The 106532-nt window shown below is 44.4% G+C and overlaps 3 protein-coding genes across 4 annotated transcripts; all 3 read right to left on the reverse strand.

The window, feature by feature from the left end:
- Positions 1-14868: 14868 nt before the first annotated feature.
- Positions 14869-20507, reverse strand: rpl3 (ribosomal protein L3). Its single transcript, XM_084329951.1, has 10 exons — positions 20494-20507; positions 19622-19814; positions 18821-18989; positions 18352-18487; positions 17939-18125; positions 17640-17800; positions 16642-16743; positions 16458-16553; positions 15329-15448; positions 14869-14998 (listed from the first exon to the last, which is right to left on the reverse strand). The coding sequence occupies exons 1-10, from the start codon at positions 20494-20496 to the stop codon at positions 14954-14956; spliced, it is 1212 nt and encodes a 403-aa protein (XP_084186077.1). The 5' UTR covers positions 20497-20507; the 3' UTR covers positions 14869-14953.
- Positions 20508-37816: 17309 nt separating this feature from the next.
- LOC311240484 (EF-hand domain-containing family member C2-like) lies at positions 37817-76463 on the reverse strand (the record flags this gene model as incomplete). The annotated part of the gene is made up of 16 exons (XM_084329063.1): positions 76345-76463; positions 75631-75789; positions 72760-72943; positions 71914-72137; positions 71515-71766; positions 69607-69714; positions 69043-69181; positions 52620-52788; positions 51905-52047; positions 51034-51227; positions 49021-49157; positions 48470-48664; positions 45271-45363; positions 43136-43235; positions 41154-41207; positions 37817-37930 (listed from the first exon to the last, which is right to left on the reverse strand). The coding sequence occupies exons 1-16, from the start codon at positions 76384-76386 to the stop codon at positions 37817-37819; spliced, it is 2307 nt and encodes a 768-aa protein (XP_084185189.1). The 5' UTR covers positions 76387-76463.
- A 2817-nt stretch (positions 76464-79280) lies between these two features.
- slc25a39 (solute carrier family 25 member 39) lies at positions 79281-106285 on the reverse strand. Of its 2 annotated transcripts, XM_084329955.1 has the most exons (12): positions 106087-106285; positions 101190-101295; positions 99485-99544; positions 97261-97311; positions 94749-94858; positions 94580-94647; positions 92759-92883; positions 90018-90191; positions 88952-89061; positions 82287-82368; positions 81745-81825; positions 79281-81330 (listed from the first exon to the last, which is right to left on the reverse strand). In XM_084329955.1, exons 2-12 carry the CDS (start codon positions 101284-101286, stop codon positions 81215-81217), a joined length of 1074 nt encoding a protein of 357 aa, XP_084186081.1. In that variant the 5' UTR covers positions 101287-101295; positions 106087-106285; the 3' UTR covers positions 79281-81214. The 2 variants fall into 2 exon arrangements, with proteins under 2 accessions (XP_084186081.1, XP_084186082.1); XM_084329956.1 differs by lacking the exon at positions 97261-97311.
- Positions 106286-106532: the final 247 nt, after the last annotated feature.

Genomic DNA, 106532 nt, shown 5'->3' on the forward strand with positions numbered 1-106532 from the left:
TGCTACAGTATCTATATATCCAGATAGATATCTCATCTACCTCCATTCTCTCTCACTCTCATCTACCTCCATTCTCTCTCACTCTCTCATCTACCTCAGTTCTCTCTCACTCTCTCATCTACCTCAGTTCTCTCTCACTCTCTCATCTACCTCAGTTCTCTCTCACTCTCATCTACCTCAGTTCTCTCTCACTCTCTCATCTACCTCAGTTCTCTCTCACTCTAATCTACCCCAGTTCTCTCTCACTCTCTCATCTACCTCAGTTCTCTCTCACTCTCTCATCTACCTCAGTTCTCTCTCACTCTCTCATCTGCCTCAGTTCTCTTTCACTCTCTCATCTGCCTCAGTTCTCTCTCACTCTCTCATCTGCCTCAGTTCTCTCTCACTCTCATCTGCCTCAGTTCTCTCTCACTCTCTCATCTACCTCCGTTCTCTCTCATCTACCTCAGTTCTCTCTCACTCGCTCATCTACCTCAGTTCTCTCTCACTCTAATCTACCCCAGTTCTCTCTCACTCTCATCTGCCTCAGTTCTCTTTCACTCTCTCATCTGCCTCAGTTCTCTCTCACTCTCATCTGCCTCAGTTCTCTCTCACTCTCTCATCTACCTCCGTTCTCTCTCACTCTCTCATCTACCTCTCTCCCTCTTGTATCTCTCATACTCTGTTCTCTCTCTCTCTCTTTCATCTCTCATCCTCCGTTCTCTCTTCCCTCTCGCATCCTCCGTTCTCTCTCACTCTTTCATGTATCATCCTCCATTCTCTCTCACTCTTTCATCTGTCATCTGTCGTATTCACGCTTGTTTTAACTATACTTGTGAGAACTGATTCTTGACAATCAGACTTTAATGTGAGGACATTCTGAGTTATGGGGTTAAATGGGCAGTTCACCCAAAATGTTAAACATATTTTTCTCTCTTACCCAGAGTGCTATCTAGATATATCCAGATAGTTTGTGATTTGGCTTTTGAAGATATCTGCTGTAGAGAGATGTCTGTTGTCGCTCCAATGGAGCTGAATAGAACTCGGTTCAAAGTGTCAGAAAATACATTTGGAAAAGCTCAACAGCAATGTCTCTTCCCAGAAATCATGATACAGTCACTTAAGATAATCCACAGACCTTGTTGTGAGCAGTTTCATAGGAAAGATGTTCTGCCGGGCGGCTACGTGGCGTAGTGGGCAAGGCACTCGCCACGAAATGCTGGAGACGCTGGGCTCGTCAGTTCGAGCCCAGCGCTCCACATTTGCTTTCAGTTTAGCTGGTTGTCCACAGTAATACACATTGGCCGTATTACGGGGAGGGAAACTGAAGGGTGGGGATCAGGCGTTGTGGACAGCGACTCCTACAGGTCGGTTGGTGCGCCTGCGCAGTAGAATCAGGAAGTGTCGGGGGCAGCGTGAGCCTCCCACGCGTCACTCCTCGCCACTGAGAGATCGAGCTGCGCAGGTGAAAAGATGCGACTGCTGTTACCTCAAGTACCGGAGGGGACTTGTGCTATGTATGACTTAGTCCACATTGCAGCCGGCTTGTGGGAGGCAAGAAACAGCGTTCGTGACAGGGGAGGGTTGAATTGGATGTTACGAAATTGGGATGGGAGAAAAATATAGAAAATGGGAGAAAAAGTGGATAAAAAAAAAGGAAAGATGTTCTGCCAAAGAACAACCCTAACGCTAGCCCACCATAATAATGTAGCAAATCACACCTAACGCTAGCCCACCATAATAATGTAGCAAATCACACCTAACCCTAGCCCACCATAATAATTACAAACAAACAATTTGTTCCTCACATTCACCCGTTCACTCACACATTCAGACACCGATGGCGGAGGCAACCATGCAAGGTGCCGACCTGCTCACCGGGAGCAATTAGGGGTTAAGTGTCTTGATCAAGAACACATCGACACGCTGCCCGGGAAGAGCGGGAATGGAACCGGGAACCTTCCGACTACCAGACGACCGCTCTACCTCCTGAGCCACTGTCGCCCCCTGAATTTGTATGCATGCGTGTGTATGTGTGTGCGTGTGTGTGTGAGCGGGCGTGTGTACGTGTGTGTGTGTGTGCGGGCGTGTTGTTACCCAGCCCTCCTTAGAGGACGACATAAACCCAAATAACCCAACAGAGTTTTTATGACGTGTGTTGTTTCATGTTGCCGCAGCGCGACCCGGCCGGCGAGCAGACGGGGAGGCCTGTGGGACTCTGCTCAACTTTCACTGCTAGAAATCAGAGAAGCCGCCCTGCATAGAGGGCCGCACAGGTCCCGTCCTCTGGGTGTCCCGCGGACGAGACGCGCGCATCCCTCCGACGTGGCCTGCGTGCTCGCGGGAAAAGCTGCTCCTCCACCGGCCATAAAAACGCAATTGTTTGTCGTGGATTCAGAGAACGAATGAGTTGAGTTGAGTTGAATTGATTTTCCAACACGGCCTCCGTCACTTACACTGGATTATTCACACATTTTTGAGAAACCCCCTTTTTTTTCTTTTTTGCCGTCACGCTGACACACATGAAAAACAAAGCAAAATAAATACAAATGAGAGATGAAACAAACATAAATAATAGATTAGATGAACTACTAAACTGATGACACAGAGAGAGAGAGAGCGAGAGAGAGAGAGAGAGAGAGAGATAGAGAGAGAGAGAGAGAGAGAGAGAGAGAGAGAGAGAGAGAGAGAGAGAGAGCGAGAGAGAGCGAGAGAGAGAGAGAGCGAGAGAGAGGTGAGGTGAGCTTTCTTTATACATAGACTCGTACGGACCTGCTATGTATGATACCCCCTACTGTGCATAAATTACTAGTTTCCTTCTGTTCCAGGCCTTATGGATATAGTTGGATATTGCAAATATGTGGTTATCAAATGGCCATTTAATGGTGTCTCTGTCTTGGGGTTCTTGGGACATGCCTACATGTTTTGATACTAGGTTTTATTACAGTCCCTTTTCCATAATTTCCAGCTCATTCTGTATGGGTCTATGGATTAGTATGATGTCACAGAACCAGGGCCGTCCGAAGACATAGGCGAACTAAATGCCTGCTTAGGGCCCCCGTGAGCCAGAATGTGAGCCATTTTTATTAGGCAAGAATCAACAAGCAAAACAAGGCACACAGCTGTAGGTGTGCAGATGCTGCTTCCTATATGGTTTGCAAATACATATATTTATTATCATGTTGGCAGGTTCCTTTAATCTGTGGATTTATTATCTATAGTCTCTAAATTAATTTTCACTGTGAATATTGGACCTCATTCACCAACGGACTTAAGACAAAAGATCAGACACATTTTTGTTGTCCTAGCGCCACTCAAGACCCCTACGCTCTGCATCTTCTGGCCGCCTCAGACCTACTCCTATCCAAGCTCCGGGAGGGTCATCAAAGAGAAGTCGGCTATTCTCTGTCCTTGTCCCACAATGGTGGAACGAACTTCCCACCACAGTTAGGACAGCCAAAACACGTCCAATCTTTCGCCGTCGACTAAAGACGCACTTCTTCAATCATTATCTGAAATGAAATTAAAAAAATCTAATTTAAAAAAAACTCTAACCCTAACTAACCTTACTGTCATGCACTTGTCCTAATATACTAACACTGTAGCACTCAACACTTTGATGAACATTGTACCCTTCCTGCTGTCTTGTTGTACAAAACGTATAAGTCGCTTTGGATAAAAGCGTCAGCTAAATGTCTAAATGTAAATGTAAATGTTAAGAAATTTTCTGGCCGATTTTGGGATTCACCAACGGTCCCTTCTCCTGGATTCGGTCATAACTAAGAGCAGGATTTAGGAGCACTGAAGAGCAGTCGTAAGTCAACAGACTGGTGTGCGCCGTGTTCTTAAGGGCTTTATTTGGGAGGAATCATGGTGATTTCATTCATGTCAACTCTACAGGCCTCCTTGGAATTAATTTATCATAATTTAAATAAATATGACAATATTTGTATGCTAAAAGTTTTAGTTTTCCATTTACAGTCATGCCTCAAGAGGCATCGTAATGTCAGAAAATAAATAAAAACACTACACCAACACTGCAAATGACAGTGGATAAATAAATAAGAACTAAAGCCAATCGTGTGGATATATCTATAGTGGAATAGACTGTATTAATATTCCATATTTATACCGTCTTGTTGCGCGCTCCTGGCCACCTGTTCAGCGCGCACACACACACACACACACACACACACACACACATGCACACTGTATAGCCTACGTGTGTAATGGATGAACAGTGGCTTATATTCTAATTACTTGTTTCATTAGGAGATAGTAGATACTGTACTCTGCCCTAGTAGTACGTACAGTAAGTACAGTACACATCTTAGGGCCGCCACAGAGTCGGGCATACTGTGAACGGACCTGACTCTGCACGGCATGTCCGCAATCGTTTGAGGTTTCATAGTCAAGCGCACAGTACCACCGCTTACCAATTTCCAACATTTCTCGTGCCAGTTTATACATTTAATGCAGGTCGATGTCAACCAACACGCTTGTGTGACACCGGTGCGCGACGTCTCTGGAGTCTGGTCCGCTCACGCCCGACTCTGTGGAGATGTCACGCTAAGATGTGTAACTTACTGTACTGTACTGTACTGTACTGTAGTAGAACTGTGATGTAGTAGAAATGACTACTATAGGGCAGTGCAGTATCTGTGATCTTCTAATAAAACAAGTCATTAGAATAATATAAGCCTATACTGTTCATTCATTACGCATGTAGACTATACAGTGTGTGTGTGTGTGTGTGTGTGTGTGTGTGTGTGTGTGTGTGCGCGTGCGCTGCGGCAGGTGGCCAGGAGCGCGCAACAAGATGGTATAAATATGGAATATGAATACAGTCTATTCCACCATAGGTATGTAGTGTGCTGTGTGATGGCAATACATTTGAATCTGATCTAATTTTGATCCGTCGCAAAGCACTTCCTCGCTACCTGTTGAATACAGGGAAATGCCGCACCTCTTTTTTTCCCGCACGGCCCTCGCATTATAATGAGCTGGACGGGCGTGTCTGTATGCAAATTAAGTCAACTGGATTGTGCGTTCAAGTTTGTTAATGAGTGACGTATCTCATTCTGGGCATCGCAGCTGTGATCATTTTGGCGATCTCCACGTGTTGGTGAATCCAGGGGTAATTGTCATCGACTTTCTCTTAAGACCTTCCAAGGAGGCTGTCGTAAGAGAAATCCTATGACAATGTTGGTGAATGAGGTCCATTGTCTTATTCAATGATGTATGTAAAGGAATGTATGCAAAGTTTCAAAGGAGGGTAAGGGAGAGAGAGAGAGATAGAGAGAGAAAGGCTGATTAAGAAGTGCCAGGCAGCACAGCAGAACACACCCAAAACATATTTCTATGTGTGCCTTGTAGGGGCCCCCCCAAATCAAATTCAGCTTAGGGCCCCATAAAGGCACAGGCTGGCCCTGAGTCAACTCTTCTTTGTTATTTTTGACAATGAGAGATGGAGCAGGAGATGTTCACGAATAGAGAAGCAAACTATCTTAGGTATAAGAATAACACGTGCGAATGCTGAAATTAATTCAGTTATTTGTGTAGCTCAGTGTCTTCCCTTCACATGCTCACTATGAGACCATGGACAAATTGCATCTATAAAATAATTTTGGTTGGTTGTATGTTGTGTGTTTTCAAACGCCTGCTAGCCTGCGACTAGTATTCTGGATAGAAGTTCTAAATTGTTCTACACTAGACTAGAATTTGAACGGGGCTTGTCTAGACTAGGGAAATAAGGAGACGTCAGTCAAATTGAGCAGAACTAGTGCCCCAAAATCCATAAAGTGAAAATCCATCTTGTAATAGAATGTCATTTGTTATTCCTATGTTTTTAGACAGTTCAATCAATATTTGTGAACACAAACAACTCTCTCTCTCTCTCTCTCTCTCTCTCTCTCCCAAAGACAGCACCCAGTGATCCAACGCTCTAATCTGTGATGTCATCAAGAGATAAAAACTTGGAGTTGTTCCATTGACAATCAATTGGAGGCTGACTTTGTGCACCTTTTCTCTCCAAATTTGCTTTAGTGCATGGTAGCAGTAGCAGTTAATGTGCAGGAAATGTGCTCATATCCCCATAAAATCACTCTAAACTGCTAAAAGTATTTTAAGCTTATATTGAGTCCTAAAATCTTCTTTTCAGAAACGAAGTCAAGAAATCTGCATGGGGTGAGAGTTGACTGGATTTTTCAATCCCTTCTAATAAAATATAATGTGAAATAGACATTTCTCGAAGCAAGTGACAATATCTTGAAATTAGGCCGTTCACTCGTTCTGTTTCAAGATCATTTGGCTTGTGTTTTTACAGAAGGTTAACCCTTTCACTACCACACTACAGAAGGTTAACCCTTTTACTACCACACTACAGAAGGTTAGATCTTCCACTACCACACTACAGAAGGTTGGACCTTCCACTACCACACTACAGAAGGTTAGACCTTCCACTACCACAGTTAACCGTCGGTAGTGAAAAGTTAACCTTCTATAGTGTGGTAGTGAGGGGGTTAATAATCATCTTTACTGCTGTGTTACAACTTGTAGGAGCCATTATGATGGTGGCATATTATTTATTATTTGTAATATTATTATTGGACACCTGGTGGCGGGCTTTAGATTAGACAGCACTGGTCATGTAGTAATTAGTCGGGACACAGGTAGTGAGGAGCACACCGTTCTTACCAGCAGCTCAGCAGCTCAGCAGCCAGAAGCAGACAGAGATATAAAATAAATACAGAATAACAGATAATCCCTACAGAACCCACACTGGCATTAATGGAATGTACAACTGCAACTTCAAGCAATAAATACACCTAAACCTGGAATCACGACTGGACATCCATCTGTGTGTGTTGCTGTCTCCTGCGTAGGATCACCATATACCCTACCTGTGAAGTAACGTGCAAGGTGAAAACAGGACATTGGAACGTGGACATTTTGCCATTACACAAATGATTAGTTGGCCGTGGTACAGCCTGCCCCTGTATGGACTGATTCACTATGCAGGGGTGCGATGGGGGAAACGGTCCTGTGCATGCAGACCTCTGGCCCTCTGTCCTCTCCCACTCCCGTCCTCGTACCGGGGAGAGTCGCCAGGGACATCATGAATGGGATGAATGTTTATAAACCTAACTCACTCACTTCACCGAAAAACAATGCCGATTTATATTTTTTGCACAGAATCTCACACACCCAGAAGTTCAACTTTGAATATGGCCACCACTGATGTCATCGGAAACATTGAATCCTTTACAGCAAGTGTTAATTATTATTACAGCACCGTGAAATTATGTAAATGAAAAAAAAAAAAGCAATACCTTGTCTTATAGGGGCCGCTATACCTTGTCATTTCATTGAGCTGTGATCAACACAATTGTTTTTTGGTGGAAGTGCCCCTTTAACCTTACCGGAGACCTCACGCCCTACCATGACCTCGCCTAGAGATGAGAATCTCCTCTCAGAATGTCTCACTCTCCCCCTCACACAGGTTGGGCTGGAGTCAGGAGGAGTAGCGAGATATTTGTCCTTGATGAGTCAAAGTATTTTCTTGGCAGGCTAACGGAGATGGACATCCCCTGGTGGCGGAGTCACAGAGGGGTAGAGGGGAGAGAGCCCAGCGATAACACAGTCAACGCCGCAGCACAGCGCCGTGCTACTAGGGCTGGGGGCCTGGGGCTCCTCACAGAGTTTGATTGATTGATTGATTGATTGATTGATTGATTGATTGATTGAAAATTGTATTAACAGATTGCAGAATGGGTACAATACAGTACAGCTCAATACACACAATTGTTAAGGGGATGCAGACCAGAGAAAGACTTTCGTCTTGTTTACATCAGGGAGGGTCCCCCATTTTCAATTAATCATAAACATATATGACATACATGACATACAGGTAGACAGCACTGTTACATCTATACATTTATGACATACCGGAGTACAAAAAAGAGTCTAAAAAGAGAGTATATACATTTGAGGGAGAAGAACTGTACATTGGAGGAGGTGGGGGGGGGGGGTTGTGTAGGTGGAACTGTACATTGGAGGTGGTTGGGTGGGTAGGGGTTGTTAGGTAGGCGGGTGGGGGGGAACTGTACATTGGAGGTGGTTGGGTGGGTAGGGGTTGTTAGGTAGGCGGGTGGGGGGGAACTGTACATTGGAGGTGGTTGGGTGGGTAGGGGTTGTTAGGTAGGCGGGTGGGGGGGAACTGTACATTGGAGGGGGTTGGGTTTGGACATTTACAGGGGCCAGTTTCGAATTGCAGTCTCCCGTAGGTGCTCTTTGAGAGTGGTTTTGAAAGTGGGTAGTGATTCGCATTCCTTTACAGCTGTGGGTTGGGCGTAGAGCTGGGGCTCCTCACAGAGCTGGGGCTCCTCAGACACCTGGGGCTCCTCAGAAAGCTGGGGCTCCTCAGAGAGCTGGGGCTCCTCAGACACCTGGGGCTCCTCGGACACCTGGGGCTCCTCAGACACCTGGGGCTCCTCAGACAGCTGGGGCTCCTCAGACACCTGGGGCTCCTCAGAGAGCTGGGGCTCCTCAGACACCTGGGGCTCCTCAGACACCTGGGGCTCCTCAGACACCTGGGGCTCCTCAGACACCTGGGGCTCCTCAGACAGCTGGGGCTCCTCAGACAGCTGGGGCTCCTCAGACACCTGGGGCTCCTCAGACACCTGGGGCTCCTCAGACACCTGGGGCTCCTCAGACACCTGGGGCTCCTCAGACAGCTGGGGCTCCTCAGACAGCTGGGGCTCCTCAGACACCTGGGGCTCCTCAGACAGCTGGGGCTCCTCAGACAGCTGGGGCTCCTCAGACACCTGGGGCTCCTCAGACACCTGGGGCTCCTCACACACCTGGGGCTCCTCAGACAGCTGGGGCTCCTCAGAAAGCTGGGGCTCCTCAGAGAGCTGGGGCTCCTCAGACACCTGGGGCTCCTCAGACACCTGGGGCTCCTCGGACACCTGGGGCTCCTCAGACACCTGGGGCTCCTCAGACACCTGGGGCTCCTCAGACAGCTGGGGCTCCTCAGACACCTGGGGCTCCTCAGAGAGCTGGGGCTCCTCAGACACCTGGGGCTCCTCAGACAGCTGGGGCTCCTCAGACACCTGGGGCTCCTCAGACACCTGGGGCTCCTCAGACACCTGGGGCTCCTCAGACACCTGGGGCTCCTCAGACAGCTGGGGCTCCTCAGACAGCTGGGGCTCCTCAGACAGCTGGGGCTCCTCAGACACCTGGGGCTCCTCAGACACCTGGGGCTCCTCACAGAGCTGGGGCTCCTCACAGAGCTGGGGCTCCTCAACTTGGTTTTGATGCAGGGTTACGTAAAGCTCTCCCTCCAGTTGTCATCTCCTCTCTCCTCTTAAATCAATATCTGCAACTCTGTGTGCAACAACGTGTAACAAATTATTAGTATCGCCGTGTCTCTCCTCTCCAGCGTTGGTCTCTACAGTATGTCTCTGAATTTCCCTCTCTTGCCGTCCCTCACCCTTCCTGCCCCCCCCCCCTCTCTGTCTCTCTCGTTCCTGGTGGGGTGATCAAAGTGCCTGGTGTGTCTCTCTGCAGTGCTGTGTGTGATCAGAGGAGTGGAGGGGGTGGGGTGAGAGAGGGGGGCCATGCCGCCGTCCCCTCCCGGCTGGGAATACTAAGAGCGGAGAGTCTTTGCTGAGCCTCGTCTTTGTGTCTGTGGCGGTCGGCAAGGTTACGTAACCCTGCATCAAACCGACAATGACCTCTCTCTGACTTTACAGGCCCGGCGTTCTGAGACAGCAGTGCCCCCCCCCCCCCCCCCCCCCCCCCCGTGGGACTCGGGCACGTCACCTGAAGTCTCTGCTGTTGCGGCCAACTTAAAGGGGAACATGGTCTGGATTAAGAATTCCAACATGTTGTTTCCACGGCCCAGGAAGTTTTTCAATCAATATTTGTGAACATGAGCTACTCTCTCGTAAACCAGCGGCGCGGTGGTGTAGTGGTTAACACTGCAAGAAGGTCCAGGGTTCGATTCCTGCTTGGGGACCAGGTTGCCAGGTACCCAGGTGGGGGATCTCCCAGGCCTTTCTGTGTGGAGTTTGCATGTTCTCCCCGTGCTCGCAAGAGTCCCCCCCCCGCCGATAAGAGAAACCCAATGGAAAAACATGCACAACAGATCGCTGACGCTGTCGTGTCCCTGACGAAGACGGGCAGGAGCACTTGGATTGGTCCCCGGGCGCGGTACCTCGCCGACGCCCTGTCTGCTCCCGGCAGCCCTTGGGGGGAAGGACGAAGGGTTAAGAGCAGAGCTCAATCGCATCGGCGACCCTGAGAAAGACAATTGCATGTGTTTTTTTTATCCACTTTTTCTATTTTTCTCCCATCCCAAATACCCGCTGTGCCAATTCTCCCCTCCCCTGTCTTGAACGTTGCTCGCATATGCCCCCCACTGGCCGGTTGTAGGGAGGATAGAAGCCTTGCATCACGTGTCCCCTCCGATACACGAGGAGGCAGCCTGTCACATCTTTTCACCTGCCAACGCGGACTCTCATTGGCGAGGTGTAACGTGTGGGAGGCTCACCCGCCATTTCCTGTCTCTGCTGTGCAGGCGTCCCCCAACCGACCTGTAGCAGTCGCTGTCCACAACGTCCAGATTACCACCCATCGACTTCCACCCGCTAACTGTGCCAATTGAGTTAGTATGACGACTGGCACAAGCCGGAGGCAACGCCGACAGCCGGAGTCGAACCCGGTGTCTCTTGCGTTGGTGACAAGCGCAATGTCCGCTGCGCCACCCAGCCGCCTAGACAATTGCATGTGTGTGTGTGTGTGTATTCCTCTGTGTGTGTGCCACCCATTGCATGTCGTTGTGTCGTTGCATGACGAATAAAGACCTCTCTAAAGAGGTCCTGCATTATTATATTATATTATATTATATTAAAGCCAGAAACCAGAGAAGTACAGTAGTCAAGTCAAGTCAAGAGATTTATTTGTCACGGCATACAAGTATACAATGAAATGCGGGTGGTCTTGCCCGCAACGATGTGCAAATAACATATAATACTCAAATATATATATATATATATATATATATATATATATATTTGTGACGTCATCAAGAATAACATTGAAAAGGACAGATTTTGTGGCACCCACAGAATGACCCACCCAAATTAGTTTTATTCTATAGTGTTCTAGGTTCTGAAACAGAAAGTGTATCAATATACCATATTAATACCCAATGGGACGTATGTATTCTTAGGTCGGGGCCCGTAGTTCCCCTTTTAAGCTAAGGGGGGGTCAGCCGCTTGACACACAGCAGAGAGGAGGCTTAAGGGTCAGAGAGCGGTGTTCAGCGTCGAGCGAGCCAGCGACGTGTGTGAACGTGACAAATGCACTTCAAGAAGCATGCATAGTCTAGTATTTACAGTGTGATCAACATGTGGAAATATTGCAGTGTGATGACTTTGTATCTGTACTACTCACACATGAGCCTACGTGTCTGTGTGTGATGTGGCTTCTTGTTTGTGCTGACCAGAGAACATGGTGCTGCTGACTGTGCTAACCCTAGGTTATTGGGTCATGCAGAGTTGTATGGCAACAGAGAGCTATAAGCGCACAGGCAACACACTGAAGATATCATCACAGCCAAAAACAATCAGAGAAGACAAATTCACGCTGCACTCTCAAAGGATTGAAAGGGAGATTCCTGTTTTCACATTTAAACACTGGGAAAAAAAGACAATTCCAAAAATAAATATTTACCCAAAGCACCTTTAAATCACCCACCGAAAGAAGGCCGTTTTTAAAAGGATAAGTAGAGGAGCTGAAGTAGGCTGCTACTACACCATGGCACAGAAAGTGCTCCGAGATGTACGGACGGACCACTATGCTCTGCCCCCTGCTGGTGTGATAGAGCGGCGCATGCAGGCTGCCCCTGTCGGCTCAAGGAACGCTATGTCCATGGACGGGTTTGGAATACTGATGCCACAGTGCAGGGGTGCGGGGGAGCTGCAGTCTGGCAGACTCGAGCAAAGACTATAAGGCCTTCAGATTGGCTGTCCTTTCCTCGGTCTCAGGGCTATTGCCTTTGCGGCCTGTCGTCGTCTCTCCATTAGTGTTACAATACATTTTGAAGCGCTATAGATTTTTCTCGGGACGTGCCACTGTTGTGGATGCAAATGAATCACGGTAAAAAGAAAAAACATGTACACATACTTGGGTGTTGACAGGCAGGTGAAATAAAACACATTTGCCTCGTTTTTCATCAAAACGACCCGAAAGCCCGCCCACATCTCAGACTCTGGCCTAGCAGGACCTCATGATTTGTGACTTGGCTTTCATTCCTGCTGTGGTATCAGTATATTACAGTGTGAGCGCTCCCGTCATTTATCATACAAACCCCTGGTCAGAAGCTGACACAGAAAAAAGGGAGAGAGCCAGCGAGAGAGAGAGAGAGAGAGAGAGAGAGAGAGAGAGAGAGAGAGAGAGAGAGCCAGAGAGAGAGAGATGAGGGAAAGGCAGAGAGCAAAAGAGAGTGAGAGAAAGTGTGACAGAGGCACAGAGAGAAAAGACAGTGACAGAGAAAGAGACAGAGAAAAAGAGGGGGGGAGACAGACACCTTTGGTCCAGTAGTAGTGGAGCCTGTGGCCTCTATCCATGTGTAATAATGATCCTGAGTGTGTGGTCTCCCCGACAGCCTGTCGCCTGTCAAACACCACACTGTAGCTCCACACAGCCAGCTCCCTCACTCTGCAGGGAAGCCCAGTGCTGACTCTGAGCCAGTCTGCCGGGCCAGGACACCCCCTCACACACATACATGCATGCAAATGCACACCTGTTCATAAATAAAAGCATGCAATCACACATATTCTCTCTTTACACACTGGGATGTACACATCCGTTGATATAAAGGCATGCAGTAACACAGGGATGTACACACGCGTTTATATTAAGGCATGAAATCATACACACAAGACATATACTCTCTTGAACACACAAATCAAATGCTTGGCCTTCCTTTCTGTTGTCCCAGCATGCACCCTGGCTACATGGCCTCTTTCCCACGAGCAACAGCTGCTACCTCAGGACTGATGGACAGGTCCGGATATCGGTCAGCCCATATTATCGCCTGATATAAGCCTTTTACTGAGATATCGGTCAGCCCATATTATCGCCCGATATAAGCCTTTTACTGATATTGTCAGCGATAAAGCACAGATTGAAAAATGTATGCATGACTGCAGTCTTCTTGTCCTAATAGGACACATTATCTATCGTTTGAATCACGTTATTTTAATAGGTATTATTTATTGTTGAGCTTGCTTGAAGTTGAAGCAATGACGTTTTGCTATTAGCTCCATCTGCACTTTTCTTTGAATTAATCAAATTATGGACATTTGCAAGGAAATGTCCAATTCTATAGGGTCTTAAAAAAAGGTTGGCAGAAAAATGTATGCATTTACGCTCCCAAATATCAAAATCTTTATCTATCGCATTGAGGAGGTTGTACTGGCCACGGTTACTGTAGCACACACACCATCCTGGCTTCTCACTGGGTACTCCTGATGTTAATTTGAGAGGCAGAATTTAACTAGTGTGGAACGGTGCTAAGCGAGAGACCTTGTTAAAAATGTGCACATTATAATAGATGCAGACTGCTAAGGAAAATACCTCACCAACTGCTGCATTTACAAAAAGTGAAAATATATATATATAAAAGTGCTGAGGGTGTTGAGACTTCGTCTCTGCTTGTGCTGCAGCAAGGTGAGGGCCAGTGCCTCTGGAGGTCATTATAATAAGAGTTAAGGCCATCTTCTGGCCAGTGAGTTCCATCCTGCTACACTCCAGCCAGGCCCGCCTCTACACTCACCCTCCCAGGAACAGGCAGACACTGCACCATCACGTTTCAGGGGGGGGGGTGATGTAAAGCTTAAATGAATATCGGCATTATTAAGGTTATTCTCCCGTCCTCTAGACCTCAAGTGACGAGAACTGCTTTGCTTGGGGGAAAGGGAAAATCTTAAAATGCCGCTTTGTACAGTAAAATTGTTCAATCTCCCAATACTTTTAGGTTAATGGGAAATAAGGGTCCGTGGGACCTTGAAAATCCCTTTTTTGCACAGAGTGCAGAATATTATGCAGAATTCTCTCTTGACTGGCGTTCTTGAGGGACACCAAATGGCCCTGGAGGCCCTCCCAGTTCCTCTTACCTGCTGAAGAGGTGAAAGTTAGAGTAGCGAAGAGTCAGAGCCAGTGCTTGGGGCTTAATTACTGCAGAGGCTGGTTGAGTTCTGAATGAAGTCTGCCAAATAGATGCTTGTCCCAAGGACATGTAGTCAGTCAACGTGCCATGTTTGCAGAATGACGCTGTCCATCAGTTCTGCATAGGTGGCCGCTTTCGGTATGAAGTCAGATCAGTTCATACAGGTTCTAAGGAAGCAGCGGGCGCCATAGGAAATTATACAACACTTTGTTTAAGGCAATTTCCCTTACAATAGAGCAATGTATCCCATTTTCATTAGCTCCTTTTTGTATTCACACCATTGTAAGACATGGTAAAGATCAGACCAGAATCCTCTTTCAAAGTGCCTTCAGCAACTGCACTGTGCCAATTAACCTCTACTGCTGAATTCATTGACCAAGCAGTCATTTGAAGGTTCCTAAACATGCCGACTCAGGTAAATCTACAAGGTTAGTGGTGACTGGCCCAACCGTTCCAGCAGCGCCTCAGGGACAATCAGTACATTCTGTCAGACACAAGTGAGGTTTTTAATTCAAAGTCAATCGACTTAATCCATTATCCAAGTTGCTTGCAAGCACTCTAAGACAAACTTAAGCCAATTATTTCCCCATCAACGAATCCATAAAGACAGTTTGTCAGCAGGAAGCCAAAAGAAACAAAGACAGAAACATGTTTTTGTATTTGGTCCTTTATTAAAATAACTCTGCACTGTCCGATAAATCACGACACCACAGACGGAGCTTGAGGAAAGAGACTTCAAGCAGTCTCCTCCTTGGCAATGCGGTCCTTCTTGAGTGGTCCCTGTGGAAAGGCAAAAAGAAAGATGAGTGATATGCCACATTCTGCCATTACACGAGTTGACAGAGGGACGATGTTCCCAGATAGTGAACAGGGAGCGAGCACAAAAGCCCAATGCTCCCCTGCCTATATGGACTTTGCTGTAGCACTGGAATGGAACCCAAGCTCACACTGATGATGAGCCCGATTACGATCAGTGCGGGATGACAACAGTAGTAAAGGACTCTTATGGCCAATGTTGGGAAGGCATTCGAATTTCATTGTACCAATATTACAGGGATGACAAGAAATGTGCATTTTTATGGTGTCAAGTACCATCTGCACACATCTTACCATGAAAGCCTTCTTTTCCTCCAACGTCTGGAAGCGGCCGTGGCCGAACTTGGAAGTGGTGTCGATGAACTTTAGGTCGATCTTCTCTAGGGCACGGCGGCTCGTCTGTACCAGCAGTGACTGAGGGGAAAAACGCATTTCTGGTTAACACTAGTTTAAAAAGGTGCACAATTCAAATTATTCAGTCCAATATGTAGCTGCTGTAATGAGTGTATACACATCATTTTATTGGGCCCCAAGACTGTCGCTATAAAGGAATTGTAGCATAATTTATCACAGAAACTGCTCAATGCTAGGAAGCTAAAAATTCTGCAGTCCATTTATTTGAAGGATTAAAAACATTGTTCTACAACACTTTCTGCCCGCTACAATTCTCACAACACTGCCATGTGCAAGGAAACTGCAAATTAGTGATATGCCACCATCTTCCAGTACACGAGTTGGCAGAGGGACGATGTTCCCAGATAGTGAACAGGGAGCGAGCACAAAAGCCCAATGCTCCCCTGCCTATATGGACTTTGCTGTAGCACTGGAATGGAACCCAAGCTCACTGATGATGAGCCAGGTTACGATCAGTGCGTGAGGATGACTGAGCAAAGACTCCTACGGCTAATGTTGGGAAGGCATTCAGCTACAATTCACAACACTGCCATATGCAAGGAAACTGTAAATGGCCATGGTATTCTGCAGATTGTGCTGTAAGGAACTCGTGTGAAAAATAAATGCATGCTTTTCCATTTTAGTAAGCTTAACCCTTTCACTGCCACACGACAGCCGGTTAACCCTTTCACTGTGACAATACAGAAGGTTAGCCCTTTACTATCACACAACCGACGGCGATGCTCCATCATTAGCTCCGCATTTTAACCTTCCGTCGTGTGGCAGTGAAAGGGTTAACGTACACCATTATATAAGCACCATAAAATGATTTGCCGCTGTGGTGCTTTATAAAAAGAAATTGGAATAGGACAAACAACTTGAAGCTCTCAACTCCCAAATGGTCAACTTGTGCAGCTGCACCATTTAGAAAAGCTATAATGGCCAGTGTTGGAGTGACATGGAGGTTTTACTAAAAACTCTCAAGGGCAGAAGTAAAATTGGCCTTCAAAATAATCATTTAGCAACACACCTTGCGCAGAGTAAGCACTCTTTTCTTGGTCCCAATCACGCATCCCCTAATCATGACAAAGTCGTTTGTCACGTCTCCATAATGTACAAAGCCACCCTGGGGAGGGAGAGGAGGAGAGAATTAAGGTTCACTTTGCTGCTGAAAGACTGAAATTAAACGGCAGCAACACCAGAGCACCACTCACCAGGGGGTTGATGCTCTTGTTTGACAGGTCGTACTCTGTAGCAGCGTTGTTCTTCACAAGCTTTCCCTCCTTAGTGTGGTAGCCCAGGCCGATCTTGTAGATCTGTAAGGTGGAGAGACTGTAAATACACCTGACAGAATGCATCAGTTTTACAACTACAGGCCGGAAATCCAAAAGTGCCTAGTTAGCCTTGAGCAAAGTTACTAACTTACTACTGTAGTTAATTATAAAGGAATAGTAAGAGTTCCATAGTTTGATACCTATAACTGAGGTGCACCTTTGTTTTAAGGTTGTTCGTGCAAATGGTGCTTAAAATTGAATTTCCTTCCGAGTCATCTGGACAGGGAACGAACCTCTATATTTGCTGGTAATGCTCTAAACAAAACTAATAGTCTATTTCAGCTAAATCTCATCCAACATAACACCCAAACATTTTAACTCACTGTCAATACATAATGACACATTGTCCTCCTTTCGAAGTAAATATCATACATTTCGTTTTCCAAATTTAGGGATAACACATTTCATTTACAATGTAAATGCCACCATCTTCCATTACAATTCCCATACACGAGTTGGCAGAGGGACGATGTTCCCAGATAGTGAACAGGGAGCGAGCAACAGTAGTAAAGACTCCTATGGCTAATGTTGGGAAGGCATTCAGCTGCAATTCTCACAACACTGCCATGTGCAAGGAAACTGTAAATGGCCATATTCTGCAGGTTTTGCTGTATGGAACACATGCGAAAAATGCACATTTATGCACGCATTTCTGTTTTATTAAGCTTCTTAACATACTATTCTAAGGACATGTGAGAAGGATTTGCCGCTATAAATACCCGACAGAAGGTGCCAGTTTTACAACATATAGGGCCAGAAATCCAGATGTTCCTAGTTGGCCTTGCAGTTTCTACTGAACTACTGTTGACCAAATGACATCTTTAGCGCTATTGGATAATCAGTGTCGATAACCATCAAGCCGTGCTCAAACTACATACCTTCTTGTTGATTTCTGTGCGGTGGTGGTAGCCTTTCTGACCAGCGCGGGCCACAGAGAAGGCCACACGGGCAGGATGCCAGGCTCCGATACAGGCCACCTTACGCAGACCACGATGAGTCTTACGGGGAAGCTTCTTTGTGTGCCAACGGCTGGTGACACCTAAAACAAAAAAAGGGAACCAAAAGGATTAAACTACAGTGAGGCACATGCATAAGGTTCTGGCTACAACCTCGGCATCTCACACAAAAGTACAGCCATGTGTGAAATCTAGTTCAAAGTTTACAATTCAAAGCTTACCCTTGTTCCCGTGACCCTTGGTGACTCCGATGACGTCGATCATCTCGTCCTGGGTGAAGACGTTGGTGATGGGCACGGCCTGCTCCAGCTTCTCACGGGCCCAGTCCACTTTGTCACCGATTGTGCCTCCATTCAGCTGCACCTCCATCAGGTGAGACTTCTTCTGCGCCAGGGGCAACAGGCGCATCTGTAGGCGTGGGACACAAGTCGGCAATGAGAAGGCTTGCAATGGAGATGAACACACAATTTAAGTGATTAGGTAGTTGTAGTCTCAGAAGGAAGGCAGCTGGAAACAATCCTCATGCGTATCGGACACCATGCCTGGTGCAGTGTTCCATGGTCTCGTCACCGACAATACAAGTAGAAATAAGTTACAGATGACAGGGGGGGGTTTGGGGTCCCAAAAAGCTCACCTGAGTGTGGGCGAGAATGCGGATGACCTGGCAGTACTTCTTCATGGAAGCAAAGTCCTTCTCAAGCTGCTTCTTGCCTTCATCATCCTGCCATTTCTTGCAGTACTTTGTGAAGGCCTTCTTCTTGGACTTGTACCTGTGAGCATGCAGCGCGATAGCAGGGTACAAGAAGCACAGGTTGGCAGTGCACAGGCCCTTCATAACCCCGGAGGGCCAGCGGAAGGACACAGCGCTCAGGGGTTTCGGCTCATGGCACGGTTTCTAAGAAGCCCTTTCCACCGGCCAGAGGAGCCCGGAGCTCATCAGGACACGAGGTACCCGAGCGGAGCTGCGACGAGGGGCCACCGTAATGTTAAAACGTGCTCAGTAAAACACATGACAGCAACTGAGCAGTTAAACATCATGCTTCCAACTAAACTAATATAGTAGAATGTCACTCATTAAGGCAATTTCAGAACACAAGTCTCACCAGTTCTTGTAGAAGCGTCGCTTGCACTCATCACTGACGTGCTCTGCGAAGATAGTCTTGAAGGAGCGCAGGCCACGGGGGGTCATGACGTAGCCCACAACACCGACCACGATCATGGGAGGAGTCTCCACAATGGTGACTGCCTCCACCACTTCCTTCTTGTTCACCTCTGCAGAGGAGACAGTTAACAGGTTATGCTTGAGGCTTTCCATGTCAAACCATCGCAAGTTTACATGCAATATAGATTAAGGTAAACTGCGCTCAGTGCTCGACATTCAGCAAGGGCTATAAACCCAATATGTCCGCCCGTCGAGTGTCTCATCATAGGCAGAACACCATGTCCAAGTGACATCCAGTAGTTGGAAAACAATATCCAAAACCCATTGTGATATTGCGGTATGAGTCAATATTAGGCCATTTTGTTGCACTTCTCATTTTTACTGAAAAGCATTGTTTTGTGTACTGAAATACAACACAAGCCTGTAGAATGCAATAGAACAAGTCATCCCTGCAACACCACAATACTTAAAATAAAGTATTGACAATAGTCCTCCAGCGATTTAGATATTGCACTTCATTGTTCAGCCCTAATTGGCCAATAATGTATGAATTATTCAGCTCATTTTATCATGTAAATGGCTGCTTTTTTTTCTCTCTCATGTGCATCAAATCCAAATCTTGCAGTCTAACTTGTACTCAATCCCCAAGGTGGAATTATTCTCAGCATTTTACCCATATTAAACCACAGGGAGTAGTCAAAACGATGCACCCGGGGACCAACTCTTATAAGTCATTACTCACTTGATCCAGGTCTGTCGACCTCACGGACAATGTGGGTCATGCCGGCCTTGTAGCCCAGGAAGGCAGTGAGGTGCACGGGCTTGCTGGGGTCGTCCTTGGGGAAGCTCTTCACCTTACCGCGGTGATGACGACACCTCTTGCGGGGCAGGAAGCCCAGGGACCCGTGGCGCGGAGCCGAAAACTTACGGTGAGACTGTAGAGGAAAGTGTTCAAATGAACGCATTATTAGTCATGAAAAAGTTCATCGCTACGACATTCAGCAGAGCCACTGTGATGATACGAGGCCAGTCAAGTAGGCTAGAGACCACCGCAACACTGCCGGTAGTTTGAGCCCTCATGGTAGTGTGTATACAAGATACGTAGACAATATAGACAAGTACAAATGTGTAAGACAAACACAATACACAGGACATGTAGAATATAAAATAATAAGGTAAACTGCGCTCAGTGCTCGACATTCAGCAAGGGCTGTAAACCCAATATGTCCGCCCGTCGAGTGTCTCATCATAGCAGGCAGACACCATGATGTCCAAGTGACATCCAGTAGTTGGGGGATAAAATGAATGAATGTTGATGAAGAGCCATGACGTACGGCTCTTTTAATGCAATAGACTTGAGCGGATCCACGAGGACCTGTCTTCTTAACAAGTCTCGACTACATCATCGAAGGTAACGCTACTCCGCCACGAGGGTTGAATGACAGCCATTTGTCATTCAAATGCAGTATTACAACAAGTAATATTGTAAGGAGAGTGTTAGGTTACTCGCAATAAGTATTTAACAATTATTAAAAAGTTGAGAAAACAAGGGATGTTCTGGATTGTAAACAGATACTGGCCATCGGTCTTCCCACAATGATATCATACGCTCACCATTTTGTCTCGGATCCGATTTTAAAGAGGACTTCAAAACAGGAAGCTGCGGTATTTATACGACTAAAACATCGCGGGATTCTGCGAGACTGTTCCGACAAGGAAACTATAAAAAGAAGGAAGGGTCATGACGTCACGTTTTCTTTTCTTTTTTTTCTTTTTGTAGACATCACTCAGGTGTATTATTGATGCTCTCATTGATACTATGTTTGTTTCTGAAGTGTGTGTGCGTGTGTGTGTGTGTGTGTGTGTGTGTGTGTGTGTGTGTGTGTGTGTGTGTGTGTGTGTGTGTGTGTGTGTGTGTGTGTGAGAGATATATAGAGAGAGGGGGGGCTTTGGTAGACTATTGCATTGGTCCATTCATTGAAGATGAACGCAATGCGACATCCTTTACTAGGCTCACCCACCAACAGTGCAGGTGCTGAACTGCTGATCCGAATGTATAGGTAAAAACCATATTATGCGTTTTCATCAATAAATAAATGGCCACAAAAAAAATTCTCTCGCGCGCTTACGCGCGCTCGGATTCACTGACGGCCTACAAAGACATTCTTTCATGGGGCCCAGAATCTACAGCTACGCCCCTTATGTATATACTCTCTTTTCTGGACTCTTTTTGTATCACAACAAACAGTACTGTATTTGCAAATCTGGTATGTCATAAATGTATAGATGTAGCAGTACTGTCTATCTGTATGTCATGTATGTCATATATGTTATGATGAATTGAAAATGGGGGACCCTGATGTAAACAAGACGAAAGTCTTTCTCTGGTCTGCATCCCCTTAACAATTGTATGTACATGTCAAAATACTTCCCAAAGGTCAGTGAATACCACGATCACAACACCAGAGGGAGCTCCACAAATCATGTAAAACCCAGATTCGGCTCAAACAAGGGACTAAACACGTTTCGCAATTATGCCACAACAATGTGGAATGCCCTACCCAAAGCTGTAAAGGAATGTGAATCACTACCCACCTTCAAAAACACTCTCAAAGAACACCTACGGGAGACTGCAATTCAAAACTGGCCCCTACAAATGTCCTAACCCAGTTGTACAATAAAGACCAAGCATGGCTTTGTCAGTATTCCAACGTACCCAACCCCCCCCCCCCCCCCCCCCCCACACCTCCAATGTACAGCCCCACCCAACCCCACCCCACCTACCCAACCTCCTCCAATGTACAGTTTCTATGTCAAATGTATGTCAGTATTCCAATGTACAGTGTGCCCCCCCCCCCCCGACCTCCAATGTACAGCCCCACCCCACCTACACAACCTCCTCCAATGCACAGTGTCTGTCACTCTTTTTCTGGATTTTTTTAGTATCACAAACAGTACTGTATTTGAAAATCTGGTATGTCATAAATGTATAGATGTAGCAGTACTTACTGTCTATCTGTATGTCGTGTGTGTCATATGATGAATTGAAAATGGGGGACCCTGATGGAAACAAGACGAGAGTCTTTCTCAGGTCTGCATCCTCTTAACAATTGTATGTATTGAGCTGTACTGTACCCATTCTGCAATCTGTTAATAAACTTTTCAACCAATCAATCAATCATGTATTGAGCTGTACTGTACTGTACCCATTCTGCAATCTGTTAATAAAGTTTTCAATCAATCAATCAATCAATCAATCAACTAGCTACCGTTTGATATATTGGTTGATGTATATTTTCTCAGACAACTTGTATATTCAGAATTTTGATTTTGATACAGGCTTCAATATAAAGTTCTGGCACAAAAGTCTCGCTGGTATTCTGACGTGATGACCCTTCCTTTTTTATTGTATCGTTTCCTTGCCTACACCACGTCACTCTATAGCCACTAGATGTCGCACTCTGCTTGTGCAAAACTATCTCGGGCTGCAAAACAAAGTCTGAATGAATGAATGAAATGAGTGAAAACTTTATTTAACAGATTGCAGAATGGGTACAATACAGTACGGCTCAATACACACAATTGTTAAGGGGATGCAGACCAGAGAAAGACGTTTGTCTTGTTTACATCAGGGTCCCCCATTTTCAATTCATATAGACATTTATGACATACACAACATACATGACATTTATGGCATAGGGACATATAGGTATTTAGTACTGATACATTTGTGACATAAACGGTATTCAAATATACAGTACTGTTACCCCTAGATCCTGACAGAGTATATACATATGATGGGGAGGGGACTGTACATTAGGAGGGGGTGGGTGGGTGGGAGAGAAATATACATACGGCGGGGAGAGAATATATACATACGGTGGGGAGGAGACTGTACATTAGGAGGGGGTGGGTGGGTGGGAGAGAAATATACATACGGTGGGGAGAGAATATACATGCGAATGAGAAAGAGAATATACATATATTCTGCAATCTGTTAATAAAGTTTTCAATCAATCAATCAACATAACGTTGTGACGCCATCAACCAGTGATGCTAGGTCGTTTATCCTCCTGAGACCCAGCAATGCATTTTTGTACACTGTAGTGCACATTAGGTTTAGCTTGATTTTAGGTGCTTTGTGGTTACATTTTTGCCTTTTTCATTTCAGGATTTCATGTAAGGGATCCAAACACTCTGATTTTCACCCCCTCTATATTCCCCCATCGCCATGGTTTAGGGGGGATGGAGAAGATAAGGTGGTTTCACAATGCCCAAAGAAGAGCGGAGGACCCCATCAAACCAGATCATCCTGAACACTATGTTCATCATGACCATATCTATACTCTTTCTCCTGAAGATTATGCACCCAATCAGGAGCAAGATGAGGCCAGGAGAGAGCGAGGTAAATTAATCAAAATTTTCAAGAGCTGTTAAATCAGAAATGTTTGCATATATTGTATTTTTCACTTGTTGTGCCATACATGCATGTCATATTGTGTTGAGGTCTGTCTGGGTGGGGGAATGTTTATAAAACAAATATAGATCCTATTATTAAACTACAGAAAAGAGCTATTATAATAATAAACAAAGCTAGTTACCTTGAATCGACAAATCCATTATTCATAAAGTCTTGCACATTAAAATGTGTAGATATGGTGTACATAAAAACATTGGAAATAATTGTTCGTGCTAAGAGTAAAAGCCTACCAGTTTGTATTCAATGTATCTTTCAACCAAGAGAAGGAAGATTTTAAAAAGCCTTAAAGGATCAAATAATTCAGGAGTATAGTTTTGAGTAAAAACATCATACATTTGTTTTTTCTTTCAAAAAATTATATATTGCAGCATATTTTAAGTTTTTCTTTCTTATATTAAAATATATTTAGTTTTTAAGAATTTGTAAGGGATAGGCAAAAATAAGCATGTGCTTCAGCCTATTCCTTTTTTTCGGTCGTTGATTGGATTTTGTGTGAGCTTGCCTTGAATATGTACATTTGTGATATTTTATTTTATTTTTATTTTTGTTTGTAAGTCCACACAGGTGTGTTTGATTTGTCTGTAAACAAGACCGAAAAATAAACATCATTCATTCATTCAGATGAGGCCAGGAGAGAGAGAGATGAGGCCAGGAGAGAGAGAGAGAGATGAGGCCAGGAGAGAGAGAGATGAGGCCAGCAGAGAGAGATGAGGCCAGGAGAGAGAGAGAGATGAGGCCAGGAGAGAGAGAGAGATGAGGCCAGGAGAGAGAGAGAGATGAGGCCAGGAGAGAGAGAGAGATAAGGCCAGGAGAGAGAGAGATGAGGCCAGGAGAGAGAGAGATGAGGCCAGGAGAGAGAGAGAGATGAGGCCAGGAGAGAGAGAGAGATGAGGCCAGGAGAGAGAGAGAGATAAGGCCAGGAGAGAGAGAGATGAGGCCAGGAGAGAGAGAGATGAGGCCAGGAGAGAGAGAGATGAGGCCAGGAGAGAGAGAGATGAGGCCAGGAGAGAGAGAGAGATGAGGCCAGGAGAGAGAGAGAGATGAGGCCAGGAGAGAGAGAGATGAGGCCAGGAGAGAGAGAGAGATAAGGCCAGGAGAGAGAGAGATGAGGCCAGGAGCGAGAGAGATGAGGCCAGGAGAGAGAGAGATGAGGCCAGCAGAGAGAGAGAGATGAGGCCAGGAGAGAGAGAGAGATGAGGCCAGGAGAGAGAGAGAGAGATGAGGCCAGGAGAGAGAGAGATGAGGCCAGCAGAGAGAGAGAGATGAGGCCAGGAGAGAGAGAGAGATGAGGCCAGGAGAGAGAGAGAGAGATGAGGCCAGGAGAGAGAGAGAGATGAGACCAGGAGAGAGAGAGAGATGAGGCCAGGAGAGCGCGAGATGAGGCCAGGAGAGAGAGAGATGAGGCCAGGAGAGAGAGAGATGAGGCCAGGAGAGAGAGAGATGAGGCCAGGAGAGAGAGAGAGATGAGGCCAGGAGAGAGAGAGAGATGAGGCCAGGAGAGAGAGAGAGATGAGGCCAGGAGAGAGAGAGATGAGGCCAGGAGAGAGAGAGATGAGGCCAGGAGAGAGAGAGAGATGAGGCCAGCAGAGAGAGAGAGATGAGGCCAGGAGAGAGAGAGAGAGAGATGAGGCCAGGAGAGAGAGAGATGAGGCCAGGAGAGAGAGAGAGAGATGAGGCCAGGAGAGAGAGAGATGAGGCCAGGAGAGAGAGAGATGAGGCCAGGAGAGAGAGAGATGAGGCCAGGAGAGAGAGAGATGAGACCAGGAGAGAGAGAGAGATAAGGCCAGGAGAGAGAGAGAGATGAGGCCAGGAGAGAGAGAGAGAGATGAGGCCAGGAGAGAGAGAGAGAGATGAGGCCAGGAGAGAGAGAGATGAGGCCAGCAGAGAGAGAGATGAGACCAGGAGAGAGAGATATGAGGCCAGCAGAGAGAGAGAGAGATGAGGCCAGGAGAGAGAGAGAGATGAGGCCAGCAGAGAGCGAGATGAGGCCAGGAGAGAGAGAGAGATAAGGCCAGGAGAGAGAGAGAGATAAGGCCAGGAGAGAGAGAGAGATGAGGCCAGCAGAGAGAGAGAGATGAGGCCAGGAGAGAGAGAGAGATAAGGCCAGGAGAGAGAGAGAGATGAGGCCAGGAGAGAGAGAGATGAGGCCAGGAGAGAGAGAGATGAGGCCAGGAGAGAGAGAGAGATAAGGCCAGGAGAGAGAGAGAGATGAGGCCAGGAGAGAGAGAGAGATAAGGCCAGGAGAGAGAGAGAGATGAGGCCAGCAGAGAGAGAGATGAGGCCAGGAGAGAGAGAGATGAGGCCAGGAGAGAGAGAGATGAGGCCAGGAGAGAGAGAGATGAGGCCAGGAGAGAGAGAGAGATGAGGCCAGCAGAGAGAGAGATGAGGCCAGGAGAGAGAGATATGAGGCCAGGAGAGAGAGAGATGAGGCCAGGAGAGAGAGAGAGAGATGAGGCCAGGAGAGAGAGAGAGAGAGATGAGGCCAGGAGAGAGAGAGAGATGAGGCCAGGAGAGAGAGAGATGAGTCAACAAAGTCCAAATTAAAACTATCAGGTAACAAACAGAGAAAAACTAAAAAGGACCAATGGTTTGACAAAGAATGTAAAGCTCTTAGAACACAGCTAAGAAAAATATCAAACCAGAAACACATAAACCCACAAAATGACACCCTACGCCTCCAATACTGTGAATCATTGAAACACTACAAAAAGACCATCAGAATTAAAAGGAACAATCACGTAAATAAACAATTGTGCAAAATAGAGGACTCTCTAAGCTCTAACTCCTTCTGGGACCACTGGAACTCATTGAATAAAGATAAGCCGGAAGAAATGGCTATCCAAGATGGGGATGTTTGGACAAACCACTTCACATCACTCTTTACAACTGTACCCCTAAATACAAAAACGGAAACCAGCCAGATATGTGAAAAATTACAAAAATGGGAAAATATCATAAAGGATAATCAAAACCCTTTAGACTTCCCAATCACAGAACAAGAGCTGAAATCAAAACTCCAGTGCCTTAAAGCTAGAAAGGCCTGTGGTACAGATGGCATATTAAATGAAATGATTAAACACAGCTCTGAAAAATTCCAATTGGCTATTTTAAAATTATTCAATTTGACACTAAATCTAGGCTATTTTCCTGATGTCTGGAATGAAGGACTCATAACCCCAATTTTCAAGAGTGGAGATAAACATGACCCAAAAAACTATAGGGGTATCTGTGTGACGAGTAATTTGGGCAAACTTCTATGTAGCATCATCAACACCAGACTCATAGAATTCCTTACAGAACACAGCGTTCTAAGTAAAAGCCAAATCGGATTCTTACCAAATTATCGTACCTCTGACCATATATACACTCTTAAAACCCTAATTGACATTCACGTAAAACAGAACAAAAACAAAATATATTCCTGCTTTGTCGATTTTGAAAAAGCCTTTGACTCAATTTGGCACAAAGGTCTTTTCTTCAAAATTCTAGAAAGTGGTGTTGGAGGAAATACATATGACTTGATCAAATCCATGTACACAAAAAACAGATGTGCTGTTAGAATTGGAAATAAAAGAACAAATTTCTTCACCCAGGGTCGCGGAGTCCGCCAGGGGTGCAATTTAAGCCCAACATTGTTCAATATATATATAAATGAATTAGCAAAGTTATTAGAACTTTCTACTGCACCCGGTCTGACTCTGCACGATACCAATGTAAAATTACTGATGTACGCAGATGATCTGGTTCTGCTGTCAGCCACTAAAGAGGGTCTACAACAGAACCTAGACATCCTCCACCAGTTCTGTCAGACATGGTCTCTGAACGTAAACATGAAGAAGACTAAAGTCATGATCTTTCAAAGGAGACACGAGTCTCAGAGTTCACATAATACATTTAAATTAGGCACACACATATTAGAAAACACAAAAAGCTACCCATATTTGGGATTGAAAATAAATCATAATGGAAACTTCAATATGGCTGTGAATGAATTGAAGGAGAAGGGAAGAAGGGCTTTTTATGCCATCAAAAGGAAAATTCCAATTGACATCCCAATTAGGACCTGGCTCAAAATTCTAAATTCCGTAATAAATCCAATAATATTATATGGCAGTGAAGTGTGGGGTCCATTAACTAACCAAGATTTCCCAAAATGGGAAAAACACCCATTAGAAGTACTGCATGCAGAATTGTGCAAAAACCTACTTAAGGTCCACAGACACACTGCCAATAATGCATGCAGGGCAGAACTCGGCCAATACCCCCTAATCATTCAAATTCAAAAGCGAGCCATAAAATTTTACACACACCTCCAATCAAGTGACCCCCACTCCTACCACTACAAAGCCCTTCAGAGCCAAGAGATGAACCCAGAAAAGAGTCCCCTCTGCCAGCTAGTCAGAAATCTCTGCCCACAAATGCCTCAGGACAGATACCAAAAAATCTGGCCCAACCAAATAACCTCAAACAAAAAGAAAACTATATAGAATATTGGAACAAATCAACCAAATCTCAAAGTAAATTAGAATTCTATTTGACCCTAAACAGAGAGTACACGGTGGCAGAATACCTGACCACTGTGAATGATATAAAATTAAGAAAGACATTGACACGGTACAGACTGAGTGGACATAGTCTAGCCATAGAAACAGGCCGTCACAGGCAGAACTGGCTGCCCAGAGAGCCCAGGCTGTGTTCACTTTGTCATCAGGGGGATGTTGAGACAGAACCTCACTTCCTACTATACTGTGAGAAATACAAGGATCTAAGAGAAGTTTTCTTTTATAAAATAAATAAAATTGATCCACAGTTTATCCATCTCCCTGATAATCAAAAGCTGTTATATATATGTGGGGAGAAAAGTCAGTGTACAGTATTAGCTGCAAAATATGTAGATGGTTGTCATACAATAAGAGAACAAGCCCTGTAAATACATGTATCTGGGTGGCTACATCTGTAAAATGACTACCCGATTGAATGATTATTTTGTAATTTAATATGTTTCTGTTGATTGTTTTACTTATTGCTAATATTATGGTATGTTTTATTGCTTAATAATATATATGTTATTGTTTGTATGTTGGACTTGCTTTGGCAATAAGTATGTTGATATTTCATGCCAATAAAGCCTATTTGAATTTGAATTGAATTGAGATGAGGCCAGGAGAGAGAGAGAGATGAGGCCAGGAGAGAGAGAGAGAGAGAGAGAGAGAGAGATGAGGCCAGGAGAGAGAGAGATGAGGCCAGGAGAGAGAGAGAGAGAGATGAGGCCAGGAGAGAGGGAGAGATGAGGCCAGGAGAGAGGGAGAGATGAGGCCAGGAGAGGGAGAGAGAGATGAGGCCAGCAGAGAGAGAGATGAGGCCAGGAGAGAGAGAGATGAGGCCAGGAGAGAGAGAGAGATGAGGCCAGGAGAGAGAGAGATGAGGCCAGGAGAGAGAGAGAGATGAGGCCAGGAGAGAGAGAGATGAGGCCAGGAGAGAGAGAGAGAGAGAGATGAGGCCAGGAGAGAGGGAGAGATGAGGCCAGGAGAGAGGGAGAGATGAGGCCAGGAGAGGGAGAGAGAGATGAGGCCAGCAGAGAGAGAGATGAGGCCAGGAGAGAGAGAGATGAGGCCAGGAGAGAGAGAGAGATGAGGCCAGGAGAGAGAGAGATGAGGCCAGGAGAGAGAGAGATGAGGCCAGCAGAGAGAGAAAGATGAGGCCAGGAGAGAGAGAGAGATGAGGCCAGGAGAGAGAGAGAGATGAGGCCAGGAGAGAGAGAGATGAGGCCAGCAGAGAGAGAGAGATGAGGCCAGGAGAGAGAGAGAGCGATGAGGCCAGGAGAGAGAGATGAGGCCAGGAGAGAGAGAGAGAGATGAGGCCAGGAGAGAGAGAGATGAGACCAGGAGAGAGAGATGAGGCCAGGAGAGAGAGAGATGAGGCCAGGAGAGAGAGAGAGAGAGATGAGGCCAGGAGAGAGAGAGATGAGGCCAGGAGAGAGAGAGATGAGGCCAGGAGAGAGAGAGAGAGAGATGAGGCCAGGAGAGAGAGAGATGAGGCCAGGAGAGAGAGAGATGAGGCCAGGAGAGAGAGAGAGATGAGGCCAGGAGAGAGAGAGAGATGAGGCCAGGAGAGAGAGAGAGATAAGGCCAGGAGAGAGAGAGATGAGGCCAGCAGAGAGAGAGAGATGAGGCCAGCAGAGAGAGAGATGAGGCCAGGAGAGAGAGAGATGAGGCCAGCAGAGAGAGAGATGAGGCCAGGAGAGAGAGAGATGAGGCCAGGAGAGAGAGAGATGAGGCCAGGAGAGAGAGAGAGATGAGGCCAGGAGAGAGAGATGAGGCCAGGAGAGAGAGAGATGAGGCCAGGAGAGAGAGAGATGAGGCCAGGAGAGAGAGAGATGAGGCCAGGAGAGAGAGAGAGATGAGGCCAGGAGAGAGAGAGATGAGGCCAGGAGAGAGAAAGATGAGGCCAGGAGAGAGAGAGAGATGAGGCCAGGAGAGAGAGAGATGAGGCCAGGAGAGAGAGAGAGATGAGGCCAGCAGAGAGAGAGATGAGGCCAGGAGAGAGAGAGAGATGAGGCCAGCAGAGAGAGAGATGAGGCCAGGAGAGAGAGAGATGAGGCCAGGAGAGAGAGATGAGGCCAGGAGAGAGAGAGATGAGGCCAGGAGAGAGAGAGATGAGGCCAGGAGAGAGAGAGAGATAAGGCCAGCAGAGAGAGAGATGAGGCCAGGAGAGAGAGAGAGATGAGGCCAGGAGAGAGAGAGAGATGAGGCCAGCAGAGAGAGAGAGATGAGGCCAGGAGAGAGAGAGAGAGAGAGAGAGAGAGAGAGAGAGAGAGAGATGAGGCCAGGAGAGAGAGAGAGAGAGATGAGGCCAGGAGAGAGAGAGAGAGAGAGAGATAAGGCCAGGAGAGAGAGAGAGATGAGGCCAGCAGAGAGAGAGATGAGGCCAGGAGAGAGAGAGAGATAAGGCCAGGAGAGAGAGAGATGAGGCCAGGAGAGAGAGAGAGATGAGGCCAGCAGAGAGAGAGATGAGGCCAGGAGAGAGAGAGAGATGAGGCCAGCAGAGAGAGAGATGCTGTGCTGGAGAACTGGTCCAAAGAGCGATTGTCCGCAGATGCTTTCCGAGGGAATGACACAAAGCGCAAGGTCATGACTGGCCTTACTTGGAATGGGTTCAGTGCTCTCTATCAGTACCTGAATCAATTCATCACATCCTCTGAATCCAAACATTTGCGACTATCAACAGAAGAGCAGCTAGTCCTATGTATACTTAAGCTGCGGTTGAATCCACCTCTTTCTTTGCTGAGCCAAGTTCTTGGAGTAGGGCAGTCAACGGTGTGGGACATCTTTCAGCGTTGGCTGAATCTCCTCCATGCCAAAATGAGCTTCCTGATACACTGGCCCGACCGAGACATCATCAGAGACGCCCCCCCCCCCCCATCAATGAAAGACACATTTCCTCGCCTGACTGTTTTGAAATTCGAATGGATCACCCAAAGCCCCTCAAAGCCAGAGCTAAATGTTAATCCTCCTACACAAAGTGGACCACTGTTAAGTACTTCATTGCATGTAGTCCTGCAGGCAGCATCACCTTCCTCTCCAAAGGCTGGGGTGGGAGAGCCTCTGATGTTAAGATCGTGAGGGAGTCTGGCTTCCTCTCACCTCTGTACCACCAACCAGGGGACCAGGCAATGTTGCTTTCTACACACAGTATCATGATCATTATGAATGGCTTAAATGCTTTTGTACTCATGGTCAGTTTTAATTTAATCTGTTGTTTTTTTGGAACTGTACATAGCCATTTAGTTATTTACATTTTATATAGTATAATATCTACATCCTGTTATCTGCACTGCACACTTTTTAGAACTATATAGTCATCTTTATTTTAGTCAAACTGCTATGGTTGAGGAACCACAACAAATAGAATTTCACTCTTTCTTTGCTGTAAGGTACTGAAATACGTGACAATAAAGGAACCTGAATCTGTACTATAAAGACTTAACAATACCTCTGACACATTACTTGTTTCAGATCTTGGCAGATAGAGGATTCACGTTAGAGGATGACTCCTCTCTGCTTGGCGCCACACTCTACACTCCAGCCTTCACTCGTGGCAGGAAGCAACTCCCTGCAAAAGATGTTGAGGAGTCAAGAATCAAGTCGAGGATCCGGATCCACGTTGGTAAGTTAATTTATTAGTCTATTAGGTAATTTTTCTATAATGAAGTATGGAAATACAGAAGCTGATTTATAAAATAAATAAATAAAATATACATTTGAATATTGAGTTTTTAAAACGTATTTTAGTCATTCAATTCAAAAAGTGAAAAGCATATATAGATGCATTACACACAGAGTGAAATATTTCAACCTTTATTTCTTTAAATTTGAATGATTATGGCTTACAGCTAATGGAAACCCAAAATTCAGTATCTGAGAAAATTTGAATTACATAACAAACAAACAAATTTTACCCCCTTGGAGGTCCTTATAGAGGACAGCTTGGGGGTCACTCAAATGGGGGGTACATGACTGTCACATACATATGACTGTCAAAGAGACCAATTTTCCCCATAGACCCCCATTCATTTTGAAAATAGGTCTTTCTTTGATGGGTCATATCTCCACTCCCTATGGGTCTAGAGCAGGGGTGCCCACACTTTTTCAGCTTGGGAGCTACTTTTAATATGACCAAGTCAAAATGATCTACCTACTGTACATTAATTACACTTAGCCAGGTAAACCACCTACTGGTCAGCAAAGGGAACTGCTGCCATGAACCTAACTTGGCAGGCACAATGTATACAATGGCAGAACTCAACATAAAACCAAATAAATACATAAAATATAACACATGGCACTTTAACATGTAAATAGGCTCTTACAATCTATATATTTATATATATAAAGTATAGTATACTCAGTATATACAGGCCCAGATTAAGAATTCAGAGGCCCCTGCATGGGCCAGACTCTTGTGGAGGCCCCCACACACACATACACCTCCAGGGGGTGGGGTAAGAGGTTGAATAATAAACATGTTTTTAATTGTATTTCACAGAACGTGTGATTGGCGTCCTCAAGACCAGGTTCCGCATTCTGGACGGGCCACTCCCAGTGCTGTCTGTGAAGACCCTGCAGGATGAGATTGAACACAATGATTTAGCAAATGTGGATAAAATAGTCTGTGTCTGTGCTGCCTTGGTTAATATGTCAGGCAGTGTTGTCTTCAACAAGGACCGACAGGGGGATGTTCGACATTCTTAGACGAGACTAGATTCTAGAGTGATTCTCCTGCCCCTCTGGGGAGATGGCCCTGAGCCATCATCTTGTATTCCATCCTGTATACCAGCCCTTCTATTCCCATGCTTCTTTGTTCTAGTTCTAATCATTACTTTAAACTTTCAAATGTTCTTATATACTTTGAACTTTGGTTCTATTGCTACTATGTATGCATAGGTGCAGCTCAATAAATTAGAATATTGTGGAAAAGTTATTTTATTTCAGTAATTCAATTCAAAAAGCGAAACTCATAGATTATAGATTCATTACACACAAAGTGAAATATTTCAAGCCTTTATTTGTGTTAATTTAGATGATTATGGCTTACAGCTCAAGTCAGCCCAAAATTCTGTATCTCAGAAAGTTTGAATATTATAAGACATAAATAATTTGTATATAGAAATGTCAGCCTTCTGAAAAGTATGTTCATGTATGTTCACTCAGTACTTGGTTGGGGCTCCTTTTGCACAAATTACTGCATCAATACAGCTAAAATATATTGACTTTTCCACGATATTCTAATTTATTGAGCTGCACCTGTATATATGCTTTATTACATGTATTTATTGTTCCTATGTCTGCCCATTGCGAACACGGGAGCTCTCTAACCCCTGTCCCTGTCTCCCTGTCTCTGTGAGTGGATGTCTCGAGTGATGGTGTGTTGAACTTATACAGGTATACAGCCAGCCCTGATCCTGCCCCCTGTTTGACCTGTCAAGGTGGTGTGATCTTCCCTGCGCTGGTCCTTGATGTGGCAAACCGTGCCGACTGCAGTGGCTATTCTTCCTCAAACCGGATCTGCTATTTTGCAATGAAAATTGTGAAATTGTCACAATTAGTTCTACCCCGGGTAGGGGTATCTAAAATGTTTTAGTGTTAGTTCCTGCACTTTGAGTGCCAAGTTTGGTACTATTTTCTTTTTTTTACCCTTGATTAAATCCTTTTAAATCCTTGTTGAAATCTTGTAAATGATTCTCCCTTATTTTCTATTGTCTACCTCACTGCAGTGTTCTCCGCCTAGCACTGTCTCAGGGCTCCACGTCTTGTTTCGAAACTGGCCACCGTAAATGTCCAAACCCCCCACCCCCTCCTAATAGACAGTCTCCTCCCCACCGCATGTATATATTCTCTCCCAGCCGTATGTATATTTCTCTCCCACCCACCCACCCCCTCCAAATGTACAGTCTCCTCCCCACCGTATGTATATTTCTCTCCCGCCCACCCACCCCCTCCTAATGTACAGTCCCCTCCCCATCATATGTATATACTCTGTCAGGATCTATGGGTAATATACTGTATATTTGAATACCGTTTATGTCACAAATGTATCGGTACTAAATACCTGTATGTCCCTATGCCATAAATGTCATGTATGTTGTGTATGTCATAAATGTCAATATGAATTGAAAATGGGGGACCCTGATGTAAACAAGACAAACGTCTTTCTCTGGTCTGCATCCCCTTAACAATTGTGTGTATTGAGCCTTACTGTATTGTACCCATTCTGCAATCTGTTAAATAAAGTTTTCATTCATTCATTCATTCATTCATTCATTCATTCATTCATTCATTCATTCATTCATTCATTCATTCATTCCTGTGAATTCAGATGAAGAGTAGACATTTAAATAAATTGTAAAAAAAAAAAAAATTTAGGGAACAGCACACACCACCAAACCTTGTTAAACCCAAGCTCTGAGATCTTAAATATAAGGAATGTGTGAACCAGTGCATTTTACCTGTAGCTCTGGAACCTGAGGTGAGGGAGAGGGTCCCACCAGCCGAGGGTGAATATGCCTGGCCCAGAAATAATGGCTTATGGAGTCCACTGCTTCAGTAATGAAATTTTCATCCCGACGGACTCTGAAAATGACAGTATGTCTCGGGGTCCAGGTAACAAAGTCTGCATACTGTGTTCTGCAAACAATTCTGCAACTGAACCTGTGATTAAAGAAAATTAGTAAAAATGTAGCCACATGCCACACAAGGAGAACAGAACATTAATTAGTATGTGTAAGAATCTTTACTGTATTACCTGTGTGTAGTAGCTGTGGTTCTTCCTCAGTGTCAACAAAGTCTAGATGGCCGGTCTTGTCTGTAGGCCAATCTTCTGGAGCAACATCGACCCATTTCAAGGGACACTTCACCTCCACTACTCCTAAAATACTTCCCAAAGGTCAGTGAATACCACGATCACAACACCAGAGGGAGCTCCACAAATCATGTAAAACCCAGATTCGGCTCAAACAAGGGACTAAACACGTTTCGCAATTATGCCACATCAATGTGGAACGCCCTACCTAAAGCTGTAAAGGAATGTGAATCACTACCCACTTTCAAAAACACTCTCAAAGAACACCTACGTGAGACTGCAATTCGAAACTGGCCCCTACAATGTCCTAACCTAGTTGTACAGTAAATGACCAAGTAAGGCTTTGTCAGTATTCCAATGTACAGTGTAAAATGTGTGTGTGTCCCCTACCCAACCCCCCCCCCCCCCCCCCCCCCACCTCCAATGTACAGCCCTCACCCAACCCACCCAACCCCACCCCACCCATCCAACCTCCTCCAATGTACAGTTTCTACGCCAAATGTATATACACTCCTTTTCTGGACACTTTTGTATCACAAACAGTACTGTATTTGCAAATCTGATATGTCATAAATGTATAGATGTAGCAGTACTGTCTATCTGTATGTCATGTATGTCATATATGTTATGATGAATTGAAAATGGGGACCCTGATGTAAACAAGACGAAAGTCTTTCTCTGGTCTGCATCCCCTTAACAATTGTATGTATTGAGCTGTACTGTACTGTACCCATTCTGCAATCTGTTAATAAACTTTTCAATCAATCAATCAATCAATCAATCAATCAATCAAACTCTCCCACAGCACTCACAGGACACATATGTATCACAACTGACACCGATATAGGGCCTGTCTATTGACACACGGAAGCCAGCTCTTTGAGTGTTCAGGTTTGTGTGGACCTTGTGAATTTCGTCTGTAGTCTTAATGCAGGTTTGGGCTGTGGACCCTTCCAGGGACAGAGTGTATTTATAAATAGCTAAGGCATCTCGTTCATGCTCCCTACCCCAGACAATTCCAGGAGCCATGAGTCTGTTTTGAGCCTTTATCCAGAATGTCTCTCAACAGTGTTGCAGACGGTGTGTCGGTGGATGTGTGCAGTACTCTGTGAGCTGATGTTCCCGTCACCCTTCCGACCACGTATGTGCTCGGGAAGCTCCCTGGTGCGCCCCTTACCCCCCGGTGCGCCCCCTTACCCCCCGGCCCGCGTCACTCTTTGTGTGGGGCGCGGGTATGCGGGTGACTCTGGGGGCTAATATTTTAGTATGTGTGAAAGCAGACAGTGAAGACCTGATAATGTCTTGCACTCTTTCTGTGCTCCGCGTGAAGGGGTGGAGGTGCCGGGGTGAGAGAGAGAGGGAGAGAGAGAGAGAGAGAGAGAGAGGGAGAGAGAGAGCGAGAGAGAGACAGAGTGAGAGAGAGACAGAGAGAGATGTCTCTCTCTGTGTTGGGATGTGTGTGTGTGTCAGTTACAAAGGGGGGATTGGGGTGGTTGATTACTGCATGTTTGACTTATCCCCAGACCATCATTTGAGATGGCGGCTCTGATTACAGCGGCGCCCCAACCTGGACAACCTGTCTTTTATACCCCGACACCACACACACACAGACAGACACACTCTGTGAAATACTTGAGACCAGTGGTGAAGCCCCCCCTGCCCCCCCAGTGCCCATTAACTGACCCTACCTCAAGTGAATTCTCAGCTTCATCCATCACTTCATGTCTCTCTTTCTCTCTCGGTGAAATACTTTAGACCAGTGCTGAAGCCCCCCCTGCCCGGCTGCCCGGCTGCCCCCCCCCCCCCCCCCCCCCCCCCACCAGTGCCCATGAACTGACCCTACCTCAAGTGAATTCTCAGTTTCATCCATCACTTAATTTCTCTCTCTCTCTCTCTTTCTCTCTCTCTCTCACACACACACACACTTTCCATTGTCTAAATATGGTTGCATAATATAACCATCACAATTGCCATCGGAAAACTACAGCGTAACCCCACATGGACAGTCTCAAAGAATGGCTAAATAGAATAGAATATTTTATTTGCAGAGTAAATTTTTACAACGTCCTCTGCATTTGACCAGTCCTCATTATTTGGGGGCAGTCGGCGGCCACTGTCCTGCGCCCCCCGGGGATTAAGTGCCCTGCTCTACAAGGGCACTTCCAACGCTGGGTATTGCATGGGGGGGGGGGTTCACTACCCCCACCACCAAATTTTTCCTACCGGTCAGCGGGATCGAATCAACGGCCTTCCCAGGCCACAAGCCCGCTTCTCTAACCGCTGAGCGAGTGTGTGAATGAGAGCGAGGGGGGGGGGGGGGGTTATGAGCAACAGTACACAATCAGACAGGCTAAATCCATCCATTCCCTTTTCTTTCCCAGACTGTCAGATACAGACAGACGTCCTGGAGTTACGGTGTCGGGCTTCCTTATCTGTGGCTGTGCTCTCCAGGCCCACGGACTGACAGCACGGACGGGCTCCTACCTCGTCAGCGGACTCACCCCGACACGGAGTCGTCCCGTTCCGAAGGCAATTTCCTCTCTTATCAACTTATTAGCGCAGCGCTAGAGGACACGGCGCAACGCTCTGTAATCATAACGTCGGCATGCAGCTGAAATATGGTTTCGCTTTAGCGCCTCATATATTTTACACTGTCTCTGAGGTTTCCATGGCAATTCATGCGAGTGCACACATACACAGACGCGCACGTGTGTGTGTGTGTGTATGCACAGGCATGCACACACACACACACACACACACAAAACCGTCCCTCCTGGACTTTTCACATACCGCGCTTAAGTGCCTTTGTTTTACACATTTCCCAAACAAAACAAAAATCAAAACACAGATGTTAGCTTGAAAATGAAATCCTTGTTATTTTATTTGTGTGTGTGTGTGTGTGTGTGTGTGTGTGTGTGTGTGTGTGTGTGTGTGTGTGTGTGTGTGTGTGTGTGTGTGTGTGTGTGTGTGTGTGTGTGTGTGTGTGTGTGTGTGTGTGTGTGTGTGTGTGTGTGTGTGTGTGTGTGTGAGAGAGTCGAAGTCAGCTGTCTCTCTCTCTCTCTCTCTCTCTCTCTCCCCGCGTCTCTCCATCCATCCAGGCTACTGTGTCGGGTCGCCGCTGACGGGGACGGCGCTGAAGACGTCCTGCAGCAGAGCGGCGTAGTGGACGCTCCTCACAGCGGGGGGGGCCTCCCTGCTCCAGGCCGCCTCGACCTGGGAGACAACGGGGGGACACACACACACTGAATCATTCTCTCCAGGGAGGGGTTGTCCTCGGGTTTGAGACACACGTATTGATATATCGCCGCAGCGTCCTGCAGGAACCTCGTATCTCAAGCTCGCATGTCGTCTTTGTCGGGGGGATCGAGGGAAAACGGATTGATTTTCCTATTCGAGGGGGAAGATTCTGGATTTTTTTTACAAGCCTATGTCCTGTTTATGACCAAGCGAAGCCTCCTCTACAGGAGATTCATAGAGTTTCCACACCAGAGCTTCAGTTCCCGGGAAATTGGCACCAAGCTCCTGTTTATATCTGTTAACAATGCTGGTGCAAATTAATGAGTTATGACACCATTACCTTCAAAATCACATAAAAGTCATTCTAAACAGTTATATTATTTATTGTTACTTTTACTACACCCATGAAAACACAACGATTCGCTATAGCGGACTCCGAGAGTAACTATTCCAAAACCCTGTTGACTCTCATCAGCGTCGCTAACTAATGATAACGGAATGCTGATTTCTCAGAAACAAAAGCACTTTGATGGTCTGTTACGTGCCGCCAGGCCGCTTGTGACCGTCTCCTGTGTCGCAGCAATCAGCTGCTAATTGGGAAGCTGCCTGTCAGGGCTCAAACACACTGCCACTCTACTGCTGGAAGACACTGTGGGCAGGGCCGCCGCTAGGAGCAGTGCAATTGCAATCCCTAGGGCCTCGCGGGAAGAGAAGAAGAAAAATGTTTTTTTTATTAATTAATTAATTAATTAATTAACCTTTAGGGGGCCTCGCGTTTAAATCTTGCACAGGGCCTCGCATTTCTCCCAGACGGCACTGACTGTGGGAGCAGTGTCTTCCCCCCTTCCACCACAATTAACTCTGTGTTTGTGTTAGTAATTATAATAAATATATCCTTTTGGTTTAAACTTGACCTTTGGTGTCCGTGTCCCCTTTATGTTGCTTCCCTCTGAGCCAGGGTCGTAACATATTGGGCGCTCGTCCAAGATTGAATTTGGAAAACATTTAATAATTAAATTGAATAATCAGTAATATACCCCCTATATTGTGTTTGATTAGTTAGGCTATTGCCTTTAGTTTGTTTGGCCTTAGTTTTGTGGTGGCTGGGTAGTGTGGTGATTCCTCTCCTCTGTGGAGATACAGCACATGGTGAGTATGGACAACACTGGAATAGACCGCTTTTAAGATCACTTGACAGGCCTGGTCAAGTGATCAGTACAGTACAGTACATCTTGCACTGGCTGAAAGCTAATAACAAACTATGCCAAAACTTCTCTCTCTTGTAAATCGTCTGCACATCAGTATCCAATCTATATCTATACTTGTGCTGTCATAAGGGGACCCCCCGTTATTACAGAGACGTGCTACTTCAGTGGAGGCAGGCGAACCACCAAAACCACCCACTGCAATGTAAATATTCAATCTAAACCTATGTATTCACTTTGGTCACATGACACTCGCTGTGCTTCTTTGAACGCGACGTACGAGTCGGTAAACATGCAGTCAAATAAAGAGCGACACTGTCATGTTTACAAAACCTTCTGAAACTAAAGTCCCAGTGCGACGACATCGAAGTACATTTAATACCGGACCACCTGGTGTGAATGTACTCTCTCTGGGTCTAATATACACTGCGGTTTGTCTAAATTGTAGCAGTAATAGCTGGATATTAACGGCTCGGAGCAAAGTTAATACACTACCTTTTTTTATTTATTTTTTTTAGCTTACCCCAATATATATATATCGGGTAATTAATATCTGGTCTTAAATCCTGATTTGGGTGGTCTGAACTAGCCCGCCGGTCTCAGTGTTAGTACAGGTTTCAAACGATGTTGAATTTATTTTCGAAGCGTTTGGCAATTTGTTCCACAGCTGCACAAGCCGTCCCAGTGATTCTGACATTATTTGTGTGTAACACTATCTCATCCCACCTTAGTGTCCGCATGTGAACCGCTCTCTGTTTACTGTGGGCTCCTGGAAAACCTCCCCTTTAACCACGTTAAAACACTCACATCTTGGGCGGTCAGGTGGCGTAACGGAGATTGCGTTCGTCACCAACCCCGGAGCTGTTGTCACCAGCTTGGCTGGCTGTTCACACTAATACAGTTGGCAGTATTAGAGGGTGGGAGAAGCTGGCGGGGTGGGTCCGGGTCGTTGTAAACAGCGACTCCTACAGTTCGGTCGGGGCGCCTGCTAAGCGCGGATAGGATCTAAGTGGGATAGTGTGATCCTTCCACACGCTACGCCCTCTCAGTGAGAATCCGCGCTGCCAGGTGAAAAGAAGCGGTTGATTGGCTGGACGTGTGTCGGAGGAAGCACGTGGTAGCCTCCACTCTCCCAGACCGACTGTGGGGGGTAAGTGCGCAGCGACCAGGAAGGGGATTGGGAATTGGCATAACGACTAACATTGGGATGGGAGAAAATCTGAGGAAAAAGGAGGGGGAAAAAGAAAAAAAGAAAAAAAAAAACACTCACATCTTACAATGCATTTCCAATGGCAACAATGGACCTATCTTAATCCTCCAATCACAACCGTTGATTCCCTCGAAGCAACCGTCGCGATTGGAGGATGGAGAAGAGAGGGCGGGGATTGAGATCAAGGTCATTTCATAGTATTATCAGGATGCGTCTGGCTTTTCCTACCAGTCTGGTGCAATACCATAAACACAGCTCCTTCACCACGGGTGTCATTTAATGGTAATCACCCTGCTGTTTGATTACAATCACCTGTTGTTGTTGCCTGGCGATGAGGTAATGGAATACTATGCATTTCAGCTGTCCAATACAACAAGAATAGGAACACTGAAGATACAACGGGTTGCAGTGTACAGCCGATATATAGTTAATAATACGTTACAGTAAATGATACATAAGCATAATTTCCCCCACTGGAGATGACATTCTCACAGTATGTACGGTTGGTTGAACCATGACGGCGGAGGTGGCAGCAGAGCTAGTGGCGCGGAGTAGCACCGGAGGAGAAGCGCCGTAGAAGTTACCCAGATACCGGTAGCGGCAGGGGCCAAAAAGAGGCACAGCGGCTGCACCAATCAACGCAATGCGGTCGTGATGTTTTTTTGTGTGTGATGTCAGCGGTGTCTCCGCGAGACGGAATACTTATGACACAATTAAGCGACAGGCGTTTTCATTGGTGCTCGGCGTTCCCATGGAGCTCGTTAAGGAGGGCAGAGTAGCCAACCGGAGGCCGAGGGACTCGTTTGCACTGCAGGACCCCGCGAGGCGGAGAGAGCAGCTGGAAAACAGTGATAGAGGAGAATTAGAGACCTGAGAGAGATGGGAAAGTTATGCAGGCGCACACACACACACGCGCACACACACACACACACACACACACATACACACAGTCACACACACACACACAGACACACACACACATACAGACTACACACACATACATACAGACTAGGGGTGTAATGGTACACAGAAGCCACGGTTCGGTACGTACCTCGGTATTGGGGTCACGGTTCGGTACGAGTTCGGTACAACAGAAAAAAAATTATAATAATTATTATATAAATTGTTTGTAATCTTTTTATTTTTTTGATTTTTTTAATTTATATATTATATTTATGATAATTATTATAATTATTATTATTAAATAGAATAATTTTCTATAGGCTTGACGTGGTAATTAGTAATACTGGTGTCATTCTGTGTTCAGGCATCCACTTGCTTACTGCCCCTTTAAACGTATCCTTGCTAAGTTTCAGTTTCACTTCCAGACAGAATTTAACTTCACGACCAGACTGAATACTAGAGAACAGATGACATATTACAACAATGGCAGAGGATTATTTGGATTTAAACACAGTGGAGCTCAGATGATCTGTCTGGAAAAGTAGGTTCTTCTTTTTATTTGATTGTGCCTGTGAGTCCGGCGGGGGAGAATGTTGATGTGTTTGTTGGCGCGCGTGTGTGTGTGTCGGCGACGCGTGTGTGTTTCTTTCCATTGGTTTCATTTGGTTAACCTTATTGGGCGAACAAGAAAACGAAAGAAAACTGTAATGACCCTGCAGCTGTTCCAATGTAAATGTGCCTTTCTCCTCCGTGCACTTTCGCCTGTCTGAAGTCTGAGCACGGTGTGCCCGGCCACGCGCGCTGTTCTCGCACGGACCTCGCGAGTGCCTGCATGTGGGTGTGTTTGCGCTGTGGGGCGTATTCGTTGCATGGGTGCGCGTACCGCACTGTGACGGCCGTACCGTAAATTCGTGGGACGAATACACGTACCGTTACACCCCTAATACAGACACATACATACACACACAGACACACACACACATAGACACATACAGACACACACACACACACAGAGAGAGACACACACACACAGACAGACAGACGCATGCATGCAGGCACGCATGCACACGCACAGATAGACAGACAGGCAGACGCACACACACACACACACACACACACACACACAGATGCACACACACACACACACCGAGACAGACAGACGCATGCACACACACACACATGCACACACAAACAGACAAACCAGCAGATAGAAACAAACACACACAGACAGACAGACCGACAGACAGAAACAAACAGACACAGACAGACAGACAGACAAACAGACAGACAGACAGACAGACAGACAGACAGACAGACAGACAGACAGACAGTCAGACAGACAGACAGACAGACAGACAGACAGACAGACAGACAGACAGACAGACAGACAGACACACACACACTCCTGCCATGGTGTGTGTGTGCAGCTCAGCTGTTTGGACTTAGCTGTCCTGTGGCATGGCACATAAAATCAGCGTTACATAGTGAAGACACAGACGTTAAGGAGAAGATCAGAGGAACTCCTTAATCCTGATCCTGCCGCCTGTCAGGCTTCCTTTTCATTCTGCCTCCCCACTAAACCGCTCACTTGTTCATCTGACCAGCCCTTCACTCGCCCCATTACTCACTTCCTCCCAAGCTTGCTCGCCCACCCGCACAGCGTTACCACCTGACCTGGTGTCAGGGTAAATCGCTGCAAGCAGTCTGGAGCGTGAGAGCACTTCTGACACGGTCTCTTGTTTACTCTCTCTCTCGTGTCGAGTGTGTTAATTTTTCTAACAGACGTAACATTCATACCATCGGCTCTATTTTTCATTTTCAACGTGTAACCCCCCCCCCCCACACACACACAAGCTTTCTCACCTTCAGGGTGTCATCGGGTCGGACCGGGGGGGCCGGGTTCTCCATCCAGTTGATGCCGGCCAGGAAGGCATGGTAATCAACCTCCTCCCCTTCTGAGAACCTGGACAGAACGGCCACCGGTAAGACTGTCAAAATGCAATGCGGAACGTTGGCGGAAATGGACAGATACGCCCCCCCCCCCCCCCCCTCTGATGTGAAAGATACACCCGCTTTGTGCTCTGTCCTGCTTTGTGCTCTGTCATGCTTTGTGCTCTGTCCTGCTTTGTGCTCTGTCATGCTTTGTGCTCTGTCATGCTTTGTGCTCTGTCCCGCTTTGTGCTCTGTCATGCTTTGTGCTCTGTCATGCTTTGTGCTCTGTCATGCTTTGTGCTCTGTCATGCGTTGTGCTCTGTCATGCTTTGTGCTCTGGCATGCTTTGTGCTCTGTCATGCTTTGTGCTCTGTCCCGCTTTGTGCTCTGTCATGCTTTGTGCTCTGGCATGCTTTGTGCTCTGTCCTGCTTTGTGCTCTGTCATGCTTTGTGCTCTGTCCCGCTTTGTGCTCTGTCATGCTTTGTGCTCTGTCCTGCTTTGTGCTCTGTCCTGCTTTGTGCTCTGTCATGCTTTGTGCTCTGTCCTGCTTTGTGCTCTGTCATGCTTTGTGCTCTGTCATGCTTTGTGCTCTGTCCTGCTTTGTGCTCTGTCATGCTTTGTGCTCTGTCCTGCTTTGTGATCTGTCCCGCTTTGTGCTCTGTCATGCTTTGTGCTCTGTCATGCTTTGTGCTCTGTCATGCTTTGTGCTCTGTCATGCTTTGTGCCCTGTCATGCTTTGTGCTCTGTCATGCTTTGTGCTCTGTCATGCTTTGTGCTCTGTCATGCGTTGTGCTCTGTCCTGCTTTGTGCTCTGTCCTGCTTTGTGCTCTGTCATGCTTTGTGCTCTGTCATGCTTTGTGCTCTGTCCTGCTTTGTGCTCTGTCATGCTTTGTGCTCTGTCCCGCTTTGTGCTCTGTCCTTCTTTGTGCTCTGTCATGCTTTGTGCCCTGTCCTGCCGTGTGCTTTGTCATGCTTTGTGCTCTGTCATGCTTTGTGCTCTGTCATGCTTTGTGCTCTGTCATGCTTTGTGCCCTGTCCTGCCGTGTGCTTTGTCATGCTTTGTGCTCTGTCATGCTTTGTGCTCTGTCATGCTTTGTGCTCTGTCATGCTTTGTGCTCTGTCATGCTTTGTGCTCTGTCCTGTTGTGTGCTCTGCACTCTTGAAGCCTGTTCTTATGATGCTATAACACTATAACTGTCATCAACACAGGATGTAGTCTGAAGGCTACAAGGTCGCGTCCGTTAGTTCTTTATTACAGTAGGTCTTGTATGCACGTCAAAAACCTTTCTTGATTCTATTTGTTTACAGCTCTTTGTTCATTGCAGTCCATTGTTTAAAAGAGACAAGTTTCCTCGTGTTCTAATCACGCGCACTGACGACAGGAAAGCCGGCGAGGCTTTTGAAAGTGGACCCCAGGGCGCTGGCCGGCTACAGGGCTCACGGGCGCTGGTTTACACTACACTTGCATTCTTTCGGTTTACATCTCACTTGCATGGAACGAGCACCTCACAGATACAGGTCTAACGTCTACAGTGTGAACGAGCACCTCACAGATACAGGTCTAACGTCTACAGTGTGAACGAGCACCTCACAGATACAGGTCTAACGTCTACAGTGTGAACGAGCACCTCACAGATACAGGTCTAACGTCGACACCTGAGGACAGTTCTTACTTGTGGAGCACCTCACAGATACAGGTCTAACGTCGACACCTGAGGACAGTTCTTACTTGTGGAGCACCTCACAGATACAGGTCTAACGTCTACACCTGAGGACAGTTCTTACTTGTGGAGCACCTCACAGATACAGGTCTAACGTCTACACCTGAGGACAGTTCTTACTTGTGGAGCACCTCACAGATACAGGTCTAACGTCGACACCAGAGGACAGTTCTTACTTGTGGAGCACCTCACAGATACAGGTCTAACGTCTACACCCGAGGACAGTTCTTACTTGTGGAGCACCTCACAGATACAGGTCTAACGTCTACACCTGAGGACAGTTCTTACTTGTGGAGCACCTCACAGATACAGGTCTAACGTCTACACCTGAGGACAGTTCTTACCTGTGGAGCAGGGCACCCAGAAGCTCCTCCGGCAGCGGCAGGTGGAAGGCCTTGCAGAGGGTCCTGGTGTCCCTGGTGGCCAGACGGCCGGTCCTGAGGGGACAGGGAGAGGAGCAGGAAGACACATGTATTCAAACGTCAGGGAGGACCCGGACAGCATGTCTTAACAGCGGATCAAGACACACGTTTAACAATATTGGGGGGGGGGGGGGGGGGGGGGGGGGTGACTCCAAATTGACAGTGTTTTGAAGAGAGGAGATTCGATTAGATTAGATGAGCCTTTATGGTCTCCTTTAGGAGAAATTTGGCTTGGGCATTCGAGAAAAAAATCAAACTACGCTATGCAGTATCACACACAGATCCATATACGCCAGAACATACTGTATACATCAAGAACATTGCACAATGTCCAACACCAAAATATTGCACAGATGTCCTACACCAAGATATTACGCATTCCCTCCAGTATTAATAAGAGGAAGATTGGTAGAGACATAACCTAGATTAAATAAAAACCATTTTTCATTGACATGTTAATTAATTTAGAGCCTCTCTGACCAGTTATATTGAGTAAACTGTGTACATTTTGACACGCTGTGCTATTTTCAGATTTTATCATATTTATGAGGGTCATCACAGTCAGCTGATTTTAACTGCGGTTATTGACAATCACCCTCAGTCACCCGATTATTAACAAATTGGCCTATACGTCACATCTGAGACATCTTAATGTTGATATTATTGCAAACGATAAGTATTGCGCAGTGCCTCTGGAAAGGTGTTAGAATCCATGTTCTAGGATGATATACTGTAATAGCTCTGCTGAGTCAAGCACAGATGAGATGAGAAACGTACACAACAAGATGTATCGCAAACAACAGCATGCGTTTATTCACCTACTACCTGAATAGGGAGGTGTAGTCTGAAGTCACTGGTTGTTCCACCCGTATAGGGATTTATCATTGGGAAAATGGATTATCGGCTATTGTAACAATTCTGCCGCATGGAATTTGCACAAAATGAGTTCCCTTCTATCACTAACATTATTGTTTAAGCATTTTTGATTGAAATAAAATTCAGCGATTTTTTTTAAGATTAATTGCGAATATTTTCATGTTGAGCTATAGATTGTGGATGAATACGCACAGAAAGGTATACACCATGCCAATGTTAATGCTTTATTTGTTTTAAACGAGACAATTTAGAAATGGGCAATGGGGAAATGCATTGGGTTGGACAGAGGGTGGAACACGAAAGACGGCAATGACGTAACCACTACACCTCCCTATAAACACATGTATCACTGATCAAGTCTGTGATTCTCGAATAGAACGTCACCATGTCAGTGTATCGGAAATCGCCATTGTCTAAAATCCCACCAGAAAACAAGTGAAAGAAATCTGCCAATCGGGTGAGAAGTCTTTACTTTAAATCCAACTGAACTGGTTTAAAAAAAGAAAAGTGACGATATCTTTTTTTTTTTTATCCACTTTTTCTCCCATTTTCTATTTTTCTCCCATCCCAATTTCGTATCATCCAATTCAACCCTCCCCTGTCTCGAACGCTGTTTCTCGCCTCCCACAAGCCGGCTGCAATGTGGACTGTCATACATAGCACGAGTCCCCTCCGATACTCGAGGTAACAGCAGTCGCATCTTTTCACCTGCGCGGCGCAATCTTTCAGCGTCAGGGGTCTGCGCTTTGGAGGGGCGCCGCCCCCATCGCTTCCTGATTCTACTGCGCAGGCGCACCATCCGACCTGTAGGAGTCGCTGTCCACAACGCCCGATCCCCACCCATCAGTTTCCCACCCCCTAATACTGCCAATGTGTATTAGTACGGACGACCAGCTAAACTGAAAGCAATGTGGAGCGCTGGGCTCGAACAGGCGAACCCAGCGTCTCCAGTATTCGTGGTGAGCGCCTTGCCCACTGCACCACGTAGCCGCCCTGAAAGTGACAATATCTTGAAAGTAGGCAGTTCACTCCTTCTGTCTCAAGACAATGGACCCATCTCAAACCCTGCCCTCTCTTCTCAACCCCCCAATCACAACTGTCGCTTCCCTCGGACAAACTTTGGGAAGCAACGGTTGTGATTGGAGGATCGTGAAGAAAAGTGGGCGGTCATGGAGCCTGTGAGGGAGCGCGAGGGGATACAATTAATGAATGTTGATTAGAGCCTTGACGTAAGTGGTTGTAGCTACGGCTGTGGGGGTGCTGGAGACATGATCCAATAGACTTTTTTATACGGCTGAGTCTCCTGAACACGGAGAGACCAACCCCAAGTCGATCAGCACTTTCCTGGCCGAGCTATAGTCAGTTTTCCGCACCTACCCCCCAACCAGCGCATGCGCAGATTGTCCAGAGAGACTCTACTTACGACAAGGCTCTAATCAACATTCATTCATTTGATCCCCCTGCACTCTCCCATGAGCTCAAAATACCGGAAGTGTTGCGTGGTCTATAGGTCCATTTCACTTGTTTTGAGAAGATCTCCAGAAGAACTAAGCTCATTTGTTTTGGGAACAAGTGAAATAATCTTGTCGCATTGGCAGACATCCTTTCTCCTGTTTTAAGGAAATAGAAAAGATTTTAGGCCTCAATACAAGTCGCTTTGGATAAAAGCGTCAGCTAAATTTTGCCTATATGTGTGTTTGTCCGTATGAAGGAGGTGTGTGTGTGTGTGTGTGTGTGTGTGTGTGTGTGTGTGTGTGTGTGTGTGTGTGTGTGTGTGTGTGTGTGTGTGTGTGTGTGTGTGTGTGTGTGTGTGTGTGTGTGTGTGTGTGTGTGTGTGTGTGTGTGTGTGTGTGTGTGTGTGTGTGTGTGTGTGTGTTTGCCTGTTTGTGTGTGTGTTGTTGTTGTTGATGATGTTCTTCGTGGCTGTAATGCTCATGTTCTCATCTATGTGTGATTATCTTGATTCGATTTTATTGACAACAAACATAACAACATTGACAGATCAACATTTGTATTTTGCCTTGTCAGGGATCAAACGAAAAGTCCAGGACTTGTTACTGGTTGCAAGTGGCACTATGGCATCTGAAGTGCATCGAGCATTCTTAGTGCATAATCTAAAGTGCATTCGTAGTAGTATTCATGTTTTAGTTTTTTTTTTATGTATAAAAAGCATCATTCATGTTCACTGTGTGTGAGTGTGTGCGTGCGTGTGCGTGTGTGTGTGTGTGTGTGTTTGTGATCATACCTATCTCTGTCCTGGTGTGTGAAGGCTCTGCTCATGTCAGGGAACTTGTCAAAGAAGTCCTTCCTGAGGTGGTTCTGGGCGACCGCCAGCATCTGCCCCACGTCTGCTCCGGGCTGCTCCACCGACGAGAGGCTGCGGCCCAGAGACATCACCTCGTGCTCCGAGAGCCCAACCTGCAGACCCAGGAGGAGGCCCCTGGAGCGCGCACACACACACACACACACACACACACACACACACACATACACATACGTGCACACACACACACAAACAGACAAACAAGCATACACACACACACACACACACACACACACACACACACACACACACACACACACACACACACACACACACACACACACACACACACACACACACACACACACACACACAGGCAAACATTCACAGAAAACATGCAGGTCAGATGAGGGAAATTACAACAATTTCATATGATATCACCTCCTGTTATTTACAGTATCCCTATGGAGTCATAATAAGAGGTAGTGTATAATGAGGCAGTTGAAGTGTGTATACTGTCTACTTGTTGCTACCTGAAGGGCTCATAGGGGACGAGGCCAGTGTTGTTGGGGTCACTGAGAGACAGGAACTGTCTGATCTCACGCTGCTTCTCCCCTGGGATGATGGAGCGCAGCTTGCTGATGATGGTCCCCACGTTGGCTCTGGGGAACTGCACACAAACACACAGACAGACAGACAGACAGACAGACAGACAGACAGACAGACAGACAGACAGACAGACAGACAGACAGACAGACAGACAGACAGACAGACAGACAGACAGACAGACAGACAGACAGACAGACAGACAGACAGACAGACAGACAGACAGACAGACAGACAGACAGACAGACAGAGACACACACACTCACGCACACACACACATACAAACACACACGCAAAAACACACACATAGTAATTTAGCTGATGCTCTTAATCCAAAGCCACTCACAATTGTGTACAACAAGGCCAGCCAGGGATATACTTCTGGCAGTCAACAATAAGAGCTAGATCCACAAAGAATGGATTGCACGGAGCAAGTTGCACCCTTACTTACAATTCATTATGAATTGAAGATAGAGGACCCTGATGTAAACAAAACGAAAGTCTTTCTCTGGTCTGCATCCCCTTAACAATTGTGTGTATTGAGCCGTACTGTATTGTACCCATTCTGCAATCTGTTAATAAAATGTTCATTCAATCAATCAATCTGCACAGTGATTTATTGAATGAACATTTTATTAACAGATTGCAGAATGGGCTCAATACACACAATTGTTAGGGGGATGCAGACCAGAGAAAGACTTTTGTCTTGTTTACATCAGGGTCCCCCATCTTCAATTCCTAATGGATTGTAGGTAAGGGAGCAACTTGCTCCATGCAATCCATTCTTTGTGGATCTAGCCCTAAGTGTGTATTGTATATCTAATTCAGATTGATATCTCAATATATATCGATCGACACTGAGAATATTATACGTATGAGAACAGTAGTCCTCAGTGGAAAGGTTACTGCAAGTTTTTTTTTATATTTCTTTTTTAGCGTTTATTGCTTTTTTTCTTCTTCTTCTGGGCAGTCCAGTAGAGAGAGAGAGGAAGAGCAGGAGACAGAGTGGGGGGAAGACATTCGGCAAATGATGCCGGGTCCGGGAATCTAACCCGGGTCGGCCGTGCCGCGACGCAGCGCGTTACATGGTTCGCCACTTGGGCGCCCCTTACTGCAAGTGTTTTATAAAGAAATATACTATATTTTCGATAGATATACTGTATAAGGAATTGTGACGTTTTGTCAATGTCCACATCGTACAGCCATAAAAAATGCTTGAAATGACATGGGGAACTGAAATAGTTGCTGAATAAGATGGAAGAAAGCCTAAAAATGGGTGGACGGTCAAATCATATCTCCCTTTAGGCATGTTTGCCATTGCAGAATGACTAAATCAAACTAAATCAAATATTTTGAAAAATAGAAAACAAAGGTGGATCTAGGATTTACTTCTGTGATGGCAGATGAGAATTGTCCTACTATATCTTTGACTATATCTTTGAGCGTTGAGATAAGACAGGACTGACTGAGATACAGAACAGTTAGTAGGTAGTAATATATGTCCCCTCTGGTTGTCACTTTGCACAAATTGCTCCAAAGCCAGAAGTCATAATTTTCATAATTCTCACCTAAAGACCAGACCCATACCTTAATCCGTACCTTAAAAGGGCACTTCATCAAAAAATTTATTTCGCACATAATCTCACACACATCCAATGTCCCTGATGACATAACTGGAGGCCATATTCAAACTCACTTACTCTCAATAACTGTCAAACTAATTTAACGTGCGCAAAACTGTTCAGGAGCTTTTGAACGTTGTGCGAGATGATATGCAAAATAAATCAGCATTGTTTTCTTTTGGGTGAAGTGCCCCTTTAACCTCACCGTTTGACCTCACGCCTAAAACCCAGAGCTAAAATAGCCTCGCTGAAACGTATCCCCGTATCCCATCTAGCGACCGCTTCCGAGTCCTGCTGTGTAACGTGTCCCTCCCCCACCTCCTCGGCGTGGCGCTCCATGTAGTCCAAGGTGTATTCGTCGGCATCCAGTAGCTGGAAGAGCTGGTTGTTGAGGTTAAGGATGGCTCCCACGTAAAGGTCCTGGGCTGAGAAGTACTGGGACATCTCGCTCTTATACAGCTCCTGGCCGGGCTTCTTCACGCGGCCACACAGGAACTTACCCCCGATCACACCTAGGGGACGGTAGGAGAGGGAGAGGGAGGGAGAGGAGAGGAACACAGGGCGGGGTAACTTAACCCTTCCACTACCGCACTACCAAATGGTTAAAACCCTTTCACTGCGACAATACAGAAGGTTAACCCTTTCACTGCCACACGACAAAGGGTTAACCCTTTCACTACCACACTACAGAAGGTTAACCCTTTACTATCACACTACAGACGGTTTCCGTCTGTAGTGTGATAGTAAAGGGTTAACCTTCTGTAGTGTGGTAGTGAAAGGGTTAAAGAACACATGGGTGTTACTGAGAGTGGTGTCCTGCTGCACCTGTCTTTTATCTCCATTCTTCTTTTGTAGTTACTGTAAATGACAGCTAAATGACTAAATTGTAAATTGTGTAGAACACGCTTCGTGTCCCAGGTACCCGGCCAAATCATCATTAGTAGCGCATATACATGTTTTTAAATGAAGACAATCGGTTGTTATCCATTTCTAAAATCGATTAAAATGGAGGATCGCCTTTTTGAAATGTTTGTACGACATGTTTCTGCAGAAACACTCGTTAACTTTGTTCTCATGTGATCCTGGAAATGGAATCCGGGGTCTGGCGAGCATGATATTTGCCATTACACTTGAGGAGCGGTACAGGACGGCCGCGGCTCCCAGCCAACTGTGCTCCACGCGTCCCTACCTGAGTTCTTCTGGGGGCGCTCGAATACAGTGATGGTGTCGTCACAGAGGGAGAGGGAGAGGACAAACATCCTGTCTCGGTCCACAGGGTCGTCGGTCACCATCTTGGCAAGGAAGCTCAGCACGTTACTCTCCAGGCCTTGTCTGGAACGGGATAAAGACACACCGGGGAAGAGGGTTTAAACACACAGTCTCTCACGCTGCCAGACCTATCTCTCTACACTCTCTGGTGGAGCTCTGTGCCAACGCAGGAGAAGACGTCTGGCCAGACCCATTATTTTGCACTCGGGGGGGTTGTTTGTATTCCTCAAACCAAATCACAATTTTCTAGGGCGGCACCGAGTCTAAAATGTACCCTGCAAAAATGGCGGTGGGAGGGGTTCTTCGTTTAGGTGTTGCACCACGACAGTGTAGAGACATGCTGTTGTTGATCCTACAGTAGATACAGGGATCTTTGACATTTGTAGAAAACAAGAAACAGGAGGGAAGAAGGATTTAGACTGAAGTCGGCCGATGGGAGGCTTATTATGCGCGGCCAAACATCCTGGGAGTCAGACTAACAGTCACACACCACACTTGAACATTTTAGGCATTTCGCAGATGCTCTCGTCCAGACGCAACAACAAACACGCACACGCATACACACACACACACACACACACACACACACACACACACACACACACACACGCCACTTTCTCCAGCGTGTCCCCAACCTGTCTTTCTCCATGAACTTGCGGAAGTCTTTCTGTGGGGGCTTGGGCAGCAGGCCCTGGCAGGAGCACAGCGAGTCCTCCTCCGAACCGAAGCCCGTGTAGGGGGGCACGGGGGGCCTGGGGGGCTTAGAGGCTGGGGGAGCCTTATACTTCACCGGGGTAAAGTCCTCTGAGGGAGAGAGAGAGAGAGAGAGAGAGAGAGAGAGAGAGAGAGAGAGAGAGAGAGAGAGAGAGACATTTAATGTTAATTAGTTAAAAGCAGAAAAAAGTGGAGGGAAAGAGGGGAAAAGGGGATGAGATGAAGGCAGGTAATCCATCCATGCAGGATCGCAGCAGCCTGCCCTGGCGGTAACCCGGGGCTGACCTCTGACCTCTGAAAGTCAGACAGGATCCTCCATCACAGCGACCCGTCACTGGGGGCTCCGCCTGGATCACTACTGTGACTAATGCAACGAGCCCCACGGCATGCCTGGCCCAGGGTGGCAGACCCCAGCCAGGCCCAGCTTGGGTTACTGCTGCTGGGGAGTTCTGTGCCTCTGATGGCCCCTATCGCTCTGTGGCTCTGGAAGGATGGAGAGAGACCAATGAGTGGGGGCGGGGTGGGGGTCTGGTATCTGGTGTCAAGCGAGTCAGACACTTGGGGCTGGAGAACATTACTGGTCCTACGGAGACCGTCTGTCAGATGAGGCAAGAGGCAGGGCCTGATGGGGTAGGGACTGCAGGGGCCAGAAGACAGACTTCTGAGTGGAACAACACAGCCAGAGCTGTATTCTGGGTCATGGCAGGTATTCGGTAACATGAGATGTTTCGCCTTGATGGTAAGTTATTATGAAAATGTTGTTCTGCAAACCGATTCTGATTCGAATGCAGATTAAACTTAAATTAAAATTAAATGTGCTGTGAGTCCTGAAGAGAGTCTGGGAGAAATTGAATGAATGTTAAATCAAGTTAAATCAAAAAGATCATTCCCAGAAATATTTGGTGAAACATTTCAGCTACACAGTTAGGATATCTGTGTGCTTACTCTTACTGCCCCCAAGTGGTCAGCCCAAGTGGTCAGATATGTGAAGTGCAAGTCTGAGGGAAGTCAAATGTCCCCTCAGTCCTCTCAACCTTTCTTTTTTTTTTCTCCAGGTGAAGACCCTGTTGCTGTTGGGTTGAGATGTTGCTTTTTAGTCAATAAACTGTGTGGGTTACATCCATCTCCTTCAATACTGTCGTCATTGAGACATGACGTTGATATAGTTGTGTAACGGTGGTCACTAGGTACTAGCAGGCCCTTCATGCTCTGCACCATGTCCTCCACCAGCCTCGAACCGTGAACCCCATGGGGGCCACCATGGCTCAGGAGGTAGAGTGGTCGTCTGGTAATCTGATTCTGGCTCCTCCCGACTGTGTGTCGAAGTGTCCTTGAGCAAGACATTCCCTGACATTGGTTATATCCATCAATATAGCCAGTCTGCCACCACTCTAAGCCTATGGAGATGTTCACCTTCTTTGCAGGGCTATAACTTTTTTAATTGTATTGCTAAATTGACATTACTATGGCCCATTCAACATCGATTATCTATCGTTCAGGATGTAGGAACGTTATGCTTTTTCATTCATAGATTCATACAAAAATACCTTCTAGAATTTAAGTATGTTTTTATCGTTTTCTGCAGTAATTCATAGAATGTGAGTTATAGGCATAAACGCATATATAGATTATCAATTGCCGTTTATTCCCGATACACGCTATATAAAAAAAAATTCAACTGTATATGATCCTATACGTTATGCATCATCATGCGCGGATGAAAGGGGGGGGGGTCGTTTATAATTCTGTGATCGTCAGTAAATGCTTTATGTAGTATGGGTGATATATTGATCAGATCGGGTTGCAGTGAAATGAATGAACAATTGGGCTGAAAATAGCGTCAGCGTCCTCTTACCATTCGCCGACAAGACTGGCGGTGAAAGATCCCAGGTATAGGACGTCGATCGCCTAGGTCCATTTCCGGTTTGTATGTCGCAATAAACGCCGAAATAATATCGATTATTAAGTTTATAAAGCTATCCATTATGTACATAGTGTCTGTCGGGAGCCTTGCGACAATATCTGACGGCCGGATGAATTTAATCGACGCACAGCAGCCATATCCTGTTTACCAGTGTAACTCGCCCGACCATCCACCAGGCGGCAGTATTGAGCCGTCGTTGTATTGAGCCGTAGAGTCCAGCTTCAGCGCCAAAGGTGTATATATGAATTATGAATGCCATGGCGAAAAAAATGAAATATTGATCTCAATATCGCTGTACAGCGTGGTCTGGCGGTCAAAGCATGCCGGGCAATAAGGTTTTAAAGCGTTTCCGGCGGTGGATGTGTTAAGAACCCCCTAACTGCTCCCGATGAGCAGGTTGGCACCTTGCATGGTCGCCTCCCCCGTCTGTGTGTCAATGTGTGAGTGAATGGGTGAATGTAAGGCATACATTTGTAAAGCGCTTTGGATAAAAGCTGTTCTATAAATGCTGTTGTCGTATATTTCTAAATGAAAACATGAACATAGCAACTGAAATGTACAAGGTAATGATTAGAAAGACAAAATGCTGATTTGACAGAAGGGCCATTTGAAAACCCCATGTTAGTTATCTCTGTGGCACTAGGCGTAAGAGGTTGAGACAGTGACTCCCCCCGACCAGGTGGCCAGGATCATTAAGGTCATAAACTGACCCCTCAGGACTATAGTGAGACGGGCAGAAAGGAGTGGTATGTACTTTAGCTAAAGAGGAACTAATTATCTTAGAAACAGGAAACCAACTTAAAATACAGTTGAGATCAAAGGTCATATTGACACTAAGCTAAGCAAATTCAGGTTACAAAACGGCAGATGCTCACTAAGGTCCAGAGGTCAGAGAGATGACACCAGACTATTTGGAAGTCTCCCCCATTTAGACTGTGTAAACATTGTGTCACAAGAACAGTAGGACGTATCACTCATTAAAAGGATCCCCTAATAAGGTAATGGCTAACTGCTAAAACAGCCCGGCGGATTCTATTGTGAAAACGTTGTGTCAGCATACGAGGCTGACGTGTCATCGAGCGAGGAGATCCGTTAGCCAATGAGAAGACCGCTAGAGTCTTTGAGACGTGACAGTACGTTTCAGAGACTCGACCACGGGGGGCTGGGTCTTTTCTCCTATATAAGACAGGCATGAAATAGGAGACAGGAGAAGCGCTGACACACACAGGAGAGAGGAGAGGATCCCTGGAGAGCCGAGCCTGAGACACAGCGAGAAGGATCCTGGAGCATGGAACACAGAGCCATGGACACAGACGATGACAGAGATCGCATCGCAGCTGGAGTGCTGAAAACGAGCGCTCTCTGCTGAGCACCGATACTCACGGAGACCAGGTTGCCTTGACAACCACACCACGAACCACGAGAGAAGACTCGTTGTTGCCATGGACAACCTGAGACAGCGAACAGCACCGAGAAGAAAACTCTGATCAGCCATAGCTGATCCAAGAATGGACCGAACAGCCACATGAAAGAGACGATTAGATTGAACCAAAGAGACGATTAGATTGAACCAAAGAGACGATGTACTTGTTTTGATTCCTAAGCTGTGGTATTAATAAACACCGCAGTTGTTATTTTGACCACGTTGTCAGCTCCTCTCTTTACTTGAACCGAACATCTGAAAATACCTAACCAATGCAGAGGAAAGGGTAATAGAAAAACTATACGATCACTTAGATAGAGATAAATGAAGAACAGAAAGTTTACTTCAATTGGTGCGGTGACCCGTGCTGCATTCGACCGGAACCGGTTGAAGACGACAACAAGTTGCTTCTGGAAGATGGACCAGCCCCTCATCGAAGCTCTCTACGACTGAAGGATCGTTACCACTTCGGCCGAGGCCAGCGGGACTAGGTGAGTAGACTTTAATGCGTTTGAGGTTGGTGATGGTCGAAGCAGTCTCGCATTTTGGGGTTGCTAATACTTTGGTTAGAAATGAGTTGTAAATGGACCAGGATAAAGTTGGTGTTGGAGGGGATCGGGGTCCAGGGTTCACAACCTGGTTCTGGTCTCAGCCACACGCCGGCGCTGCACTTAGGAAGCGTAGGGGATGTTCGGTTAGGATGCCTATGGTTGGTACAATGCCGAGTGAGGAGAGAATATAGATGTCTATATTTAGTTAGCTTAGGAGGATAGGCTAGGGATAGGTAAAATATTTGAGGGGACCGGCGTGGAAGCGGTAGAACGGGGATTAGTCACAGATAGCGGGACGAGGGACTGTGAGTGACGAAATGGTTCATTAAAGGGTAATGCGGAGTAGTCAGATTTAAAAAAAGAGGATTGAGAGAACCGTGGTGTAGTACGGGAGATCCTGGTTCCACGATGAGAACAGAAAACGGAGTGTAGAGTACTGAGAACAGAGTACAATGGGGATTAATTGGTTGCTTTTTGCCAGACCGTCGAGGCTTCACTCTTAGAATCGGCGCGTATGACAGGCGAGCTTTGAAAGACGTTTCATGCGGAGCTGTTGTATCGTGGCCCGACATAATCTGCTAAGATTGAGAGGATGGGGAGTTAGGATGACGTTGGGAAAGTGACCTTTGGAGTAAAGCACTTTGGAGGTAGATACTGCACATGTGATTAGAACATAGGAGAATATTGTGTGAAAAAAGCGAGGAAATGCGTTTAGGATGAATGTGTACAAATGAATGGTATGCTTATGAATGGGACATTGTTTTGCTAAGTATATGTGTTTGAATGGATGAATGTTAGGAGCTCTGAGTGAGTGCCAAGGTATTTTTTTGTATTATTATAAACACTGGTGGCCGAGGCTGCAGCGGAGAAACCGCAACCCTGTCCGGAAGAGGAGGCGTTTATTTAGCTGCCGGCGTTAGCTGAGGGCAACGGGACTAACGTGTGGACGCTGTGTTGCGTTGTCGAGTGAATTGAATGAATGGCAAGTGTGATGGAACCTAGATGATGTGTAATGTTCGTTGAAATTTTTTAAAACGGTGCTGTGGGGGTCTAGAAATAATGTAGTAACGATCAAAAGAAACGGAGATTTTGGAGCTGATGACGTCACTGGGAGCGTCTAAGCTGGGGGAGCGTTGGATGTTAAATACTGTGTATTTCGGTCAGGCGGGGCCAAACGGGCGAGCGTACTAGAATAAGGATAATGATATATGTTCTGTGAACGGGGGCTAAATAGGATTAAAGTTATGTTGCGGGGGAAAGCAGGGGTTGTGTAAACGTCGCGATGTGTTGTGCCGCTCGGATCAACAGGAGAATGGGCCGTTTAGGAGGAGGGATGTTGGATGCTAAGCTAAGCTAATGGAGCTAGCAGTACTGAACTAACGAAGCTAAGATGCTAAGCTACCTGTGCTAACAATATAGCATGATTGAACTCTCGGGGAATCTGGCGTGTTGCTACTCTTTGGTGGCTGGCGCGGGACCTTAGAGAGGCGGGGGACAGGGAACTTCCGGTGTAGGGGGTTCTGGGGGTTGTAGTTTTGTGGTTGAGGTGGAACGTCAAGTTGACGTCTTGGTGTGGTACGGCGTGATGACGCGCTTGCGGGGGAGGCGTGGGCGCCTCCTGAAGGACGTTGTGAGTACTGTGGTGCAATAAGGGTGATGAGCGAACGTTCCAGTGGAGGGCAGTGTTGCCTCTTTGATAGTTACACCTCTCCTTTACAGGTAAAACGAGGTGCAGTAGACAGCGGCAGAACGTTTGTGATTATTATAGGTTTTGAGTAGCGACCATCTGTGGGGATTTGTAAATTCTTTATATTCGGTTTTTTCAGTTGTTGAGGATGGATGTGTATACTTGTTTGATTATAGATCTGTATTTGTTATGGGCCAAGTATGATGGCATTGTGTGATGGGATTTTGCGTGAACCCCCCCCCCCCCTTTTTTCCTCTGTCTCTTCCTCCCTCGTTCACACTCTCCCCTTCCTCCTTCCCTGTCTCTCTCTCCCTCCCTCCCTCTCTCCCTCCTTCCCTCCCTCCCTCCCTCCCTCCCTCCCTCCCTCCCCCCCCCCCCCCCCCGCCCCCCTCCGCTCCATCCCTATCTCCCAGCTTGACTTTGTGAGATGACGGGTGCGCAAAGGGAGTTTTGTTGTTGCCTTTATGGTGGGGTTGGAGTATTGGTTATATTAATATAGTGTTACTTGCTAAATTAGGATTACATAAGGATAAATAGAATATTCATGGTCGTTTTGGAGCCCTCCCCCCCCTCCCTCTATGTCTCTCCATGCGGACTCTTTTTCTGATTAAAGTTAAGGTTGATTTGAGTTAAAGTTGGCAGCGGATGATGGTGATAGTGTTTGGAGTCCTGTGGGTAAACGGGACCAGGCAATACGGGGTATTCTGCTGATTGAGTGTAGACGGTTTTGGTAATAGTTAATGTTGCATTGTGTGCCCCCCCCCCCCCCCCTTCCTCCCCTTAGTCCCTGTATCCCTGTATCCCTCCTTCCTTTTTCTTTTCCCTCCGCCCCCCCTCTGTCTCTCCTTGTATTTCGCCCTGTGGTTCTCCATCCCTAGATTGCGGCGTATGTTGTGGGCATTTGGTTGTGGGTTTATTTGAACTGCGTTGTTATTGTGTATGTGAAGTAGGTACCGGGTGGGCGCTGGCCTGTCTAGGTGCAGGTGGTGGTAGGATGATTTGTGATATTCTTGGTGTGATAAAGCTTGGGGTGTTTCCGTTCAGGTTCGAAACTGGAGGGAGGACGCTTTGGGCTGTGAGTTGACGGTTCTTTGTGTATTCAGGGAACTGGGTGAATATTGCAGGTGGCATAGTGCGGGTGTCAATGAATTTATTAACGTGGCCAGCTGGACTATGTGACGGTCAGGGTTTTAGTGATCTAAGTTGCTAAAAGTTTATTGTTTTCCCTGATTGGTAGTGGGAAGCAGTGACAATACTAATGGGTTTATTAGTGTTGTGAGGGGGCAGTGGTTGTGTGTAAGGATGTAAGTGTGTGTGGGGATGAATGAAATTGATGTTGTATGAGGAGTGTGAAGCAAAAGCGAATAATACATTTAGTCGATACGCTACTCGGGCATTTAAAGTAAGAAATAAGGTAAAGATGAACAGATTCATCAAGCAAAGAGAGATTAGAACGGATGAAGGACCAGGTTTACCAAGATTATTAGGCAATTGATAGGCGTGGGACTAATGATTATGTTTCCCAGAAAATCAGGTGAAGGGAACACACAGGGGATTGGGAACCTTCAGTGTTCCTGTTGGAGGAAACGGACAAACACAAGATAAGCTGTATCGTTATTTTTCAAACAGATCACACTGTGTCTCTCTAAATATTTTAGTATAGTGTTGCCCGACATTTCCAATGCATAACGAATAGTGGAAATAACAGGGAAATGCCACTGTATTAAGTCTGGATGTTTTTGCTTTCTTTCTGTACAGGTGCTCGGCTGGACAGGAGCTCTAAACGATTTCCATAACCATCTAGGGAAACGGCTGTAATGAGCCTTGGTATAAGTATGAATGATAAGCCAATTATCAATCCTTGTCTGCACAGTAAAAATTTGACAGTGTGAGTGTTTTAACTCAAGTAAGTGGAAATAGTGAAAGACAGAGAAACTTGTTTTTTCAAACGGTGATTGCAGGAGTGTTTGAAAGTGGAGTGAATGACAGTAACATAGGAAGTTCACCTTAGTGGAACATTGATAGGAACAACTGAAGCGTTAGATGCAATAACAGTAGAATAACAACAACAACAATATGGAAAAGGGCCTTAGTGATCAGGCCATTGGGGGGAGAAGGCCGAGAGCCTCTGCAGACATTTCCCAGATAGACTTTACCAGTGATGATCTGATTGATTGGAATATGGACTTCTCTCATGTGACCAGTACGACAGAAGGACTTGAAATGTTGACTTTGGTTCCGATACAGGGGAGTGAACCAGTGACAACGGTGTTACTCCAACCAGAACCGATTCAAGCTGGAGTGTCCATTGCAGGCGACTGCAGTTTAACCAAGGGGCAGAAAAAGAGACTGAGGTTACAGCAGTCCCACGAAGTCCACTCTGGCCGGAGGGCTGGAACTGAGACCGACAGCAGGTATGGAATTATACACGAACAGTTTCTACAGCCCACCCGTTTCCCATGTCCACCCTGCCCTCAGCACCAAAGCCAAGATGAGAGGCGGGGCCCAGCGATGGGAAGTCAAACCGCCAGTGCTGAGATGGGGGAAGAGGCAGCATCCTATAGACAACAGAGAGCGTTTGTGACAGCGTTCGAACAACACGAGGCAGTTCATCGAGATCTGATGAAGACACAACTGGAGATTGGTCAAGCCGCACACGAGACTCAGAGATTGGAACGAGAACTGGCAAGAAAGGCTGCGCTACTAGAAGCGACAGCTGTTGAGGTCATGCTTCGGGCGTCTGACCTAGGCCGCCGTGATCAAAGAGTGCCCTGTGCTCCGTTGCCCGGACAGGGAACTGGGCCGCGACAGGGTGAACAGAACCGCAGGAGGGATGAGTTTCTAGGCCCCTCCCAACAAGAGAAGGCCCGAGGAGAGGCAGCAGAAAAGGACAGGTATTCCCCTCTCTCCTCCAGGCAACAGGACATGCGACCAGAGGACAGGAGAGGGGTGGACCTGGCGAGGACTGTGGGATGCCAGCCGAGAGACTGCGGGAGTCGTGGTAAACTGGGACCGCCTGGGTGGCTGGCGTCGGCTGTGTGCTGGAATTGTGGGGAGGTTGGCCATTTCGCTCGGTCATGTGACAAAGGGTGGCGGGCTCAACAAGAGTCCAATAGAAAGCAAGAGTCCATCAGAAAACGGAGTTGCTGGAAATGTGGAGAGTTGGGACATTTTCAGAGGGGGTGTAAATAGGGGGTGTCTGCATAGGTAATAGGTTGAATAAGAGCGAAGCGGAAGTGCACAAACAAAGCCTTTTGGGTGCTCGAGTAAATAGAGTTATTGATAAATTAAAATGGAAAATGAGACTGATTAGAGTAAGGATAGAGACGAGGATACATGGATAAGGTTTGATTAAGTGTGCAAGTTACTAAAATGGTTTGGAAGACTAACCAGGGTAGGTTGGGGCTATAGAGGGATGACGTAACTGAATTGCATGGGCTAATCAAACTAACAAAATTGATGGTTTTAGACAGGAACAATGGAACATTTAATATTAGACAGAGTTAGAAACAAAGGACTATTTATAGTAGTGATTACATACTTGATCGAAGGGTGGTCAAGTAAAAAAAAAAAAAAAAAAAAAAAAAACAATATTATTATTTCATTACTTATTTTATTTCTTTTTGGATTTTTAATTTTGCTGTCTTAGTTTTTGCGGGGGTATTTATGCCTCTAGATGATAGTTAAGTTCTGTTGGATGGGTGTGTAGCATGTAGGCACTCACAATTTTTTTTGTTAATTTGTTTGTTTTTGTTTGGTACTCTAATAGTTATAGGAACTGGCTGGCTGGGAGGGATCTCTCGCCGGTCAGGGATAGCAGGTGGTGGTGACACAGCGAGACTGGTAGGAAGTCTGATGTAATGAGCTGGAAACTGAGAATGGACGGGAGCTGGTTCATGGTTTGTTTTCCGCTCATTAAGAGTCCAGATGTAGAATCTGGGGGGTTGTGTCACATTTTGGGTTATGGTAAGTGTTGGGGAAGCATATTTCTCTGTCTATAGAAAGCTCTGTAGGGTTTTGGTCGAAATTGGCCGGAATAGTGTTCATGTAGGGTGCAGACATGTGAATTTGATGGTTGACTTATGGGAGACTCTGCACCGGCTTGTTGAAAGCTGGCGGAGTGTGTGTGATGTGTGTTTAAAGGGACTGTGGTTTGTTGACCATGCACATAGGTTCTGTTGGTGATTGGCCTCGTCTGGAGCTGACTGTCCGGACCGAGGAGCTGTCGAGAAACAAGGTATTGATAGTGAAATAATGGATATTCCACTTTCAAGAGTGGAAGTGGTAGTTGTGTTGATCTTGAGATATTTGATCTAGTAAAACAGTACAGCACAAAAAGAAATGAGACAAAGGTGATTTGATTGAATGCTAATGTAAGAAGCTGTGAAATACATAGATAAATAAATTGGAGAAAAATGTATTGTCAAAATGCAGAACAGTAAAAATGTATCTGCGAAAATAAAAGTTTCCAATCTATTGTGTGTTTGTAAATAATAATCCAAAATGCAAAAAAGGACAGAGGGAAAATCGTTTCCTTCTGTGGAAAATCGGAGCAGTACCGAGACCTGCACACAACAAAGAAGAGGCTGTGGTTAGCACAAAAATACAACAAGAAGAGAACGGTCAAAAACGAGTTAGCAGTAAAGGCCTCAGGAGGTTGAAATAGGGATAACTGACAGGGAGGTAATTGAGGCCTCAGTGGTCTTTTCAAGGAGAAGAAATGATTTATGTTGCTTGTTTGAGTTTCCCTCAAATGTTTAGAGTGTTAATATTTTAGTGGTGTGATGTAGTAAATCTTTTCTTGCAGAGTCCATTACACAAATAGACACAGGTGGTAATTACATGGATAAATATAGTCTTAAACGAAAAGAAGCTGAGAATGGTACGATCATCTCTTTGCATAGAGAGACGGACCTAGACTGGATGTCATAATAATAACTGATAAATGTGTATAACTGTGCAAGAAGAAGAGGTAGGTGAAATGATGGTTTTGTAACTGTACAGATGGAAAGGGGTTTTGTAGTTCGATTTGGGTCAATTTTGGATTTTTTTGAAATTTTGGAAAATATTAGCAAAAATTATGATTATGATTTTAACATGTTTAAATTTAGAATATTGATGCTGTATAGGAGGTTATTAAACCCCCTAAGGGTGGATTGTCGTATATTTCTAAATGAAAACATGAACATAGCAACTGAAATGTACAAGGTAATGATTAGAAAGACAAAATGCTGATTTGACAGAAGGGCCATTTGAAAACCCCATGTTAGTTATCTCTGTGGCACTAGGCGTAAGAGGTTGAGACAGTGACTCCCCCCGACCAGGTGGCCAGGATCATTAAGGTCATAAACTGACCCCTCAGGACTATAGTGAGACGGGCAGAAAGGAGTGGTATGTACTTTAGCTAAAGAGGAACTAATTATCTTAGAAACAGGAAACCAACTTAAAATACAGTTGAGATCAAAGGTCATATTGACACTAAGCTAAGCAAATTCAGGTTACAAAACGGCAGATGCTCACTAAGGTCCAGAGGTCAGAGAGATGACACCAGACTATTTGGAAGTCTCCCCCATTTAGACTGTGTAAACATTGTGTCACAAGAACAGTAGGACGTATCACTCATTAAAAGGATCCCCTAATAAGGTAATGGCTAACTGCTAAAACAGCCCGGCGGATTCTATTGTGAAAACGTTGTGTCAGCATACGAGGCTGACGTGTCATCGAGCGAGGAGATCCGTTAGCCAATGAGAAGACCGCTAGAGTCTTTGAGACGTGACAGTACGTTTCAGAGACTCGACCACGGGGGGCTGGGTCTTTTCTCCTATATAAGACAGGCATGAAATAGGAGACAGGAGAAGCGCTGACACACACAGGAGAGAGGAGAGGATCCCTGGAGAGCCGAGCCTGAGACACAGCGAGAAGGATCCTGGAGCATGGAGACACAGAGCCATGGACACAGACGATGACAGAGATCGCATCGCAGCTGGAGTGCTGAAAACGAGCGCTCTCTGCTGAGCACCGATACTCACGGAGACCAGGTTGCCTTGACAACCACACCACGAACCACGAGAGAAGACTCGTTGTTGCCATGGACAACCTGAGACAGCGAACAGCACCGAGAAGAAAACTCTGATCAGCCATAGCTGATCCAAGAATGGACCGAACAGCCACATGAAAGAGACGATTAGATTGAACCAAAGAGACGATTAGATTGAACCAAAGAGACGATGTACTTGTTTTGATTCCTAAGCTGTGGTATTAATAAACACCGCAGTTGTTATTTTGACCACGTTGTCAGCTCCTCTCTTTACTTGAACCGAACATCTGAAAATACCTAACCAATGCAGAGGAAAGGGTAATAGAAAAACTATACGATCACTTAGATAGAGATAAATGAAGAACAGAAAGTTTACTTCACTGTCCATTTATGGTCTTATCCATTCCGCCACCTGAAAAGGGTCCAATTCATGTGTCGAACTTGAACTTGCACTTAGGAGTGAGTTGACAGCAAGGGGCTATCGTTGCACAAACAAGTCATCAGACCTTCCAATCCAGAAGGTCTGAGTAGAGATACATCAGACTGGCGCATCCGGGTACTTTGGGTTTTTCTCGCAGTCATGCCTACTTTTGACAGAAAACACATTCTACACATGTTACAAGATCTCAAAGTAGTGATTGGCACAATCAGGGAATGTAGTTAACCACGAAGGTGCCGGGTGGTGCCAGATTCATCTAAAGGAGGGGCTTGCGGTGGCCAGGGCAACAGCATCCGGGTTTGAGTGTCGGCCCAACACCAGGCCAAATCACTTGCATTTTGTATTGATGAAATGCCACAGACATCAAGTATCAAGCATGACACTGTATTTTATTATGCAGACTTACATTCTTGCTAGTGCTGTCAATCGATAAAAATATTTAATCTGATTAATCACATGATTGTCCATAGTTAACTCGCGATTAATCGCAAATTAATCACGTTTTTTGTCCCTTTTCTAAATCTACCTTTTTTTTTTAAATTTTTTATTATTATTGCAAAACAAAACTTATTAAAAGTCAGTACTCAACACACAATGTATAATGAAACTTTCAGTAAAGGTGGTTAAAATATATGCAAGTACAGAAACAGGATAAAACAAAAATAGTCAATAATAACATTTTAACCGTATACAGTGTATATCCAGCGAAGTTACAATTATATAAATGTTAGTATATAATATACCCCTAATACCTATTTTCTAAAACCCTACACACATATGCTCCAGCTCAAACCCCCCCCTCCCGGACCCCCTCTTGGATAGTACCTCCATTATCCCTCACTCCTAACCAGACACCACCATTATAGGCTAGCTTTAATTCTCTCCACCACTTCTAACCACATTGACATTTTGGATTCATTGAGCCCCAGAATTCTTGCTGTAGATATTTCTTGATATATCACATCGAGATATGTAAGAAACCACACTTTCCGGCACATTTTTTCCGGTTGAAACCAACGTGATGCGATCAGTTTTTTAGCTACTGTGATACCCGATAAAACCAATCTTTTTAGTTGTGGATTCACTGCAAACTCAAAAACATCATTCAATAGCAATACCGCGGGGTGTACAGGTATATTCCAAAATACGAGTATTGATAATTGTTGGGACACATCTTTCCAGAATGCCTTAACTGGTGGGCAGTCCCAATACATGTGCATAAATGTTCCTTCGTCCCCATTTGTACATTGGGAGCATTTGGAGTCTTGTATAAGCCCCATTTTGCACAGCCTTATAGGAGTCAAGTATGTCCTGTGAATATAGTTCAGATTGATTTGTTGATGATCCGGGTTCCTTGATGTAAGTCGGACATTTGCCCAGGCTCCTTGCCAATCAAAGTCATTTTCCAGGTCTGGTATATCCCTCCTCCAGACATTGTCTAGTTGAAGGGTTTCATACGAGGACGTTAGTAATTGATAATAAAAACCTGATACAAAACCTCCCAATGTATCTCTTTCATAGAAAAATTTGTGGTATCTGTGGTGTTCAATTGGTATGTGTAATGGAACACCGTGAGATCTCATACAAAGTCGTAACTGTATGTAAAAAAGCCATGTGGACTCGGTGAGGTTAAACTTTATGCATATTTCGACATAACTACAGAGGCCCTTGTTATTAAAAATATCCCCTAATGAGTGTATGCCTCTCTCTTCCCATATAGGGAATCTTATAGGTCGTTTTCCCATTAAGAGAGCATTGTTATTGAATATGGGAGTGTGATTATGCCATACTTGAGGGTTAGGAAATTTCCTTTGTGTTTCCCGCCATGTCCTGATTGCATGAGTAATTATTGGGCCAAATTCTCTCTCACAATGCTTGATTGAAAGTTTAGTGTATGCTATGTCTTTCAATCTCTGTGGGGCTACTATGTTTTCTTCTAATTTTCTCCAAGATACCAAAGCCTCGGGGTCAAACCATATCTTCTTCAATGGTCTTAATGTGAAGGCATTAAAATATTGTAAAAAATCTGGGACTGCCATGCCACCGTCTGCTTTATTTCTCTGTGCGGTGGATCTTTTTATGCGAGGTGGTTTGTTATTCCAAATAAATTTGTATGTGGAGGTTTGTAATCTTTTCCAGTAGCCCTCTGGAGGAGGTAACGGAAGCATTGAGCTGAAGAAATTGATTCTTGGTAATACATCCATCTTAACTATTGATACCCTTGCCTGTACTGAGTTTTTAAGTTTTGCCCACCTGTCCAGGTCGTCTTTGATTTTGTTCTGTATTTTTGTGTAATTGTGCTTCACCGTTTGTCTTATGGTGGGAAATATTTCCACACCCAAGCATCTGAAATGTTTGACCATGGGTATCGCACCTGGGAGGGTTGTCTCTTTTTTTGCACTGGTGTTAAGAGGAAGAAAAGCCGACTTAGGCCAATTTATTTTAAATCCCGATAAATCACCAAAGTTCTCTATCAACTTGAGTATAAGCGGCAATGTGTTGTTGGGGTTTTGCATGAATAATATTACGTCGTCCGCATATAAACTAATTTTATGATGTGTGCCCTTGATTACTATTGGTTCTATGTGTTGGGATTGTCTTATAAATTGTGCTAAAGGTTCTAATGATAGATCGAATAGTCCGGGACTAAGAGGGCAACCTTGTCTGGCTGAGCGTGATACCGGAAAGATATCGGAGATGAATGTGCCTGTTGTAATCCTGGCCGATGGGTCCTTGTATAGTACTTTAATCATATCAATGAAACCTTTTCCTAACCCCATCCTTTCCAATACTGCCCATAGAAACGACCATTCCAACCTGTCAAATGCTTTCATAGCATCCAGGGATAGTATCGCCTTAGGTGTGATGTCCTCTTTGTCTGTATCTAGTACGTGCAGTATTCGCCTTATGTTAATCATTGATCAGGCGACCTTTTATGAAGCCTGTTTGGTCCGGATGAACTAAAGACGTCATATGCTTTTGCAATCTGATGGCTAATATCTTAGAGTACAGTTTGACATCGGTTCCGAGGAGGCTTAAAGGACGGTAACTACCGCACTCAGTGGGGTCTTTGTCTTTTTTGTGAAGAACTGAAATGAGTGCGGTATTTTGGTGTTCAATGAAGCTTCCCTCTTTGACTGAGTATAAGATCATATTTAGTAATAAGGGTCCAAATATGTCCCAGCAAGAAATGTACATTTCTGATGGGATACCGTCAATTCCCGGAGCTTTGCCGTTTTTCATTCCGGATATGGCCTTCTTGAGTTCTTCTAATGTGATCGGTACTTCTAACTGTTTAGCGTCTTCATCCGTAAGTTTAGGGAGAGTAATTTGATTAAGATATGTGTCTAATTTGTCTTGATCAAAGGTCGTTTCTGAGTTATATAAATCGGAGTAGAATTCTTTGAATGTATCGTTTATTATTTTGGGTTCTGTTACTAGAGCTTGTTGTTTCCTAATGGCAGTTATATCTGCAAATTTTGCATTAATTCTTAGTCGCATGGCTAATAGGTGACTAGGTTTAGAACCTTGGAAGTACTGCTGTTGTCTAGTGCTGCGTATTTGCAATTCCGATTTTTGTCTGTACATTGCTTTGATCTCTGTCTTTAGAATGTTAACTTGGTTATCTAGTCTAGTAGAGTTGTTGTATTTTAAAGAATTAAAAAGCGTTGAGTAAAGCGTTTCCATTTCAGACAGTTTTGTGTTTTGATTTTGCGCAATATGGAGGTAAATCTATCCGAGAAATCCTTGATCATATTCTTTACCGACATCCATAATATTCTGGGATCTTGCACCGAGTTAGCATTATCTTGTAGGAATACTGTGAGAGCTTCTTTAATTTGTGTAATGAATTCTAAATCTACCTTAAACAGATCTTCTTCAAGTTTTAATACTCTTATCAACATGAGAGTCAATAAATGCTTGCTTTATGCAGCCATTTAACACAAAAGGATGACCCTCGTGCATTGCAAATTTGCATCAAATTCAAAACAGAGTGATGCACAAAATAACTTAACACACACACACACACACACACCATGCCCAATTTAGGCGAAACCTATTGTGGCTTTAAAATGCATTTTAAGGAAACCCGATCCAGAGAATCACCCATTATATAATATACGTAGATTGATCGTCCAACCAACCGATTGACAGAGAGACCAATAGAGCTGCTGGTCACAACTAAAACAAACCTTTGCTTAAAAGCAGACTGTAGGTAAACAGGTGGAATACTGTATGTCAGGCTATCTCCACTCTGTAGTAAGTGTGATATGTTGGCTTACGTATGTCGTATTTGGAGCGGTAGTACTCTTTGGTGAAGTTGTCACAGTCACAGAGGAGTATTCTCCTTCCCCAAACATTCACCTCCCCGCCCAGGGTCAGGTCACTATCCTTATAACACTCCTCATGAACAGCACCTGTCTGCAGGAGAGAGAGAGAGAGAGAGAGAGAGAGAGAGAGAGAGAGAGAGAGAGAGAGAGAGAGAGAGAGAGAGCGAGAGAGAGAGTCAAATCTGTTTAATTTCAATTATTATATGTTTACATGCACATTAGTTACATGTTAGTTGGTATAAGATGTTTATGATATGCATCTTCTTATCCTGAACTATATCCCTGTATACATAAATAAAGAGAATATTCTGAATATCACCATGGAAACTAAACCACACAACCAAACAGTACAGGTATACGTCCCAACTAATCATTAATCCAGTTTCACCTACTTGGTACACAAGCTTATCCTGGCTATTTTAAACGGGATATGGCACTCACTTAGAATAATATCAGAATAATATCAAAATGTGAATGTTGCAGAATTCATTAGTTCAGTGTTCAGGCAGGGCGTACCTTGAGGCTGTCCAGGATATAGCGCCCCCCGTGGCCCATGGGGCCAAACGCGTTGAGCACTGTGCGCTCTGTGTCCTCACCGGGCTGCCTATTAGTGGTGGAGACATGCTGCGGGAACAAGAGGCGCTCAGAGAGTTAAAACACGACAACCAATGTACAGTTTCTTCCCCCTCAAATGTATATATTTTCTTTTAGGATCTCTGTCTCTTAAACAGTACTGTATATCTGTATGTTGTGTATGTCATAACTGTCATGATGAATTGAAAATGGGGGACCCTGATGTAAACAAGACGAAAGTATTTTTCTGGTCTGCATCCCCTTAACAATTGTGTGTATTGAGCCGTACTGTATTGTACCCATTCTGCAATCTGTTAATAAAGTTTTCAATCAATCAATCAACAACGGGCTGCCTATTAGTGGTAGAGGCACGCTGCGGGAACAAGAGGCGTTCAGAGAGTTAACACACGACAACGTGCTTCATGTATAGCTTCCTTCACAGCGATGAACACCCGTCGACGTACAAACAAAGATGTGTGGGCAATGGTGGTCTCATGTCTCATGTGCACACTGAGATACAGGCTGAGCCTAGAGTTTTGTGAGGGAGGGAGGGAGGGAGGGAGGGAGGGAGGGAGGGAGGGAGGGAGAGACAGAGAGGCAGACAGAGAGAACAAGAGAGAGACATACAGAGAGAGACAGACAGAGAGAGATAGAGACAGACAGAGAGAGACAGACAGACAGAGAGACAGAGAGAGAGAGGCAGACAGACAGAGAGACAGAGAGAGAGAGGCAGACAGAGAGAACGAGAGAGAGAGACAGAGAGAGAGAGACAGAGAGAGAGAATGAGAGAGAGGCAGACAGAGGGAATGAGAGAGAGAGACAGAGAACGAGAGAGAGAGGCAGACAGAGAGAATGAGAGAGAGGCAGACAGAGAGAATGAAAGAGAGAGTGACAGACAGAGAGAAAGAGAGGCAGACAGAGAACGAGAGAGAGAGAGTGAGACAGACAGACAGACAGACAGACAGACAGACAGACAGACAGACAGACAGACAGACAGACAGACAGACAGACAGACAGACAGACAGACAGACAGACAGACAGACAGACAGACAGACAGACAGACAGACAGACAGACAGACAGACAGACAGACAGACAGAGAGCGAGAGAGAGAGAGAGGCAGTTCTTTACCCATTGTTTTAAGAGAGAGGGTGCGGCAGAGATGACAAAGACAAAGACAGAGCTAGAATAGACTAGTGACTTGTCTGGAGGGCCAAGCGCTTAATTCCTGTCTGGGGATGTGATTATTTTCCACTGGTTGGAAGAGTCAGATCAACCTTTTGGGGCTGACATTTAATGAAAGGCATTGGAGAAAGCAGAATGACAATCACTGGACTGAAAAAGAACACACACACACACACACACACACCCACGCACGCATGCATGCACACAAACGCCAAAAAAACTACAAGAGTGAGTGAATGATTGAGGACCGGCTGTCTATCAGAATGAATTAGGCTCTGGACGGTAACTGAAGGAGAATGCCGAAATGCTTGAGAGATGCTAGACGCTACGCCGGCCCTGTCAGAGTGAATAAGAGCTTGTTGAAGGGAGGGAGGGAGGGAGGGGTGGCGGGTGGAGGAGAGAGGATAGTCCCCCTATAGCAGAAAGAGACGACACCAGCCACGTTAGGTTCACACTACCATGAAGAATTATGTAAATAATATCCTATTCGAAAAGATTGACTCAGATCCTTATTTCTGCTTCACTTTTCTCATTTCCTCGTTTCACATCCTCTACTTTCCTCCGATTGCCCTCCTTCACGTGATCTTCATCAGTTCCGCCAGAGATTCCCTACAACGTCTCTTTTGAACGTTCCCTGCGGTGGTGGGTCTATCGCCTCCCGGGCTAACCTTAGGCAGCTTGCCGCGGTGCAGGAATTTGGCCGTGGCGTCCCGCCCGGAGTTTGGATAGATGACCTCCCGGATCTCTATGGTGTCGTCGGCCAGGAAGTAGTGCAGTGTGAGCTCGCGCAGGTCTCCGAACAGGCTCTCCGCGTCGTCCCAGTAACAGTTGAAGCACAGGACGTCCCGGTCGTGGTCTAGGAACTGCTTCAGGGTGTCCTGCCTCTCGAATGGCCGCAACGGCTTCAGGCTCTTCTCCATCTGGGTGGAGATACAGTGAGGAGTCAAGAGAATCAACACATACTGCATGTCCTTTCTGTGTGTGTTGTGTTGACAGTGTGATGATGGCTTTTATTATCAGACTGTGATATCATCTCTCTCTCTCTCCCTCCCTCCCACTTTGCCCACCTCTTCCCGTAGGTTCGTGTAGGGATCGTCGGGGGTGGAGGCAGGGGCCTTGGGGCGCACACCAAGCCTCTCTAGGAAGCCCCTGGTGAAGGGGTCACAGTTGGTGATGGTGAAAGCGCGAGAGTACAGCACCATCTTCTGGTCGATGTTGAAATGGTGAACGTTGTAGAACTGGTCCTCATCCGGGGGAGGCAGAGGAATGCGGTGGCGCCGAATAAGCGTTCCTGTCACACAGGGATCAATTAAAACAACCATAAATAGTGGATATTGAATTTCTGGTCATACTTCTACTAGGCCGGGATTACGGTCTGTTTCAGAGCAGCACAGTTGTCCTTCTAACCAGCGGCGGCTAGAGACACGGGACACTGAACCATAAATCTGATTTCACACTGCAATATTTTCACATGAAGCAGACATTTAGAGGTTCACACTTTTCCTTAATCGTCGGCTCAGCTAGTAGGGGTGTGATAAATAATGAACGGGCTGTGATGCGAACGCAACATGAATGCTGAAGTCCAACTCGATTTGAAAATTTGACTGACATTAAATGGAATTAATGTCTGTGTATAATCAATATATAGACATACATACTGCTGTTCACTAATACTAATGTATGTATGTGGCTTTAATTACATATATTAAATTACTGATGAATGAATCACATTTGTATAGAGAGCCACCTATATTACACTTTTATCAAAATGTAACAATTTGAATCACATCACACTGAATCAAACCATGGTCAAGATGTAAGGTATATATATATGCATATGCTAAATAATGCCAATCGAATTGTTGGTTGTTTTAATTGGTTACACCCCCATCAGGTAGAGAAGCCTATTTCACCTTGAACGAGGCCACTGTTCTTGTACTTTGGCTCCACCACCTGTATGGTGTCGTCCTCCAGGTAGAAGTAGATTTTACACTTCCTGATTCTGTATGTCTCCTCTCTCTTCTGAAGCACTGCCTCCTGGAAGTACGCTTCGAAACACAAGACCTGGGAATGACAACCGTAGAGTGACCCATCAATCTATTTCCTAGGGTGTATCAAGGAAACTATGAGAAGGAAGGGTCATCACGTCAGAATACCAGCGTGCTATGCTCCGTTTGGTGCCAGTTCTATTGAAGCCTGTGTAATATACATCAACCAATATATCAAACCATAGCTAGTTAACAATACAACAAATTGCAGATGATTCTGACATCCGAGGTAATAACAAATCATGTTCAAACCCAGATTCGGCTCAAACAAGGGACTAAACACGTTCCGCAATTATGCCACAACAATGTGGAACGCCCTACCCACAGCTGTAAAATAATGTGAATCCCTACCCACCTTCAAAACCGCTCTCAAAGAGCACCTACGGGAGGCTGCAATTCAAAACTGGCCCCGGTAAATGTCCAACCAACCCCCTCCAATGTACAGTTTCTTCCCCTTCGAATGTATATGTATTTTTTTATGATCTCTTTCTCTTAAACAGTACTGTATATTTGTATGTCATAAATGTCTTGATGAAACAGTACTGTATATCTGTATGTCATAAATGTCTTGATGAATTGAAAATGGGGGACCCTGATGTAAACAAGACGAAAGTCTTTTTCTGGTCTGCATCCCCTTAAAAATTTTGTATTGAGCTGTACTGTACTGTACCCATTCTGCAATCTGTTAATAAAGTGTTCAATAAATCAATCAAACCTGTTTAGATGACAGGTCATAAACAAGGAGGTGGCTGATCCCATTCAATGTCGGCCAAACTGAACGTTTCCACACATGGCACCAACTCGCGTTCACGTGCTACACAGTGATGTGATGACCTTTCCTTCTTTAGTTTCCTTGGGCTGTATACAATACGCAATGCAGAAGGTTCCTAAACATGGCTTCTGATCAATGTTAGGCTACATTGCTTTTGTTGAATAACCAATTTGAATGTCCTAGGTCAGTTAAAAAGTTACGTCATCTATATATGATATTCCATAAATTCTGAGATTCCCAGTTTCCGATCCCTTTTAGTTGGGAACATAGGTCCACGCGCATAGGGTGGATTTTTTTTCACCACCAGTTTTTTCTTATTCCTTGAAGTGTCTATTTTAAAGGGCGGCTACGTGGCGTAGTGGGCAAGGCGCTCGCCACGAATGCTGAGACGCTGGGCTCGCCTGTTCGAGCCCAGCGCTCCACATTGCTTTCAGTTTAGCTGGTCGTCCGTACTAATACACATTGGCCGTATTAGGGGGTGGAAAACTGATGGGTGGGGATCGGGCGTTGTGGACAGCGACTCCTACAGGTCGGTTGGTACGCCTGCGCTGTAGAATCAGGAAGTGTCGGGGGCAGCGTGAGCCTCCCACGCGTTACTCCTCGCCACTGAGAGATCGAGCTGCGCAGGTGAAAAGATGCGACTGCTGTTACCTCAAGTACCGGAGGGGACTTGTGCTATGTATGACTTAGTCCACATTGCAGCCGGCTTGTGGGAGGCAAGAAACAGCGTTCGTGACAGGGGAGGGTTGAATTGGATGATACGAAATTGGGATGGGAGAAAATATAGAAAAATGGGAGAAAAAGTGGATCAAAAAACAAAACAAAAAAAGTGTCTATTTTAAGATTCTGCCAGGTAACAGGTTGAAATAATGTCCCATGGGGTTTATTTTTAACCCTTTATTACACCTATCCTGAATCAGTAGTAGTAGTAGTTTATTTTTTCAGTCATCATCTCACACAATACAATATACACCATAATTTATCAATATTTGATTTTTACAGTGACTGAAAAGTTACAGACTGAAGCATAGTGCTTATATGTGCCTGTCCTATATTCTTACTAAAAAAATACAAAAATTTAGACTCCAAAACAGTATTCTAAAGAAAAAAAAGCAAGCAAAACAGTATTATTCACCCTTGTAGTTTTCAAAATTAGCTTTACAAAAAAATACAAAAATGTAGATTCCAAAACAGTATTCTAAAAGAAAAAAAGAAAACAAAACAGTGTTATTCACCCTTGTAGTTTTCAAAAATAGCTTTACAAACCTTTTTCTTAAAAACCAAAATCGAATTACTCATTCTTAAATGTATATCAGCATTGTTCCACAAGTTAACCCCAATAATAGAAATACACCTCCTTTTAATCCCTTTCTTAGCTTTTTGAACAGTAAATTTACAAATATCTCTCAAATCATATTTTCTTTCATGTATTGAAAAAACCTTTGCACCCCATCTGGGAGTAACTTTGCTTTAGCTCTGTACATTATTTGCATAGTTTTATAGTAAACCAAATCATTACATTTCATTATATGAGACTTTATAAACAATGGATTTCAGAATCAGAAGCTGGGAAAAAAACAGTATAACTTTTGAAGTTAACAACATATAGAGATAGAGACAAATTAAAACATTTTCCCAAACAAGTTTGACCCAAGGAATTCAGTACAATTGTTATTTTTAAGATTCAAACACATCTTGATTGTATTTCAGGTTCAACTGTAGATTCTATAGGAGGCACTTTTCCTGTCCTTGAAATAAAGCCATGGGCACCTACTGCTTCAACACCTGGAGGGGTGAAGTATGGTTGGTCTAGTATGGAAGTATGGTCGTATATTAGTTGGTATGCTAATGTCCTCTGAAACTAATAAACTACAGGTCAAATACTTACTTGGGAAAATGCTGAAATTGCTCCAAAAGAGAGAGCTGCAGGGTCAGTGGGAGACGTGGCATGTGGTATGTCTTACCTTGTTACTGTATATTTTGGGGTAGACAGAATACTTTGGCCGAATCTTCTGGCCCACTAACAGCTCTCCTCCTATGCCTGGTTTGTCAGAGCCCACTAGCATAGGTACCCCATTGGAATAGTCAAAATGTTGGGACTTGTGGAATTTTTCCTTCCACAGCTATAGAGTAAGAGGCATAGAGTTAGAAATGAATTGGCTATTGTAATGCAATATGCTTATGTGAATAATTTAACAATAACATGTTAGCCTATATATATGGGCAACACTTGGTATGAAGGCCATATTTGCATTGTATGGGGATTTAATGAGTTAATGCATTCATAAATATCTAGCATAAAATCACTTTTAATTACCAGAGCTAGACACCCTCATGATGCTTATGTGCATAATGCACAATAAACTTATAACGTAGTGTAAAGCTGATTGTTATTGTGACTAATGACTTCCAGGTCAGTTCAACATTTCATCAAACAACACAACTAACGTTAGAACATTACTATATACTTACAGGTGTGTGTGGTATAGCTATATGCATACAAAAGAGCATTACAAAATAGGCTATGTAAAATTGTCTAGTATTGATAAAGTTATTGATGAAGTGGAGTGAAGCTATATGTAAGCTAATTAAAATTACAGGTAACTTATTACAGTAAGCGAGTGGCACGATCAACGGCGTGTCCTTTCCTAGATATCAAAGTTGATAAACAGACTTACATTTATGCTGCGAGAATCACCTAGCAGAAAGGGCAGCGGCATAGCTGCAGGAGACCTAGCGTACTAACCAACGGATATATAATGATATACTTGAATTTGTACTCATAAGAACGTCTAACCGTCCCAAATTGGAACATAGTCGGCTTTGTTTATGTGCGTTTCCAGGCAACGTCGAAACTGGATGCAACATTTTCGTACCTATCTCCTCCTCCGCGTGATTTTTTCCCGTAGCCTATGTGTGCGAAGAGAAGACGCTCTCCCCGATTTCAGAATCCCGGAAGTGTTGCGGTAGGGGTTAAGTCTTGCTCAAGGATTGATTGATTGAAAAGTTTATTAACAGATTGCAGAATGGGTACAGTACAGTACAGCTCAATACAATTGTTAAGGGGATGCAGACCAGAGAAAGACTTTCGTCTTGTTTACATCAGGGTCCCCCATTTTCAATTCATCATAACATATATGACATACATGACATACACAGATAGACAGTACTGCTACATCTATACATTTATGACATATCAGATTTGCAAATACAGTACTGTTTGTGATACAAAAGTGTCCAGAAAAGGAGTATATATACATTTGGCGTAGAAACTGTACATTGGAGGAGGTTGGTTGGGTGGGGTGGGGTTGGGTGGGGGCTGTACATTGGAGGTGGGGGGGGGGGGGGGGGGTTGGGTAGGGGACACACACACATTTTACACTGTACATTGGAATATTGACAAAGCCTTACTTGGTCATTTACTGTACAACTAGGTTAGGACATTTGTAGGGGCCAGTTTCGAATTGCAGTCTCACGTAGGTGTTTTTTGAGAGTGTTTTTGAAAGTGGGTAGTGATTCACATTCCTTTACAGCTTTAGGCAGGGCGTTCCACATTGATGTGGCATAATTGCGAAACGTGTTTAGTCCCTTGTTTGAGCCGAATCTGGGTTTTACATGATTTGTGGAGCTCCCTCTGGTGTTGTGATCGTGGTATTCACTGACCTTTGGGAAGTATTTTGACATGTACATGGGTACCTTGGTCGCGTAGTGTATCTTGTAGACCAGGCCCATTGCAAGTTGCTGTACTCTGTCGTCTACTCTAAGCCATCCTAGGTTGTCAAAGTGGGCAGGGGTGAGGTGGGTTCTAGGAGTCAGGTCAAGTAGTAGTCTGACTAGCTTGTTTTGAGATGTTTGTAATTTGTTTTTTAGTGCCTTTGAGGTGCTTTGGTACCATGAGGTGCAAGCATAGTCGTAGTACCCTTGAATGAGTGCTCCTGCTAGAGTCTTCAGGGTATTCTTGTTTACCAGAGAGGAGATCCGGTACAAGAATCGCGTTCGTTGGTTGCCTTTTTTTATTACATTGGATGCCATTTTGTCACAGGAAAGATTAGCCTCTAGGATGGAACCCAGGTAGGTAATTTCATCTTTCCTTGTGATAATATTGTCACCCACTGTAACCGAGAAGCCGTCGGTCTTGCTGAGTTTGTTATTTGAACCGAAGAGAATGGACTCTGTTTTGCCCATGTGTAATGATAGTTTGTTGTCGGCGAGCCATATGCAGATTTTGCCTAGTTCCGAGCTGAGGGCTTTTTCAACCTGTAACTTGTTCTTGTCAGAGACCAGCAGGGCTGAGTCGTCCGCAAACAGGAACAAGTTGCAGTCACAAGCTGACGACATGTCATTTGCATAAATTAGGAATAGTAGCGGTCCTAGTATGCTTCCTTGTGGAACACCACAGCTCACTGTGAGGGGGGGGGGGATAGGGTACCGTTTACTTCCACCATCTGTTCCCTCCCCTCCAGGTAGGATTGTATCCAGCTCACTGATAAACTATCAAAACCAATTGCTTTTAGCTTGTCAATCAGAATGGTGTGATTGACAGTGTCGAAGGCCTTTTGTAGGTCCAGCATGACCATGCCGCAGTATTTGCCCGCGTCCACCTCTTGTTTGATGTGGTCGTTCAAGTAGAGAAGGCATGTGTCAGTGGAGTGGGATGTTCTGAAGCCAGATTGGAATTCGTAGATTAGATTTTTTTCCGCGAGGTACTTTTCGATCTGTTCGTATACTATTTTTTCCATGACTTTCGAGATGGATGTAAGGATAGAAACAGGGCGGTAGTTACCCGGGTCTAATTTGCTGCCCTTTTTGTGCAGGGGTGTTACTCTCGCAATTTTGAAGTCCTTGGGGACGTGTCCCTGTTTTATGGAGAGGTTTATTATGTGTGTGATGACTGGGGTGATGGCTGCTGCTGAGTCTCTGAGGAATTTGGAGGGGATGTTGTCATCGACACGCTGCCCTGGAGGAGCGGGAATCGAACGTCCGGATTGCCAGACGACTGCTCGACCTCTCAGTGCCGAGCCAACTTGAGAACTATTAGAAATGTTTTGACTCTTTTTAACCACTAAACCCTGCACCCTTGTACTGTTTGCTTGTATTCATATACGTTTTTATTGTCAATAGGCTACCTGTACCTCCCCTCCAGTCCTCCGTGCTACCATGTGACACCGGAATTTCCCCAAGGGACATAACCTACCATGTACACAGTAAAAAGACAAAACCGTACACAAATTGAATTTTCAAAGCAACAGTTCAAAAACGTTATCCAATGTGTAAACTACATGACTTGAGCAAAACTACACAAGTTGTCATCAAGTACATCTTCCCACCAACCTTTCGAGATCTGAGTTCTAAAAGCCTATGAGAACAACTTAATGATTTCAGTCACATTTTCTAATTTGGGTCCAAGTGGGTAGTCCCACACAAACACACACATTTAATTGATCGGAGTAAACAAAAATCGACAATTTCCCAGAGTAGCCTTGGATGTTTTGGCAGGGACAGCAATTTGCTTGATTGCTGAAAAGAAAAAACATGAAATTGACGTGCTTGCAGGTTCTGACAAATCCAAGAGGACCTCGCATCAAGGGGGTTTGGTAAAGTTTCTATTCTCATAAACTTCAGCTCAGACTTTATTAGTCATGAAATACAGCAAGTATGGCTTTCTCTTACGATTATGAGAACTGAAGAGACATACAATCAGTTACAGAAACGAACAAACTATTATCCATTATAGTAAAATAGTTTTAGTGCTCATGCTATGGATGGTCCAAACTATCACCATCCAGTATATCATACCAAATGGATTAAAGGGATAGTTCGGATTTTTGGACATAAGTTGTATGAAATACTTGCCAGTAGTGTAGTATGAAACAGTAGTGTAGTGGATGCAAAGCTATGAGCTATGAGTTAGTCCCCTGGTCGGAGTTCTGGCCAGGTTCCGACCGAGCTGGGAAGCAAGCGGCAGAAACGGTGTCACGAAACCAAAATGAATCCATGCCACATGCAAGCGTTAGCCACCTACAAAACAAAACCACACTCCTCCAAAATGTTGAAACGGCTGATGGGCCGCATTACCAGTGAAGCAACTCCAGCACGTAGTAATACACCGGCTTTTTCACAGAAACAAAATAGTGCCACGTGATTGCAGAATCCATAGTGGTGGAGGATGATGATTGAAATAGGTAACCCTTTTGCCTGCAGGTTGTGGCGTGGATTAAAACCTTTTTGGTTTTGTGACCCCGTTTGCTTTTGGTTCGCTCTGAACCCGGCCAGAACTCCAACCAACAGGATTCAGTAAGAACGCTAATAGCTTTGCTTCCGCTGCACTACTGTTAAGTATTTCATAAAACCTAACGTCTAAAAATGCAAACTATCCCTTTCATTTCAATCCGTCCTCTGCATTTGTCCCATTCTAACTATTTAGGAGCAGTGGGCAGCCACACAGTGCGGTGCCCGGGGACCAACTCCAGTTGTACTGCCAGTACCCTGGTCAATGATGGCATATGGTGTGGGGGAAACCCGCACAAACACAGGAAGAACATGCAAACTCCACACAAAGCCCTCCCTGCTGGGGTTTGAACCAACAACCTTCTTCTCGCTGTGAGGCAACAGCGCTCACCACTGCGCCACTGCTGATTTTGCTCATCTGCAAAATGACTTTTGAGCACAACCCCATCAAACATAATGCTATAAAGATGTCTTGCTTTGGGAACGTATGCATAGTATTACATCAGGGAATTCAGGTCATTATCTGAATTCTGGAATGACGGAGACCATATGCCATGCAGATTCTGAAGCAACGGGGAACCCTGAAGACTCATGCTACAGTAGTGGTCATGTGCCATTGCGGTCTTCTAGAGGAATTTTGGATTTTCTACTGATACACAAATACACACTTTATTATTCTCTCTCATACATCAGGAAATGGTGTGTGTAGCCAAGAGTCCTCGTCTTCATTATCCTTTATAAACATGTTCATTACATACGGAGACGGGATCTGTGTCTCTGTGCTCGGGGATCATTTCCTCCTAAGGCATAAAAAGAACGAAAGCTCCCACTTTACTGTCAAGTGACCTTTTTTTAAGTAGTTTACTTGTGTATTCAACAAAAGACAATGTGTTTTTCCCCCAGAGCATCCTTACGCTTGTTGGTTCATCATCGACACTCATTTCACAGTTCAGTTCAGAGTAGAATGTGCCAAATGTCACCTCATAGTTTGGGTCGACCTCAGCCTCTGACCAAGTACCAGGTTGTTAATAAGTGGCCTCATCTAAAAGTGCGTCCGTTAAATGGTCAGAAATTGTCCCCGGAAAGGGGCACCTGACCAATTCCATGGGGTCTTGTTGTTCCAAGTTTCCCTCTGCAGAGACCTTGTCAGAATTGGCCTGGGTGCCATTAGTCTCTTCTCATTGACCATATTCACACAGGCGGCCATTTTGCAAATTTTTGCAGGGTAGCATGACATAAGAGCAAAATGTCAGCCGTGTGAATATGGTCCGTTGTGCACTTGGGAGAAGCAGCCGACACTCTGCTGCCAGAGGAGCCCCGTTAAGCCTGCAGCTCTCGATCACGGTTCATCTTCTGGAAGAAGGCCTTTCCGAACTCATAGGTGCTGATCATAACAGCACAGGCCGGGGCCACTTTGATCACCCTGGGCAGGAAACCTAAGGGTGACACATGCAGTTCACTTTAGTTCCGACCCTTAGCTTAGCAATGTACGCTGGGTTTATAATCATCAGATTTTTGAAGTCACCTTTTCCATAGTAATCAATTATTCAGTAGTCTTTGTCATTCCAAAACCTTGGTCAAATACTTATATATCACTAACATAATAGGTATAATTAGGCATGATCACAGGGTTCATTGTTTAGACTGATTACAGTATACCATGCCTGCTTTGTAGTTGTATCAGTTTGAATCTATAATGGTAACATATGGGAATAGCTTTTATTTCTTCCCAGCAAAACGTGTAGTCCAGCTAATAATAAATAATAACCATTATTAAGCTATTATGAAGCTGTCTCAATCAAATAACTGATTATTTGGACACATCCCTACACTGAGGCAAGACAGCATACCTGCAAAAAGGCCCCTGTATCCCTTCTCAGTGCATATCTCTTTCATCATGTGCCAGGTTGATGTGGTCCTCGTCAAGGGAACTGGAAGTACGGTAAAGTAGAATGTCCTTTACTTCACGTGTATGCATTACAATACGGGAATGCAGTTTGATGTTACAAATACAGGCCTACAGTAGACAGTAGGCGTGGGAATCACCAGAGGCCCCGCGATACAATACTGTTACGATAATATAATATTGTGATATTAGGATATATTGCGATATATATTACAATTGAATACCTTTTTTCCAAATGCAAATTATGTCCCCAACGGAAAACTTTGTCAACATCGGCAATAAACAAATAAATATATTATACAACATCTGTTTTATCTAATAAAATAACGTGTTCAGTCTGTCCACCTCACTCTAACAAAATGGGATTGTCAAGTAAAATAAATGAATGAATTAATCAAATATCGATACTCGCCGCCAGTGTGTCGATATACAGTAACATTGGCAAAATATTGCCAAAAGCGTCCTTCCCCAGCCCTGGACACACACCTCCCTGTGTTTCCATCTCTCCCAGCTGGATCTGTCTCCGCGTCTTCACCACATCAAAGGGCAGGGTCAGGATCGCAGCAACCTGGAGAGAGGATCACAGACACGGCCTCAATATGACTTGGCCTCAATATAAGTCATATGCAGTGTTGTGCTAGTTACTGAAAAATATTAACTCAGTTATTTTACTAGTTACTTCATTTAAAAAGTAACTCAGTTACTTCACTAGTTACTTACACCCAAAAGTAATGCGTTACTGTGAAAAAAAAATGTATTGCTCCCATTAATGCCCTTACAGATTCTTACAGTCAACATCTGTTTATCAACTTGACAGTTTCCATTAATCTCTCTCCCTCTCTCTCCTAGTATGTCTCTTGCTCTGTCTCTCTTTCTCCCTCACTCCCCACCCCTTCCTTCCTCCCTCCCTCCCTCACACACACACGACATTGCAACTTTAGATTGAATCTGGGCTTGAAGTGTAGAGCATTTTTTCTCTCTCTCTCTCTCTCTCTCTACAATATATATTTTTAAAAACTTCATTTTTTAGCGTTTATCGCTTTTTCTGGTCAAGCATGACCGACAGAAACAGGTTGAATGGGATATAGATCAGGGGAAGACACTGAGAAAATACGGCGAGTCCGGGAGTCGAACTCGTGTACCCCAGATCCGTGACGAGCACGGTTGTCCCCGACGCCGAAATAGCGCCGAGATACGCGGTGAGCTACGCGGTGAGCTACGGGAGCTCCCCCTCTACAATATCTTACTCGCGGTCTCTCGTTCTCTCCCACTCTCTTTCTCCCTCCCTCCCTCTCTTTCTGAATACACACACACACACACACGTGGTTGCCTGTAGGTCTGGTTTGATGAAAAATATTGAGCCCCCTTCCTGGTAACATAATCAATGTGAATGAGAGAGAGAGAGAGAGAGAGAGAACGCTTAGGTTCTAGGTTGAAAATAAGTGCATGCTAGGTTGAATGAATGGCCTTGATGTCGCCGTTGGAGCGTTTCATTATAAGCTCCCTGCGTTGCAACGTTGGTTAAGATATGAAAATACTTGCCAGTAGTGTACGGATGCATTAGCCATTAGCTAGCTTACTTACAGAGACTTGTGGTGGAGGTTGTAGCTGTGTTCATCTTCTGAATGAGCCCGCCAGCTTGATTTCAGCCAGGCAAAAAACGGGTCCAGAAACTAACGTTTTAATCCACACCACAATATGTAAACAAAGGTTTTAACTAGGGATGTCCGATATTATCGGCCTACCGATATTATCGGCCAATATCGGCATTAAAATGTGATATCGGAAAATATCGGTATCGGTTTCCTATTATTATTATTTTTACATTTCTAGAACCTTTATTTACCCAGGCAAGCAAGTAAGAACAAATCTGATTTTATTTATTGTCAAAAGTATGCATAAACACAACAAGAGATATGTAATGTTAATTACCTGAAATTATTCAGGGAAACCCTGCATATATCGGTATCGGTTGATATCGGTATCGGAAATGAAGAGTTGGACAATATCGGTATAGGTAAAAAAGCCAATATCGAGCATCCCTAGTTTTAACCATCCACAACAGAATAGTGCAGTCCAAATGTATTTCCGATGCTTGATTATTCTCTCAGACCGACGCAATGTCTTGAAACTATTATGTTTATTGGCGAAGCGAGTGTAAACAAACACGGCCACAACGTGTCTCCCCACTCTCCTCACACAGGAGTCAGGACTGCTCGCTATCGCTTGCTACCAATCTACATACAAATAACGCAGTAACGAAACATTTAGTAACAGTAACGGAGTTACTGAATTAAAAAAGTTATGCGTTAGAGTACTAGTTACTGCCAAAAGTAACAGCGTTACTGTAACGCGTCGGGCTGGACAGAAGCGTGTCCGCATCATGAGAAGCACAATGAGGGATATGACTGCATTTGCGATGCTTTATCTTGTGATGGAAAATTACACATGTTACAGTCCTACCATACAAGCTTTCCCCCAAATCTTTTTATCCAAATAGCAGGTAGTAGTCATGATGAATTGTTTGTCAGCCTCAGCTATGTGAAAAGATTGATATTTAGTGGTGTAACTTTATTTGATTCAATATGCTATGATGCAATAAACAGTAATACGTTAATGGCTGGTGTGTCACAATATCGACTTCTGCACATTTTCCTTCATTCAGCTGCCTGCAACTGCTTGCTACAAATGATGCTCTACCTAATATCTGCTGTAGGCGGTTGCCGCGGTAGTCGGTGATACCAGTGTTCAGGCATCCACCGAATACTTGTATGCTTTTTATTTATTTATTTATTTATAAATAATATTATTTCCGACGGGATGGGTGGGTCAAGTGCAGAGAGGCATTTCATCAGCGACCCAATGCATGTGTGTGTGTATGTTCCTGTGTGTCACCCATGTTACATGTGTGTGTTGCTGCATGACAAATAAAGACTTCTTCTACTACAAGCTATTCAAATGCCTGTAGCAACTCGGAGCGCCCGCCGCCGGGCCAATTTTCGAACCCTTTTCAACACCAGTGTGATAGGCTGCGATCTATAAAACAGACACTTTATACACCCATGCATCACATGCAATCTGATAAAAGACAGGGGCAATCTCTGGTAATGGTAAGGAGTCAACATTAAACTGGTATGGTCCTTTTATTATATTGGCTTTCAGTCAACAGTGAAAGCAGAAAGGAAGAACAATTCCAACCTAACCATCCGATGCAGATCAGAGTTCAGATACAAGGGAGTTACCAGTTGCACTCTTATCAAGCCACACCATTTATAGTCTGCATTGACAGATAGTGATAAAATGTGCATGTTAAGGGATGTTTACACAGGCACCATTCTGTGCCTGTACCAACAAGTGATAGTAAACAGTACTAAGGTGTAAACAACACAGTGCTTACTTAACACATTGTGCTGCCTGCCAAGATCGCTGTACAGCGTTTTTGAGATCAATATTTAATTTTTTCGCCATGGCATTCATAATTCATCCACCCACCCCCGGTGCTGCAGCTGGACCTAGATGTGACTGCAACGACGGCTCAATACCGCCGCCTGGTGGATGGTCGGGCGAGTTACACTCGCAAAACAGGAAGTGCCATCAGTGCATCAATGAAAGTCCTCCGGCAGTCACATCTCGTTACGGGACTCCTGACAAACACTATAGTGCAGTGGTGCCCAACCAGTCGATCGCGATCGACAGGTAGATCGCGGGCTGATTTCAAGTAGATCTCGATTAATAAAATTTGATTATTAATTTTTATTTTTTTGAAAATCAACTCTGCCTCTCCTTGTTAACTACAACATGCAATGCCGTTTGTTATTTAAGATGAGGTCGGACTCGGCACTGACAGATTTGTGTTCATTATGCTGCTTTTATAAAGCCTCAAATGATGGCTTACAATATACAATTTTGGCTGGTAGCTCTCGGCTAGGTGGTAAATTAAAAAGTAGCTCTTGGTTCAAAAACGGTTGGGCACCCCTGCTATAGTGCATATGGATCGCTTTCTAAACTTAACAATCTATATGATTTTGGCGTTTATTGCGCCATACAAACCGGAAATGGACCTAGGTGATCGGCGACGTATAATTGGGATCTTTCACCGCCAGTCTCATTGGCCCACGGTAAGAGGAATATAACGTTATTTTCAACCCGATTGTGCATTTCCTTGTTTGCAAACCATCTGATCAATATATCCACCCATACTACATAAAGCAGTTACTGATGATCAAGGAATTATAAACGACCCCCCCCCCTTTCCTCCACGCATGATGAAGCATAATGTATACCGATCATAATCATTTAAATTTTTTAATATAGCGTGTATGGGAAAGAAACGGCAATCGATAATCTATATATGCGTTTGTGCCTATAACTAGCGTTTTTGGAATTACAGCAGAAAAGATTAAAACATACTTATATTCTCGACGCTAGTAAGTAGTAACACAACAATGTATGAATGAAAAAGTATAACGTTCCCACATCCTGAACGATAGATAATCGATGTTGAATGGGCCATAGTAATGTCAATATAGCAATACAATTAAAAAACGTATAGCCCTGCAAAGAAGGTAAACATCTCCATAGGGTTATAGTGCTGGCAGACTGGCTATATTGATGGATATAACCTATGGCGGGGAAAGTGTTAAGGCTACAGAGGACTGTCTGTGCGTCTATGCAAATTTATACTCACATCACCAGAGATAACGAATACTCGCATCACTAGAGATAATGAATACTCAGAGCTTCAGAGATAATGAATACTCACAGCTCCAGAGATAATGAATACTCACATCATCAGAGATAATGAATACTCACATCACCAGAGATAATGAATACTCACAGCTCCAGAGATAATGAATACTCACATCACCAGAGATAATAAATACTCACATCACCAGAGATAATGAATACTCACATCATCAGAGATAATGAATACTCACATCATCAGAGATAATGAATACTCACACCATCAGAGATAATGAATACTCACAGCTCCAGATATAATAAATACTCACAGCACCAGATATAATAAATACTCACAGCTCCAGAGAGAATAAATACTCACAGCTCCAGATATAATAAATACTCACAGCTCCAGAGATAATAAATACTCACAGCTCCAGATAATAAATACTCACAGCTCCAGAGATAATAAATACTCACAGCTCCAGATATAATAAATACTCACAGCTCCAGAGATAATAAATACTCACAGCTCCAGAGATAATAAATACTCACAGCTCCAGAGAGAATAAATACTCACAACTCCAGAGAGAATAAATACTCACAGCTCCAGATATAATAAATACTCACAGCTCCAGAGATAATAAATACTCACAGCTCCAGATAATAAATACTCACAGCTCCAGAGAGAATAAATACTCACAGCTCCAGATATAATAAATACTCACAGCTCCAGATATAATGAATACTCACAGCTCCAGATATAATAAATACTCACAGCTCCAGAGATAATAAATACTCACAGCTCCAGATAATAAATACTCACAGCTCCAGAGATAATAAATACTCACAGCTCCAGAGATAATAAATACTCACAGCTCCAGATATAATAAATACTCACAGCTCCAGAGATAATAAATACTCACAGCTCCAGATAATAAATACTCACAGCTCCAGAGATAATAAATACTCACAGCTCCAGATATAATAAATACTCACAGCTCCAGAGATAATAAATACTCACAGCTCCAGAGATAATAAATACTCACAGCTCCAGAGATAATAAATACTCACAGCTCCAGATATAATAAATACTCACAGCTCCAGAGAGAATAAATACTCACAACTCCAGAGAGAATAAATACTAGGGGTGGGACAATACATCGATCCAGATCGATATATCGATCTATTATCAATTATCAAATAGGATCGATGCAACGTAAAAAGATCGATTCATATTGCGATACTCTTATTTTGAAAATCCCCTCGTGAGCATATCCGCCCGGCTGGCTGCAACAACAGTAGCTCAGCGCAGCTCAGCGGGTGTAGACGTTAGACAACATTGCTTCAGAGTCCGCCTATTTTGCCCGAAATAAGTGCCTGTTGTTTTTTTCCCCCATAAGGGGTCAAATGCATCTAACATGCTTTCCATCCTCGCCATTCCTTTATGCCCAGGTCGCGTTAAATACCGAAATTAACGTTGTGTTAGCGTGAGCTAACTAAGCTAAGCTGATAGAGAGAGCAGCAGAGGTCCACTAGGGACTGGGAAGGAGGGGGGGTTACTGCATTCTCGAGATAGCCCCACTAACAGGATCTGGCCGGTACTGCACCTTCTGACTCCCAATATGCCTTTTCCAGCCAAAATACAGTGCTGTGATAGGATATTAATATCAGAAAAAAACGAACCAAAAACAGTGAACAGGAGGTCTATTTGTATTAAAAACAATAGATTGTTTTTCATTTAAATGTCTGGAAGAGATCAACAATAAAAATGTCATGATATTTCCATTGCCTTTTTTTGTTGTTGATTTAAATGTTACTGATTGTGTTAAATGGGCATATAATATCGTCTCATATCGATCGCAGGGACCTGAATCGAATCGTATCGTATCGTGGCAGACTTTGTGATATCGGAAAATATCGTATTGTTGTCCAAAGAATTGATATTGTATCGTATCGTGATGAAACTGGTGATTCCCACCCCTAATAAATACTCACAGCTCCAGAGATAATAAATACTCACAGCTCCAGATATAATAAATACTCACAGCTCCAGAGAGAATAAATACTCACAACTCCAGAGAGAATAAATACTCACAGCTCCAGAGATAATAAATACTCACAACTCCAGAGAATAAATACTCACAGCTCCAGATATAATAAATACTCACATCACCAGATATAATAAATACTCACAGCTCCAGATATAATAAATACTCACAGCTCCAGATATAATAAATACTCACAGCTCCAGATATAATAAATACTCACAGCTCCAGAGATAATAAATACTCACAGCTCCAGAGATAATAAATACTCACAGCTCCAGAGATAATAAATACTCACAGCTCCAGAGATAATAAATACTCACAGCTCCAGAGATAATAAATACTCACAGCTCCAGAGATAATAAATACTCACAGCTCCAGAGATAATAAATACTCACAGCTCCAGAGATAATAAATACTCACAGCTCCAGATATGGCTCCTGCAGTGAAGCTGATGGAGAAGGTGGCCTGGGTCACACGGTGCTGCTCACATAGCTGGGCCTTCACCAGCTCGTAGTTAAACCAGTAAAGGCCTTTAAAACAGACAGAAACATGGACTTATTTTCATGACTGACTTGACTGATGTCTTGATCTCAAGCATCACTTCATTACTTTACGCGTGAAACTGCTGAGTGACATGACTTAGATGGGGAACACCACCCAATGTAAGGATTCCAATATGTTATTCCCATGGTCTAGCAACGTCCACTATTTTATTCCCATGGTCTAGCAACGTCCAATATGTTATTCCCATGGTCTAGCAACGTCAAATATGTTATTCCCATGGTCTAGCAACGTCCAATATGTTATTCCCATGGTCTAGCAACGTCCAATATGTTATTCCCATGGTCTAGCAACGTCCAATAATTATTCCCATGGTCTAGCATGTTCAATATGTTATTCCCATGGTCTAGCAACATCCAATATGTTATTCCCATGGTCTAGCAATGTTCAATCAACCTGTTCTCTCCCAAGACCAGAAATCAGAGAAGTAAGACTCAAACTTGTGATGTCATCATGTATAAAGTCTGGAGCTGCTCCGTTGACAATGAATTACATTAGATTAGATTCAACTTTAGTGTCACTGCACAGGGTACAACACATGTAGTTTTGTAGACCCACAGAATGTTTATTTTAGTTTTATACTCAAATTAGCTTTATTCGATAGTAGCGTTCTGTTTTGAAACAGAAAATGGACACATATACCGGTACTCATAAATGACCCATAAACATCCCCCTGGGTGCTCTCAGTGTCATCTTTACCATCTCTCCCAATTCACTGTCTGTGGAGCAGCTTTAAGACTTTATACCCGACGACACCACAAACCTTAGTAGGGATTTAGTACTTTGGGAGAGAGTTGTTCATGTTCACTAATCACTTTAAACCATAGGAATAACGTGTAGGAATTATGGTTAACCGTCTGTAGTGTGATAGTAAAGGGTTAACCTTCTGTAGTGTGGTAGTGAAAGGGTTAAATATGGTTCCCACCTGAGAAGGGCACGTCCCGTAGGACGGTGGGCCCCCAGCCCCTCCACAGTGACAGCCAGCCGTCCTGGGCCACGGCGGAGCGGATACACACCCGCAGGTCGCTGTAGGACAGTTGGCGGGACTGCATCTTAGTCCTCACCAGCTCCAGTGGGCTGATCACCGTCACAGCTCCCACTGGGACACGTCGTGCACACAGGGCAGCGACGGGGGAGGAAGAACAGGAGAGTGGAGAAATCAACCCATACGATACAATAACACTGTATATATATATATTTATTAGTGCTGTCAATCGATTAAAATATTTAATCGCATGATTGTCCATAGTTAACTCGCGATTAATCGCAAATGGTCGCATTTAAAAAAAAAATAAAAACTATCTACCTTAACACTTTGAATGCCCATCACGAGAATTCTCAGGTTATCAGCCCGCGGGGTTGAATGCCCATCAAGAGAATTCTCGGATTTTTTTTTATTAGTGATCTGAATTCATATTTCATCAACCTAGTCTACTGTTGGTAATCCTGCCCCGCCAGGCGCTCAGATGTGAAAAAAGCGCCCCCTATCGTCTCCCAGATGGTAATGCACCATTTTGGATTGGACTCGATGAAAATGGATGAGAAAAAAAAACTCCGGAATCCACATTTTACTTCTCACGCATGTAACCGGAGCCGATCAGCTTCATTCTGGACCCTCAGCACAGCGTGTAATATGTGTTTTACAGTATACGCGTGGGATCAATAAAAGGATTGATTTTTGGAATGGCGATCAGGAATTGGAATAATCCATTTGGATACGATCTGATCTCAGGTAAGGAATCTATTTTACCAGTCTTAGGATAATCAGACCCGTTTTCACTGAGATTTTCCCCTATAATGTGATATGGCTGTTTGACTGTAAGAGCGATCAGGAACTGAGAGAATCGATTTTCAGCGCAGTACACATATACTATCGATAATCTAGCGTTTATTTGAAAACGATTCATAAATAGGCCGAAAAATTACAACGTTCTAGAATATTACAGTGCAGGGTGATTATCATGGAATCTTTGTTTTTTCTGTGAAAACGAGGGCTTTTCAAAATGCTATAAAACGGAAATGAACCGATAAAAAAACAATCCGCTTCGACAATGTTGACTGGAAATGAGTCATTGATAATGCGACGGGCAGATTAGACACATAGCAATAATTTAAAACATAGATTAGGCGATATTAATGCTAACATTGAAGTGGATGGTGGGCATTCAAGCACTAAATGTGCTGGGCACTGAAAGTGTTAAACGGATCTTTTTTCAAGTTCCAAGTTTTAATACTCTTATCAACATGAGTCAACAAATGCTTGCTTTATGCAGCCATTTAACACAAAAGGATGACCCTCATGCATTGCAAATTTGCATAAAATTCAAAACAGAGTGATGCACAAAATAACTTAAGAAAATAATAATTTAAAACAATGAATAAAGTGTGCATGAAATAATAGGGGAAAGAAAACGTTAGGAACTTGTTACATTCACCCACACAAGGGCTGAGTAATCACACACCTCCCCCCTCTCTCTCTCACACACACTCTCCCAGCTCTTTCTCTCTTGCCCCTTCCTCATCTCTCTCACCCCCCCTCTCTCTCTATATATCACACACACACACACACACACACTTCAGAAACAAACATAGTATCAATGAGAGCATCAATAATACACCTGGGTGAAGACTAGTTAAAAAAATAAAAATAAAAAATAAAGTTTTTTTTCTTTTCTTAAAAGTTAATCGTGAGTTAAAAAAAATAGTGGCGTTAATACCGCGTTAACTTTGACAGCCTTAATATTTATCTATACCTGTATATCTGCATTCCTGTTTACATAACTGTACACATAACCACTCTGGATTATACACGCTGTATATACTATATTTTATATCTGTATATATCCCATACTTACTCTTGTTAGTTATACTACTGTACATACATACATTACCGTAATTCCTCTAATAGTAACCCCGGCTTGTATTTGTTTCAACTGTAGCGGGTACCAGGCTTGTATTAGGAGGAGGCCTGTATAAGAGGGAGGCCTATATTTCAAATTTTCAAACGGATCATAATGAATAAATCAACATTTTGTGTCAGTTTGAACCCAGTAAAATGTACTGGGTTCATTTATTGAAACAAAGTACTGTATGAAATAGTAAACAGTGCAATTACAGGTGGTCACTGGTCATTTCAACGTTTTCAAAGTGAAATCAAGTAACTAGCTCAGTATGCAGCTCAGTATATTAGTAACCCGGCTTGTATTAGGAGGTCGGCTTATAATTGCTTAGCTCAACAGCGCACCCGGCCATTAATAGAGACCCGGCTTGTATTTGAGACCCGGTTACTATTAGAGGAATTACGGTATATATATATTCTTTATTGTTCTTACTTTTTACTTAGTTACTTTTTTTTTTACTGTATGAAGCACTCTCAGGGACTCATACAGAACCAAGCATTTCACCGTAAAGTACGTGTATTTTATTGTGATATTTAATAAACAAACTTGAACTTCATCAGATTAACATATTGACTCAGTAGCTTTGTTATATATATTCCATTGAATCACTTGTTACACTGTGTATTGTTATGCACCTTACCATTACCTTTGCACTCTGGTTAGATGGCAACTTCCTTCCGCTGTGCTGTACATGTGCCGTGCGACGACAATAGGTTTGAATCTTTGAATCTAATCTGATGGAACGTGTGAGTTTTCATGCACTTACATCTAGCGAGGCCCCCGGCGACGAGCGGCACGTGGCTGCCCTGGAAACCCAGATTGTATCTCAGGAAGTCTCTGAGTTGATCGTAACAGGTGAAGTAGATGACTGTAGCCGGTACTGCCATCACTCTATACACACACACACACACACAAAAACGGATGGCAGTGAGAAACCCCTCAGTCCTGAGGACATGTGCTACGACGAGCGACAAAGCAGAGCAATCCGCTGTCCTTAACTCATTCAGCACCAGAGGGCGCTGTTTACTGTTACTGTTGAAAGGCCAGTGCTTTAAAGTATAGGAATACGTGGCGGTGTTTGCAGGGCTAAACCTATATTATATATTATAGCTAATATGGATATAATAATATTGCCCATTTGACATCGAGTATCTATCGTTCAATTTGTGAAAAAAAAAATGCATCCATACATTCCCGTTTTATACCGTGGTGAATATGAGTATAGTTTTAGAGTAATCCTGTCTAATCCCAGAAAACGACGCTATGCAGCAATACGTGCATTTCACTAAAAACCCTGCCGTTTCTCGCCTGTATACGCTACTATTTCTAAATCAACTCTATATTATCGGTATTATGTTTCATCATGAATGCATGAAAGGGTGGGATCGTTCTTTTATGCTTTGATCGTCACCAACGGAATACGTTACACAATACATTACACACATACCCTCCAATCGCAATGAAGGAATTATTGGATCAACGCAAGATTGATACCATATAGCCCTTACCTTGACTAGGATGTACCCCAAAAAGAATATTCCAATTATCTGATCGCCAGTCCAAGTATTGATGTCGATCGTGTCCATAACATAATCCACCAAAGAACATGAATCGGGAGTCTTTGATACTTATAAATCCATGCGTTATAAGCGCTCGTCATGCCCGACTAGGAAAAGTCCACCTGGACCTATTTCATCAACGCACACCCGAATACAGAGAGTTTCAAAGGATGTGCAATACAGGCCGCAACCCACCAGGCGGCGGTATTGGACTTTTGCGATCTCAAACCCATTCCCAATGATAACGTCAGGCTCCCTGGATGGATAATGAATGGAAATATCGAATAAAAGAAATAACGACCAAAACCCGAGAAATCTCGGGTCTGGCGCCCAACCGCTGGCAAGTTAAGCCGACTTATTTCGGGTTTGGCCTCCATTGTGTTAAGACGAGACACAGCCTAGGTGAATAGGCACATTTATTTTTGGTAGATTTTGAGATTTCTTTATATTTTGCTTCCTCAACATGTCTTATTTCAAACTAGTAGTAGCAATAAAATATCGAAAACACAGAATTTGTTGTTTATTTTACTTCATTTTGTCTGATTGTGTCCATAAATCACAATACAGAACTTTGAGGGCGTTTTCCCAAAAATTTGTTTTTCTTACACATAAGATATTAAATATCCATTTCGCTAGCACCTACACACACCATACTTTCCACATTTCTTCCTATCTATACACTGCTTCTTTTTACAGAGGGCCTGATTTATAGTACATTTATACCAATAAACCTGGCGAAAAAAAATTCAACAATTTTGAATCTGGCATCATCCAATGTTGGTGATTCTGTTCCTGGTGATAGATGCAAATTAGTGCATATTTAATTAGTTAATGCCTATTTTGCACATATAAACATAAAATCACAGGGAAAACATTTCTTAGTTGTTATGTACATAACAAACTGGGAACGTTTCATAATGATATCTAATCAAAAAAAAAATTTGCCTATTGACCTAGGCTGTCTCGCCTTGAGACAAAAGCGATTTTGCTTGCAAAGACATATTTTCCATAGTTGTCTTGACACTCACAATGTTGGTGGCAGCCCACTCCACAAAGACCGGACTCCTTCATGGCGCGTAATCTTCACAAAAGCATCCTGTGGAAAAAAAAACAGAGAAGGAGAAATGGAAAATAAATAGTCTAAACTGTGGTGATGAAAGGAGCCGTTGACTTGCAGGTACCGTGAAGCTTCCTCACCAGAGTTCCTCTGAAATGGGTTGGCGTTTTGTACCAGCTGGTGCAGCTGGTTCCATTCTGACACACGTAGATGTGATCCATCAGTCCATTACAATACAGGATACACTTCCCTGAGAGAGACACAAGCAGAGGGTCACCAAATAAGATTAATCTGAAGCAGGATATTCTTTAAAATCTACTTGGATTTGACTGTAGGCTAAACTGCTTGTCAGGCTAAACAAATACTGTTTTGGTAAGTTGTGTTGTGGACATTCCTGAGAGGAAAGACGAGGCTATTAATAATGAGTCAACGGCAATGACCCTGCAGACACTAGGATGATAACATCAAAACTGGCCAAACCAGTGTTTGCTTTGTCTGTTTATTTTAGGTTGTTTTCACAGAAAGTTTAAGGCCATGTGTGTATACGGATATTTGCCTGTATACGCGTGGACGGGTGAAACAGAGCTGAAACGGAGCTTTTGGAAAAGGCTAGCATCATGACCAATGACCAATTTTGAAAAAAGTTATCTCTGCAATCGGGACCAAGGAGAGGTACCTGCAGCCTGCCATCAGGTCAATCAGGACCATGGAGAGCTACCTGCAGCCTGCCATCAGGTCAATCAGGGCCACGGAGAGCTACCTGCCACCTGCCATCAGGTCGATCAGGACCACGGAGAGCTACCTGCCGCCTGCCATCAGGTCGATCAGGGCCACGGAGAGCTACCTGCCACCTGCCATCAGGTCGATCAGGACCACGGAGAGCTACCTGCCGCCTGCCATCAGGTCGATCAGGGCCACGGAGAGCTACCCGCACCCTGCCATCAGGTCAGTCCACATGAGCGTTTTTGCGTTGCTGTTGTTGGACAGAGAGATTTCCGTGTACGTGTGGACACGACCTAACAAGCAGTGTTGCACACTCATACAATTACATTTCAAAGATGTCCAGTTAAGAGAAGAATTCCTCAAGCAAAGGTCCAGAGCATCATAATATCTAACTTGTGTTATGATTCAGAGCCCTATGTATTGAAGAAGCCTAGTACCTGTATCAATAATAATAATAATAATAATAATAATAATAATAATAATAATAATAATAATAATAATAATAATAATAATAATAATAATAATAAATAAACATTATTTTCTCATTTCAAGTAAAATAAGGGCTGCATTTAAAAATAAAATACATAAGTGAGATTTGGAAAAATTCAATAAAAAGTGTAGCTTGAGTTTCCCTTGTTTTTCTTTTTTGTTAAATGGGCAGTGAATGCACGTGTCAGGACTTTGGTGGATCCATCATATTGGGCTCTTAGATCGTTTGAATGTGTCAGGATTTTGGTGGATCCATCATATTGGGCTCTTAGATCGTTTGAATGTGTCAGGATTCTGGTGGATCCATCATATTGGGCTCTTAGATCGTTTGAATGTGTCAGGATTCTGGTGGATCCATCATATTGGGCTCTTGGTTCGTTTAGTTTCTGAGCCCTCAGTTCAGATTTGAGTGGATATGTTTTCCCAAAGGATGTGTGCTTTGTCTTGTAGTGGCGCTTCACATTGCCGCTTTTAATAATCACCACGGTCTTTGGATAAAAGCGCTATATAAATGCAGCCATTTACCATTTAACATTATGGGACACTGGTCAGTGGGAAGAATGAACATGTAAGATAGATTAAAAGCTCTGTTTTTGCTCTCTTTTTAGAGCACGTCATGTGCAATTACATTTATCTTGACTCACTTATTTCTCTAACTGTAGTCTCTCGTTGCATCTCTTATTGGAATGCTTATTGGAATGCACAGATTTGATTAGCTCATTAGCAACACGTGAGATGATTTACAACGCATGCGATTGGTCTGTGAGTTTCCTGGGCCGCTAAACCAGTACCATAAAGGCTAGAAAAGCTGCACGGGTTAAAATAGAAATGCTCCGTCAAAATGTAATAATTCTCAATAATTTATTGGTTATAGGTCGTAGGTTATAGGTCCAGGGCCGGATAGGACGGAATCTGGGTCTGGACCACGGTCTGCCTATTGGTGACCTCTGCTGTATGTTTTCCTCTGTGGAAATATGGCTGAACATGCTTCATATACTAGATAATCCTATTTAAAAGGAAATTTAAAAGGCAAGGTAGAGAATATTTTCAATGTCTGCTTCTAGAACAGTGTAGATCGTCCTTAAAGAGAGCAGGTACAAATAGGCCACAATAGAAGGGTGCAGCCATGTAACTAGCTTCTGTATCTACTTATTAACTGAGTGAGCATATCGTCATACATTACATCACACTGAGATTGAGGGCACATATGAAATAACACATGCACAATCTAAGTGCCCCAATTGCCTAACCTCAGTGGACCCCTGGAACTGCTGACACAGTTATGATGTTGTTGTTGTCGTTTATTTTGCTTTCCAGAAAACACTGTTTGTTAGTAGGGCGTGTGAGCACACACTGATAAGAGCTGTGCCAGCCTGGCACAGGACATGCATGGACTTAGAGGCAGGCAGGCAACTGCGCCAAGCCAGGTCTGATACTCACACTTGGAGGGGCGGAAGACACCACTCCAGGGAGCGACATCACAGGCTAAAGCTACAAAACAAAGCAACAGGTGAAGTGAAAGGAATGAAGAATTAAAGACAGAGAGACACAGGAGACACAGGGACAAAGAGATGGAAGAAGACGCATAAAGAACAAGCAGAGCGGAGTTAGCAAAAGCATTGCACACGGCATCAAAGACAAAACACTTTTTCATGAGCTATGTTCTTTTTGTAAACAAGGGATTCTATTCTTAACTCATTCCCCGCCAACAACGAGTTTACTCGTTATTGGGAGCAGACACTTGAACGCCAACAACGAGTATACTCGTTATTTGATCGTTTTTCCTTTTTTTCAATATTTGTATTCATTATTTATCCAGGGACCTTGGTGTTACCATAGGGAATGAGTCTGCGATCGCCAAAGTGCAATACCGGCCGCATCCAGCTAGACGGTGGTATCGAGCACCCTTTGTAACCTTGTATCTTGGCCTGTGTAGCGGCCAAATGTCTCCGGTCTTACTTTTCCTTGTCGGCCGAGTGGAGCGGTTCTCCCGCGTCAAATATCCCCGATCCATATGTTGTGGTGGGTTATGCCATGGACCAAATGGACATCGGATGTACCAGATGGCGATCAAACAATTGGAATATTATTTTTGGAATACTTCCGACCACAGGTAAGGACTATCTGACGTACATTTTAGCTTGATCCTGCAATGCTTTTATACCGATCGGGCTGATAAGCGTTTTTAGTGTTCAATACGAATGCCGTTACTGACAATCAAATAATCAGAAACGACCCCCCCCCCCCCCCCCCTTTCATGCATTCATGATGAAACATAATACCTATGACATAGATGTGATTTGGGAATAGTAGCACGTACAGGCAAGAAACGGCAACGTTTATAGTAGAATTGACGTATAAGGCTATTACTCAGCCTTTCGGGAATTACCCCAGACCACGCTATAACGATACTTATATTCACCACGGTATAACACGGGAACGTATGGATGGAAAAGTTTATTCTTTTTCACATATTGAACGACAGATAGGTGATGTCAAATGGGCCATAGTATTGTATCCATAGCTATAATATAGAATATAGTTATAGCTCTACAAACAAGGTGACGCACTCCTATCTTTTAAAGCATGGCAGTGCTAGAACAGGGCCTGACTCATTCCCGGCGGTCAATGAGTTAAGGTGGCAGACATGATGCCATATATATGGATACGCCAACGGGAAGAATTCATTGACGTTGGCATTTCAAAACCCTCCTTGGTCTGACCCCTTATTTGATACACTTGTTAAAATTGTCATCTACTCCCTATAACAACAGAGCTGCTCACTATTATCTCGCTAGATGTGTTAACACTTCCTTTGGCCAATCCTCCTTCCAATCTCCCTCACTACGTCTACTCTATCGCAGAGTTGTTTACACACACCTGCAACTGTCACCCAGCCTTTTAACTGTAATTTGACTGTTCTGCTTCATGTATTACATACCATGTCATTTTATTTGGTTGTTTGTTTGATGTGTGTTTTAATTATTTCCCTTACCTCTGTGATGCATGTATCGTCTGTCTCTTTTCTATTTTCTTTTTGTCCCCTTTCCCGGTTACCCTTCGAGAATCCCTTTTGGCCTCTCGCCAGGCTGTTGTCCTACTGTACTCCTACCCACTGCTGTCCTACCTAATGTTGTCCTACTGTTGTCCTATTGTTGTCCTGTTGTCCTACCTACTGTTGTCCTACTGTTGTCCTACCTACTGTTGTCCTATTGTCGTACTGTTCTCGTACCTACTGTTGCCCTACCCACTGTTGCCCTACCCACTGTTGTCCTACCTACTGTTGTCCTACATACTGTACTCCTTGTAGAATAACTACTTTCCAAAATAATAGATTGTCCAATACGTCGGGTTCCAATCGGCTGTACTTTATATAGAACTTTCAGCGCATGTTACATTCTTGTCCTCAGTTTCATTCACAAAACGCTCTCTCCAGTCTGCAACTCAATCACCCTAAAAGGACGCAGCTGCTTAGCAGGCGCAAGGCATCCTGGGACTTGTATTTCTACTAACGTGGCGACTAATGTAAATAATAGTATCTCTGACTAGAATAAAAAAAACACTCTTCCACTTCCACTTTCAAATGTAAACAATAATCGATATTAACATATATGAAATATAACTCAAATCATTAACCTGGCCTATTAAGTTACAACACTCCTACCTTGGTAGAATGGTGTTTGCTGGGACTGCAGGCGTATCTTCACAACGTCCAGCGGTGTGACTGGAAACAAACAGGAAGAGACACAGATTTGATTGTACTGATCTATTGAACATGACTCAGTCCTTTAATAAGGAACATGTTGGTGGATGAACAAGTTCACACACATGGGCAGGCGTGAGGGAAAACTAAGTGCAACTTATATGTACAAACAGATTCGTTTTACATACTGATTGATAGAAGTGTCCCGTGTTGTGTCGGCCTCTGCATGCTACAGAAACTGCAAAGCAACTGCAACACAACATCGACAATGCAACAGTGTTGCAGACACTCTGCCTTTATGCTTCTGCAACATCGACGCACAGCCTATGCAACATTGTACCCCGGATGTAGCTAGGTTCCCTAGATAGATGAAACTTCCCTTCTCAACCAACCCATTGATAACAAGCAGAAAAAGAAGCACCATTTTTACTTCCGGGCGGGGGGTTTCAGAATAAAAGAGCGACGTCTAAAAGCACCGTAAATACGTTTATTTTTTACATTATCTAACGTTAACACGAACCTAAACTAATCTAAAGTTAGTTTAGGTTCGTGTTAACGTTAGATAATGTACAAAATAAACGTATTTACGGTGCTTTTAGACGTCGCTCTTTTATTTTGAAATCCCCCGACCGGAAGTATTTGTGATGTATTCTGCTTGTGTAACTTCTGCGTTTGTTGTTGTCTGTAGATCGTTGGTGAACAACTAACTTTAGGTTAGTTTTAACGTTAGCTAGCAGCAGGGATGGACGCCTTTGTGCAAATGCAGGCAGCTACAGGCACTCGAGGTCGAGGAAGAGCTGCTGAATTAAATCGACAGGAGAGAGAGCTCGTCAAAGCCGGATATATCCCTGTGGCTGTGGTTGTAGCAGGCACGAAAGTGCAGCTCGAACTACCTGTTATATTAAATTAATTGATTGCTGTTTAACTTGTCCGTGTCCAGTCCTTTCGATTAGCCCCACCGTTCATTGTAAACAATGATGCATGTAATTATATTAACGTTGCTGTGTGTTGTTGTAGCTATGTTAATAAATTCTGAATGGCATTAACGTTAGTTGGGTATGATAGCATTGAATAGCATCAACGCTAGCTGGCTGGCTACAACAAATTATCACAAGCTGGCATCGTAAAATATCAACACCAGCCATGGGAAAACTGTTTACTAAATTGTGGAGGCTTTTAATCGTCAAGGTAAGATGATTTGAAGGCGTATGCTATGGAAGTCCCATGCGGCTCCACTTTGTTGAAATGTACATAACTAGGGCTATAGGATAACCACCGATTAATTCGCGATTTTTTATTGGTTTGTCATGACAAACCAATTACATAATCCAACATATTCCAGTTAACGGTATATTTTTTTAATGATTCGTTACGGCAAAATCAATACTTCCATTTGTATAAATTACATAGTATTCCTGCCTGCGGGACCAATATTATTCTATGACAGCCCTGCCCCCATTCACTAACCAACCAATCACTGCTACGCAACAACAACGCAAGGTTGTTCAAATTAGATTTTGGGGAGAGGTATGCAACATCCTCGCAACACACTCTACAACACCCTCTGCAACATGTTGCGTTGAAGTCGCGCTGATGTTGTGTTGCAGTTGCGTTGCAGTTTCTGTAGCATGCAGAGGCCTTTAGTTGCATTACTACAGAATCTTACCAAAAACAGAGGTGATGAGAGCTCCAGTGCCAGAGGCCAGCATCTGCTGGAGTGGAGTGATCCCGGTCACAGAGGTATTGATCGTCCGCTCCCCCATCCTGGCTACCTAAGAAGAAATAGGCTTATATGGTTTTTTTCCTTCCATAATGACAAAAGACAGTGCGCTTCTTAGTATAGTTGGTTAATCAACCCTTTTAACATTGAGGCCAAGACTTGCATGCCTGGTAACAATGTGCCTCTGTTATGTGGAACAAATAAGGGAGAGTGGTTGTTTCTGTGTAGCAAATAAGAAACTTAACACTGAGGGGCGAATTCACAAAGAATGGATTGCGCGGTGGTAATAGCACCCTTAACTGCCGTCCGTCTTTTTCACTTGATTACTCAAAACTGACACATACGCGCACGTTGCTGCAGACACGGCTGCGCACGCGGCTCCGTTTATAGTAAATTGTTGGTGTCTGTAAGCGTCAGCATCGTGTGCTATGTTATGACAGCTGTGCACATGCAGTCGGTGCGCATATCCATGGTATATATTGAGGCAAAACAGAATTATTCAGCAGACGCTTTATCATGTAATATGTGTGCAACGAGATATAGGCCTATATATTATAATTTCGGCTAATTATAATTTCGAGAGCACTGATAATGTTTGGCCAGCTAATTATCCTTTGGATTTTATGTGGGGGGGTATAATGAGAACAGGTAAACTATAACACTCATTCACACAAATTGATGTGAATCAGAGCCCTGTACTGGGCTCTGTTAAGGAAGGACAGGACACTCTCACTGAGAAACATTGCTTTATACTGAAAACTAGGAAGCAGAGACCCTGACACTGGTAACGTCAAACCGTCCGACTACTTGCCAGCTGGACCAGCTACCCTCCCCACTCCTCCAGACCATAGCACCAGACATCCTCCCATTCCTAACTGCAACCATCAACTCCTCACTCAACTCGGGGGTGGTCCCCACCTCCCTAAAACAAGCCAGAGTCACGCCGCTCATAAAAAAACCAACCCTGAACCCTACTGTCATAGGCAACTACCGTCCTGTCTCTCTTCTCTCCTTCCTTTCTAAAACACTTGAACGTGCTGTATCCAACCAACTTACTACTTATCTCTTACAGAATGACCTCCTAGACCCTAATCAGTCAGGCTTCAGGACTGGTCACTCCACAGAGACAGCCCTCATTGCGGTCACAGAGGCACTTCACTTAGCAAAAGCGAAAGGCCTCTCCTCTGTCCTGATTCTCCTAGATCTATCTGCAGCCTTCGACACAGTCAACCACCAGATCCTCCTTGCGGCCCTCGCAGGAATGGGAGTGGCTGGCTCTGCGCTGACATGGCTGTCATCATACCTCAATGACCGCTCCTACCAAGTGTCATGGAGAGGGACCCTGTCGGCCACCCGCCCCCTGCGGACGGGTGTCCCCCAGGGCTCGGTTTTAGGACCCCTTCTCTTCTCCCTCTACACTAAATCACTGGGTAACATTATCACGTCTCATGGCTTCTCCTACCATTGTTATGCCGACGATACTCAACTCTTCCTCTCCTTCCCTCCCTCAGATATCCACGTCTCTGTGCGGATCTCGGCCTGTCTGTCCGACATCTCAGCCTGGATGACGTCCAACCACCTCAAACTGAACCTAAGCAAAACAGAATTGCTCCACCTGCCGGCCAAATCCTCCCCCCTAACCGACCTTTCAATCACAGTCGAGAATGCAGCTGTGACTGCGTCCCCGACCGCCAAGAACCTTGGTGTTGTCCTCGACGACCAGTTGAACTTCTCTGCTCACATCGCAGCGACGACCAGAACCTGCCGATTCCTCCTGAGCAACGTCAGAAGGATACGCCCCTTCCTGACAAAAGAAGCCACCCAACTCCTCGTCCAATCAACAGTCATCTCCCGCCTCGACTACTGCAATGCACTGCTCGCTGGCCTCCCGGCCACTGCCACTAAGCCTCTTCAACTCATTCAGAACGCAGCGGCCCGCCTGATCTCAAACCTACCGAAGTCGGCCCATGTCACCCCACTTCTTAGGGACCTGCACTGGCTCCCCATTGCTGCACGAATCCGCTTCAAGGCCCTCGACCTAGCATACCGTGCGGCAAAGGGAACCGCTCCCGCCTACCTCCGGTCAATGGTCTCTAACTACACACCCTCAAGACCCCTACGCTCTGCATCTTCTGGCCGCCTCAGACCTACTCCTATCCAAGCTCCGGGAGGGTCATCAAAGAGAAGTCGCCTATTCTCAGTCCTTGCCCCACAATGGTGGAATGAACTACCCACCCCAGTTAGGACAGCCGAATCACGTCCAATCTTTCGCCGTCGACTAAAGACGCACTTCTTCAACCATTATCTGAATTAAAAAAAAAAAAAAAAAAAAAAAAAATCTAACCCTAACTAACCGTACTGTCATGCACTTGTCCTAATAAACTAACCTACACTGTAGCACTCAACACTTTGATGAACATTGTTGCTCAGCTGATAGAGTTGTGCCCTTCCTGATGGCTTGTCGTACAGAACTTGTAAGTCGCTTTGGATAAAAGCGTCAGCTAAATGACTAAATGTAAATGTAAATGTAATCAAGTCTTCATTTATTATTATTATCATCTGGAGTCGCAAATTGCTGTCGCGCTATGGAGCGTGTGCGTGTGCAGGATACAGTATTCAGTATCAGCTGCTGCATCGTTAATGAACTATAGATTTATATGGAATTCGTTAATCTATTCTTTGTCTATTTCACTATATCGTGCGATTGGGTTAAACGGCAGGGGAGCCAGAAGGCTTAGTGAAGTATACTGTACACATACAAGCAGTAATGCTCAGATTGCTCATTGAGTCATGACTATAAATGCAAAACGTAATTGTCGTATTTATTATCATTATAATAATTCCAATGATAGAATCGAATTGAATTGTCTGTAGAATCGAATTGAAGCAACGACAATTACGTCTCATCAACAGACTCTGCTGTAAATTACACTATTTTTGTTTTTTTCTTCTGTCTCAGAAACCAAATCTTTGTTTTTTGAAAAACATGCAATAAAATTGTTCTACTACTAGTTTTTGACTAGTTTCTATATTTTATTTTTGTATTCATTATGTGTTGTTATGAATGAATGTTCATATTAGTGTATTTGAGAAGAACAGGTTATTGTACACGCAAAAAATATTAGGCCTAGTAGCTACGGCAGACAAATTATGTTTAACTACTAACGTTCCATTGAGGTGGGTCACCAGGGACTAGGAGGAGGCGCTTATAACGGAGTGGTCGACACAGATAACCTATCTTTTATGTGCATTTCTCTCAATGCACCAGTCAGAACCTCTCCTTATAACACTCACATTGACTCCCTACTCCCTAGTCGCTACACGCGATGACTGACTGATACTCAAGTGTTGAGGAAGCAATCGCATTGTTTTTGCAAGTTACCAATTAATTCACACCAGGAAGAAGTTGAATTTCAGCAAAGTTATCATCAAGACAAATATAGTTCTGGTTAACTAGTTAGAAAAATATGTTTAAACTAGGCTACTTTGTAAGAAAATAAATAAATAAAAAAGGATCTGCAGTCTACATCGGCAACTTAATACAAACTAAAAATACAAAAATGCACAAAATGAAGTCATGTGACTGAAAAATACCACTCAATTGAGTTTACTGCAAAAACTAAAGCACACACTTCTCACTTTTAATAACTGCCTGCCAGTCAGACATGAACCAGCACTAATTGACCACATCTGGTTATTCATAGTATAAGAAAATACAGAATTAATTTCCAGTGATCTTTGGGACAGTTATAGTCAATCTAATATCTCTATAAACATAGACAACTGCCTCCCTAAGTTGAAACCAAAGCATCAAGACTTTGTGGGCTGATATAATTTTTACTTGAGTTATTACATCCAAAATGAGTTTTATGAGGCTTACAGCTCGAATCAGAAGATGTACCCACATAAAAATCACCATAACCTGTTATGACACATTAGACATTACCTGACAAACATTACTACAAGGTAGTGTGACAGACAGTTAATTATATGTTATTATTACACATTAACTGACAAGGATTACAAGGTAGTGTGGCAGTTATAATCTGTTATTACACATTGCCTGAGGATTACAAGGTAGTGTGACAGTTATAACCTGTGTTATGACACATTACCTGACAAACATTACAAGGTAGTGTGACAGTTATATGTTATTACACATTAACTGACAAGGATTACAACAAGGTAGTGTGGCAGTTATAATCTGGTATGACACATTACCTGGCAAAGCCTAGCTATAAACGACCTACGTGCACAACACAAGTGCTTAACTAAGTTGTGATGGCTATTGGCTAGTCTCATTTAGCCTCTATGACAATACATACAATTTAATTGTGGCCTCTCATCTGTGGTGGTAATGTGTCGGCACTGTTTCCCATTCATATGTTTATTTGTGGCAGTCCACCACAATATCAAACAGGCCTGGCCAAACACAAATACATGTTCGTTTCATTTCGAAGTTAACGTGGGCACCTCATAATAAATAACTCAAAACGGCGAAAGACCCTGACCTTGTACGGTTGGTTAGTGGTTGAGTGGCCCCTCTTGTCTCTTCACTGCATTATGCAATTACGACTCTGTACTGTAGTAAAGTCAATATCAGTCCTCCCACAACCCATGCTAGAATTTGAACAAGGCTTGTTTTTGTAGTTCTAGCCTAGGCAAAATGGTTCAAATGGAATACAGACAAGAGTTTTATAGCATTGCTGGAAGGACTCGTTACTCAGGCTATGTTGGGGTTTAAGCTAACCGTTAGTCGCCAACGTTATTATCAACGCTAGGTTAGATTAGCTAGCTAACACCAGCTATCGTTACCTTGGTATGCCAATTATGAATTACTCACCTTTGTTTTTCCTAAGAGTGTCGTTGTGATTCTGACGCGTTGTCATTCATTGTGCTCACTGCTCAGATTAATTCACGTTAACGCTACCACATTCAAGTGGTAACATCAACTAGCTAGCTAGCTACTGTACTCCATGCTGACGTGAGCTCGCCTCCTGCTGCGATGTCCGTGTGCTGCTTCCTTGGACCGGATCGTACTGGCTGTAGAAAGTCGCAAATGTCTAAAACATAGGGATGCACAGCTGTCATAAGCAGTGTCCGGTAAATTGCTCACACGCATGACATTGAGATCAGTTGATAAAGTGACAGACCGCTCAGGGCACGCCTTCAGAAAGCTTGACCACGCCCCCTCCCCTGTCACCACACTGTAAATCGGGCACCGCCTGGCGGATGAACCTGGAAGTACAGCGTGCACTGTCTAGTGCGTATATCTGCAGAGCCGCAAGC

The sequence above is a fragment of the Notolepis coatsorum genome (genome assembly GCF_963971535.1).
Source record: "Notolepis coatsorum genome assembly, chromosome: 14".
NCBI classification, from domain to species: domain Eukaryota; kingdom Metazoa; phylum Chordata; class Actinopteri; order Aulopiformes; family Paralepididae; genus Notolepis; species Notolepis coatsorum.

Coding starts and splice junctions, on each gene's coding strand:
- rpl3 (XM_084329951.1), bottom strand. Junction 16,744..17,639: donor GCACAGAAATCAACAAGAAG/GTATGTAGTTTG, acceptor TCCACCTTACAG/ATCTACAAGATCGGCCTGGG. Junction 14,999..15,328: donor AGGAAAAGAAGGCTTTCATG/GTAAGATGTGTG, acceptor GCCTTTCCACAG/GGACCACTCAAGAAGGACCG.
- slc25a39 (XM_084329955.1), bottom strand. CDS start 101,286: ATGGGGGAGCGGACGATCAATACCTCTGTGACCGGGATCACTCCACTC. Junction 92,884..94,579: donor AGTGGGCTGCCACCAACATT/GTGAGTGTCAAG, acceptor GTGTGTGTATAG/AGTGATGGCAGTACCGGCTA. Junction 81,331..81,744: donor ATACAGGGGCCTTTTTGCAG/GTATGCTGTCTT, acceptor TGTCACCCTTAG/GTTTCCTGCCCAGGGTGATC.